This window comes from Cannabis sativa, chromosome 3 (assembly GCF_029168945.1).
Source record: "Cannabis sativa cultivar Pink pepper isolate KNU-18-1 chromosome 3, ASM2916894v1, whole genome shotgun sequence".
Lineage (NCBI taxonomy): Eukaryota > Viridiplantae > Streptophyta > Magnoliopsida > Rosales > Cannabaceae > Cannabis > Cannabis sativa.
In genome coordinates, this window is record NC_083603.1 from 16,126,501 (window position 1) to 16,270,679 (window position 144,179).

A 144,179-nucleotide genomic window follows, 5' to 3' on the forward strand; every position below is an offset into this window, starting at 1 on the left:
TGATTTTTTTGGAGGATCACAGTCCCAACAGCCGATGTTTGGCCAATTTGGGAGTTCATTTCAGCAGCCGATGTTTTTCGGGGGTCCAATGCAGCAAACTTCTCCGGGTCAATTTTTCGGTTCAAAAAATCCATACTTTTTCCCGGGTCAGTTTCAGCAACAATCCCCGAACTTTTCGCCACAACAATCTCCAAATATTTCGCAACAGCAACAATCTCCGAATTTACCACAACAACGACAAACTCGGCCATTTGCGGAGCTTTTATCTTCCCAACAACCATATTACCCATCACCGCCAGTATCGCAAGCTCAGGACAATGCACCAAATCCTGATATTAACTTAAACGCTACTGGCTCAAATTTCGAAGATGATTTGTTTGATCAAGACAATAATAATTAGTTTATCTTAATTTTAATTATGTGTGGATTTATTTAAGTTTTTAATTATGTTTGGATTTCTTTAAGTTTTAAATAATGTATGGATGATAATAATTAATTTTTAAGTTTTAAATAATATATAAATGATAATTATGTGTGGATTTGTTAGTTTTTATTTTAGTATTTATTAATAATATAAATTTAAAAAGAAAATTAATTAATTAAATACAAAAAAAACGTTATTTATTATTAATATTGATTTATTTTTATTTTTTAAAAAAAACATTATTACCGGCGGACCCCCGCCGGTAATAATGAGACAGTAACATGTCAGTGGACGGGTCTACACCGGCGGACCCCGCCGCTAATTGTCCGTCGGTATTAATGATTAATAGCGGCGGACGTGTCAGTCCGCCGCTATTAATCATTAATAGCGACGGGGTATTACCCGAAACAATACCGGCGGACCCCGCCGCTAAAACTTATTACCGGCGGATTTATCAATTATTACCAGCGGACCCCTCCGCCCCTAAAAACGTTAATTCTTGTAGTGTCAAATGACACACAAATGTAGCAATAATTAAAAAAAAAATCTTAAAGATCAAAATCTCAAACTCTATTTCAAAAATTAAAAAAAAATACAATATCTAATTAAAAAAACAAATTAAACATACATGTATTGCACTTAACATCACCTAATTTAACCTAATTAAAAAAAATAAATTATACGTACATTGTACGTAACATCAACCTAATATATATATATATGGGTGACTATTCAATGGTTACATTTTTATTGTAACCATATGGTTACATTTTTTTTTAACCTGTAATAGCAGGTTACTAATAGGTACACTTTTTTTTTTAGATTTAATTAATTATAATTAACTATTTTCTTAAAATAATTAATTAAATAGTAGACATTCTTTTTTTAGAATTATTTAATTATAATTAACTATTTTCTTAAAATAATTAATTAAACATTTAACAAGACCTCTTTTAGCAATTAATATTTACATTTAAATCCTTACTTGAATTATTTTAATAATTAAGCCATTTAATTATAATATTTACAATAAAATTTATTTTTTTTTTACAAAAATTAAACTTCTTTTGACACAAATTAAAATTCTCTTCTTATAATAAATTTTCAAATAATTAATTATTTTTAAATAATATTTAATTATTTTGTTACAATTATATGAACTAAGTATGAGGCCTCAAGCTAATCAATCAAGAACAAGTGCAACCATTTTTTTTCTAAAAAATCTTTCAACTTATTTTATTTTTTACTTTTTAAATATTTAAATAAAAAAAATTAAATAATTAAGTGTAATAATTTAAAATTAAGATTACAAGTATAATAAAATTTAAATTATGTGTATAATTTTAAATTATAAAAAGTTTTGCTATAAAATTTTAAATAATTTAAATATAAAAAAATAAATTGCTAAAAGATCCTTATATAGTAATAAATTGCAAAAAATTGATTAATAATTATAATTAATTTAATTTTAAAATATAATTAATCTTAATTAAAGTTTTATAAGGAAATAAATGATTAGGTTACTTTCAGGTTACAAGTTATTTATTATTTATTTTTATTTAATTTCCAAATTAATCACAACCATTTAATAGTAATCCAATGGCTTAAAAAAATGTAACCATGATGGTTACAATAAAAATGTAACCATTGAAACCTCTTCCATATATATATATATATAATATATATATATATATATATATCTTTATATATTAAAAGTGCCTATCTAACGACATTTCTTGGTTTAACAGAATATACCTTAAAAATAAAAGAATATTGTGTTAAATTTAACAATGTTAATAGGTTTGATCTCCTGTTAACAAATAAACCCAATAATTAAATCCAAAATATTAAACAATCTTTTTTTAAATTAAAAAAAAAAATCATCTTAGCCACATATCTCTCTAACAAACCGTATAAAATAATACATTTTTTTTGTCTAGAAACATAAAGCTACAGATTAATTTCATTAACAATCATCAATATAAAATTTAAACTCTATATTAAAAAATACTTTTTTTTCTAGAAACATAAAGCTACAGACTAATTTCATTAACAATCATCAATATAAATATTCAAATATGAATAAATCTAAACAATTTAAAATTAGAACCAATAAATATTCAAGTATTTCAATAAATTCATAAACAAATAAATCAGAACAATTCAAAATCTCAAATCAAGAAAATTAAAAGTTTAGATTTATTATCTTTACAAATATGAAAAACTTAAATAGATCTATCTACCATTGTTATTGTCGTTGCTTAGTTACTGAATTATTAAACAAAAACCACTAAAACTTATATAAAACTATTATTTACGTGGCTCGCCAAGTAACTCTCATCTAATATATATATATAAGTATAAAAGTGCAATACTTTGACAACATTAGTTATCTTTATCACCAAAAAATATTAAGTATAAAAGTACAACATTTTAAAAAATATTCAATAGTTTAACCACAATTTAACTTTTTTTTTTTTAAAAAAAAAAAAACATTCTTATAAATTCATATTAAAAAGCCACTCTTATGTAATAACAGAAAAACAACCTTAGCCATATATAACAGCACGTTCTTTAGCAAATATATATATAAGGTCCGGATGCAGTTGCGCATCGTGACTGGTCCTGCAATCTTTTTTTTTTATTATTATTTTTAAAGGACTCTTGCATTCATTCAAAGTATTTATTCAAAGCTATTAAATTGATTCAATAATTATTAATTTATTACTATCCTAAGGCTACCAACAAAGATAATTAAATAATACTTATTTTATTTTTAAAAAAAAATTAAATTCTATGGCTATTCAGTCAAATATAACATTTTTTGTGTCTAACTTAATAGTCATTCTTCTTTAATATAAAATAAATTATCTTTTTATAAAAAAAATTAAAAAATAAGAAAGAAAGAGAGGAGTAAGTTGAAAGAGGCATTTTTTTTTTAGTATTTTTAATTAATAGTCTATTCGTACTTAATCTTCCAAGCTTAAATTTTGGTGCTAAAATAAAACCCTCAAAACGACTAAACTATTAGTAAATTTAAGGTGTCATCTATTTTTTAAAGTTATCTGCCAGCATAGACTACATATGTGTACACTCTTGTACACGTAGTACATTTATATTGGTACACCTAATATTATTATTTAAAATTATAAAAAATTATTTGAAAATTTATAATATTTTTTAAATATTTTATTTTTTATTTTATAATTTTATTTAATTTTAAAATAAATTTTGAAATAAAAATATTAGGTGTACCAATAGTTTATATACCGCGTACGTACAAGAGTGTACACATAAACAGTCCATGGTGGTAGTTAACTGCGAATTTTTCTCTGAATTTTATCGTCTCTCTTTTCTCTTAGAATTCTAACTACTTAAACTTCTATTTATAGGGTGATAAAATGACTAATGTGCAAATACGCCTACGACAAATTGCATAAGGGAAATTTGCACCCAGAATATTCTAATTAGATTAACAATTATTACACTAATCAGTAATGCTCTTATTGACTTTCCTAGTCAAAAGACTTATATTGGTATCGATCACTGTTCATATCACCCAAATGTTGTAGTTTATGCTTACATTGACTATTTACAGGGTATTTCAACCCTAATCAACGACCCGATCACAATTCAAAATGTTGAAATTAAAGAAAATATTATAATTAAGTGTAAAATTCAAAATATATAATATTAATTACTTATAATTATTTTAAAATTTTAAATTATTTATAACAAATTCTATAAAAAAAAAATTATTATTAGTTTTATGAACTAAATCTTAAATAAACTCTATCTTATCATGACGTATGTGTTTGTATGTAATAAAAAATTCTATTAATCGTATGCTTGAGACATTTAATTCTTTAGCACAGTCATTAAGTTTTTATACCTCACGACAACGTGACATTTTAAATGGCATAGATTGAACTCACAAAATTGACTATGTCTAAAAAACCTTATGAGCAAAAACAAAGTACTGAAACAGGTATCGAAAGTCGGTGTTGGGTATATATATAATTATTAGCAGTGGGGCTCGCCGCTAATTCTATTAGCGGCGAAGTCTACCGCTAATAGTTTTTGTTAAAAAAAAATAAATAAGTAGAATTAGCGGTGAATTCTAGTTTCGGCCGCTAATGCTACCACACTATTAGGGGCGAATTTTGTCCATTGCTAAAGATATTGCGGCTATTGATAAATTTTACTGTAGTGATAGTATATAATAAGACGATGTCTAACTTAACTATAAAATATTAGCACGTGAGTATATACTATTTACTCTGGATATAAATTATTACTCACTGTGTGAATATATTGCTCCACATACATATAAGTTAGTTTCTGAAAGTCTAAATTTACTAAATAAATGAGTTATATTAAGTGAGTGACTTGTCTTGGAAAAAAAAAAAAAAATGGTGAAGGATTGAATCCATGGCCTATATATATATACACACAATAGCTTGATTTAAATCAATATGACAGTTAAAAAAATTTCAAAAAAAAAATAAATAAGACAGTTTTTTTATTGGAAGAAAAATAAATAAGACAGTTAAAAACAACTTTTCCTAACCAACAATAAAAGTACATATCATTTTAGTTCTTTTCATACTCTTGTAGCTAGTTACTACCTTCTAGTTGTGCAATATCTTCTAAAAACAATGTCAAATTGAGATGTGAAGAGCCACCTTCTTCAACAGCTCCCTTTGCCATCTCCCCAAGCTTTCTAGCTCTTTCCCTTCTCTTCTTGCTTTCTTCCTCTTCATTCAAAACTTCCTCTAAAGCACTCTTAATAGTTTCCCTCTTCACCTTCACCCCATCTTTCTCTTCCTCTCCCCACTTCATTGCCTCTTCCAACCCCAAACTTACAGCTATCTTCAAAACATGCACAACCAGTTTCTCATTAAGAAATTGGTCACTAAATAAGGGCCAGGTGACCAGGGGAACTCCTGCAGATATTCCTTCAAGAGATGAATTCCACCCACAATGAGTTAAGAACACTCCAACAGAAGGGTGTGATAGGATTAGAACTTGTGGAGCCCAACCCCTGATCACCAACCCTCTTTCCTTTGTCCTTTCTTCAAATCCATCTTCTTTTATCCATTTCTCTAGTTCTTGTGTTGTACTAGTTCCACCTCTTATAACCCAAATAAATGGTTTGTTTGAAGCTTCCAATCCTAGTCCAAGTTCTATCAACTGTGGAGTTAATAAATTACATAAGCTTCCTAGGCAAGCATATACTACAGAGGCTAGTTTCCACAAATCAAGCCATTTGAGACACTGATGTTCATCAACAGAAGACTGTTTACCTCTTTGAGCCTTATCCAATTCATCTTTGTTGCATAAGGAAACCGGGCCGATACACCAAACTTTGCCGTTCCTCACCTTCTTGTACTCTTTTATATATGTATGCTCCAACCCTTCAAAACTGTTAATGATTACACCATAAGACTCTATTTCAGCTTTCATCCTTTGCTCATGAAAATCTTTCAGCTCTGAACTAATTAATGAAAGTGGTAGCTGTGCTTTTGTAACCTCAATTCGGTCTGGCAAATCAGGGAGAAGAAAGCGCTCTGTTTCAGAATTTATAGTATTAAGAAGAACCTTCGAACTGTGCACGTTGTAAAGGCATAACATGCAGAAGCAGTTTGTTCCAGGGAAAGATATCCTTGGAATGTTGAACTTTCGAGCTATGTTTATTGTCCAAGGAAAACACATATCAGCTATTATGCAATTTGGCCTAGGCTTAAGCTCTTCAAACCTTTTCTCCACTGGCTGTTGCATCAAAGAGGCTGCGTGGAAGAGTTTTATGGAACAACCGAGAGAAGGCATGGTGTCAAAATTCTCACATTCTTCAGGTAATCCTGCTTCTTTTGAAGGAAACTTCAGTTGTATTAAGTGGATATTTAGCCCGGCTTCAACTGCTCGAGCAAGAACGCTTGTAAAACGAGCTGCGTTGTCTGGTGTGGTGACTATGGTAATCTTGGCACCGCGTTCTGCTAACATTCTGGCTATATCCACCATTGGAATCATATGGCCTTGTGCCATAAGAGGAAACATGAGAAAGTGAAGCTGTTTATCTTGGGAAGCCATTGAAATTTCAATAGGAAAAGAAAAAAAATTAGGTAAAGGAGATCTTAGTACCAGATGTATGTGCTTCTGTTTGTATATAGCTCAAAGATATTTTCAATTGGTCCTTTGTTTGTATATTTATATATATAGCTCCAAGATATTTACTTTGAGACGTAACGCTTCACTCAGAGGCTCACAGCCATAACAGATTTGTGTGGACAGTGCTTACCTCATCTCAACATCAATCCAAAACAAGAAAGAAGTTTATTTTTCTTTTCGTTTTAATTTTTAGGACTAAAAATATTATTTTTTCTTAAAAAAATGAAATAACAAATAGTACCTTAAGTAGCATATTTCAAATATTAATAGGCTTTCCTTGGCAAAGAGATTACTAGGATTATATACATCGACATTCGAGGAATGCAGAAAAACATGAACTAACAAAAATATAGAAACAAATTATAAGGGGTTTGTAGTCTATGTTCCATACATCAACTAGACTTGATGTCATTTTCAAGCGTAAGCAATTGTTGTTTTTTCACATATTGGATTAATATTCCCATGTTAAGGTAAGAAGATCCACCTTCTTCTATTGCTCTTTTGGCCATTTCACCAAGCTCTCTTGCTTTCTTTCTTCTTTCCTCAGCTTCTTTTCCTTTATCCATTAACTTGTCTATAGCATTTTTCACATTCTCTCTTTTCATTACCAAACCGGACTTGTCCTCCAAACCCCATGTAACAGCAGCCTCAACTCCTACACTCACACCACTCCCCAACACCTCCACAACCAATTTTTCATTGAAGAATTGCTCTGCGAACAACGGGCATGTTATCAATGGCACGCCGGCTCCTACACCTTCAAGAGTCGAATTCCAACCACAATGTGTCAAGAATCCTCCAATTGCAGGATGAGACAGTATCATCAACTGTGGTGCCCAACCATGAATTACAAGGCCTCTTCCCTTTGTCCTCTCCTCAAATCCATCCTCCGAAATCCATTTCTCCAAGCCAACTGATTTCTCACCTCCTCTTACCACCCAAATGAATGGGCTCTCTGATGCTTCTAAGCCTAAACCAAGCTCTTTAAGCTGCCTTTCTTTGAGTCCGCAAATGCTACCAAGACAAGCATAAATGACTGAGCCTTGTTCCCATGAGTCCAGCCATTTCAAGAGCTTGTTTACATCAATGGAAGCCATTTCACCTCTCTCAACCTTGTCTAACTCAGACTTGTTATAACCCGAAACAGGTCCAATGCACCATATGTTGCCTCCCTTCACCCTCTTATACTCGTTGACATAATATTCTCCTTCCAACTCTTCAAAAGTATTAACAACAATTCCATCTGAGACAGCTTCAGCTGCTCTCATTTTGTTTCGAGCCTCAGTCAAGTCTGCTGATCCCGGATGAAGATTCTCAGGTAGTTTGGCTTTAGTCAACTCCACACTATGAGGCAATCCAGGAATCAAAAAGGGCTCTGAATTAGAAATATTCTCAAGTACTCCACTAGTCTCTAATCTATTCGTGCATGAGAAAGAAAAACATCCCATTCCATCAAAAAAGATCCTTGGAATCTTAAACATTCGAGATGTTTCAACTGTCCATCCAAGATTCTTACCTGACACTATGCAACTCGCTGGAGGATCCAAGCTTCGAAGCAAGTTCTCAAATGGTTTCTGCAACATGTTAGTGGCTTCATAAAAATTCTTGATCAAGTTACGTGTGGATAGCTGGGACATGTTTTCACACCCTTCTGGTAAGCCAGCTTCCAAAGTTGGGAATGGGAGTGTGAGAATCTGGATTTGAAGATTGGACTTTCTTGCTCTTTCAATCATGGATTTGAATTTGATGGCATTGAGTGGTGTGGTGACAATGGTGACCATCGTTCCATGTTGAGCTAATAGCCTAGCCATGTCCATCATTGGTATGAGGTGGCCTGGAGACATTAAGGGTATCATAACAAAATGAGGCTGATTGAGTCCTGAATCCATGGATGGTAGTACCTTAATCAGAAGTAGTTTTCTGATGAAAGAATTAAAAAAAAGTTAATTAGTAAATGAGAAGGACAAGCAGACCAAAGAGCCAGAAGCTTGGTAATTACAACAGTTTCAGGGGAAAAAAACAGAGTTGCAACCAAAACTAAAATAACAACGCAACTTAGTAGTATAGTGTTAATATTTTTTCATGAAAGCAGGAATGGCAAATTAAAATGAAGAACAAAAAAAAAAAAAAACCTGCCTGTGATGATCAAGATGAGTTGTTGAGCTTCAGAGTTAGAAAAACGTAAACCCAATACAGTGTGGAGTATTAGATAAACAACGAAAAGGGCTAAAACAAAGAATTAGTATAATGGTCAAGACAAGCTTTGAGCTTCAATGGCTTCTTAATATATTAAAAATGGAAAAGACGAATGTGCTGAGGAGTTTTCCAGTTTATTGAGAGTAGAGAAACATGTATAAATATAGGAAAAATGGTATTTCTTTTTTTAATATTGGACTAGGAGTTTTTTATTTATATAATTTTTTTTTCGAATTTGTCTTATTTGTAAGAGGTATGAAATCACTAACTTATTCTATGACCACCTTCTAAATATTATAAATGTTATTCTTATTCACCGCTTTTAGCTAAATATTTGACTTACTTTCTGTTTTCGAAAATTTTAAAATATTATCTTCTATTTTAACTGCTAAAGCTAACTCTCCATTTGATATAATTATTTTTTTTTATTGTAACCTTTATAATTATTGATATAATTAATATAATGTGAGAGATATAAAATCACTAAGTTATTCTATCACCACTTTCTAAATATTATAAATATATAAAAAATATATATATAGGGATATGATTTTGTCTCGTGATGTACTTTCACGGAATGTATTCCGTGATACATTAGATGGGTCTCAGGGTACATTAAATGAGTGTTAGGGTACGTTTCTACTTTTTAACCCTAACTATCCCTAGATCAATTTCAGCCGTCAGATCAAATAACTCTCTCATCTGACGGCTGTCGTACATCACGGATTGTAATCCGTGAAAGTACAATAACGGACAAAATCATATCCCATATATATTATTCTTATTCACTAATATTAGCTAAATATTAACTTACTTTCTGTTTTCGAAAATTTTAAAATAATATCTTCTATTTTACAAAAACTGCTAAAGCTCACTCTCCATCTGATATAAATATTTTTTTTTATTGTAACCTTTTTTTTTTGAATAAATTATTGTAACCTTTTTAATTATTGATATAATTAATGTAACGTGAAATTACTAAATTATTCTACCACCACTTTCTAAATATTATAAATATAAAAAAAAAAATATTATTCTTATTCACTGCTTTTAGCTAAATATTTGACTTATTTTTTGTTTTCGAAAATTTAAAATATTATCTTCTATTTTACAAAACCTGCTAAAGCTAACTCTCCATCTGATATAATTATTTTTTTATTGTAACCTTTACAATAATTGATATTTATTCACTATTGTACATAATATGTATTTTTAATTATATATCTACACATTTTTTGACGGCTGTGATCCAAAATGTACGGCTTCTTTCTTTTTATTATTGAAAAAATGTACGGCATCTTTATTGGGTCTTTTTTTTTTTTAATAACTGCATCTTTATTGCGTTAGTAATTAGTATTGCATGAAAATCATCAATTGTATTACTATGGGCCAAATCACAGCCTTGAAAATCTACCATTAGCTCTCAATTGATGTTTTGACTCCATAGTAGTGGGAATTATTTCTTAAAAGTAAATAACTTTCACTTCTTCAACCACTTGACTAGAACATTAACCATTAAGAAAAAGAAAATTACTACTTCTGGTACTTTGTAAGCAAGTAATCAAATCTTTAATTTTGAAGTTGGATAATGGAAAGATTCAGATTAATCATTGAACTTTGGATCTAATCACAACATAGAGTAGCCAATATATGGTTAAACACAATGAATAAGTAACTAGTGGTGGCACAGAAATATGCATCTCCCCTTTCCTCAACTCCCAAATTAGCTTTTATTTTTTAATGGAAGTTATTTTGTTCTCTCGGTCAATTCAAGAGTCACTTAATTGTTCTCTAATTCTTTAGAGCTAGTAGATGGGGTCTTATTAAAAGTTTTGATATTTATCATCACAATTCACTAGTTTAATTTATGTGGGTGTATAGTCACATGAGGTCATGGTCAAGATTTTTAGTGTATTTTACAAAAGACTTAATCCAACTTGCAATAAATCAATTTCGATCACGTACGGAACCAATGTATTGGCAATGGTTGTAGTCCCCCTCAATTTTTCAGTTATATATATTTTCTAACTAATTTGTGATGCTTTTATTTTTTTTTTTTATAGATGCTTTGATTTTTTTCCATTGCTATTTTTCTTTTGTTATTTTATTATAAGCTTCAGGCATTAATTTTGTCACAGCATCAGCAATTGTATTCAAAGAAAAAGACAAAAAAAAAAATGAATAAAATTAACATTTCTAACTTGTTTTTACTATTTTATTACTAAACATGAGACATCAATTTTGTCACACCCATTGTATTCAAAGAAAAAGACAAATAAATTCATAAATTTAACATTTTAAGTCGATTCCTATTTGGTTTCCTGTGTTGGATTTTCTATGTATTTTCTGTCATATAACATAACACATATATGCTAGGTGTATAATATTATTATTATTATTCATATCCAACCAACAATTTCAGTACTAGGAAACTTAAGCAGTAAGAAAATGTAGGAAGAACAAGACTAGGTTACTTTCACTGTTTGATTTTATTTCTCCTTATTACCAAAAAAAGACAATATATTTATTAGGGCCTCGTCAGATAACCCCTGTTTTTCAGTACAAGAACACAAAAACTGCTCTGCATCCCTGGAATCTAGCAAACCGACAAAGGAGCCATTTGCATACATTTCAATGGTGTCCATATGGGGACCATAAGTACAACAAGAAAATGAAACAAAAAACAAAACAAAACATAAATGGCTTCCCTTCCTCTTCATTGGATTCCTCCATCATTAGAAAAGATACGAATAAATTAGAATTGTTATGAGCAAAGTATTCATAATAAACACGTATTAAGTTTAAGTATATACACTTCTATACAGTGAAGTTGAACTTAACTAGAGTAGCCTGACACTCAGCATGGAATAGTCGCATCAGTATTTAATGAGAACAAAAATGTCTATAAAGTATAGACAACTTGTCCAAGTCCAACTCATCTTTGTTCTATAGTGAAGCTGGTCCTATAAGTATTATTATTATTATTATTATTATACCACTCAATTCTTGTTCCAATTCATTCTTAATCCTACAAAGTTGATAAGCATGCTGCTGCTTCTAAAATTCAACATGATCTTTAAAGAGCAAACAATAGTACAACTTGGTGTTTGGTAGTACAACTTGCTACTTTAAATGGGATTTTTTTTCTGGTAAATTGAGTACTAAAAACTGCTATCTAAGAAAAAATAATATAAAAAATTGCAATTTGCTTTGGGTTGGGCTTAAGTAGGAGGGGCAATTCTTATTCATAACTTGTGTTAGGGTTCATTTGGAATGTTGTATTAAGTCGTATTGTATTGTATTGTATTGTATTATATTGAATAGAATTATATATCATATTTTTATATAGCACTATCTTAAGTTTTATACTAAAATATTATATATTTAGGTGTCCATAAAAATTAATACCACATATAATTTTACATAAAAATATTGCATAAAATACAATTCAATATAATACTATACAATACAATACCGTGTAATACGGCATACCAAACAAACCCTTAAGTTGTTATTCTAAACAGAGTTTAAGCTCTTCCACATACTATAGTAATTAAAGGTTAAGTTGTTAGAGAGTTTCACTAGGGATGTAAACGGGGTGGGACGGGGGCGGAGATCGCTCCCTCACTCCCATACCCACTTCATAACTTCACCCCCATATCCTCTTCAATACCTGTTTAAATTAAAGCGGGGACGAGGCGGGGATTATCCGGCAGAGGAAGAATTCCCATCGGGTACCGATTACATATATATTTTTGAAAAGAAAAATGATGTCTCAAATAGAATTAAAAAAAAAAACATCATAAGAACTCATTAGAAAAAGAAAAATAAGTAGAATGTGTTATAAAATAATATAAAATAATATAAAGTAGATGAGAGGAAAGAAGAAGAAGATGAAGAGAGAAAGAGAAAGTGAATGAGAATTTATGAGTTGTTTATTCCAATGGGGTGAACCCCTATTTATACAAATACAAGAGTGAAATATTAAGAAACTAAGAAAAAATGAAACTAAGAAAAGAGGAATGTTGATTACAATTAATGGTAATAAATAAAAGATTTGGACATCCACATAATTATTAATATTTATAACACTCCCCCTTGGATGTCCATGATAATTGTCTTATTAAAAATCTTGTTGAAAACTTGATCAAAAGAAAAAAAAAATATAGTGTAAACTAACTCTCCCTCATTTAGGCATTTGTGGGGATCTTCTAATCAACGAATTTCGATCTTATCTGTCGTCTTCTCAAATATTGATGTTGGTAATAACTTTGTGAATAAGTTTACAAGATTGACACTTGATTAAATATGTTGAACACCAATATGTATTTTCTTGAAGCGTATAAAGAAGAATTTCGTTAAATGTGTTCTAACTCTATCTCCTTCAATGTACCATCCTTTTAGTTGAGCGATGCAAGCAGTATTATCCATAGAGAATTGCTTGGGTTGATACTTCTTTATTGAGTGCAATCCATATGTTTCCCGAATATGCTATGTCAATGATCTCACTCACACACATTCTCTACTTGCTTCATAAAATACAAGTATGTTAACATGATTTAAAGTTGCCTTAAAAACTTTGTCAGAAAAACCCAGTGGGACAAAATCTGAGCTAAGGAAAGAAAGAGTACAATATATATTTCATATTCATAATTATTTGCAAGTTGCCTCGTTAAAAACCTTGACAGGAAAACCCAGTGGGACAAAACCTGAACTAAGGGAAAAAGAGTGCAACATAAATATGTCTCCCCCTCATGCACATATGATCCATAATTCTTTCGATGATAATAGATCTCATAAGACAATTTTTATCACTTTTAAAATATTACGATATACAATCTTTGATCATATATTTTCTATAACTCTTCCAGAGTATGTATGGACTTCCAAATTATAGATGACGGGTTCGTGGAACATTAATATTTATCCAACTAATTGTATCATTCATGTGTATATACAATCTTGTTCATACTAAAATTTAACATTTCAAGTAGATATGAACATAACACATTAATGATAATATAAATTTCATTTGTGACAATGATGGTACTCCAATACCATATATTTGTTCCATCTTGTTGTATGATCTTAATTTTCATATCAAATGATCATATATCTATAATTCTATACATATGAAGTACTTCAGGACTTCAATACTAATAAACAAACTTTATACATTTAATATTTCTCGATATACAAAAGAAATAAAAGTTTGTTCTTCAATTAATCAAAAACTCTTCAAGAGTCTATCAAAACGTATAATTTACGTATTTATACTGCATAGACAACCATACGTATTTTTCAAACAATAATTTACTTACATGTCTTTATTTCATACAAAGATCTTTGTCATATAGTGCGCGCGACTTAGAATTTATATCACTTAAGACATGTATTAAATTATTCTAGAATTTTTAGATAAGGCTTATTTCAAATTCTCACTATATTAGGAGCTCCAAATAAATAACCTTTTGTTGCAACATTTATGTGACGCTTATAAATACTCATAAAATATATTCCAGGCTATAATCAAATCATGATTATATTTTCTCAATATTTAAGCCTTACTTCAATCAATCTCATGTCTATGCAAACTTTGTACAACAATTCATTATGTACAAATACATATATGCAAATTTTGTTGGGTTTTATGCCCTAAATAAAACTCTTTACAATCTGATTAGTTATCAATATAAGAAATTTGAAGTGATTGATGTTTGCATGAATTCTACATGCTAATGGTTTAATATGTTTAATATGTTTATTACATTCATACACACAAAATCAGTTAAATCCAGATCATATGTTTATTCACAATTACAGTATCGTCAACACAGTGGAATGTGATTGTGATCATATGAATCAAAAGTTTTGGTCCCTGTTTCATCAGTGTTATTGGATTTACACTAATGTGATAATCAGCGATGATGTATACTTACACTTGGAGTAAGTGTTATGTTCTTTCCAGGACATTAGTAAAGTATACTAGTTTCGAATGTATGGAGTATACATTGGATGGGCCAGATATTGCAACTAAGTTAAGATATTACAAACTTACCGTTATACATATCTTTCCAAGTCAATATCAGTAGTTGATCTTAAGATTAAAAGAATCTAAATCCTGATATGCTTAGGCTCAACTCAGGAGTGCTATTCATGTTCTTAGATTTATTAGTTAAGCCTACTTTTGGGTCAGGGTGATACGTATATTTTGAGAACATGATAGTATGATTGAGTGGGAGTGCTGAACATAAATATGGAATCTATAGCTTCTACTGGTGTATAGAAGTCAAGTGATGATTCCCTTCGAGCTTAGCAAATAGAAGTAAATGGATGAGCTCTTGTTTAACTGACTAATTATTAGATCACTAAACACCATTTACAGGTAGCTAAGTGTTTTAAGGGGCAAAATACATTGAGGGGTGAGAACGGTAAAGAAATCCCATCTCGATGTAAATCATCTATATAAAGGATCTTTAAATCGCAATAAGATTATAACAATGGTTAAATGAGATAGTATATTGATATCGTGGAACATACAATATGCTCTATATAAGTCTGAGAGTGCAATTCTAAGTTCTAAGAGTGGATTCAACGAAGAATTAATAAGTAGGAATTTACTTGGTAAATTTGGTTCACTTATTGGAAGCTCAGCATATAGATCCATGGTCCCCATTCTAGTTGAGAATATTCTGCTTGTAAGACTCATTAATTGATTCGTGATTGATCAATTATAATTCTAAAGTTAGACTATGTCTAATTTTATGAATTTTCACTAAGCAGGGGTGAAATTGTAAAGAAAAGAGATTCTAGGTTTATTTATTTATTAATGGACTTTATATGTCTAATTAATAATTAAATTAAATGACAATATTATTTAATAATCTATTTTAGCTATTAAATAATTAGTTTTGGCATTTAAAAGGTTAGAATTGGAAAATTGGCGTTTTTGAGAAAATAGAGATAAAATTTGACAAAACTGCAAAATCAAGTGAGGCCCATTAAACACCATATGGCCGGCCACTTAGATGAGTTTTTCAAATTAATATTTTCATTATTTTAATGCCAAATAAATCCTAACCTAAACCTAGTAGTTGCCTATAAATAGAAAGTGATGGCTCAGTCAAATTACACAAGTTTTCACAAGCCTTTCTGACAGAAATTTCTCTCTTCAGAAAAACTGAGCCTTCCCCACTTTCTATACCTTGGTCGAAACCTCTCTCTCTCTTTTCTCCTTCATCTTTTTCGTGACCCTAGTGAAAGAGTAAGTGCCCACACACAGCAAGCAGTAACTCAATCATAGATTGGAAGACTGTGAAGGATCAAACTTGAAGAAGAAGGACATTCGGGCTCAGATCTTGATTATACTCTGCTACATAAAGGATTCAAGGGTTAGAGATCTGAGTGGAAGGAGACATTAATTCCGCTGCATCAATGTAAGGTTTTCTTAACTTTATATGTGTTTAATTTATCGTTTTAGAAAGTTCATATTTAGGGTGTTTAAACAACATACTTGTGAGTAGATCTAAGATCCTGGTAAAATAATATTCCAACAACTGGTATCAGAGCCATGGTAATTGATTTACTTACATGAAATTTGGACTTTAAAACGATTGTTTGTATGTTCTTTGGATGGTATCATGTTGTATTGAGTGTTATTTGATGATTGATTGATGTTTGTAAATTTTTTGTGAACAATAATTGCGATTTTGTTTCTGGAATTATTTTTATTGGATAGTATGGAAAAAATTAAGCAAGTTAGCCTTTTACAGAACTCAATTTGGATTTTATTTGAATTAGTTATGAATTTTTGAAGATTTGAAAAAATCGGGACTGTGCTGATATTTTCCTGCGATCGCAAATCTGTCCGTACAGTTCACAATTTTTTTCGTTTTTCTTCGATTTTTCATACTTTTTCATGGAATTAACTTCCGATTTTTTGTATAGTTTTGTATATATACTATTACTATTCCTAATTCAATTCTAATTATAATTTTGAATTAATTTAATATTTTTTTAAATTTAATTCAAGATATTAGTATAATTTGAATTTGAATAGAAATAGTATCTATCTTCTTGCTTAAAAATCTATCTTATTTTTAAATTTGATTATATCTTATTTTTTAAAAAAAATTTACGGTCAGATTTTATAAGATATTTATAAAATCTTTTAAGATATTTTTAAGATATCTTATCTTTTAAGATATTTTTAATTATATCTTATCTTTTAAGATATTTTTTTAAAATTAAATCTTTTTAGATATTTTGACCTTATTTAAATTTAAAATAAGATATTTATAATCATGTAATTTTAAATAGATGTAAGATATTTTGCTAACTTTTAAATTTTGTTATTTTATTTATTTAAATTAAATTTAAAATATGAAAAGATATTTCATTTATGTTTTCTAATTTTTATTTAATTTTTATTTTAAAATAACATTTAATTTTTAAAAGTAGTTAGCAAATTTTTTGAAATGATATTTAGGTTGGTTGAAACCTAATTTTTCAAAAAGTAGGTTTAATTTTAAATTTCGAAATTTAAATTATTTTATTTCCGAAATTAAAATATTTTTTAAAAAAATTTTATTTTTTCGAAAATTAAAATATTTTTTATTTAATTATTTATTTTTCGAAATTATTTATTTAAAATTAAATAAATCCTACTTCCAACTATCCAGCTAACCTTGTTGCAGGAGCATGTGGTTTTAGCTTGTATGTAAGTTTTTAAAACCTATTATTACTTGATTGCAAATAGCCATGGTTACTTTTGCCAGATCTAATGATCTGATGGCTCCCTTGGTCAAGTTAATAATTTGTAACAGGTATATTTTACAATCTTCTTTCATCTGTGTATGACCGAGCAACATGATAGGATCCATCCAAAGTGTGCCTGTGTGAGCCTATATGTTTATTTTGTTTTAATATAGATACATATAGGTTGTTGCTAAATAAAATGTCACACCATGATAGATTTTATTTAGGTCCATCTAGTTATTGGACCTATTCAATTAATAACAGTTATTTATTTTAAGGTTAAATTCCTCTCTTTTGGGCCTTGTGTGAGAGTTGGGAGCCATAGAAGTGGGTACGACATGCGAACCCGGCACCCCCTCACATGAACTACCCCAATTGTGAAGGCCCATTTGCACGATTTAAATAAGCATGTACTAGGTTAATTATATTAGTTTGACCTAATAAAATTGAATTAGCAACATAATTAACTTTTAAAATATATGAAATTTATTTTCATTTTAATATTTTAAAGTTAATTTTAAGAAAAACACTTTTAGTTTTAGATATTATTTCTAGACAAACTATTTGTATTTTTCTTGTATTTAATTAAATATAGAATTTTAACTAACTAAGATTCTTTCTGAAACTTATTTAATTAAATATTCATATTTAAGTTATAAATTAGTTGTATCAACTGATTTTTCTTATCTAACTTAAATTTGAATATTTGATTTAAATTTTAAATCAAGTTGAGGAATCCTAGGCATTAGTTATTAAAGATTCTTAAGATATTTTTTAAGTTAATATCTTTTCAAATATTAACTTAAAATGGAATATTTTAGATATTTTTTGGTTAATATCTTTTCAAATATTAACTTTAAAAAGATATCTTCAAATTAAGTGGTTACAACTTAATTTTTGATATTTAATTAAATCTAAATTTGAAATTATTTAAGTTTTAGATTTTTTCTATCTAACTTAAATTAGATATTTTTCAAATTTTTTGAAAAGATACTTAGTCAAATAAGATATTTTCTAGATAGTAATTTCTAGACTACTTATTATTTCTAATATTTAAATAGGAAAATTATACTTTGTGAAATTAATTATTTAAATAATTAATTTTGGTACAATTTTATTAAGTATATTTTTCCTAGTATTAAATATAAATTAATAATTGAGCCTTCTCTACACTTAATTATTTATTTCTTGAATTTAATACATTTAATTAACTTGAAAAATCTAAATATCTAAGTTGATTTTCACCATGATACTTAAATATTTATTGATTTTTCATGACACTTAATTAAATAGAAAATTATTTTTAGGTTGAAATTTAATTTTTCAACTTAAATAATTTTCAATATATATATATTTTTCTTTATTTTCTTAATCAATTTCGAAAATTGCATTTTAATTATGCAATATTTTCAAATTTTTTATTTTGAAAAATAGATTGAGTTGTAAATTAATTATTTATTTTAATTAATTTTTGGACCAACTTCAATAAATGATTTTTTCATTTAATTGATTAATTTAAAATAAATGAATTTAAAATATATATATATATATTATTAGAAATTGAATTAACTAGTCAAAAGAATATCTTGATAGGTGATATTTTTGCTTGAAGTATTTCTTTTCTATTTTTATTATTTTCGAAAATTGTATTTTTATATACTTTAAATTTTCGAACCCAATAAATATATTCTCAAAGGAAATTTTTAAGTTGCTAATTATTTTATTTAATTCAACTTAAATTAATTTCCTTAATATTTATATTTAAGATTATTACTAAGATGGAAATAATTAATTTTATTTCAATCACCATCTAAGTATAATTTTATAAATATTATATTAAATTCTTATTTTTGAATTTTAATTCTTAATTTAGAATTTAATGAGATTTATTTATTAGAATAATAAAGAAAATATATTTTAAATAATGAGCTTTATTATTATTAAGATATTCGATCTCCATTGTGGGTTTTACACCGCGTTTGTTTTAGTGAGTAATCCTCCCTAATGGAGGAACGTTCATTAGCAATTTCGCACCGTTTAATCTCGCATGATAAGTGGTTTGTAAGTGTTTTATATGGTATAGATCACCCTAATGGTGGCGACCATATTTGACTTGCAAATTGCGAAACAATGGTAGAAGCTCATAAGATAAAATAGCCTTGACTCTCGCCTAAACGGGACAACGCTGGATTCCAATCTTGATCGAATAAAAGGTTGCTAGAATGTTAACATTTTAGATGAGCTGACAACTCTATTCAATGGATGGTAGCTTTGACTCTCGCCTAAACGGGACACTGATATCAGTTTGTTGAAAACCTTGGAAATTATTTAGGATTGAATTTTTAAGTATTTTCTCATATCATTCCTACTTGTTATGTGCTTATAATTTCTGAATTGATTTTGTGTGTTAAACCATTATTTAATTTCTCTTTGTTGATTTCTATTATTTTGTAGTATCTTGTTTTGTCAAAATGAATCTCATGTTATCACTGTTGACTGAAAATAAGCTGAATGGATCTAACTTTAATAAATGGAATGAGAACATTAATATTGCTCTCATAGGAGAAAGTGCCTTGTTTGTTTTAACTGAGCCGTCACCTGAAGTGCCTGGGGACAATGCTTCCAAAATTTGTGAAAGAAAAGTATGAGCGTTGGCGAAGGCAAATGACAAAGCTCTATACTTTATGCTTTCTAGCATGGTTGACACCCTCGAAACTCGGTTTTCTAAAGCGAGAAGATTTCTTTGAAGTTATGACGAAGTTAAATGAGCTATTCGGTAAGGCATCACTTCAGTCACGCTTTGACGCGACTAAGAAGTACATTAATGCACGGATGGAACCTCATCAAAATGTGTGTGACCATGTTCTCCTCATGTCCAGTTATTTCCAAGAAGCCCAGGATCATGGTGCTGAAATGGACAGTGCTACTCAAGTTAGTCTTATCTTGAATAGCATGACTCCAGCTTTTCTACCATATACATCAAATTATGTCATGAATAAGAAGGAAATTGACTTTCATGAATTAGTCAATGACCTTCAAACTTATGAAAATTTGATTGGAGGACCCAAGAAGAAAGGGAGTAAACCTCACAATCCTGGGAATGGTAATGAGACGATGAAACCTGAAGCAAATGTTGCCTCTGCTTCAAAACCCAAATCGAAGAAGAAGTGGAAGAACACCAAGAAGCGAACAAAAGCCATGAAAAAGGCTGCTCCTTCTGGTGATGCTACACTTAAAGGAAAGTGTTTCCACTGCAATGAGAAAGGTCATTGGAAACCCCAGTGTCCTAAACTTCTTGCAAAGAAACAAGGTATTTCCATTTATAAACTTTAAGAGTTTTAGTGAATTATTATCCAATTGGATTTATGATTCTGGACTAACTTTGTTTATTTGTTTTCTTCTTCTTATAGGCCAAGCTACTTGAACTCAATTGAGTTGGATCAGAAAGCTGGATCAAGGGTGAAATCGTCCAAATGAAGATGAAGCTCTTCAATTTATTTTTGAATTAATTGTTTTAGTTTAAAGACAATTTGGATTTCAAATTTTAGTTAGGGATATTTATCCCTGTTTTTCTCACATTGTTGCAATACCCTTTTTTTTTAATATTAATAAAGTTTTATTTTCGAAATTCACTATTGCAATTTATGAGATTGAGCTTCATTTAATTTATCTTCATCAATTATTACGACATTATATTTGTATGTTTGTATGTGTAAGTGTTTTTATTATTGATGCAAATTCTATAATATTTACAACTCTTCATTGAGTTATATTAAATAAACACTAGAAATTATTTCTATGTTTATCAATAATTGTTAATTCTAATACAATTATTAAGAATTTGTTTAATAAAAGGATCTTATGATCAGATAGGGGTGGAGAAAAGTTAAGAAAACTATGCAGTTCAACGATCTTTTATATCTAATGAACTCTGGATAGTATTCAACTCCACATAAACTCTATCACACTTAGAGAATTATGATCTTTACAACCTTTAGGGGTGGATCATAATCTCTATATACTTAGGGGTGGAGGTTATCCACAAGTACCCTATATGTATATTCTTAGGGGTGGAGTCCATTCCACAATTCCCTATGAAACACATATCTTATTTAAACATAGAAGTAATATAATGAGTCAGCTATTGTCAATATAAATTCTTGATCTTGATTGTATGTTCCATTTCGATTTTACTGTTGTAAGTAAAAGTTTGATACCTTTGAAAGTTCTTTGTTAAAGTTTCACACTACCTTAATTGAGTGGGAGAATTTTAAAGTTCTATACCCATCTTCATTAGGTTGATAATTGTGATAGGTACTTAAGAACACTACTGAAAAGCAAATCTAACCATTCACATGGATAGGTATAGCTTATCAGAATTATGAGAATAAGATAAAGAACTCTAGTCCAGTCCATTCGAATGACTTGAACTTAGAATTCTTAATCCTCATAAAATTTGATGGTATCTTAATTTTGATTACTTTATCTCTGGCATGTATTTTTCACTTCAAATATTAGTCTGCTATGTTGATGACTTAGTCTTGACTTAAAGTTTCAGACTAATACAAAAGTCACAACTAGGTAACTCTCTAAACAATCAGAGGTTAAAAGTATTATTTAACCAGACATCTGCTATTGAGTGGGAGCTATCTGAGATGTAATCAAATAGGGAACATTAGAAGATATTCAAGAAGGATTTATGAAAGTGATCTATATGTCAGATATTAAGGAACTGTGTATCAGTTGTCTTTGTATCTCACCATCTAATTTCGATTTCTATAAGATGGTGCTTACTTTGGGGGTGGAGGAATTATTGAATAATAATTCAAGCTCTACCAGAGAAGAATTGTAACTTGGTCTATTCGAAAATACCAGAAAGTTATATCACTGAAGAAAAGTCTACACTGTATTATCTCAATTACATATTTTAAAATATGAGAGATATGCCTTCTGTTAATTCAGATGTACTTTTAAAACAGTAAAGATTTCAGTATCCCTTGATAAGTAAAGCATATAGTAAAGGATGTTTCATAAGTGTATTTATGAACTAGTTTCCAGAAGTTTGGGTGGATTCAAATATACTACACTTGATCTGAAGATCAAGACATCAAATTGACCTATTTGCACAGTTTGTTTTATATTAGTGCAAGTGGGAGTTTGTTGGGTTTTATGCCCTAAATAAAACTCTTTACAATCTGATTAGTTATCAATATAAGAAATTTGAAGTGATTGATGTTTGCATGAATTCTACATGCTAATGGTTTAATATGTTTAATATGTTTATTACATTCATACACACAAAATCAGTTAAATCCAGATCATATGTTTATTCACAATTACAGTATCGTCAACACAGCGGAATGTGATTGTGATCATATGAATCAAAAGTTTTGGTCCCTGTTTCATCAGTGTTATTGGATTTATACTAATGTGATAATCACCGATGATGTATACTTACACTTGGAGTAAGTGTTATGTTCTTTCCAGGACATTAGTAAAGTATACTAGTTTCGAATGTATGGAGTATACATTGGACTGGACCAATATTGCAACTAAGTTAAGATATTACAAACTTACCGTTATACATATCTTTCCAAGTCAATATCAGTAGTTGATCTTAAGATTAAAATAATCTAAATCCTGATATGCTTAGGCTCAACTCAGGAGTGCTATTCATGTTCTTAGATTTATTAGTTAAGCCTACTTTTGGGTCAGGGTGATACGTATATTTTGAGAACATGATAGTATGATTGAGTGGGAGTGCTGAACATAAATATGGAATCTATAACTTCTACTGGTGTATAGAAGTCAAGTGATGATTCCCTTCGAGCTTAGCAAATAGAAGTAAATGGATGAGCTCTTGTTTAACTGACTAATTATTAGATCACTAAACACCATTTACAGGTAGCTAAGTGTTTTAAGGGGCAAAATACATTGAGGGGTGAGAACGGTAAAGAAATCCCATCTCGATGTAAATCATCTATATAAAGGATCTTTAAATCGCAATAAGATTATAACAATGGTTAAATGAGATAGTATATTGATATCGTGGAACATACAATATGCTCTATATAAGTCTGAGAGTGCAATTCTAAGTTCTAAGAGTGGATTCAACGAAGAATTAATAAGTAGGAATTTACTTGGTAAATTTGGTTCACTTATTGGAAGCTCAGCATATAGATCCATGGTCCCCATTCTAGTTGAGAATATTCTGCTTGTAAGACTCATTAATTGATTCGTGATTGATCAATTATAATTCTAAAGTTAGACTATGTCTAATTTTATGAATTTTCACTAAGCAGGGGTAAAATTGTAAAGAAAAGAGATTCTAGGTTTATTTATTTATAAATGGACTTTATATGTCTAATTAATAATTAAATTAAATGACAATATTATTTAATAATCTATTTTAGTTATTAAATAATTAGTTTTGGCATTTAAAAGGTTAGAATTGGAAAATTGGCGTTTTTGAGAAAATAGAGATAAAATTTGATAAAACTGCAAAATCAAGTGAGGCCCATTAAACACCATATGGCCGGCCACTTAGATGAGTTTTTCAAATTAATATTTTCATTATTTTAATGCCAAATAAATCCTAACCTAAACCTAGTAGTTGCCTATAAATAGAAAGTGATGGCTCAGTCAAATTACACAAGTTTTCACAAGCCTTTCTGACAGAAATTTCTCTCTTCAGAAGAAAAACTGAGCCTTCCCCACTTTCTATACCTTGGCCGAAACCTCTCTCTCTCTTTTCTCCTTCATCTTTTTCGTGACCCTAGTGAAAGAGTAAGTGCCCACACACAGCAAGCAGTAACTCAATCATAGATTGGAAGACTGTGAAGGATCAAACTTGAAGAAGAAGGACATTCGGGCTCAGATCTTGATTATACTCTGCTACAGAAAGGATTCAAGGGTTAGAGATCTGAGTGGAAGGAGACATTAATTCCGCTGCATCAATGTAAGGTTTTCTTAACTTTATATGTGTTTAATTTATCGTTTTAGAAAGTTCATATTTAGGGTGTTTAAACAACATACTTGTGAGTAGATCTAAGATCCTGGTAAAATAATATTCCAACAAATTTCTCATTAGAAATATTTATTTGCACACCCTACAGGTCTTACTTCACTTTATGCGAGTAAACTTGCCTGGAATGCGTCATAATATTTTGGCCAAAAATCAAAATGTATGTCGATCATTCTCGACAAATCTAATACCATGATCCTTGCTATCTCATGTTAGTTTATTGCATATGCAAACATTCAACATCTATTGTCGACAAAAATTTCATTATATGATAATTTCCTCCCATATTGACATAACTTATAGAGATCTCTTTAAATTACATATTTTTTAAATATGTTTATCATTTATAGGTACCTATAACGAATCACTTCAGTGATTCAATTATGATCAAATGTGTTATGTTTAACTTCTCTTGGGAGTCTCTTCGAGTACCGTTTTCATCACGGTTATCATTATAATCATCAATATTTTATAACATTAAGGTATCTCCATGAGTACCTCTAGATTTAACAACTTCAGGATAATTCAAATGAACATTTATTAATAATTTCTACATTGTTCATTTACGCTTCAGGCGTTTTCAACTCATTCTATCTCAACTTTGAATAATATTGATTTGCAGTTGGTATATATCATTTTAAACTACATTGTTCTTATATACTTTGTGCAAGGATCATTTTTCAAAAATTATCATCGATCCCAACTGCTTCTCTCCCCCTAATCGAGAGAATTTTTAAAAATTGTGATATCTAATAATATTAATATACCTGTAGGGATTTCAGTATATCACAATGAATCAATATTTGTTTAAACTCATATATACTATATGGCATTGAGCTTCAGGTTCAATAAACTTCAGTTTCAAGTTCAATCCTTATGAACTTAATTCATTTCTAAGAATGAGTCATACGTGTATAATTAGAAATACATAAATTTACACATTTTATAAATGCATGATTATATAATCTTATCACATCGATAAGAAACTATGCAATAAAAATCTAATAATGGCTCAAAACTATTAAAGAAATATAATTTAAATATTTTCTATGTGCAAATATATGCACATTCTTCTTTTGAGCCTTATAAATTAACAATGAGAAGAATCTTCTGGTTCTTCAACAAAATTTAGTCAAATCATTTGACAATTTATTGCATATGAATGATCATGTCAAAATAATTCAATTTATGAACTTCAGGTTCACTATAATTTGTATTTCAATGAAACTTTCAAAAGGTAATGTAAATTCATTACAACATAATCATTATAAGTTTCATTTTTATATACACGAATAATATAATTATATTATTCTCCAAAACATATACACTCTTCAGGAGTCACTATTATGTTTATCAAACTTTATATTTCTTCAGGAATCACTATCATCAATTCAATGATGTGTATAATTTAAAAAATACATGACAACTTCATCATGTTATTGTAATTGTCAAATAGATATAACCGTAATATATCATTCATTTTTCCTGGTATCTTTTTAACAAGTCGTCTAATTTATTAATAGACTATTCATTAGTCTAATTATCATGACTTGATATATTATATATTTAAATGTACAATAAGTACATATAATAAGTTATTTCTTATCACTTTCATAACTAGATAAAAGTTATACATCTAGGTACATACAAATATATTTTACTACTCCAAGTAGCAATTGTATGTAAGACTTCTTCAGGAAGCTTTTCAAATAATCATTTTGTGATTCTTTATCACTTTGATTATATTGGATCACTAACAAATATTAGTAAATTATATATCCACTTTTGGGAATATACAAACTGAATTATATAGTAACTATATATATACATATCATGTACTAACAATAGTTTGAAACTATTGATTTCAAGAAATAATAAAATATGCATATATTAATTTTCTTCTGGCATTACCAATATATGTGAAATCTATATTCTTTGAAATAGAATTTCATGTCTATTCATTCTCTTCAGGGAATGATATTTAAATATTCTAAATGTACAATAAGTTTGTACAATTCACATTCTATTAAATAATCAAGTATACTTTTATCTTGATTATAAGTGTGTCCGTACTACAGGTACGCGACCACTATTATTCAATTCCACACATGATATATAGATTTCATGCACTTTGATTATGTGTGGTATCTCATCTTTTGGTTGTTTCCACTTTTTTTGGAAATATTTGAGTAGTAAATAATGTCATTGATTATTTAAAATCATTACATTCACTTCGGGGAATGACGTTGAACAAGTAGAACATTATTATAAATTTCTTAAAAATTTATTACTTGTCCATATATAAAAAGAAATTACTCAGCAATTTCTTTAACAATATTTCAAAGAATATATGAATACAATTTTTGCATAATCTCCGAGATGTATGCAAAATTTGATCTTTAATATATGTCACGTGCAATAATTTCCAACATTGCAAGTAATAACAATGTATAGTAACATGACTAATACAAACAATCTTTAAAAGTAGTTGAATTCAATTCGTATCATTCTCTGCAGGGAATGATGAACAATAAATACATGTCTCGTGTATTTAAATAACATTAGTCATGCTCACTGTTATTCTTATACTTTGATGTTTCAATGCAATTTTCTTAACATTCTTTTTGGGTATTCAAAACCCACTATAAAATTGCATCAATAATAATCATTTTTAATGATTCTTTAGTTGTATTCACATAAATACAATCATTTTTTTTTCTTTGATAAATATAAAACATTTACTTCAGGAAATGTTTGTCAAAATCTATATCGATATTAGATTACTTTTCATTGTCCTCAAAGAATACAAGAACATATATATAAATATGTATTCATCTCTTTCATTATATATCCATCAACTATATAATGAATATTATGTTTGCATAATCTTCAGGATATATGCAAGATTTTATTGAGGACGCATAATCTTTAAGATATATGCAATATTTTATCGATGATACATAATCTTCTGAATATATGTATAATTTATATAGATTTTCTTTATCATATTAGGCACACATATACATATTATGAATAATAAGAATATAATATATATATATGAAATCAATAATAAACATATAAAAACATATACATACATATATAATATATAGATATATAGATAAAAAAAAAACAAATGATTCTTGAAATTGTTTCAGTCAGATTAGTATATATATAAATATATATTTAGTGTATCGTGACCTTGAAACAATTCAAAAACTTTAACAAAATGCTTACATTGGTGTTTGGGCAGAGACTCATGCTTGAAGCTTGGACAGAGACTCATGCTTGAAGTTTGGGCAGAGACTCGTGCTGATAACGTGTTATAAAATAATATAAAATAATATAAAGTAGATGAGAGGAAAGAAGAAGAAGATGAAGAGAGAAAGAGAAAGTGAATGAGAATTTATGAGTTGTTTATTCCAATGGGGTGAACCCCTATTTATACAAATACAAGAGTGAAATATTAAGAAACTAAGAAAAAGGAAAACTAAGAAAAGAGGAATGTTGATTACAATTAATGGTAATAAATAAAAGATTTGGACATCCACATAATTATTAATATTTATAACAGAATGTATAATAAATAGAGTTAGTAGATACATAATTGGCAATCGAAAATAAGTGGTTAAGTGTCATTTTCTTAAAGCAGTTAAGTGTGATTATTAATATGCATCACCGCAAGTATTTTATGAAAACTGAAATGTCTCATTAATGTAATCAATAAAAAACTTAAATATGAAATTATTTTAATTGTAATATTTAAGATTTTAAAATTTAAATATATACATATAATATATCGGGGCGGATATCTACTCTCCCGTCCCCGCCCTGAACCTGACTCGAGTATGAACATTTAAATCCATACCCACCCCCACCCCCGCCCCTGTAGATATAATTGTCATCCCTAAGTCTCACATTGTTAATGTATGGAAATATGACACTATGTATTGTTGGGTTTTATGCCCTAAATAAAACTCTGTTTCAATGTAATCCAGATTATTCAATATCAATAAAGTAACAGAAGTAATTTTTCATTCACTTGTGTATGTTTTGGTTCACTTAATCAATTGCTTGTCTATTTGATTTATAAATTCATCCAAACCCCTTTTCACATACTTGATCATGTTTATTGTGTTGTCAACACAGTGGAAAATAAACATGACTATGTGAATAAAGTATTCCTAGATTTATCGAACACTTTGGGTTTTTGCGATATGATAATCTACAACAGAGTTTACTTACATTTGGAGAAATGTTATGTTCTTTCCAGAACATAGGTTAAAGTAAAGCTCAGGTTGGATGCATGGAGTATGCATTGGAATGGACCGATATTGAACTTTGAATTAGATTTTGAAACTTACCGTAAACATCTATTCAATTCAATATCATAAGTTGATCCTAGATCACATGATCGAAATCCTGATATGGTTAGACTTAATTTCAAGAGTATTATTCGTGTTCTTTGATTTGTTAGTTAAGCCTAATCTTTAGTCTGGGCAATACATATATTTTGGGAACACGGTAGTGCGATTGAGTGGGAGCGCTAACATAAATATGGAATCTATAGCTTCTATCTGGCGAATAGTAAGCAAAGAGTGATTTCCTTCGAGCTTAACCAAACGAGATAAATGATTGAGTACTCATTTCACTTAGTTGAAATATCATTTATACAGGGTTAAGTGTTTTAAGGATAAAATACATTGTAGGGTGTTACGGTAATTTAGTCCCTTTACAGTGTAAATCATCCATATAGAGGATCATTGATCACATTAGGATTATAACAATGGATAACTAATAATGTGTCTATATGGTGGAACATATAGAGCATTCTATATACTGAGAGTGCAATTCTGAGTTCTATGTGTGGATTCAACGAAGAATTAATAAGTCAGTGAATTTAAGTGGTAAATTCTAGATCTGCTTATTGGAAGCTCGGATATATAGACCCATGGTCCCCTCACTAGTTGAGATGATATTACTTGTAAGACTCATTTAATTGATTTTAGTTAATCAATTAAAAATTCTCAAGATAGACTTGTCTTTTTGAGAATTTATCACTTATTAAGGGCAAAACAGTAAATAAAGATTTTGAAGGGCATATTTATTAATTGGGAAACTTTAATTAGTTTCATTATTAATAAAATAAATGACAATATATTATTTGATAATTAATTTTAATAATTATATAATTAGATTTGACATTTATGTGGTTGAACAAAGGAATTAGCAGTTTTTTGACAAAACAGGAAACTATCAGTGTAGGAAAAAGGAAAGTTGGAAAAATGGCAAGCCTTGTTTCCACAATGCCTAGGCCGGCCACTTAGCTTACTTTTTCTCTTTGATTTTTTCAATTCCAAATGTCAATCATAGCCCTGGGTGGTCTTCTATAAATAGAAGGCAAAGGCTTCAGAGTTGAACACAACTGTACAACCTTTTCACAACATTATTCTGAAAGAATTTTCTCTCAGAAAATTCTCTCTGAGCCGCCACCCTCTCTCTCTCTCTTCCTTCACTGTTTCAAAAAGTATAAGTGCTAGAGTAGTGCCCACACACATCAAGTAATACCTCAATCATAGTGAGGAAGGCTGTGTAGAATTCAGAAACAACAAAGAAGGACTATCGGGCTCAGATCTTGATTATACTCTGCTACAGAAAGGAATCAAGGGTTAGAGATCTGAGTGGGAGGAGACATATATTCCGCTGCAATCACTGTAAGATTTCTGATACTCTTATGTGTTTAATTTCCTATCGTTTTAGAAGTTCATATTTAGGTTGTTAAATCAACATACTTGTGAGTAGATCTAAGATCTTGGTAAAATAACTTCCAGCATGTATAAGGTTTATGAGTTACTTCTCTCATTGTCAGTTAGTTTTGAGATAGAACCTTATGCATCTTACAATTCTAACATGGTATCAAAACCAAGTAAAACTCTAACGAGTATCTGATCAAAATCTAACAGCTGGTCCAAAAAGACAGTCAAAAGAGGCGCTTTTAATTCGGGAATAGTGAGCCAAAAAAAATTAATGTGAATCAAAAAGTATCGCTTATGAACAAATCGTTCAAGATTGGTTAGCAAAATATAATCACTATCTTGAAAGAATCTTAGAAAATTTGACATTGCTAATGTATGAAAATATAACATCATATATAAAATTCATGGATTACTCCTTTTATTGTCAATTTATTTTGAAATGTACATGCATCTTACAATTCTAACATAAGCCATGTCAAAATTATCACACCCTTTTGGTAACACTACTTGAAGTTGCGCACTCAAATGAATCTATTTCAATACCAAAACCTTGAGGTTGTTTTCAAAAAAAAAAAAAAAAAAAAAAAAAACCTTGAGGATAGTATTGAAACGGTGTAATGTCATGAAAACGGTAATAGTCACATTCCATTTTCCAAAATAGTAGCAAAATGCTTAAAAAATGCTTCTTGTGGCCTTTGGATCAAATATATATCCCTTAACCACTTATTATTACTTTTGAATTTGGAAAGAGATCAACGAGGAAAAACCAGCTTTTTAAAGCCATCTCCAATGAGATTTTAAAAATCTAAATATGATGTAATTTTTTTACTAGAAGCTTCCAACCTAACACTAAAAGTAAACCTATTTTGGTGGGAGTCTACGGTGTCCTACAAATAATAGTGGGCACTGTAGACAAATAATTAAATAATAATTTAATTTATTAATTAAATAATATAATAATAAAAAATATACTTTTTAGTGTAATTTTTAGTGTTGTGGTTAGAATTGAAAAAAAAAATAGTATTAACATAGTATTCTTTTAGTGTTGATTTAACACTAAATTTAAGTTTCTCTATTACACTTGCCCTAACACCTTTTGAATATTGTGTTCTAGTGATAATATAAAGTAATAAACGAATATAAACCTATCAACGTAAAGGAAAAGCCACAACCTCACAAGACTGGATTATTTATATTCTACTTTAATGTACAACATCGCTATTACATCTCTATGCTAGACCAAAAAATAAAAAAATAAAAAAAAATGGATCAAACAAAGTCGTGCTCACATAATTTACAATAACTGGCATTAATAATAGAAAGCTTTACAAATTACTCGCCAGCAACTAAATAATAAATTAATGGACATGTGTATCAAAGTGATGTTTTCTTTTTTATATAATAAATTAAAAAAACTGAATAATAAACTTTTCCTATCAATATTTTTCAAAACAGAGGCGGTCAGGAGCTATATAAAAGTGTTGTATTATTTGTATCATACACATAAAATGCCTTCTTCAAATGCATTATCTGCTATGTATCAGCAGCTGAAAAATAATACTAACACTGCAACTAACGGTTCATCTAGTGATAGCAATGACTCATCTAACAACTCTGAAAACCAATCTCATGCATCTCGAGTTCGAAGTCGAAGTCCTGAAGTTCATAATCTTCGAAATGGACAAAGAAGACGTTTCGAAGTACCTCTAACTTCCCCACTGCCTAAAGACATGATTACCATTACCCGGTCAAGTGTAAATGGTTGGAGATTTAGTATTCGGGCTCCGTTAACACCTCAATAAGAAGTTTACCTCCAACGCGTGCACAATGGTATTTCAGCAATAGAGAGTGCAATAAATACATCCAGCTAAATGAAATTACTGCAGAATCCATGACTCGGCTGTTGATTGTAGTAGACACGATGCCTGAACAGTTGCGAGATGCGGTCAACATATTCCGCCGTCCACCCTAGTCTTCTTTATCTGTTGAAAAACTATTTTGGTATAATAGAGTATGATTTTGGATAGTGGTATTTTATTATTTTTTGCTACCACTGTAGTCTTATAATCAGCTTATGCCAACAGTTAGGTTTGATGTCCTTTTGATATATATGTATGTAACTATATATATAGTTTGTAATTTTATTTTGTGTTCTATCTTTTTTATTAATGAAATTTAAATTTATTTTATTAATTGAAATCTAATACAGGAAATCATATACTACAACAAAAAACTCTTTCCATGACATAAGATTATAACTTTTTCAAAAAAGTATTATAATAATGTAGTGAAATAGGCGATATTATGAGAGATGCACCACAAAAAAGAGACGGGTTTTTTTTCAAATAAAAAAAAAATACCGCCAAGTCAAAAAGAATACTATTAATGTATATTTTCCCTCACTCTCTTGAATTTTAATAAAAAATAAAAAATAAATTTCATAAAATTATATGCCCTCCTTGAACACAGATTTTTTTCCATTACTTGTAAGAAGAAATTAGTATAAACCCCAAATAAGTAAAGGCCAAAAAAAATAAAGCCAAACGAAATTTAACCACTTACTAGATTATTACTTTTGAATTTGTAAAGACATCAACGAGGAAAAACCAGCTTTCTAACACCTTTTAAATATTGTGTTCTAGTGATAATATAAAGTAATAAACGAATATAAACCGTTTTTTTTTTTTAAGTCTAATTTTTTCAAACTAGGTAGGCATACAACTATGCTAGACCAAAAAAAAAAAATGGATCAAACAAAGTCGTGCTCACATAATTTACAATAACTGGCATTAATAATAGAAAGCTTTACAAATTACTCGCCAGCAACTATACAAATTTTAACAATAAAAGCTTTAACATTCAACATAAATTAACAAACATACCATACAGGTCCATCACTCCTTCCTGCTTTTTCGAGAGGCAGAACAAGACTTAACAGCATAACTCATTAATCATTCCCCCTCCGATTTGAATTCGAATCCACTCGATCAGCTCTCCACGAGATTGAATTAGTGGATTTCGACAGCAAACCAATTGCAGAAGAGCATGTTGCTCTAACAACTGTATCCGATGAGCGGCTCATTTTACCCACCAACACTCCAAACATCTGAAACAAGAGAGAACTTTTGAAACTGCTATCTAGGTTTATCTACAAAATAATCAATGAAACAACACGAATCTGAAAAATACCTGCATAAAATGAGGAGCCAAAATGTGTTCATCATCTGAAAAAGACAGCATACTGCTAAAAAAGTATATAGCATTTGCTTGGATCACTGGCCAAGGGGCATCGAAAACCTGCCACATCGACATCAAACCGGTGCACCTTGCAGTGGCAGAAGAGAGCACAATGCTGTTTGATCTGAGATTCTCAAGGAACAATGTCCCCAAGGGCCTTCACTCCAGATGATAAAAGCAATATATTAACAGTAATTGTTAAGAACCTTTACTATTGATGCCATGCAAGTATCAACTCTAGAAGGAAGATGTTGAACGAATTGCTTTGAGAATTCTCTAACATACTCTTCATAATTGCTTCGCGAAAAATATAAGGTAGAGTTGGTTACTTCCATCACTGTGAAAATGTCATTACTTTAGATATCGTTCTGTAATGTAACTAGGCATTATATAATGTCAAGGACTACCTATGAATGATCAGAATTGAAACAATGTAAGCTCAACAGCACACTTAAATCCCTTCATTCCAACAAGGGGGCAATTCCTTTTAGTGTGTACTCTATTCACAAAAGAATGGCAAACAAGTGTAATTAACACTTCCAATAACAAACAAAATAAAAGAAGTTGTAAGTAAATACCCAACAAGCCTGTTGAGCACCAACATCATCATCATGCAGGTGCAAAACCAATCGAGGAAGAGCAATATGTATCTGGTTATCAAAAAAAGGAAGCAGCATGCATCACATCAAATATCAAGTTGCAAGTATAGAGTATATGAATTTGAGAAGCAAACATGTTCAGTGAAAAAATTAGAGCAACTACCCTTTATTGGGAACCTAGAATTCCAACAAGAAATTTTGCAACACATTATCTGAAAACGTGAGCACCAAATACACAAGAGAATGGGCCTTTAAGATAATAAAAACCAATAAAGTAATAACAGAAAATGGTTAGAGGTGACAAATTGTGACTACCTGTAACAAATAAACAAATGACCAAACTAACATATTCACCTATATTCGAATAAACTCTCATTTCTAAATTTACCAAAAACCTCTGCAAGAGCAACACCCATTTTCAAAACGGTGAAAACGATTAGAATCTCTCAAGATTATTGCTCTCCCAGATGTTTTGGAAATGAACTTAGCCATCTCATGACAGTCCACACAAACTCTAAGATTTTTGGTGACTCTTATGGTTTTTCCGGGTGGCAAGCTCAGTATTCCGAAAGCCATAGCTAATTTCTCACTGTGCCCACAGAGTGCAATCTCTTTCTCCATGTCATCTGCATTAATCAAGGCATACTTCAGTTTGGGAAAGTAATTTTCTTCCTTCATTCTCGCTCTTAGCATCTTCAGTAGTGACTCAATCTGTTTTGCCAGCGGTTGTGAATCACCAGAGGAGAAGAATATATTAACTTTGCCTCTGATCTCTATCCAACTACAGCCTGGATTCTTCTTTAGCCTTTTCCTACCAATTTTCATTCTTAGCTTCCTCACTTCCTCCCACTTTTCTGCCTCAGCATATATATTGGCAAGAAGAACATAATAACCTGTATTCTCAGGCTCTAGTTCAAAAACCCGTTCTGCAACTTTCTCTGCTAGTTTAACATCATGGTAGGTCCTACACCCACAAAGCAAAGCACCCCAGATTGTGGCATCTGGTTTAATTGGCATAGTTTTAATAAACTTATAAGCCATTGATAAATTCCCAGTTCGGGAATAAAGATCTACAATACATGCATAATGTTCCAACATTGGCTCAATGTTGCATTCATTTCTCATAATATTGAAAAACTTCCGCCCCTCATCAAGTAATCCTGAATGACTGCAAGCATAAAGTATAGATATGAAGGAAACCGCATCAGGTTCAATTCCTGAATTTCTCATTTCAGCAAAGGCAGCAATAGCTTCCTTGCCAAATCCATGCATCCCGTATCCAGAGATCATCACAGTCCATGAGAACAGGTCCTTTTGAGGAATCATATCAAAAAGTAATTGTCCAAGTACTAACAGCCCAGACTTTACATACATGTCAACAAGTGCATTAGCAACAATTCGATCTTGGAAATAGCCATTTCTTATTATGTGACTATGGATCTCGCGGCCCTTGTCTAGAGCTGCTAAGCTAGCACAAGCAGGAAGGATACATGCTACTGTTCTACTGTCAGGCTTTAAATGATGTTGCATCTCAGAAAATAATTCGAGAGCTTCATTTGGAAGACAGTTTTTGGAGTAACCTCCGATCATGGTATTCCATGAGACAATGTCCTTTGTAGGCATATGAGAGAAAACCATGTGAGCATCTTCCATGCTTCCACATTTGGCATACATATCCATTAGCGCATTACAGACAAACAAATCTGAATCCATATCATTCTCTCTAATGTAATTGTGAATAACTTTTCCATCATCCAGTGATCCGCTACAAGCACAAGCATGAAGTATGCTCGTAACAGTAAAGATATCTGGGCTAATTCCATTTGTTTGCATTTCATAGAATATTTCGATAGCATCATCTGAAAGACCTTCTCGGACGTAACCTGCCATCATTGAAGTCCATGACACCACACTTTTTTTGCCAATCTTCTTAAAAACTTGAACTGCAGCACTCATGTCCCCACATTTTGAATACATGTCAAGTAAAGTATTGCAAAACATGATTTCCCTATGAAAACAAGCTTTTATCGCATAGCCATGGATGGCTCTTCCCAGCCAACTAGTTCCAATATCTGCACAAGCCACTAGAACGTTCACTAATGTGGCCAAATCCACATCAATACCCAAACAAATCATCTGTGTGAAAATTTCAACTCCCTTCTCCCCCATATCATTAGCCGCATACCCACTAATCATAGAATTCCAGGATATAACATCTCTATCAAGCAATTCATCAAACACCTTCTGTGCACTTTCAACGTTCCCATTTTTAAAGTAAAAAGCAATCAAAGAATTCATAACCGTGTTGTGAGAAACAAAACCCATTTTACAAATATATGCATGAACCCTTTTGCCTTCTTTTACGTTTCTTAAGGCTGCAAAGCACTTCAAAATACAAGACAATGTATGGGAATTTGCTTGAACACCCAACTGTTGCATCATCATAAACAAATTTACACTCTCCTTATGATTACGAATCTTTGCATACTCATTTATCATAAGATTCCAAAGGAAAACCCTGTCACTGCAAATAATATCGAAAACCCGTCTTGCTTCTCGTAAATCTCTACAAGTTACGTACATAAAGACAAGTTTTGCACCCAAATGCCCATCAACAGGTACCCCACTCTCACAAATAAAAGAGTGGACCTTTCTTCCATCTTGTAATGATTTTTTCTCTGCACAGAGCTCTAAAACATCGCAGTAAGTCTTTAACTCGAGCTCTGATTTTTGGGACCCGCAAAGCAACTCCATGGCCTTTTTCAGGTTACCCACTTTACATAAATAGCTCATCTTAATTTCATGGCTGACGACTTTAGCAGCCGAAGCAGATGATCGGATTACGGGAAAAGAAGAGGCTGAATTGAGAGATGGCAAGTAGCTTCTTGGGGACAATTGGAATGGAAGAGAAGCAGTTGAGGATCTTAGCAAGTCTGTCTTACAGTCATGGTCTTGAGTCGGTGAGACTGAGAATAAGTTTGGTGAGGATTTAGCCACCATGAACATGGCTGCCAAAATTGCTGCTACAATATGAGAGTGCGGGACAGAACTCTGAGTGTAAGTTGGAAGAACCAAATGTTACTAAAAGACCATATCTATATTTGCGTGAACACGACTAGACATTTCTTAATTTTTAGACTGAAATCAACTTTTGTATTTTGTTTCTAAAAATCACATTATATATTTTTTACAAAAATATCTTTTCATTCCTTTAAAACAAATGCATAACTTTTATAGGAAAATGATTAGGAGAAACTCCAATTATGCATATTTTTCTATGAGTAATTAATGGTGTCATCTAAAAATATAAATGACTAATATTTACTAATTGTAGAATTTAAATAGTATCTCATATTACTCATTTTTATATAAAGTAACGATATGTATTGTGTTGACCAAAACGCATGGGTACTTTTTGTCAAGAAATTCACTTAGAGATTTTTATTTTTGGTGGGGTTTTTCTTTTTTTTTTTTTTCAGTTCTTAATGCATCTCTTTTCTACATAAATTTTTTCTATTTATGCATTAATTTCTTATGCATGCATGAATGATCTATTTATATTGTAGTGATTAGCTGAGGCATGTCTTTTATTGATTTTTAATTTTAGTCTCCACGTGCCTTATCCAGTTGTGCTAGATTGTTGAGACTTTTATTTATTCCCTTCTTATGCTTGTTCTTATTTTATGTGCCTTATCCACATTCACTTTTCGTCGAAATATTTTATCTCTCAATCTCTTTACGTCGGGATATTTTATCTTGGTTAGGGGTTTGAAGTGACCTAAGCTTTGGTCGGAGACTGCCTTTAGTATTTTTCAACGTGAATTCGAGCTTATCCTATCTCAATTTTGTGTGATTCTATTTTTCGCTCAGAAGAGTAGTCCTCTTGATTCTTTTTGGTCCGAGTTATATTTTGTCTATATATTCCTAGTTATCTCGACTAGCTTATGGCTTTAATCTATCTAGGACTTGGGCTCCTTAGCCTGGCTTGTCTCAGTAAGTTTAAATTTGAGTTGCTCTTCCTCTGGGCGGTGGGTTCTTGTTTTGATTATTTCTCAATTTTGCTATTGTTTTGTCGTCATAAAAAATAAAAATATGAACTATGTCAAGCTTTTATTATAAAAAAAAAAAAAAAAAAAAAAAAAAAATATTTGCAAATACAACAAGTTTGATCGACTCGTTCATACACCTAACATATCATATTATTAGGTATAAAATGTTAGTAATGTTAACTAATTATAATAAGAACAATTTTTATAATTATAAAAGATTGTTATAAGAACTATATCAAACGTCCAATTTTGTAAATACATATCAAGTCGGGTAGTTTGTACACTTAATTTTTCATATTATTTAAAAAAAATTATATGAAAAATTAATAAAATTAAATTTTTTAAACATCCCCAGTTATTTACATACTATTATAAAAACAACACTTTAGTATTATTTCCAAATAAAATTCTACATTATTATTAAAAAGTAAAAATAAATTTACTTCGTTCTGAATTTTTACTTACTAATTATTTTATTTTTTAAAAATTAAAAATCATAATTTATAATCATACACTCTCTCCTTCATTTAGAAGTTTATTCGTAATTAAGAAAAAGCAAAATTATTATAGATATTTCATTACTTGAATTTGAATCAAATAGATTAGAGACTAAAAAAACCATATCCACGTCAAGAAAAAAGCCACAACCTCACAAGCCTGGATTATTTATATTCTACTTTAATGTACAACATGGCAATTATTACATCTGTAGACAAACTAGGTAGGTATACAACTATGCTAGACCAAAAAACAAATGGATCTAACTCGTGCTCACATAATTTACAAATAATTGACATTAATAATAGAAAGCTTTACAAACTACTCGCCAGGAACTATACAAATTTTAAAAATAGGAAGCTTTAACATTCAACTTAAATTAACAAACACACCGTACAGGGTCCATCACTCCTTCCTGCCTTTTCGAAAACTCTTGAATAGCAGTGCGAAAAATCGAGGGGTCTGATTTTTGTATCCAGAGGCAGAACAAGACTCAACAGTTGAACTCATTAATCATTCCCCCTCCGATTTGAATCCACTCGATCAAGTCGATCAGCTCTCCACGAGATTGAATTAGTGGATTTCAACAGCAAACCAATTGCAGAAGAGCATGTTGCTCTAACAACGGCATCAGATGAGCGGCTCATTTTACCCACCAACACTCCAAACACCTAAAACAAGAGAGACCATTTGAAACTGCTATTTCGGATTATCTACACAATAATCAATGAGACAACATGAATCTGAAAAATACCTGCGTAAAATGACGAGCCAAAATGTGTTGATCATCTGAAAAAGACAGCATACTGCTAGAAAAGTATATAGCATTTGCCTGGATCACTGGCCAAGGGGCATCGAAAACCTGTAACATTAACATCAAACCAGTCAAGTTGGTGCACCTTGCAGTGGCAGAAGAGAACACAATGGTGTTTGATCTGAGATTCTCAAGGAACAATGTCCCCAAGGGCCTTCATTCCAGATGATACAAAAGCAATATATTAACAGCAATTGTTAAGAACCTTTATTATTGATGCCATGCAAGTATCAACTCTAGAAGGAAGATGCTGAACGAATTGCTTTGAGAATTCTCTAACAAAGTCTTCATAATCGCTTCTGGAAAAATATAAGATAGAGTTAGTATTCTTCCATCACTGTAAAAATATCATTACTTTAGATATCGTACTGTAATGTAAATAGGCATTATATAATGTCAGGGACTACCTATGATCAGAATTGAAACAATGTAAGCTCAGCAGCACACTTAATCCCTCCATTTCCAACAAAAGGGAAATTTGTTTTACTGTATTCTATTCACAAGAGAATAGAAAACAAGTGTAATTAATACTTTCAATAGTCTCCAATTACAAAACAAAAAAAAAATAGGTTGTAAGTAAATACCCGACAAGCCTGTCGCACACCAACATCATCATCATGCAGGTGCAAAATTAAGCGAGGAAGAGCAATATGTATCTGGTTATCAAAAAAAGGGAGCAGCATGCATATCATATCATATATCAAGTTGCAAGTATTATATAAGTTTGAAAAGCAAGCAGGTTGTCAGTGAAAAAATTAGAGCAACTACCTTTGTAAGGAACTAAGAATTCTAACAAGACTGAAATATGAAACATTTTAAAAAATTCCAAGGTAAGATAAGCTTCAAAAAGATACCTGCTCAAGAAATGGGTCCCGTTGTACACCAACTCCAAAGTTGCTAAGTACTCCAAAGGCTGCAAAAGCATTAGCTCGCATCTTTGAGTTCATACACACCTATTCGAAAAGCAAGTCAGCACAAAAGCTCTGATTACAAATAATACAAAATTTGGTGCGTATCATTAGTCCTTGTTTCAACAACCAAACTTCTCGCACCTGAAGATTACGAAGTCTCACAGAAAGATTGATTAGAACAGGTTCGACGGCATCACTTGGTGCTGATTCAAGTATCTATGCAAGTTAAATAAATAAAAGAGCAAGAATGAGCAGTCAAGTCAATAATCTGTAATCCATTGACGAGAGAAAAGAAATCACATTTTTTCAACATAATATTTAACATGAACTGCAAAGGAGGCTCACTGTGAGTAAACAAGAAACTGCAGTCAACTGCACAGATTCATCTGAGTCATCAAGTAATGCTAATATTACTCCCAGAACTTGAGCTGTATACCGCAGAATATGAATAGATGGTATCTGCATTTCAGATATTTGAACATATAATTTATTTGAAAATGAAAAACTTCAGAAAATAAACATTGAGATACTTGATTCATCTTCAAGCACTCATTCCTACATCTCCTAAAAGGGAGTGAAATGCTTGCAGATATTGAGTGTGACTGGGAAAACATGTCTGGGTCATGTATGTAGAAGAAATTGAAGTTCACACTTTCAAAGAACTGAAAATAAAAACAATAACTACAAAATAAAAGTTCAGCTGTAAAAATTCAATGCAAGCATCTGAAGACCTGTACTAGCCCTCTCAAGCACAAACGTCTAACAGTTGAAGACTCGTCTGATACATGCTGACACAGCACCTCCACCATTTGCTCCAACAGGGAACCAAATCCACCGCTGCAGTATTCAGAAAAGGCAATAAAGAATTTACTCAAAACTAACTAATATCGGGAGCGGGAAAAAGAGCTCAATATTGCTAGTTAACACATAAATAATAGAAGCCATGAAGAAGCTCGCACATTAATGATGGTCTTAATATGTGACTGAAGTCTTAGACATGCAAGGAATAAGGCATACCATGTCAAAAGCACATTCAAATATAATATTGTAGTAAGCATTCAAAAAAAATATTTTTATTGTAGTAAGCATGGAGCCTCGGGACTCTCAATTTTTTATTGTAGTAAAAAAAAACATAATATTTTTATTGTGGCACAAAAAAACAAAGATACCCCTAAATTTGACAATAATAGCATTCAAAAAAAAAAAATAAATAAATAAACCCTAAAGCATTAAACCCCCTCAACCATTTTTCTCCCTATGTCTCTGCTACAGGTACCTGTACCGGACAAACTCAGACGATGCAGCAGCTGCAGCTTCTCTTTGATATTTTTGTTGTCGATCCAAGGATTTACTCAAAAGTAAACATATAGTTTGAACCTGTAAAAGACAAACAAGAACGAAAAAAGCAGAGAGACTTAAGCAATACACATGCATATTTTTAAAATATTTATTCATTATCATATGGATCTATTGGCATCTTATCCACCACTCAAAGACTTGCTATCATTCAAGAAGGGAAAGAGATTTTAAAACCTAGAAAAGAACTGGCCAAACCCAAGGCATGATGTGAACTTGAGTTCACAAAAAATAAATTAAAAAATTAAAAAAAATCATTAATGTGAATTGTGTTCGGCTTGCTGTACCATCTTTCAGTTACCAACCATAAATTATCTAATATATAATCTAGAGCAAGTATCCTTTGTAGCAAATACTGCACACAAACAATACAGCATCTTTCTTGTCACTTTCCCGTTGTATGGACTGATTCAATATTTTTATTGAACATCCGTGGGCACGCTTATGAAAAACATTCAGAAGTATATACCTGAACATACTCCTCTCTACTATATGAATTTTAATTTCCCAAAGAGCAAACACAGATTGAAAAACATAATGAGCAAAAGAGGGTAACACATGCACCAGAATACCTCTTTTGGTCTCTTTATAGAGATGCAGCCTGCTATTTCTCCAAGAAGATTGATCCACTTCTCATTTTCATTTTGCTCCCCTTCTCTAGCCAAAATCTACAAACAACATAAGATAAATAAATAGAAAGCCACATTTCCTTCAAGCTACAAAACTTGATGAAAACTCCACTACACTAGTAATTCTGCTCTGTGCGTTTCTCTACCTTTCCCATTTCAAGGTCTCCAACACATTCACAGAATGCCTGAAATGCAGTCAAAAGAGCCCTGCAAAATGAGAAGTGGTACAAATACGCTTAACTTATTGATAAATTCATTATATGTGGATGTGCTTTTCAAGATATATGAAGACTCTTTTTTGGCTTAAACTTTTCGTCGAGTTTTTTTCAAGTTTTATTGTCTAGTTTTCCGAAGACTTTTTTAATGCTTACTTTAAAGGTTCTAGCTGGCCAGAACTTGCTAGGACATGACAACTTCCCAGTTGTAAAGTAAGCTCAGCAAGAACAGAAGCATAGTTTTGTTCAACAGCTTTCTTTCCTACTTTACCACCACCTCTGCAAATAAATCGAAACGAATTAACCCATGGAGCTGAACAATATACCTTAAGCATATAATATTAGTTGACTATAGTTACCTGAAAAAGGCAGTAAGAGCAATGATAGCAGCCTGCAGGATGTTACCATCTATTTGACCGTCCACAAGTTGGCTGGAGTTTTCTGCTTTCTCTGAATCACCTCTAAGGACTGGAATCTGTTTAAGGACGCCGATGACGTGCTCGAGAAACAGAAAAGAAAGTGTTGTATGCTGGGAAAATGCCTAAGGGACACAACGAAAGAAAACAAAATGATGCTTCGATTTTCATTTCTATAATCCACCAGGAAAATAAGTGTGTCAACCCTTTTGATGCAATTATGAATAATGCAATGTTTTCCTCCAACACAGTACTTTGCAGAGTTCAGTGATGGATTTTTTTTTTTAATTTTAAATAGACAAATATATAAATAAAGATTTATCTTCCAAACTGGTCCAACCAAAAGGAGCTTCAACAGAATTAGTAAAATTATGATTCACTTAAGGAATTGAGAATTAATGACATATTGTAGTCCACAAAATGTACTAAAAAACTCACATGAAACGCATCCTGCATTGGCCACCCACCCCGCAGTCGGGATATGTCCTTTGTCACTATATCCCTTCCAGCCATAGCCAATACATCATTAAAAACAACTTTAGTGCTGGTGTTTTCAGCCAGAGAAGATATCTTCAGGGAGTTAAGGAGCTAAGGTAAGAAATATAAGCGATCCAATACCCTCTCTAATACAAAAATAAAAAAAATAGAAAGAGGGGGAGAAAAAAGGATACAGCACCAAGTGTCTCCAAACGTAAATGCTTATCAGTTACATGATTTGTAGCAGCGAGCAAAGATTGGGTGGTCCTGTAGGCATATTTACATCAACAGACCTACTTTAGAGAGATTATATCCTTCTTTTTATTAGAAGTGTTATGTTTGGTGAAAAATCAATTGTAATTTTCATTGAAAAGTAATACACGTATACATACACAGCTAAGAATCTATTATAGGAAACTATACAATTGGGAAACTAGAATTAAGCTAATTAAACAACTAATACACAGCCAACACTCCCCCGGAACATAGATATTGATCGTGCCCAACTTGCTACATAGATAATCAACACATTTTCCAAACCAGGCTTGGGGACTCTGTTTCAAACCATATAAAGATTTTTAAAGACACTAAATGCTACTTGTCTCCCCCTAAGTAACAAACCCAAGAGTTTGCTCCTTATACACTTCCTCCTGAAGATCACCACGAAGAAAAACATTCTTAATATCTAGTTGATGCAAAAGCTAGTCATGAGTAGCTGCCATCAAAATAAATAAGTGAACAGAGGTCAATTTTGCAACAAGAAAAAAGGTATTAGAACAAACTCCATAGGTTTGAGCTCTCCCTTTAGTAACAAGATAGGTTTTCAAACAAGCAACAGACTCATCCCGATTGATTGACCTTAAATGAAAACACCCACTTGTGTCCTATAACTTATTTCCCTGAAGGCAAATCCACCAAGTCCCAAATACCACTATCATCTAAAAGATCCATCTCCTCTATCATTGCACTATGCCAACCAGAATGAGAGATGGTTTCATGAACAGTTTTAAGAATAGATGGTTTCATGAACAGTTTTAAAAATAGAGATGGAATCAAGGTAAGCAATAAAAGAACAAGAAGACGACAGGTTGTTATGTGAAACAAAAGAAAAAATAGGATAAGTATATTGGCACTTACCTTTGCGCAATGCATTAGGAAGATCATCTCTCGGGTCTAGATCTCATGATGAAGAAGCTGGTGCAAGACATGAAACAGGAGGTGGACACCTGGAGTACACTTTAATAGGAAACATGTCGGGAGTTATGGATGAGACGGGCTGAATAATGGGAGACTCTTAGGGAAGTGTGTCTGAGACCAGTTATGCAACAACAGACTTGTCTGGAAGTGTGTCTAGATCAGAAGACGAGACAGAATATACCAACAAATCATCATCCTCCCCTAACAAGTAGGAATTGATGGAGACGAGAAAAAAAGCATGTGTTCCATGAAAGTAACATCAATGGAGACAAGATATTTGTTAAGAGTGAACAATAACATCTCGTCTGGAAGTGTGTCAAGGTCAAAAGATGTGACAAAATATACCAACAAATCATCATCATCCCCCTGACGAGTAGGAATTGATAGAGACGAGAAATAAGGTTTGTGTTCCATGAAAGTAACATAAATAAAGACAAGATGTTTGTTAAGACTGGGACAATAACACCCACACACTTTGTGAAGACGAGAATACCCAAGGGATACAGTCATACACACTTCAATAACTTGGGCTCTAATTTGGTTACCGTGGACAAACACTGTAACGCCCCCTGCTTCACGCCTCCTTTGGACATCCACCTACAAACTTATCGCTCTTCTACACGGGTATGTCACTATATTGCTTCCTGGAATGACGATTGGCCCTGCAAACAACACAAGTCTTTCCAACGTGTTTTGTCCTCACTCGTACGCTTACTAGGAAAACTTCACAGGAAGTCACCCATCATGAGACTACTCCAAGTCAAGTACGCTTAACTTTGGAGTTCTTAAGTGACGGACTACCCAAAAAAAATGCATCTTGTTAGCATAGGTAGTACTCATGAATTCATCTAAGTCATCTTCAACTATGTAGTCCCATACCTACAATGTTATAATCATCACACTTGACCTTCCCCACGTGATGTAGGATTGCACAGCTAACCCAATCTTTCCCTTGCAGATCACGAGATTTTGACTATCACAATCACCCACTTTTGGGATCCAACGTCCTCGTCGGCAACATTTCTAGTTGGGTGAAGGCTCTGATACCAAATTGTAACGCCCCTGTTTCAAGCCTCCATTGGGCATCCACTCACAAACTTATGGCTCTTATACACAGGTACGTCACATTTGGCTACTTCCTAGAATTGACCCTGAAAACCAACACGAGTCTTTCCACCATGTTTTGTCTGCACTCACACGCTTCCTGGAAAAAATTTCCATGAGGTCACCCTTCATGAGATTGCTTCAGGTCAAGCACACTTGACTTTGGAGTTCTCAAGTGATGGGCTACCAAAAAGAAACACGAGATGGTGACCCATCGACTAATGGAACAGTAGAAGTGAAAGCATGAGACTAAAGAGTAGAAAAGAGGATAGAATTACCAGTACTAGTCTGTGGCACCGAAGTCAATGACCCATTTGGAGCATGAAGAAAAAAGACATGCATTTGTTTTACTGACTCGGCAATAGAAGTGATTGGAGATGAAGACTGTAAAGATTCTTGATACTGTAAGAATTTGACATATTCGTCTATAGAAATAAGAACAAATTTTCCAGAATAAATTGCAAATACTATGCCCAATGTTTAAAATTGTGAATTTAAGCCTAAAGGCATTTTTTTGTGAGGCAAGGTGTAAGCCTTAAAGCGCACTGGGCATAAATTGAGGCGTAAGCCACAAATATTTAATTAAAATAATTAAAGGAAAGAGGAGGAAGGAGGAAGCAGTAAGGAGCAATAATTTTCTTTCTTTTTTTATTCTCTAGTTTGTGCGACTAGGGGGGAGGGGGCCACAGCTGTTCTAAGTTCAAACTCCAGAAAATATTGTTTTCTTCTTTTAAATTGTGTTCTTTTTTTAAAAAAGCCTTTTGTTTGAGTTTTATTGGGATTTTGTTGTTTGTTATTGGGCCTTTTTTAAAAGTTAAATGTTATTGGACTTTTCTTTAATTGCTGAATTAAAATGGGCTAAAAAAAGCCCCAAATTCTGGTTTTTCAATCACAACATTTCAGACCGCCTCACATGGCTAAGGCGTCCGCCTCTCTCCACCATTCTGAGGCACACGCAATAGAGTGTTTTTTTCCACCTCAATCTATTGCGCATAAACATTGTTATGTCCTTGCCAACAAGACAACTAAGTATGGAAACAACAATCCCAACAAGCCAACAAACAAATTGTGACAACCAAAATCCAACTAGGTATACCGATGAAGAGGGAAAGGCAAAATTAGTCGAAAGCCCAAACCTTGGCAAATACAAGCAGTCGCAAGTACAAAAACTAAGTGGTCAAATCGAAGCACTAATCAACCAGAATCACGATGGAGAAGAAACAAAACAAAAACTATCGTCGGTGGGCTAGGCAATGTGTATCGATACGTGCAGTGTTGTAGCTAACACATTAAGTATCCCGCCTGGGGAGTACGTTTGTAAGAATGAAACTCAAAGGAAATGACGGGGGCCTGCACAAGTGGCAGAGCATGTGGTGGGGCCTACGCCTAAGGAGTTAGACCACTGGACTTTGCCAGCACGTGGATAGGCAGCTGGGATTCTCTTGGTGTGGGTGGTGAGAATGGAAAACCAACACAAATAGGGTTTTCAAAATAAACCCTAAAATTTGTTTATGTAAGACCCCAAAAGAACAAACCTAATTTTGTAGCAAAATTCAAATTTTATAAGCTAAATGCTCTAATACCATATTATGTTTGGTGAAAAATCAATTGCAATTTTCATTGAAAAGTTTTACAAATAAATATACACAACAAGGAATCTATTATAGGAAACTATACAATTGGGAAACTAGAATTAAGCTAATTAGACAAGTAACAGACTGCTAACAAAAAGAAAAACAATTCATCTTCCATTTTTCAAAATACTTTTAGTTATTCACAATTCCATTGAAAGGCAAACCTTGAGACATCAATTTCAGTTAGCTCATTCCCTCTCTTAGTAACAAACTCAACAACTGCCTGAATGGTCCCTTCGGCAGATTGCTTACTTTTATCACAGATAGCTGCAGTACAACCATTCAGGGTAGCTACAAGCTGCAAGCCATTAACAAATATAAAATATTGATCTGTTTTAATTATTTTTCTGATTTGTTTAACAAGATACCTACCTCATCTTTGGTCAATAAAATACAAACAGATGAGACAATTCTGTTGAAAACCTCAGATGGATCAATAGAAGCATCCTGAAAAAATGGGAAACCAGAAATTATGGCAGATTCATAATTGTCCTTTCAGGTCTTCATAAAAGCAGCAACAGGATGGGTTAAGGAAATCATTATTTAAATACATATAATATTTATATATATGTATAAAAAGGAGAAGGAGGAGGTTCATAATATATATGTATACTAGTTGTAGAGATGTGCCTATGTCTCACCCGTTGTTTTTTCTTCTTTTTTTTCGTTGTACAAATTTAGTTGATAAAAGATTAAGAAAAACAAAGTCAATTCCATATTCACTTGATAGCAAAAAGGGCATATCTTGCACACATATACAATATCTTTATATATATTCTTTGTTCAGTATAATTATCCGCTATAATACTTCAATTATTTCAATAATATTAAATTATTCAATTTGTTTTGCCAAAACAATATACTCCCTTTGGTCTGCTTTTGTAATAATTAATTTTAATAAAATAGTAAACATGTTTTTTCTCTTTTTAATAAACTCGAGGGGGGATTGGTCTAACGACTAGTGGCCCCTTTCTCTTTTCAAAAAAAAATCTACGAATATGAATATTTATATTCATAATTTTTCTTGTTACATATTAACTTAAAATAATTTTATTTAATAAGTGTCATATTAAAATATTAACAACTTATCCTACTTTAGAAAATTTAATAATAAAGAAGGCTGAGAAAGCTTACACAATACTTAAAAAAAATATAAAAAAGAAACTATAGAAAAGTAGCTCCATATTAATAAGGGATAATTGTGGCATAAATACTCAAAGCTTTGTGTTTGTAACCAGCATAAACTCCATAATATTTTTTTTGCAGCATAAGTACCCAATGTTAGTAAAACTGTAATTTTTGTTCAATTTCGTTAATATAGACTCCGTTTTGAATTTATTAAAAGAAAATTTGGAAGTTTCTCATACTACATGTTTCTGTCTAGACTCAATGATTTAGAATTTGGATCTAACATGTGTCATGCTTAAGATAGTAACGTTAGAATTTAGGAACTTATGCCACTAAAAAAATTATTTAGATTTATGCCGCTTAAAAACTCAAAATTTTGGGCACTTAATGCCACTATTTACCCGATTAATAATAATACAAATAAACAGCACAATAAAAATAAAGGAAAATTGTGAAAAAAAAAAAGAAAAGATAACTACTAAAAGGCGTAGCACATTTGTAATAACAATAAAACACATAGAACGAAAATGTCAAATAAAACAAAATAAAGAAGAAAAAAAAGGAAAACTACTATAATAACCCTATTCAATTTTTAAAAATATAATATTATATTAAATTATAGAAAAGAGAAACATAAAAGGGAAAGGGCAAAATAGGCATATTCAAAAATGTGATCTGTCAATTATTCATCTTTCTATAATAATAATAATAATAATCTGTAATAGTAGATAAGTAAGTAGAAGGATGCTTACACTCCTCAAAATAGCTATTACATCCTCCAAAGAGGACAAAGCACTGTAGGACAATTCTATATCTGGACTAAATTTAGAAGCTGCCGGTCTTGGAAGTGAAAGGGAGATGCTAAAGAGTTGATCGAGAATCTATCCAAATAAAAAGTACACCATGTTATGTGTTAGTGAAAAAAGAAACAATACAAAAACTAACAAGAGAAAACAAAACGACGTAATCTTATTCGAGGGACTAGAGTCCACATAGGAGAATTATGTACGAGAAAATCTGTTACATGGCAAAGCATACCTGAGCCGAAACTTTTCTAACTTCAGAATTAGTGTCTGCACAGCGTGGTAAATATGCAATGACCCTATCCCCTAAGCACAAAGCCGCACGACTTGGCAGTACAAATGCAGCTGGAATTTTGAATTTTTTAAAAACAAAATAAACAAGGAAGCTATACAGAGACATAAAAATATGGATATTTTAAAAAGTTATGATCGGGAAGAATTACATGGTAAATTGGAAAAGTTTCCATGCAAAGTGCGATCAATTTGCTTGCTATGTGTACAACTTCCTTGGCAGCCCAAAGCACAATATCCACTGATACACATCATGCGAAACTTGAGAAGCATCTCATGCACTGCAATGCAACCTCTTCTTCTTTGATAATCCACAGATGAAGATACGTACAAATCAATTTGTCTCAAAATATGCAGTAACTGCTCTGCTCGACTCCTCCCATCTTCTCCACTAAATTGTATTGACATTGATTAGACCAGGAAACCACAATGTTAAAAATGAGACACAGCAGCATGGTAATTAAACATATAAAAGAACAATGTCCATTAAGAAAAACAAAAATGCATATATGTACATATAATGAGAACATCTCCAGAAAATGTGCAAAGCTAGCATAATATCAACTTTGAGACCAACAATTTTCTTGCATATCCAAGAAAATACTTAATATTCATTTCCTCCTTTTTTATTTTAAATGTTTCTATCATTCCCTGCAACCTTCAGATTTCTACAGGATTGAACAAGGAAACAAGTCCTCTGTCTAGAGAATTTCTTATAGTATAACAAACTATCTTTTTTTATAGAGTAAATAGAGTAAATAGCATGCTCTTGAAATCCTCAATCTTCCTTGAATATTTTGTAAGTCCTAAACTATTTCTATAATATCTAATCTCTAAACTTGTGATTTCATATCAAGTTAGTCCCTGAAGCATTTCTCTCATCTAATGATCCTGAGAAGAATAGTACATAAAAGAGTAATAAGAGAACAGGCACTTGATTTCACACCACAGGTTAGTCCTCAGACAATGCTATAGGCATGCTTAAGACAAAGTTATATTTGTCATACCTTGTAAGAAGAATTGCACATAAAAGAGTAATAAGGTTGTCGATGAGAGGATTCACAACATCCATTGGATCATTTGGTAAAGCAAAGAACCCTAGGGTGGCCTGTCATTAGAAAGAAAATTCAGGTGGCAAAGTTACAAAGTATGTTAAGAATAAATTCCAATACATATGGGAAAGGAAAAGCAGAATAATATGAGATAATACCTTCAATACATGATTTCTGGTTTCAATAGTTAGTTTTGGCTCCACAGAAACCAATGTTGTACAAGCACTTAAAGCAAGGGCCTTCAAATATACAAGTAAAGGAAAAAGAGTGAAAAATAGCTCCATAGTTCCACTAAAAGCTAATGAGATTAAGCTGAGGAACAGCTCTAAAATTTCCAAACTGAGATTTAATGGAAATCTTTATTGATACTCCAACAACTCAAGTGTAATCTGGTTTTATTGTTGTGTAACTTGTGTTGCAACAAAAACATTTTGCAATACCTACTGTTTTGTGCACCACAAGTTAGATTAGATATTTAAGGGAATTATTTTCATTATTGGTGAATATTCTCCTAATTAAGATTGAACACAATATGAACGTGATTTTTATATATTATAGATGTATATGAGAAATGATACAACACCGTGCAACTATGTTAAAGATGAAGTATTACATAGTTTAAGCCTATTGGTGCTTGAAATGGTTTACATAACCATTAATTAAGTCAAATCTACGGGCATGCCCCATAGACAGAGAGAAACTGAACCACATTAAAAAATTAACAATCTTTTACTTTACTGCTCCTATTTCTGCATTTCATGTTAGAACCAATAACCCTTCTTATGCAACTCACTATCCCAATTGCAACAACCAGGGCAGCTTTATTCAGCAACTTGATTAATTAATAAATCAATTTAATAAAATATTTAATAATACTATAAAATTGGATCTCTCAAACTCAAAAGCAATTAATAAACCTGAGTTCGCAGAAGTTCAAGAGTAGAATCAGCAAAGTCTTCATTGTTGTCATCACGTCCCATCAAAGTTAATATGTAGTCAAGCATTTGATCTCTTCTTTTCAGTGGAAATGAAGCACCATTATCAGCAGCATTTATGACAGCACGCCCTACATGGTTAACATTGTAGTTCTATATTACAATAAATATAATACAATTATACATATACAGATTAAGTAGAATTCAAGTCAGGGCATTGGTCCAATACAAAAAGCAGACTACCAATATATATCTCGGTACAAAGGACAAGTAGCTGGTGAAACACCACATATTCTTATTTGCATGATGTCAAAGGTGACCATTAACCAATTCTCTAAGTATACTAGTGAAAACTGATTGTCTACAATTGAACTATACATCCATAGTACATATCACTTTCTTTGGAAAATACATACTTTAAAGGCAATGTATTGTTTGGGTGAGCACATAGTAAGTAGTAAAAGGCACATAAAACTTTTTTTTGAGTTTACTCTTTGAGATTTCACTCGGGCTTACTCTAATTTCTCAAGACAGAGAAAGAAGCATCCAATATTTCTTATCACTTTGCACAGAAGTACGACACAAATCCTGGTTGTTTGAAGGATTATAACTCATATTTATTCACTACTGACACTGTTGCTCTTGGTAAAACTTTGCTTTATGTATGTAAGTCTCTTGGTGAATAGTAAAGAGGTTATTCTTAAGAACCCACGGATGTCAGGAGTTGTGTCTCCCATCTTCATTTCACATACAAGTAGAAAGCATAATAAATTACAAAACATAGGAGCAAAGGAAACTATTTCAAATATATTCTTTCAAGAAACTATAACAACTTCTATGTAGGTACCCAAGAGTTACTCAGACCTCAAACTTTATTAGAACAAACCGCATACCTTACTATTTGAGCTACCCCTCTCGGGTATTTCAAATTATTGGCTGTGATTAAAATAGTACACACCTACAGTTTTTTTTTTTTTTACAGTTTAAAGTAAACAAAACCGTAATAATTTGAACAGACCTAACAAATCAATAGCTGTGATAACTGCCTGCTTCGCGGTAGGGTGACGCACATGAAGAAGCCGTGAAAGCATATTAGTCCCCTACAAGATAAATACATATTAATGTAAAAGTAGAGAAGTATTGATAATGATATCATACTTTACTTTCTATTTCAAATTCCAATAATAAGCCTTTGTTCCACAAAACCTATTAAAATTTACTCTCACCTAATTTTGAACAAACTTATCTGAGTGGTATCCTTGTACAGTTAATACATCTTTAACTAAATTATTATTTTTATTTATTTATTTATTTGAAACTAATACTAAAATGTGACATGAGATTTCAAAAAAAGTAATTTAGATTTAGTTTCAATAAATAAATAACATAACAAACCAATTAACACTATATTATTTATGACAAAAATATAAGGTGGTGTTTATTCAAAAGGAAAAAATAAGGCCATGTGGATAATTTAATCTTGGTAGGTTTTATAAAATAATAATTATCATTAAAATTTTCTAAAGTGGAGAATCAAGTTTGATATTTGCTAATAGCTAAGCTTAAATGTCATATGAACAAATTGTATTTTTCCTACATTTTTAATATTGATACCAAAGTTTACTACACCAGCAAAATGTATCAATTTTGTCAGCATGAGAACTCAAACCAACAATGTATGTATTTCCTCTCATGTAAATATAAAATGAAACTATAAAACATATCTTTTAGGGAAATTTTGGCTCTCAGATGAATCTATCAATTGTTGAAAACAAAGAGAGAGGATAAGATGTCATACAACAAGTGCATCTATTCTGGCCTCTATAACTGTTGATGGAGCATATTTAGCAGCATACCCATACATTAAAGCCAAACCAGCATGTATATCATCAGACTCTTCTGGTTTAAAACTATCAGAGAAGAAAGACAAGAATCTGCAACAAATTTCAAATGAAGAAGATGATTGTTACAATTTAATAAAATACAGATATAAGCTTTCTTAAAAAGCATATAAAAATAAAAACCACATCATCCATAATAGCAACAATAATCATAATAATAAAAAAAATAAAGAGCTTGAAAGTCAAATCTGGAAATATTTTACCGCAGTTAACCAGGAAAGGCCAAAGTATCTTATGAAATGAATTCTTAAAGTTAGATATTGACATTTTCTTCTAAAAGTTAATTTTATAAATTTCTTCCGGAGTTATAAGTATATGTTGCACTGCAACTGAAAAACTTCCAAAAAGCTATAAAATAAATAAATTAAAAAAAAACTCCTATTCTGGGTGTATACCTCTGAAAGATACTTTGGCCGACATTATCTAGAATATCTTTCAACTTATCCAAGACAGTGTCCAAGTGAGATGCAGCTACCTGTAGGCAATAAGAAGTAATGTCATATATAGAGCATGAAATGGAGAAAATGGTCAATATACTCAAACCATACTTATTTGTGGAAAGATTCTCTACTGTTCACATTCAAAAAATAAATAAATAAATAACTCACGTACAGACAGTGTGTATATAAGTTAACCCTAGCAACTAAAATAGAAACTATGTTAAGATAATATATTCCATAACTAATGGGATATTCTAACTGAATAAGAAACTAACCAAACTGGCCCAGATTTTTTAATACTGTTGATATCTCAAAAAAACTGATTGTAAATCAATCTTATTTTCCCACACTTACCAATCCAAAAGCTTTTGCCAAACCAAGCCTGTTTGTTGGAATGGTGATGTTAGCTTGCCTGTACATCCAGTCAATCTTATTGCGGACATAACCCCTGTCACTAACTTTTTGGAGCAGTATGCCAAAGCACCTGCAAGAAAGATTGTATTATTGGCCCAGACTATGAAGTTTAAAACCATCTTCAACCTATATACATTCACAACGAGGGAAAAGAAAGTCCCTATAAAGGAACATAATAAAGTATAATAATAGCACATAACATTACTACTTGAATCTAATATAGCTACATCGATGGCAAAACATAAATGCTGGTGAAGAATGCAGAGTGCTCACTTTCAGACATGATTACATGTTTACACAAACATATCAACATTGAAGCATTAATACCTATGGAGAACTGCAGAATGTTCATCATCAGTAGTATAAAGCTCATATTGCCTGGTAAAAGCATTCCCAAGGGATATCACCCACTCAGCATCTTGAATGACATCTAAAGATTCTGCAAGAAACTGTAATCAAAATCAAAGAAACATATTAATAATCTGTCCCTGTGAAGGGCTTAGTTTTACACAATATTTTTTCTTAAGAGAAAGCATTTTCGTAAATCAACTTAATTTAAGCTGGAAATCTTCAATATTAGTCGTCTAACAATTTGCCTGATTTACTAACAAAGAGGAAAGCTTAAAAAAGTTGGATAAGAAATGAAAGTTATCTTATTAATAATAAATATTGTTGTCAATGGGAAACAACTACAAAAATATTCCTGTCGTCTAACAATTTGCCTGGTTTACTAACAGATGGAAGCTTCAAAAAATTGGATAGGAAATGAAAGCTATCTTTTTAATAATAAATATTGTTATCAATGAGAAACAGCTAAAAAAAATACGCCTGTCGTCTAACAATTTGCCTGGTTACTGGTTTACTAATAAAGGGGAAAGCTTAGAAAAAATTGGATAAGAAATGAAAGCTATCTTATTAATAATAAGTATTGTTATCAAGGGAAACAACTAAAAAAATATGCCTAAAGGCAGACGCACGCAGCCACAGCTTACAAACTGACTCTTGATCAGAAAGTGAAACAAAAACAAACTTTAATACAACATAAACATTCCTAATCCCTACATTTTAAATGTCATAATCAAGCAAACAATAAACTTTTGCCACAATTGAAAATAGTGAAGAGAAAAATATATCAAAGCTGAACATCAATATCACTCACATTGATTATCATGTCATCCCAAGTCTCTTGATACATGGGATCCTGCTTTAGATCTTCAGTGTCACTGACATAAGCCTTCATCTTTGGAATCTAGAGCTTACCAAAGAAAAAAATGAATAAGCTACAATCTTATGTTACTTGTAACCAATAAACAAAGGATCAAACTGAAAATACAATATTTGCTGAAGCATGATGAGAGTTGTATTATAGATGATAAATTGCATCAGACCTAATGTACCCTTTCTCACTAAATGTATCTTTAATTTTTGTAAGCTATTCATGAATTGATAGAGAAATGAAAAGCTTAAGTATCGAATTACTTCCGAAATGACCAATAAAAAAAAACCCTAAAATTGTTAGCATTGACATCCATATATCCACCCAATGCCTACACAAGACAAATTATGAAGAGGAAAAAAAGAAAAAAGACTCGATATGAATACACCAATACCTCACTGAGCCCACTCATCCAAAAAACCTAAAGAAAACTCTTACAAAACTATTTGGGACTGAACATATCTCTATAACGTATTTGTTGCATTTGATTTGTTTACATCTAAAACTGAGTCCTCTCACAGAATCTAACTCAACCACCTTCAGAGGTTGATATGCGTAAGAAAATGAACTCAAACATGAACCTTCCAAGTTTAAATCAATATTTGCTACACTGTACCTCATCTTGCCAAAACAAGTTAATATTTTTTGGAAAGAGTGGTGCTAGGTAGCAAATGACCTGCGAAATACCAGCAAGAGAAATATTAACATAGAGAAATGCAATACATCTACCCACAACACAAAGAATACCTATGAATTAGTATAATGTAAGAGAAGGTACACACTGAATTCAGATCATTTTTACTAGCACTCAGGTCTTGTAGAAGAAACTTCCAGCTCATTTTAAAAAACATTTAGTGCGTAAATAATAAACAAAAAGTGAAGCAGGGTAAATCATTCTTACTGTCAGAATCTGAGTAGCCAGCTGATCCCGTGCCAAAGGATCATGCAAGAGTACCAACAAACGAGCAAAGAGCTCCTAATCACAATCATACCAATTATAAAGATGAGATATTAGGTGATTTTGAACAAGGACTACAAAGTGATAGATTTCTACATATTTAAGTTTTACCTCAGGATTTGGTAAATCAGCACGAGCCTTACACTCATTAAGCATGGCATTACCATTCAAAGATTGATGCCTGAACAGCTCTGAAATGCATCTGCAAACCTGTAAAAGAAGTACAAAATTTGCAAGACAAATTTATAACAATGATAAAACAGAGTACATATATCTATATACTCTTAAACAAGCCAAATGCAGAACCAAGGAGTAAGATTGTTTCCTTTTTATAAAGCTTCAAATGTATGAATTCATACCAAGGAAAAGAAAAGAAGAAGGGAAAAAAAATTGGTTTAGCTCCACACAAACACACAAAAAAAGAACTCTTGTTGACAATGCAGCAGTATAAAGATGAGTCAAAATAGTTTCCACATAGAAAGCAATAGGAAATGAAGTTGTAGACTAAAACTTACTGTAGCAACTGCTCCAGTATAAACTCGTGGAATAATCATCTTTAACAGAAAGGGCCAAAGAATATGCTGCAGAAAAGTTTAGCATTAGCCTTTTATTTAAATTTAATTTTCTCACATGTACCTTCAATTAATGATTATGAAATCAAAATTTATATTTAAATTTAGCATTGAACTTCAATTTACCTCCATTTCAGGAATAGTTATAGTGAGCAATAGAAGACCTTTCTCACAGATTGCTCTTAACTCTATTAGACAAACAGACCCAATTTTCACCTAACAAAAACAATATTGTGTCAGAAATTGCTACAAATGTAAAAAAAAAACATTAATTAAGCAGCATGGATCTCATTTGTAAATCTGATGGAATAGTGAAAAGTTTTACTTATCAGTAGTCTAAAACCTAGCTTGAACATATTTTCAAGACAAAAACTATTACCAAGAATCACTCACTTTGTTGCTGATCACCAAAAAATTTGGACCTCTTAAACAAAAATTTATAATCCCAATTATACAAGGTCAACAACCTAGTTTTATAACTCCTCGTATAAATAACTCACTATCCCTGAATTATTTCCTCATTTAATACAAGTTTCCGTTTCTTTTACAAAAAAAAAATATATGTACATATATAGCTCAGATGAAAACCTCCAATCTCTTGCGCTGTGAAGGAACATAGGCTTTGCCTGATACTGAGACTTCCTTAGATCTCTGATGATCATTGTCATCTTGATCTGTTAGAGCACAATGCCGCACAAGGTATTCTACAAACAACTCACCAGATACACCAACTAAGTAGCAATGTGAAGCCATAACCACAATCAACTACACCAGAGCAACACAAGTCAGAGTTCCCTTACTGATATTGCTAGAAAACTCTATCACTATCAGCTGATAAAGAAAAATACCTCTGAAAGTGCTTTTCGGACCCCTAGGTTTTGCTCATCCAACAAGAACTTTACAGTTTCAACAAGTAAAGGTCTCTTATTGTGCCAAGCTTCAGACAACCTCCAAATAAAAACACGATAAAGTCAGACCCTGTACAAGAATCATAAAAATAATTCAAAAATAAGAGAAGCAGAAGGAACCTGGGCAAGAGATGCTTTAAAACGCATAGTGCACCAAAAGTCAAAGGTTCTTCTTTTAACCTGCACTTCTGGTTGCAGAAATACAAAAAGAAAATACCATGATAAAATCAGAATTAGGTTAATAAAAACCACATCAATAATAAGATTACAGCCATTATAATAGATAGGTAATGTTTGCTCTAGAAATAAACATAAATTATTATAAAGTACTCACATTCAGAAGAAACATAAACAAATCCTCCGAGTATACCAAGCCAACCGTCAGAAAACAATGTTGAACTTCATTATATGTCTGCACAATAACAAAAACTAATAACGACCAATATTCACCAAGGGTTTTAAGCATCAAAGATGATTGTGTATGAGATAATAATAGACACTAGTAATTTGTTAAAACAAAAACTAGATAAGTGCAATAGTTCAAGGAGAAAAAATTTCATTTGTCCAGATATAAAATAATGTAGGAAATTAACAAGAACCGGGTAATGCATAAGACAACATAAATTCCAAACTATATTTAAAAAATAATACAAAAGTCTTCCATTCTAAGAGAGTTAAACACTCAAATAATTAAAGAATAGATAAGAAACCAAACTATCAACCAAAACGTATTAAAAAAATGCATTTACATAAGGTAATCACACCTTCAGTCCAACTGAATAATCTGAATTCTCTTTGCTGTCATTGTTGATGCAAACCACGGGAAGAAGAGATGACAAAACAACTGTAAGTTCCTGTACAGCGTACGCCCACAAAAATAAGTAGCTATAACAGAGCTCCATTCTTGCAACTTATTAAAGAAAATGGAGCTTCATACTCGTAACTCATGCCCCAAAAAAAATAAACAATAATAATTAAATTAAATTAAAAAACTTGGAGCTGCTTGCTTCCACTTTCCTTAATGCATCCAACTTTCTCATTGTTAGATATTAGATGTATATTAGCTGTAAGAAAGTTAGATATTTAGTAGATATTTAGTCTCCTAACTCTGTATATAAATATGTATTATTCTATGAAATCTACACACAATTCGAATCACTATTTTCTACATGGTATCAGAGCCATTGTGATTCAAAATTCGAAATTCGAAATTAGGGTTCTGAAAAAAAAAAAAAAAAAAAAATAAAAAAAATTAGGGTTTGAGTTTAGGGTTGTTTTTCGAAAATCCTATTTGGAGTGAAGATTTTTTCTCACCGCCCACATAAGAGGACTGCCCAGCCTCCGATCTACGAACCACCGAAGTCCGGTCGCCGGATTCCTCGCGCGTGGGGCTCACGCGCCGCCTGAAGCTTCTGCGCGTGGGGCTCACGCGCCGGCGCGTGGAGGCGCGTGTGACGGCGCCTTCGACGGCGTTCTGTTGCCGATTCTTCACTGGGTTCTTCTAAGCCCACTCGCATCTGTTCTAGGTTGTAATTCGGTATTTGTTTGTCTTCTTCGTGTTTGGGTGTTCATTCTTTGGTGTTCTTTTGTTCTTTTTCTCTGTCCTTTGTGTTTGCTTTTGAGATTATGGCAGAGATGAGATCAGATTCAAAATCAGTTGTTGTTTCTGATGTTGTTCCCGTGATGTCTAAAATCACGGATCATAAGTTGATTGGTTCGAATTATTTGGAATGGAGTAAGACGATTCGACTGTATTTGAGGAGTATTGACAAAGATGATCACTTGACTGACGATCCTCCTGAAGAAACAAACGATTCAAGGAAAATATGGCTCCGTGAGGATGCTCGCTTGTTCCTTCAAATTCGAAATTCTATCGATAATGAGGTAATTAGTTTGATTAATCATTGTGAATTGGTTAAAGAACTAATGGGTTATTTGGAGTTTTTGTATTCTGGCAAAGACAACATATCTCGCATATATGATGTTTGCAAAGCTTTTTATCGCGCGGAGAAACAAGATAAGTCTCTTATGAATTATTTTATGGCTTTCAAGAAAACATATGAAGAACTTAATGTGCTATTACCGTTTAGTCCTGATGTAAAAGTTCAACAGCGCCAACGAGAACAGATGGCTATTATGAGTTTTCTTGCAGGACTCTCATCTGAATTTGACTCTGCAAAGTCACAATTTCTCTCTGGTTCTGATGTCTCCTCTTTACAAGATGTGTTTACTCGTGTTCTTCGCACAGAGACTACCTCTTCAACTCCTCTGAATAGCGCCTTGGTGAGTCGTAATAATTCTGCACCGGAAAGAAACTCTACTCCAAGTGGATTTAAAGGAGGTAATTCACAAGGACCACGATAACCGCACACCAAATTCCGGGAGCATCATGTGCAATTATTGTAAGAAACCGTGCCACACCAAGTTCGAGTGTAGGAAGTTACAATTTAAGAATCGACAACAACACTCGCCAATATTGCAAGCAGTGATGCATCCGACAAATCGGTCCTTATTTCGCCGATGAATTTGCCAAGTTCTCAAGGTATCGGGAAACAACTTAAGTCTTCATCTTCTTCTCACATCGCGATTGCCGATTCAGTAACTCTAATGCATGCCTTCTTTCCAAATCCTCAAAATGGGTCATTGATTCGGTGCCACAGATCATATGACCTAGAATTCCCGTCTCTTTTCCACTTTTCGGTCTCACGGTCCCACTTCGTTGTCACCTTAGCTGATGGGTCAACATCTTCTGTTCTTGGATCTGGCACTATTGTTCCTACACCTATGCTATCTTTGTCATCAGTCTTACATTTACCTGATTTGTCCTTTAATTTGCTTTCTGTTAGTCAACTCACTCGTAATCTAAATTGTTGCATCTCATTCTTTCCTGATCATTGTTTGTTTCAGGATCTTGTGACGAAGAAGATTATTGGTAAAGGACATGAGTCTGGTGGCTTGTATGTTCTTGACCCACTTCCGCCAACCTCTATTGCTTGTTCGAGTGTTGCTTCCGCTTTTGAGGCTCATTGTCGTTTAGGTCATCCATCCCTTCCTTTGCTCAAGAAACTGTGTCCCCAATATAGTAGTTTATCTTCGTTAGATTGTGAGTCATGTCAGTTTGCCAAACATCATCGTGTTAGTTTGAGTCCACGTGTCAATAAACGTGCTAGTGTTCCTTTTGAGTTAGTTCATTCTGATGTTTGGGGTCCTTCTCCTATTTTGTCTCAACCTGGATTCAGGTATTTTGTTACTTTTGTGGATGATTATTCTCGTGTAACTTGGTTATATTTAATGAAAAATCGTTACGAGTTGTTTTCTATATTCGTGCTTTTTGGCCGAGATTCAAACTCAATTTAATGTATCTATTCGTACTTTGAGAAGTGATAATGCCAAAGAGTACATGTCTGCTCAATTTCAATCTTATATGACATCTAATGGCATGCTTCATGAAACTTCTTGTGTTGATACGGCACCTCGTAATGGTGTTGCGTAACGTAAAAACGTACATCTTCTTGAAACCGCACGTGCTCTCTTGTTTCAAATGAAAGTCCCTAAACCTTTTTGGGCCGATGCGAGCTTCCACGGCATGCTTTCTTATTAATCGCATGCCCTCCTCTGTTCTTAATGGTGAAATTCCATTTAAAATTCTTTTTCCTAATAAGTCATTATTCCCAGTTGCTCCGCGAGTGTTTGGTAGTGTTTGTTTTGCTCGCGATGTCCGTCCATCTGTCACCAAATTAGACCCTAAGGCACTAAAGTGTGTCTTTCTTGGTTATTCTCGTCTTCAGAAAGGGTATGGGTGTTATTGTCCTGATCTCAACAAATATCTTGTTTCTATTGATGTTACTTTTGTAGAAAATACTCCTTATTTTTCATCTTCCACTACTTCTACTAGTCAGGGGGAGGATGATGATTTGTTGGTTTATTCTGTCACATCCTATGCGCCTCGCTACATGTTCGGGCGGTCTCTTGTTCCTTCACCGCCTCGGTCGTCACCCCCACAATGTCTACACCTCCACCACCTCCACCACCTCTACCACCTCCACCACTCCCTCGGCCTCCTATAGTGTACACCAGGCGCCCCCCTCCTCCACCTCCTGTTTCATGTCCTGCACCTACATCTTCGTCATCGCATCCGAAATCTCGCATGATCTTCCCATTGCACTACGTAAAGGTAAACGCCAATGTACTTTTCCCATTACTTCTTTTGTGTCTTATAATCATCTCTCCTCTTCTTCTTGTTCTTTTATTGCTTCTCGATTCTATCACTATTCCTAAAACTCGTTCGAGAAGCGATGTCTCATCCCGGTTGGCTTGCCGCAATGATAGAAGAGATGAATGCTTTGGTTGCGAATGGTACTTGGGTCTTGGTTGATTTACCTTCCGGAAAAAAGCATCGGGTGTAAATGGGTGTTCACGGTTAAATTCAATCCGGACGGCACGCTTGCTCGCTTAAAGGCCCGTCTTGTTGCCAAGGGTTATGCTCAAACCTATGGAGTGGACTATTGTGATACTTTTTCTCCTCGTTGCTAAACTCACATCCGTTCGACCGTTCATTTCCATGGCGCCTACTCATCATTGGCCTTTGCATCACTTGATATTAAAAATGCTTTTCTTCATGGAGATCTTGAGGAAGAAGTATATATGGAGCAACCTCCCGGGTTTGTTGCTCGTGGGAGTTAGGGCGAGTTTGTCATCTTCGCAAATCTTTATATGGATTGAAACAAAGCCCTCGTGCTTGGTTTGGTAAATTTAGTCGTCGTCGAGAAGTTTGGTTTGTTGAAAAGTAAGTCGATCATTCGTGTTTTATAAAAGATCAACTCGTTGGTATCATTTTGTTAGTGGTGTATGTTGATGACATCGTTATTACCGGAAGTGATATCGAAGGCATCTCATCCCTTAAGTCTTTCATTCACACCCAGTTTAACACGAAAGATTTAGGGAGCTCAAGTATTTCTTGGGGATTGAAGTTACTCGGAGTAAACGGGGTATTTTTCTCGTCCCAAAGAAAGTATGTACTTGATTTGCTAACCGAGACAGGAAATTGGGATCAAAACCCCGCAATGCTCCAATGAATCCAAAGTGCATCTTACACGTGATGGGAAACCATTTGAAGATCCCGAGAAATATCGCAAGTTAGTTGGAAAGTTGAATTATTTAACCGTGACTCGTCCGTATATTGCATTCCGGTTAGTGTTATCGCCGTTCATGTCTTCTCCAACAATTCATCATTGGGCGCATTAGAACAAATTTTATGTTATTTAAAAGGAGCACCCAGACGAGGTATAGTTTACAAGGATCATGGACATACCCGTATCGAGTGTTTTTCTCGATGCGTTGGGCGGTGCCGCAAGGTAGATAGACGATCCACTTCAGGATATTGTGTATTTGTTGGGGGCAATTTGGTCTCTTGGAAGAGTAAGAAACAAAATGTTGTATCTAGATCCAGTGCTGAATCAGAATATAGAGCTATGGCCCAGTCTGTGTGTGAGGTAATATGGATTTATCAGCTTTTGACTGAATTCGGGTTTAAGACTTCTATTCCAGCAAAATTATGGTGTGATAATCAAGCTGCTCTTCATATTGCCTCGAATCCCGTATTCCACGAGCGAACTAAGCACATTGAGATTGATTGTCATTTTGTTCGTGAGAAAATTCAACAAGGTCTGATCTCCACAGGATATGTGAAGACCGGAGAACAACTAGGAGATATTTTTACAAAGGCTTTGAATGGGGTGCGGGTTGATTATCTTTGTAACAAGCTGGGCATGATTAACATCTATGCTCCAGCTTGAGGGGGAGTGTTAGATATTAGATGTATATTAGCTGTAAGAAAGTTAGATATTTAGTAGATATTTAGTAGATATTTAGTCTCCTAACTCTGTATATAAATATGTATTATTCTATGAAATCTACACACAATTCGAATCACTATTTTCTACACTCATAAATGAATAACATGTGTTGGCCCCAACAAAAAACACATTCAATTTCATAAGAAGTTATTGTTTGCATGTAAATAGTGGTTAAAATACCCAATATTTTCAAAATGTTTACTTTTATACCCAATCTATTTTCTTTTTTTTTTTGGAAGCTAAAATACTCAATGTTTCCAAAATGTACTACTTTTATACAGAAAAACAGTGGACCTTGGTGAAGAAAACAAGCAAAAAAACAAAATGCAATCACCTCAAAATCAAGCAAAGGAGGACCACTTTCGGACAACAAAGTGGCACTTAAGAGACTGTGAAGACTAGATGTGGCAAGTAGAGCAATATCTTGGTCTTTTTTGTACCTGAGAACACAGAAAACTGCACCGTAAATATTAATTCTCCATGCATGTAGAGCATGACATCAATGACGTATCAACGTTAGTTAAAGGGTAAGACCACCTACATAAGCTCCAATTCAAACAATTATATAAAATTTAACAGAAAGACACACGAATAGTACAGCATGACAATTGCATACAGTTTTTGAGGCATTGTAATAAAAATCACTAACAATTCCAATATTGTAGGCACAAGTCTGGGTAAAGCTGCCTTCAATTGCGTTCTGGTGATCAAACCTACCATCTGGCCCAGAGCATCAACTGATGATAGTCGAATCTGAAATAAATACAAATTTAATCACTACATACCACAAAAATAGGGCATACTGAAAATTAGTTAACAGTTTGAAACATGAAACTATGATTGAACAGGGCATTATGCTAAAACATAAAATAAGTCTGTACATAGTTATCACTTTTCAAACATTATTTGTAGATTGTAAACTCACAATCACAAAATTTTAAGCCATTCACCATAATAAAATAAATCATGTTGTTTCCATCTTAAACTTCACATGAATTTCATAGAAAACATGATCATCACATAACATAATCAGGAAAATAAAAACTCATATGCACTTTTGACACATTTAAAACATGGCAGAATTCTAGTTTTCGAAAGGGAATGGAAAGGGCAGCAAATGAGTTTCCTGAGGGTTATAATATGAGAGTATGAAGGGTTAAGAATGAAAGAAAACAAAAAAACAAAAAAGTGGGGGAGGAAGAAACAAATTTAAAACCTTCAGATCTCGTGAAGATGCCCAAACTTTCAGTAAAAGCTCAAAAGCAGAATTCAAAAATGACCTGCAGTAAAAAATAGATAGCATATTAAACATAATTTGATCTAAAATTATATATCCAAAGAGCATCAAAAAAATACCTACGACTATCAATATAAAATAATAACTATGATAGTGCCATCAACAAATGATTGATCTCACATGACATCACCATCAAGAGGTGAGTGTGAAGGGAAGTCCGTGCTATATTGCCAAACAGCTTGACACCAACATTTAAACGCTGAGAAAGAAAAGAAAAGTTACTAAAACCATTTAACCGACTAGATGATAAGGGAGAAATACAAACTGACATGCATTATGCATAACATGTTATTCCAACTTTTATCAAACACAGGTGAAATAAAAACAGAATTAAACAGCTGTTCATTTCCCCCCTCCCCCCAAACATGTTTCCCCGTAACACAGGTTTAAATTTTAAACAGAAACACAGAAATTCATAAAAATTACAATATCTCAGTTCCGTTTGTTTGAGAATTTTACCGCACCATTAGCAAATATTGGCCTATGGATGTCTCGAACATTTCCTAGAATTGGCAAAACTCGTGATAGTACACCCTTCAATCGTGGTGTGAACTGCAATGCTTCAACACAGTTTGAAAAGCACAGTAGACATTTCAGTCTAAGCAGACAAAAAGCTTTACCAAACCATCATCACAATCACAAAGCTCTAATAAGGAAAAATGAATATTAACCATCAGCAGAAGCAAAGTCTGCAAGGGTCTGAACCATAGCAGGTGATGCTGGACTTGGCCCTGACAAATGAAGGAATATTTCTTCCATCATCTGAAAATTCAGAAGAAAACAGAAGGTTATTGAAACAAGACTTGTGCGCACCACTCAAAAACTACCCCATTATGAAAGTAGACAGGACAAGAGCCCACTTACTAGGTCAGGAAAATGTGAGCCTATTGAAACAAGCAACCAAGCTGCAGCTCTTTGCCAGTCAGTATTCAGTTCCTGCAAGAGCATTTCAATGAAGCATAAGCAGAGTTTCACGAATTCACCAACAGGCGTGAAATTTACAATGAAGCATATACCTTGCATGAATTTATTTGCAGCTAATAAAACAATTTACACAAATGGTTACTTCATGAGGTCAGCCTACCAAGTGCAACTAGTAACTAATGAATTATCCACCAACCAACCACTACTTTAACCCTATAATAAACATGTTACTGATTCAAAAGAACCAAATTCTAATGATAAACTCACCACTATTTAACTTTACAGCCAAAAGTTACAAATTAAAAAGAAACAAACTTCTTATCATAGCATCAGAGAATATATATCTATGAAGAATAATAACAGAATTGCCAAAGCACTAAAAATCTAACAGAGCTACCCAAAGTAATAGTGTATTATCTATTTGTAACTTCAAAACTACCAGTTGATATATAGCTCAGAGCTCAGTACTATATACTACTAACCAATAATCAATCCTAATTTAATTTGAACAAAAATGCTGCAAATCCGAGCAAGCATTGTTCACGTACTACACATGTTGCTTCAATCTTTGTATAATAAAAAATGTTGTTCAGCCTAAGACCTAAGTGAGAAACATGCGCATAATTTATTGATACTAGGACCCACAGAAGTACTTGGCAACTACACAAGTCTCATTTCTTTAATGAGAAAAAAAAAACAAAAATAACAGATTTTCCATTTCATTTATTTTGTCTAACACATTAAGATCTGAATTGAGCAAACCAGCAAATCGATCATTGGTAGGAAAAAATATATATTCATATATATAGTGGATGTGGGTATAAACACATTGTTGGACATGTAGTAGAACACCTTTGAGGAAATCATCTCTGCTGTGGCAATCTTAGCGAGCTTAGTCATGAAAGAAGGATCAGCATCTTTTTTGTCCAAAGCTCGTACTCCAAATGCCATAACTTGAAAAACCCCAGCCATGTTCCCAAACCTCTGAAACATTCATAACACCAAATACACGCTCAAGAATTTTAAGAGATGAAGCCAATTTCCATTCTAATTCCAAGGAAAACAAAAAAAAAAAAGGAAAATACCCGACGTCCTCCTCGAGAAACTGAACAGCAACAGTCAAGAACTAAAAGCGGGTTCCTATGATCGCACAATGATTAGCTCAAATGTTCAAACTACAACTTCCTATATATGCTTGACTACAAAAAGAGAGAAAGGAAAGTACAGCGAAGCAATTTCATTGAGAGACGCCATGGATGCGTCTCTGACCATAGGAGATTCATCTGCGAGAGAGGACACTAGAACTTGAACGGCCTCTGTTAAAAATTAAAAAAGAAAAATCACCGAAACACACAGTTATGAAATCAGATGGCGTCACAAAATAAACCAGAAAAGATTTGATGAGTCACATTACGGAAGGGCAACCTGGTGCAGGAATTGAACTTCCCGAGCTTGAGGACGCCATTGATGGAAAATTCAAACAGCGAAAAAGCAATGAAAAAAGCGAAACTTCATAAAGAAAGGAAAAGAGAGAGGGGACGAACAGAAGAAGACGACTCTTACTGTAGGAGACACTTGGACGGGACACGCCATCCCTGCTGTCATTTCCAGCAAGGATCAATTAACATTGGGCTGGACTCTTGCTGGGATAATTAGAGAATTTTGAGACTTTTAACTCATTTATTCAAAAATAGCACAATAAATAAACAACTTAAATTAGTTGTTGAAAATTACTATTAATATTTAAAATATAAATATATATATATTCACATTATCTTTTTTTAATTTTTTTTTTTTTTTAGAAAAAGCGTTTATATCATAGATTCAAAGCAAGTTAGACCTCTCAGTCATTACAAAATAGAGTTTCCGGTTGAGAAGAGACCGGGAGAGACCCAAATACCTGATGAGTAAAAGCCTATCTAGCCACATTATGAGCGGAAAAATTACAAGTTCTACTAACATAAGAAAAACAACAACTACTAAAGGAGGGAGATGACTTAGTACAAAATGAGATATAGTTCTCTATTGCCCAACGAGACCCCTTCCCATTGATAGCGTCGATAACCACTGAGATGGGCGAGACACGTGTACTTCCCAATGTCCAAGAACAACTGAGATGGGCCCATTCACAGGCCCAATGGGTCAGTCAACAACAAATTCGGACCGCAACCTCGAGTCCAATTACAATCTAATAGGAATCATGGTAAGGTCGGACCTTTTGGTCTCGGAAGGGCGACTAGTCCAGAGAAAGACATGTTCAGCCGAGTATATCCAAATACCCTCGTGGGGTGATTTGGGAAGTGTAGCTGGAGAGTTAATCGGGAGCAATCCTACGTGGTGCTTTACTGATACTAGAGCCTAGCGGTGTGCATGGGTTGGGTTGGCCGAGTTGAGGCTATTTTAGTGGGCCAACCCAATGAGATCGGCCTATTAAATTCTAACACATTCATATCAAGTTTTGATTTTAATCCAACCCATTATTGATCGGGTTGGGTTATAACCCTTAATTTTTTGCAATTAAAATTTCCCAATTAAAAAAAAAAAATGAGTTGAATGATTAAATAAATATAAAGTTCAGGCAAAGTCATAAAAAATTCAAACATCAAAAATAAATTATTACAGTCATCCAAATTCAAAATAAGTATTAAAATTAGTTAAGTTGTCTAAAATAATTACCAACTTAAAATAAAATCGATGTTCTTCTACGTAGACATCAATTAACAGTGTCAATAGTCTTCACTTTGTTGATGCTTTGACCTTTACTTTATTGCCTACAATTCAAAAACTAAGTTACTCAAATTATTTAAATTAAATTAGCATAATAAAATAAAATTATTAATTTATAAAACAATCATTATAAAAAAAATTATACCTTCTTCAACATGCGTCTCCATTACATCTATAAATATACCAAAACCAACAACAAAGCAACCACATAGATTAAAGAGACACCAAGTAACTAGCATTATTACATAATGTATCCATAAACAAACTTATGTATCACAACATATGATACAATTTTATTTTTTACTCAAATCAAAGAAGCATTATTACGTAGTGTTAGTAACTAAATAAAATTATAATATGGAGAGTAAAACATATGCTATATATATATATATGCATTATTATAGTAGCAAATTACATTAGTCAAAATTTATATTCAAAACAACAGTAGTTAAGAATCAGTTTATATTCAAATTAATTTTTATTTAAATTATAATCAGCATATTATTCAAAGATCATAGCAAAAACTTACAGTAAAAAAAAATAACCAAATAATACATAAAAAAAAATAAAAAAAATATGTAGTCTAAAGAAATATTATATTTATCAGAAAAAATAAGGATGAGATATGAAGAAAATGGCAAAGTCCAAAGAAATGAAGATCTCACTTTGGGGATTTCTCGATGAAATCCATAAGAACCGGAGACACTCAATATTAAAATATAAATACATACATTTATAAACTTATGCAGTTGGGCCTACGAAGGTTGGCCTGAGTAGAAAAGAGACACCACAATAAAGATGGAGCCCATAGGAGAACATACATACATACATGAACTAGAACACATTCAGAGAAAAAAAAAAAACAAAATTGATTTCATGTTCTTCAAAATCACACTCATCCCCATTCTTCATTGTATTAAAAATCAAACTAACCTCTAATTCAAATCCAGATAAAGCTCATGGCATTCATCAATTTAAATCTAAATAAATCCATACCTGGACGGTGGAGTGTGGTGGTGGCTGATGCGGCACGGTGGGAGAACATGGCTGGTGCATGGTGGCCTGGGTGCACGACTGATGGCCTGGGCGCACGGCTGGTGGTGGCTTGAGCGCACGGCTGCTAAGGCGAGGTTGACTGAGACGGTTTTCTTTTTTTTTTTTTTGGAGAAATTTTTGTGGCTGCTGCTTTGTGTGTTAGGGTTGAATAGAGAGAAAAGAAAATGAAATAATTAATTAGGGTTAGGGTTTTTTTATTTGGGCTGGGCTGGTGTATATATATATATGTAATTTTTTTTTTTTTTTTTTTGCTTGGGCTGGGCTGAACGGTTCGGTTTGGGTTCATTGGGTTAGAAAAACCCCAGGCCGAAATCAACCCTATAGCAGCAGGTTAGAGTTTTATCAACCCATATGTATTTTAGCCCATAAAAAATGACCATGTTTCGGCCCATTTCGGGTTGGGTTGGCCGGGTCGGTCGACTCATTTTCAACCCATGCTCAGCCCTACTAGAGCCCACAAAATCAAGGGTTCATTTCCTGTGTTAGACCTGGGAAAATGCACACAGCACTAAAAGGGACATGTTGGTTTTATGATACATCGTATTGTTAATTATCATTGTACCATATTTTAATGGATCTCTAAATGTGTGTACATTAAATCAAAACATAAAATACTAGTTTAGAATATATACTTCTTGAAGGCTATTAGGGTATCCTCGAAACTTCTCGTATTTTGTATCCCTTAATCCAAATAATAGAATTTGAACTCACACAAGTGTCTTCCAAATCGATCATCACACACAAGGAATAATGTTGGCTATAGGATAAAGTGTATAGATTTGTTCTTGTTGAGTTCTCAACACATGAGCAAGAGCCATTGAGAGAAAAAATGTTAACTTTCTTTACTCTTTATACTTTGAAAATATATATGTCAAAGTAAGTGTTGTGATTTCTCAAATCAGACTTCTATTTATAGTAGTTAATAACCCTTTAATTAAATCATATTTGGTTATTTAAATAAATAAATATCTTATAACTGAATTCGGTTAGTGATATTTATGAGAGAATCTCTCAACTATTTGAGAGAATATCTCAACAATTTTGAAATATCTATAACCACTTTTCAAATTCGAATATTTATCTAATTTAATTAATTAATCTAAAAATATGCTATATGTTAGGCACCTACCCTTGTCTATTTAGGACAATGTTGGTGTCTTTTGTCCTAACAACTTTTGTCTCAATAAATCTTGTCCTGACAAATTTTGTCTTAACAATTTTTATCTTTTCCCTAATTAATTAATTTAAAAAATTACTTATTTATTACAAAAATAAACAATTACTATTTTGCCCATTCAAAATAGATTTTTTCGAACGATGTTGTATAATTTTTTATCCCTACCCTTGACAGTATTTCAAGGTGGCGATTTGAGATCCTTGGACCTATAATTCTAAGCTCCAATAAATTAGATTATTTATCGAGTCTCATCAACTAAATAATTTTGTTTATTAATTCCATGATTACTCTACAAAATAGAAAGTACTTTCACTTAAAATACAATAACTCTCTCAATTCTCATCCATTTTTAATGATCTATATATGGTTTTAAAGGTTATTCGATTTTCCATAAGTTTTATGAAGAAACTTTTTGTTATTTCGAAGTCATACTATGTCAAAAAGTTAGTTTTTTTAAATATCATGTGATTCGTTTCTAGAATCTTGTTCTTACAAAACGGTATTGGTAAAATTGTAATATCTCTTTGAATATAATTCCAATTTCAAAGATTTTAGTATCATTGGAAAGGTAATTTAATTTCCTAAAACTTTGATGAAGATGTTATCTTCTAGTTCTGAACCATTCAATGTCAAAAGTTTGTATTTTTGCTAAGTCGTGTAATTTGTTACTCCATATTCCTTCTCAGAAATAGTTTCAGTAAAACAATCATAACGCCCTCAGTTTTAATCTATTTTTAATGATCTTTATATCATTGGAAAGATAATGAAATTTCCTATAATTTTTATGCAGGCAACTTTCACTGAATTAGTATAGTTCTTGGTCAAAAATAGTGATCTTTCTACAGTACTGTAAGAGTACGAATTTTAATGTTAGGGCCTTAAACCATGTGTTGTTATAGGTAGTAGTGACGAGATAACAAGTCTTAAGCAGCGGGATTTGAGGATCTTGTCCTCAATAAGAAAATTCATTGAGGTGCTTGGAGTAGCAAGAAGGTGTTCTTAACAACTGAGGTAAGAAGAGTGGACATCTGTGCACAGGGTGTATGTTGAAACATACAACTGTATTATGGGTTTGTATTTACATGTTTTATTCTATGGTAGATTGTTGTTTTATGCTAATGTTATTAATGTGTGATAGTGAAAAGGCTTTTGACTGTTTGTGTGAGAATAATACTTATAAGATAGGTTTTCTGCTGCTGGTGTGAGCATAGCACTGCAGGATATATTTTTGGCTGCTTATATGGGTTTACTTGCAGGTTATCCTATCATGGGTGAGTACAACTTGTGATAAGGGATTGCTCAATTGGATGCCGAGTGTGAGAACAGCACAAGGCAGGACAAGTAACACTTCATATCTGATCAACATGAGTGGGAGTAGATTATCGTATGTGAGGACAATGTGCGATAGGATACTATGTGTTTTGTGTGTGAGTATAGCATGCATTAAGATTATACTGTGATATGATGTTGTATTATATGTGAGAATAATATGTGATATGACATGTTGTTATATGTATGCAAGTATGGTATGAATTGATTTGATGTTGTGATATTGTTATACTTATGACTATGTTATCTAGTTGGGGGGTTATGTCCTACATAGCTCTTCTTACTGGGCGTGAGCTCACGGGTACTCTGTGTGCAGGTAAAGACAAAACTAAACAGTGAGGATGGCGAGCTCGAGGCATGGATTACATGTTAGGGGATTGTCACGATGTTTTGGTTTAAAAATATTTCATTAAAGATTATGATTCAAATAGTTTTTGTAAAGCTTTATATTTTAAGGTTATGAATAAATAAATGTTTTGTTTTAAAAATAATGAGATCTCATGCTTAGTTATTTTTCATTAAATAAGTCTTTTATTGTCTTTATCTTAAATGGTTTTAAACGGACTAGCTAGTGTGACGTGCAAAGCTTGACCGGGAAGGTAGTTATCCTGAGTCGCTTCATCTCTCGCTCCACCGATAAGTGCATCCCATTCTTCAACATCTTGAAAAAATGCTAAAAGTTTGAGTGGACGAAAGACTGTGAGGAAGCGTTTAAGAAGTTAAAAGAGCACATGGCCAAGCCACCGGTATTGTCCAACCCGTTCACGGGGAAGACCTGTACCTATACCTATACCTATACCTAGTCATCTCCGATAATACAGTCAGTGCAACATTGGTTAGGAAAGAGGAAAAGGTTCAACATTCAGTATATTACGTCAGCAAACGTATGATAGGGGCAGAAGTCCGATATCCTATGATTGAAAAGTTAGCCTTCTGTCTCCTTGATAACTCTAGGAATTAGAGTTATTTTCACATTTTTTTAAACTAAAATTGGTTTAGTTCTTAAGTTTTTTTTATTAATTTAGTAAGCTTTTAATTATTTTTGAATTTATTAGCTTTATTGTAATTTTATATGTTTTTGTGTGTTTTTATAATTATTTTATTATAATATGTTATGTAGTATTTATTTTAATTTTATTTTAGTTTTCTAATTAATTTTATGAATCTTTAGGTGTATTTGGTGGATAAAGTATGGATTAATTTGAAGAAGATGTGAAGAAATTGGGGTCAAAATGCAATTTTAAAAGCAAAATCAAATCAGCCCAAGAAGAAGTCCCACTCTCGGTCAACTCCTTGACCAATCTGAGTCGTCTGTGAATCGATCTAAGGGCTCCCATCCACGCGTGAGATCCACCCGACCAAGGAGCAAGTGAAGCTCCAGCCAGCTGCCGCGTGGGACCCGCACGCAGCATCTTGTCCCCCACTCTTCCTTCCGCCAGCTGGCCTGCGTGGTCCCCAGCCCGTCAGTTTTCCCAGCCAACTAGAAGGCGCCACGCGAGCCCAGTCAGCCTCCTCCTCCAATCCTAGCTCGCCAGCTGCCACCTGCAGAAGAAAAAATTGGCTGTTAATTGTATTGCACACATCCAAAAATCACACCAACAAAAGGCCAAAATCCTTATTTTTCTCAAATACTTTACACCTAAATATCCATTTTATCTTTCCAATTTATTTCACCTAAATAAACATTCCCATTTTATTTTTACCCATCTTTTCACTATTTTTCCATCCAAACAAATATTTATTTTTTCCAATACTCTTACACATACTCTATTTATCCATTCTCTTCCCAACACTAATTAAATTAATCATTTTATTTATTTTATTTTGATTAATTTAATTCTCTAATTTTGCCTATAAATATGGTGTTGGAAGACCATTTCAAAACACATCTCTTCACCCTCCTAAACACCTCTTCAACCCAAAACACTTCTCCATTCCACACTCTTCATTTTTACCATTTTCTTTCTACCATTTTTACACTTTGAAGAGCATGTCAAGTATGTTTATCTTTTGTAATTTTTATCTAGTTATGAGCTTCTAATCTTTTTTCAAGATTATTAAGATGATGATGAAGCAAAATGTAACTAGATAGTGTTTATGTTTGTATGTTGATTTCCCATTTGTGCTATAAAGTTCATGGATTTTTTTATCAAAAATATGTCTTTTTGATCTTCAATATCATGTATTTTTGATTGTTAAAGCATATTTCTACTTAGTTCTTCATTATGCAAAAATATAATACTCTTTGATTAAATGTCTTTCATTAAATTGTTTACATCTAATTCTTAGAATATAAGTGTTATATTTTGCCTAAACATAGTTTCTTTGATTTTGTGTAGTTTCATTAAATTGTAACACATTTAATGCTTAGAAATTATACATTTTATAAGTGAAGAAAAATCTTACCTTTTTGAAAATAACTTGTACTTAAATGAAAAATATATTTTAGAAAATATGGTAAGATTTATTTCAACTATATCTAAAACTTGGGAATCAATATACTTATAAATATTATTGAACTTGCATTTTGTGGATTCTAATATCTTAATAATCTTATTTTACACATCTTATTTGAAAATCATTTTCATACTCACTCATCTTTAATCTTAAGTAATTTAGTTACTTGTCTTTTATTTTATTTTGCAAAACTAAAATCCCATCAAATATTTGGAGCTAGGTTAGAATATTCTTACTTTGTTTGAAATAATTTCTTTTGATGTTAGTCAACTCCCATGGGTTCGACCTTGCACTTACATGAACACTATATTCCGAAACGATTCGTGCACTTGCGAGTATAAATATTAAAACACTCACTTTTGAGGACAACAAGTTTTTTGCGCCGTTGCCGGGGAGTTGCTAGAAAGAAACGATCTTTCTACAAGGTAAGTAATACTCTTCTACTAGTTATTTTTTTATTTTCTCATTTTCGTCAAAAAAAAAAAGTTAAAAAAAAATATATCGAAAAAAAAAAGTTGAAAAAAAAGGGAAGTTATACATATATATTGTTATATATTATATATTATATATTATACTATATATACATATTTATTGGTAGTTGATGGCATCTTGTGCCTCCTAAAATCTTATTATTGCTACTAATATTACTACTACTACTACTATTATTATTATAGTTAGTTGATGGCATTTTGTGCCTCCTAACTTTAATATAACTATCTATCATTATTATTGTCATTTTTTTTTATTTATATTTATTTAGTTGTAATTTTATTTACTTTGCTTAAGAAAGTACTTGAAAAAAAATTAAAAACAAAGCTTGTTCTTTCAACATAAGCAATTTTTGCTTAAAGGAAATTTGGCAAAGTTCCCATCCACACTTCATAATTAACCCCGGGGAGTTGTTATTAAGTTGTGAGTAAGTGGAATCAAATAGGCCTAGGAACAAGTCAAACCAAAAAAATTGAAAATTAAAATTTACAAAAAAAAAAATCATAATCTCTTTGTGTTATAAGTATGCTCTGTGGTTGCGGTTTATAACTGATCTTCCACATCAGAAATTTGTCTTCTTGAGATTATTTTGTGTTACTTGGTGTTTCTTTGCGAAATTTGTGACATTGCATGCATCATTGGCAACGTGATTCTAAAAATCGTTTGGTAAAAAGAGTAGTAACTTTAGGTGAAATTGAAAGTGTTTTTGAAAAATTAAGCATAATGGAACAAGAACCTAATATTGCGCAAGAAAAAACGCTACTTGAATATTTTTCACCTATTTCATCTAATGCTCCATCATGCATTGTTTTGCCTACTACTAATGCCACTCATTTTGAACTTAAACCATCCATCATTCAATTGTTGCCTTCTTTTTATGGTTTAGAAAGAGAAGATCCTTATATGCATGTAAAAGATTTCTTAGAAATTTGCTCAACTTTTCATTTTCAAAATTTTTCGGATGAATCGGTTAAGCTTAGGTTGTTTCCTTTTTCTTTAAAAGATAAAGCCAAAGCTTGGTTAAACTCACTTCCAACCGGAACCATAACAACTTGGGATCAACTTTTTAATAAATTTCTTGCCAAATTTTTCCCCATGTCCAAAACTGATAATTTAAGAAGAGAAATCTCCGAATTTTATCAAAAAGATAATGAAGAATTTTATGAATGTTGGGAAAGATTTAAAGATTTATTATTAAAATGTCCCCACCATGGTTTTGAAAAATGGAGACTTGTAAAATATTTTTATGATGGTTTAACCCCTTCAAACCGACAAATGATTCAATCTATGCATACCGGAAAATTTTTGAAACTACAAGGGCAAGAGGCTTGGGAAGCTCTTGAAGAATTATCTGTTAATTCACAACAATGGAATTATTCTGAGCCTAGGTCTAGAGCAAATAATTCACCCAAAAGAGGAGGAAAATATGAAATTAAAGAAGAAACTGATTTGAGAACATCTTTTGAAAAATTAGCAAGAAAAGTAGAAGCCTTAGTCATAAGTCAAAATATGAATTCTCATGTTCAAATTTCTAAAAAAAGATGTTTTTGCTAGTACTTGTCATAATGATCAATCATGTCCTTCTTTTCTTGAAACATTTTCCGAAGAGGCTAATGCATTACATTCATATGGTAAACCAAATGATAGCCCATTTTCTAACACATACAATCCTAATTGGAGAAACCATCCCAATTTTTCATAGAGACAAAACCAACCACAAATGACCCAAGGAAACCAATTCAACATGCCAAATCCGAATCATGCCCAACCAAGTCAACCTTACCCTCCACAAAGAAAGCCTTCCTTAGAAGACACTCTACAACAATTCATGCAATCCACCCAACAAATCATGCAAAATCAATCTCAATCCATTGCCAAACTTGAGACACAATTGGGTCAACTTGCCAATGCCGTAACTGAGAGAGAAAAAGGGAGATTTCCTAGCCAACCCATCCCAAATCCTAAAAGCCAATATGAAGTAGGAGTCCCAAGTCATAAAGAAGAAGCCAAGTCTATTTCAACACTTAGGTCCGGAAAACAAATTGCCAAACCCGATTACACACCTCAAGTTGAAAAAGACCAAAGCCAACCTCAAAGTTCCAACACAAATGACTTGTCAAAAGATAATGATCAAATTCTTCCTTCCATTCCAAAAGCTCCTTTTCCACAAAGATTACTTCCACTCAAAAAATGCAATCAATATAGTGACATCTTAGAAGTGTTCAAACAAGTAAGTATCAACATCCCATTCTTAGATGCCATTAAACAAATTCCTGCCTACTCCAAATTCTTGAAAGACCTTTGCACTGTTAAAAGAAACACTAATGTTCCAAAAAAGGCATTTTTAACTGAACAAGTTAGCTCCATAATTCAATATAAAAGCCTTGTGAAATATAAAGATCCTGGTTGTCCAACAATTTCATGCATCATTGGTGATCATTTTATTAACAAAGCTTTACTTGATTTAGGAGCTAGTGTGAATTTATTGCCTTATTCTGTTTATAAGCAACTTGGTCTAGGAGAATTAAAACCAACTTCTATAACACTTCAATTAGCTGATCGTTCTGTGAAAATTCCTAGAGGTATTATAGAAGATGTTTTAATTAAAGTGGATAAGTTCTATTTTCCTGTTGATTTCATTGTTCTTGACACTCAACCTGTTGAAAATGCTCATGCTCAAATACCCATCATTTTAGGTAGACCATTTTTAGCTACATCTAATGCAATTATCAACTGTCGTAATGGTGTATTGAAATTATCTTTTGGAAACATGACTGTTGAATTGAATGTTTTTAATGTTGCTAAATCTGTTGAGTGTGAGGAAATACATGAAGTAAACATGATTAACACGGAAAATATGTTTGAAATGGACATGAATGAATCTTTTGAAACTTATGCAAAAATGTTTGGAATGTGTTTAAATGTTGATGATTTTATTCATGATGTCAATTCTTTGCTTGAATCTACCCCACTAATGGATACTGAAAAATGGAAAGCCAAAATTGAACCATGTATTCCATTAGAGCATGTTGAGTCAACTCCCCGAACCACCGCAGTTAGATCTCAAACCTTTGCCCGACACTTTGAAATATGCATTTCTAGGAGAGTCTAACACTTATCCCGTTATCATTGCATCAGATTTAGATGAAAAACAAGAAACAAAGTTGTTAGATATCCTTAGAAAACATAAAAAGGCCATAGGTTGGACCATGGGAGACATTAAGGGAATTAGCCCAGCTGTGTGCATGCATAGAATTCATTTAGAAGAAAATGCTAAGCCTTCCCGAGAAAGTCAAAGAAGATTAAATCCAAACATGAAAGAGGTAGTAAGAGATGATGTAATTAAGATGTTAGATGTAGGGATCATTTACCCTATTTCGATACCCATGGGTTAGTCCTGTTCAAGTTGTTCCAAAAAAGTCTGGGATCACTGTTGTTAGAAATGAACAAAATGAGTTAATCCCTACTAGAGTCCAAACTGGGTGGAGAGTGTGTATAGACTATAGAAAGTTGAATAGTGTCACTAGGAAAGACCACTTCCCATTACCCTTCATTGACCAAATGCTTGAACGATTAGCTGGCCATGCTTATTATTGCTTTCTTGATGGGTACTCGGGATATAACCAAATCCCCATTGCCCCCGAAGATCAAGAAAAGACTACCTTTACTTGCCCTTTTGGAACCTTTGCATATCGTCGCATGCCTTTTGGTCTTTGTAATGCTCCTGCAACATTTCAAAGATGTATGATTGTAATATTTTCTGATATGGTTGAAAGAAATCTTGAAGTGTTTATGGATGATTTTTCTGTGTTTGGAAATTCTTTTGATGATTGTTTGCACCATCTTTCTCTTGTTTTAATTCGTTGCAAAGAAATGAATTTAGTTCTTAATTGGGAAAAATGTCATTTTATGGTTAAAAAGGGAATTGTCTTAGGTCATGTGATTTCATCTCAAGGAATAGAAGTTGATAAAGCAAAAGTAGATCTTATTTCAAAACTTCCTCCACCTAAGACAGTAAAAGAAATTAGATCATTCTTAGGCCATGCCGGTTTTTATAGAAGATTCATAAAAGACTTTAGCAAAATTTCACGCCCTTTATGTCATTTACTTGGAAAAGAAAATGCTTTTGTCTTTGATAAAGATTGCCATGTTGCCTTTGAAAAATTGAAATCCCTTTTAACTAGTGCACCTATTATTCGCCCTCCCGATTGGAATGTTCCTTTTGAAATCATGTGTGATGCTTCTGATTATGCAATTGGTGCTGTTTTAGGACAAAGAATTAACAAGTTACCTCATGTAATATACTATGCTAGCAAAACTTTAAATGAAACTCAATTGAATTACACTACAACTGAAAAAGAATTGCTTGTTGTTGTGTTTGCATTAGAGAAGTTTAGGTCTTATTTGTTAGGATCTAAAATAATTGTCTATTCTGATCATGCTGCATTGAAATATCTCTTGTCGGAAAAAGATGCTAAATTTCGTTTAATTCGTTGGATCTTGCTTTTACAAGAATTCAATTTAGAGATACGTGATAAAAAAGGTTCTGAAAATGTTGTAGCTGATCATTTGTCTAGAATTGTTGTTGAAACTAATCATGATTCCACCACTATCATTGAAACTTTTCCTGATGAACAACTCATGCATGTATCTTCTTTTCCTTGGTATGCTGATATTGTCAATTATTTGGTCACTGGTGAAATTCCTTCTCATTGGTCTAAACAAGATAAATCTAAATTTTATGCTGAAGTGAAAAATTTCATGTGGGATGATCCTTATTTGTTTAAATATTGCCCCGATCAAATAATAAGAAGATGCATTCCAAACTGTGACCAATCTAAAATCATATCTTTTTGTCATGATCATGCATGTGGTGGACATTTTAGTGGTAAGAAAACTGCTTTGAAAATTTTACAATGTGGATTTTATTGGCCTACTATTTTCCATGACACTTATATGCATTGTAAATCTTGTGAGCGTTGCCAAAAATTAGGAAGTGTAACTAGGAGAAACATGATGCCTTTGAATCCTATTCTTATTGTTGAAATATTTGATGTTTGGGGCATTGATTTTATGGGTCCATTTCCTAATTCTTTTGGTAATTTATACATTCTTGTTGGTGTTGATTATGTGTCTAAATGGGTAGAAGCTATTGCATGTCACACTAATGACCACAAAGTTGTGCTTAAGTTTTTGAAAGAAAATATTTTCTCACGATTTGGTTCACCACGTGTTATCATTAGTGATAATGGTACACACTTTTGTAATAAGCCTTTTGAACAATTAATGAAACAATATGGCATTACACATAAAGTCACTACACCTTATCACCCACAAACTAGTGGTCAAGTTGAAATATCAAATAGGGAGATTAAGCACATCTTAGAGAAAACGGTCAACCCCACTAGGAAAGATTGGTCCCTAAGACTCATTGATGCATTATGGGCATATCGTACTGCTTACAAAACGCCCATTGGAATGTCTCCCTATAGACTTGTTTATGGGAAGGCATGCCACTTACCCGTTGAGTTAGAACATAGAGCCTATTGGGCTATTAAGCAACTAAACTTTTCCTTAGACAAAGCGGGTGAGAAAAGAAAGCTTCAATTGAATGAGTTAGAAGAGCTTAGGCATGATGCTTATGACTATTCGAAAAAGTATAAGGACCGAATGAAATTTTACCATGACAAAAACATCTTGAGAAAAGATTTTTCTCCCGGTCAAAAAGTCCTTTTATACAATTCTCGTTTGCATCTTTTCCCGGGAAAGTTACGCTCTAGGTGGGTAGGTCCATACATTATTCACACTGTTTTTTCACATGGAACCATTGAAGTTGAAAATCCTAATAATGGTAATGTATTCAAAGTTAATGGACAAAAATTGAAACCATTTTTAGAATTGAAAAATGTGGAAGTGGATGAAATCCTCCTTGAGGATCCAATTTACCATGATCCTTAATTGCTCTCATCAATTCTTGGTAATATGTATTTTTCTTTATGTTTTAGATTAACTTTTTGTTTTGATTTTTGTTATCTTTTTGTTGCTCTTGACATGCTCCAAGATGAGGTATGACCATTCTAAACTCTCAACTCTTTCACTTTCAATTTATATTTGTATTTTGATACATTGAGGACAATGCATAAATTAAGTTTGGGGTGGTGAGTTCCTATGGTTATTTCTTTCATGTACTTAGAAATGGTAGAGTATTTTTCACTAAAAAAAAAAAAATTATTGTTTGGATGCTAAAGTAGTAATATTATATATTTTTATAAAAAAAAAACAAAGAAAAATGTTTATTATTATTTTTCTAGTAAAAAAAAAACAAAAAAAATATATTAATTTTCTATATATATATATTTATGCCTCAAAAAAAAAAAAAAAACCCTTTGGTGATATCCTTTTTTTTTTTCCTATGATAATACTTTGATTGAGTTTAATTTTAGTTTATAAAATTATGAATCTTTATTAAGCTTTGTGTTTAATTCTTGGGTCAATTTTGCTTAAAGATTAAATTTTGAAAATTATTCATCTTGTTATGTGAAATAAATATTTTGTTACAATAATTTTTCCAAAATTCACATAATAATTTGATGAATAGATTTTACATTTAGAATTTAAAATATATTTTCAAAGCAAGATTGACTATTGAATTAATTAGCTAAGCTTAATTTTTATTCATATTTTATATAAGCTATTTTCAATGTGCAATTTTTGAGGACATTTTTGATATCACCAAAATAAAAAAATGTGTGTTTTAATTTTTCTTTTGCTTGAGGACTAGCAAAATTTTAAGTTTGGGGTTGTGATAACTCTAGGAATTAGAGTTATTTTCACATTTTTTTAAACTAAAATTGGTTTAGTTCTTAAGTTTTTTTTATTAATTTAGTAAGCTTTTAATTATTTTTGAATTTATTAGCTTTATTGTAATTTTATATGTTTTTGTGTGTTTTTATAATTATTTTATTATAATATGTTATGTAGTATTTATTTTAATTTTATTTTAGTTTTCTAATTAATTTTATGAATCTTTAGGTGTATTTGGTGGATAAAGTATGGATTAATTTGAAGAAGATGTGAAGAAATTGGGGTCAAAATGCAATTTTAAAAGCAAAATCAAATCAGCCCAAGAAGAAGTCCCACTCTCGGTCAGCTCCTTGACCAATCTGAGCCGTCTGTGAATCGATCTAAGGGCTCCCATCCATGCGTGAGATCCACCCGACCAAGGAGCAAGTGAAGCTCCAGCCAGCTGCCGCGTGGGACCCGCACGCAGCATCTTGTCCCCCACTCTTCCTTCCGCCAGCTGGCCTGCGTGGTCCCCAGCCCGTCAGTTTTCCCAGCCAACCAGAAGGCGCCACGCGAGCCCAGTCAGCCTCCTCCTCCAATCCCAGCTCGCCAGCTGCCACCTGCAGAAGAAAAAAGAAGAAAAAATTGGCTGTTAATTGTATTGCACACATCCAAAAATCACACCAACAAAAGGCCAAAATCCTTATTTTTCTCAAATACTTTACACCTAAATATCCATTTTATCTTTCCAATTTATTTCACCTAAATAAACATTCCCATTTTATTTTTACCCATCTTTTCACTATTTTTCCATCCAAACAAATATTTATTTTTTCCAATACTCTTACACATACTCTATTTATCCATTCTCTTCCCAACACTAATTAAATTAATCATTTTATTTATTTTATTTTGATTAATTTAATTCTCTAATTTTGCCTATAAATATGGTATTGGAAGACCATTTCAAAACACATCTCTTCACCCTCCTAAACACCTCTTCAACCCAAAACACTTCTCCATTCCACACTCTTCATTTTTACCATTTTCTTTCTACCATTTTTACACTTTGAAGAGCATGTCAAGTATGTTTATCTTTTGTAATTTTTATCTAGTTATGAGCTTCTAATCTTTTTTCAAGATTATTAAGATGATGATGAAGCAAAATGTAACTAGATAGTGTTTATGTTTGTATGTTGATTTCCCATTTGTGCTATAAAGTTCATGGATTTTTCTATCAAAAATATGTCTTTTTTATCTTCAATATCATGTATTTTTGATTGTTAAAGCATATTTCTACTTAGTTCTTCATTATGCAAAAATATAATACTCTTTGATTAAATGTCTTTCATTAAATTGTTTACATCTAATTCTTAGAATATAAGTGTTATATTTTGCCTAAACATAGTTTCTTTGATTTTGTGTAGTTTCATTAAATTGTAACACATTTAATGCTTAGAAATTATACATTTTATAAGTGAAGAAAAATCCTACCTTTTTGAAAATAACTTGTACTTAAATGAAAAATATATTTTAGAAAATATGGTAAGATTTATTTCAACTATATCTAAAACTTGGGAATCAATATACTTATAAATATTATTGAACTTGCATTTTGTGGATTCTAATATCTTAATAATCTTATTTTACACATCTTATTTGAAAATCATTTTCATACTCACTCATCTTTAATCTTAAGTATTTTAGTTACTTGTCTTTTATTTTATTTTGCAAAACTAAAATCCCATCAAATATTTGGAGCTAGGTTAGAATATTCTTACTTTGTTTGAAATAATTTCTTTTGATGTTAGTCAACTCCCATGGGTTCGACCTTGCACTTACATGAACACTATATTCCGAAACAATTCGTGCACTTGCGAGTATAAATATTAAAACACTCACTTTCGAGGACAACACTCCTTATTGCATCGAGAAAACTAAGGCCATATTTTTAGGCGCAGTCCATCAAAGTATTCACGAACCATCCGCTCCGGCAGATCTTACAAAAACCTGAAGCTTCTGGGAGACTCCTCAAGTGGGCAATGGAACTAAGCCAATTTGACATACAGTACATACTCCGCATCTCAATCAAAGGCTAGGCACTCAGAGATTTTATTGTTGACTGCAATGAAACTGAGGCTAACGCCAATATGCCAGATCTAGATATGCCTACATGGAAAGTGTATGTCGATGGGGCATCGAACGAGAATGGATTGGGGGTCAGGGTAGCAATGATATCTCCTGATGGACTGAATATGAAGCCCTGCTAGTGGCACTAAGGCTGGCAAAGGCAGTAGGAGCCAACATGGTGGAGGTGTACAACGACTCTCAACTAGTTGTTAACTAGGTGTTGGAAGAATACCAAACACATGGAGAAAAGATGGCCGCTTACGTCTTAACTGTCAGAGAATTGCTGCAAGAATTTAAGAATTACAAGATCGAATGGATTCCCCAAGAAAGGAACGTTCATGCAGATTGCCAAGCTAAGTTAGCATCAGTTTATGAGGTAGAAAAGCTGGGGTTAGTGCTAGTTGAGTATCTCACGGAACCCAACATTAGGCCAAAAGTGGAAGTAGCGACAAATGAACAAATGCAAAGCTGGATGGACCCAATTGTCAAGTACATAACAAAGGGAGAATTACCTCAATAGAGGACTATGTCTAGAAGGGTACAATATCAAGCTCACCGTTACTTGATAATTGATGGTATTCTCTATCGAAGGGGGCTCAATATGCCATATCTAAGTGTGTAAGATCCTGAAGTTAGATAGATTATACAAGAGGTCCATTCTTCGAAGATCACACTGGGGGCCCAAGCCTCTCCAAGAAAATCCTAAGGTAAGGATACTTCTGGCCTACCATGACGAAAGATTGCATAGACTACGTCCTTAGTGTGATCCATGTCAAAGATTTGCAAATATCTCGAGAGCCCCGCCAAATGAAATCACGTTAATGATAAGCCCGCGACCCTTTGCAGTACGGGGAATAGACCTTATAAGATCTCTCTCCATAGGAAAGGGTGGGGTAAAATATGCAAATAGTGGTTGTGGATTATTTCACGAAATGGACAAAGGCAGGACCTATGAAGTCTATAAAAGCTAAGTAAGCTTTAGACTTTGTCATCAAAAACATTGTGTGTTGAAATGGGTTGCCTCATAAGATAGTCTCAGACAATGGTAAGCAATTCGATTGTGATGAGTTCACGGATTTGTGCAACAAACACGGAGTTTCTCAACTGTGGCACAACCACAGCCAAATAGACAAGTGGAAGTCGTCAACAAAATACTAAAGGTCACCCTTAAGGAAAAACTCATGGCCTGCAAAAACGATTGGCCTGAAGAGTTGCCACACGTATTATGGGCATACAGGACCACTACAAGGACTACCACTAGACATTCCCCATTCTCAATGGTGTATGGGTGTGAGGCCATGGTCCTAGTAGAAGTTGTAATCCCCTCCCATAGAAGAACTACTTATGATCCAGCAACAAACTAAGCCTTGTTACAAGAAGCACTGGATTTAGTATATGAACTCTGGGAAGAATCACAAATACGCATGGCACCATACCAGAAGAAAGTGGCAAAATATTTCAACTCCAAAGTCAAGAACAAAAAATTTGCCATTGGTGATCTGGTCCTAAGAAGGGTCTTCCCAGCCTCCTAAGAATCAGGAGTGGGGGTACTCAGACCAGATTGGGAAGGCCCGTACGAAGTTGAAGATGAAATAAGCTTTGGGACTTATAAATTGAAGCGAATGGACGAATCGATAGTACCCAGAGCCTGGAATGCTGTTCATCTCCAAAAATACTATCAGTAATCAGGAATTCAGTATTTAATTTCATCTTTGTACTTTGTAAGTTAACCTGTAGCGAACAAAGATATATGCATTATCCTGGGTAAATCTAACCTAAGTGACCTAAAAATTCCTTTTTAAGTCACTTAACGGGGTACTAAGGCATAAACATACACAAAGATAGGCAAAAATCAAAAATAAAAAGGGACGATAAATAGATAAATACAAGTACTTTCTTAAAATATAAGTTGTCCAAAAAAGATAGGCTTGGGGAAAGGCTATAAAAATGTCTCCCCTAACGAAATGTAAAGATAATATAAACTAAAAATTAAAAGTATTGTCTTAAGGGGGAGAGTAGTAAAAGGGAGTAAGAGAGAAGGGCTTAATTAATCTGCCCTTGAAGGAAGTCGAGGACCCATCCACTCAGCCAAGACTTGCTCCAACTTCTTGTTCTTTTCCCAAAAGCAAACCATGGTAGCCTCAGGATCGAGCATGAAGTGGAGGTGAGGTTCAAACTTGTTCGATTTCCAACACATAAAAACTCCATCCTCGAAGATCTTCGCACAATGCTTACATGTCTTTGGAGTTAATAAAGCTTCCCTCGTAGCCTTTGGAGCCTCCTTCTGGGTTCGTTCCCAGAACTCACGTAACTCATAGAGCTCAACTGACATACTCGCTGTAGTCTCCAAGTTAGTCTTATGTAGCTCTTTAAGAGTCTTGAGTTTTTCTGTGAGTCCCTGAATCTCCTTTCAACCATTTAGAAGGTCGTTTTGGTTTGAGGCAATGGTGTCATCTTTGGCCTTGAGAGCCTCCTGATCTCGCTCCCTGAGAGCTCTCTCTGCCAGAGCGTCATTACAAAGAGTCTCCATCTAGTTCTCAAACTCCCTAAGCTTCCTCAGAATGCCATCCATGCCACCCAGCTCCGAAATGACAAACCCTTAGTCAATTAACGCTTAGAGATAAAACCGGACTTTGCAGCAATCTGACAGCAATCAAATAAAATTGGGTCAGGTCTTTAAAAAATAATAATGAAAAAGGAAAACAAAACTTGAAAGTATATACTAGGGGTGTTCAAAAAAATTTACAAACCGCCCAACCTGAATAAACCGCCCAAACCAAACCGAATAAACCGACAAAAAATACAACCCGAAATAATACAATGAAAATCCAAACCGCCCAATGAATATATTGGGTGGTTTATAAATTATTCTAAACTGCCTAATTAACCCGAATAAATCGAATTAAATCAATTTATATATTTTTATAGAAGTGTATATATTATATCACATAAATAACATTTATTAGTTAAACTATTTTGTATTTAAAGTTTAGACATTTTAGTGTTTAACTTAAAACTTAGACTTTATAGTTAATAATTTTTATTGTATTTGGATATTGAAGTTAAAGTTTAAATCTCTACCATATTTTATTACTTTTTTTAATTATTTTATTCAATTATTTTATGTTTACTCAATTATATTTATCTTATATTAAGGTTCTTAAAATTAATTTAAACTATAGTATGTTTTAACTTGAAATAGAAATAATATATTTTTATTTTTTAAAAAATCTAATTATTTGAATAGTAGAAACTAACAATAATAATTATAAAAAAAAAAGTGAAGAACGGTTTGGACGGATTAACCCGACCAAACCGACGAAATCATTGGGCGGGTTGAACTTTCTCTAATTTTTGATTGGGCGGGTTACGATTAAATATTTGCAACCAGATATTTATATTGGGTTGATAAAAATATGCTATAACCCGACTTAACCGACCGACGTACACCCCTAGTATATACTCATGGAAGTAAGAACCACGCTCATGTCCTGAATTTAGTAGACGGGGTTAGTGGAGGCGCAGGCTGCATACCTTTTTGTTGGAAGTTAGGTTAGGTCAGCAACAAAATGACTTACCATCTCAGAGGTAAAAGGTGCCAGGGTTGGGCCCAGGTAGTGCTTGGACCAATCGGTCATGGGATCAAGATTTAGGTCCCAGACCTCCCCAGTATACTCACCTTGAAAAGGCCCATCATGGACCTCCCTTAGCCTTTTTATTAAAGCATCGACCTCTACATTGCCTTTGGATAGCTCATCCACTGCATAATTGTGTTTGGCAATGTGGAGTTGGACCCGCTCTTCATCAGGATAGGCCGGGGTTAGGAGAATGGCTAAGGGGGCGGGGAAGTCTTCAGCTTCAGTCCGGATCCTAGAGTCAGAGCTAGGACTGGGGGTGGCTTACCCTGTAGGCTTTCTTGAAGGCTCCGAAAGGGAAACCACACCTTTCCATTCCCAGTCAAGTGGGGGTACCTCTTCCTCCTCTTCCTTAATCAGTACCACCTCCTGGTTCCCAGGTACCTCTTCAGTCGGGCCCCCAGGAGTCACCATCACCTGGGGAGGATTAGGCACCTTCAACTTAGGGCTATGAGTGGTGGCTAACATGGCCAGCAAGTTGTCCATGGGTTTTGCTGTTCAAAGCAAACAAAAAGAGTTAAAAAAAAAAGCACTAAGGAATCACAAATGCAAGTATAACACAACAAGGCTAATCCTACCCTGACGCTCTAATTTTTCCCTAGAAAATTCATAAATTAAAAAGTTAGTGTCGTCATCCCCTAGAAAGCTATCTCAAGGAAGGAACTAACTCAAGGTCATGTAGGAGGAATGATCCAAAAGAATGGGAACAAGAGGACCGAAGCCCATTTGAGACTGACCCAAGAAACAACTCAAGTTAGAAAAATAAAAACCTTTGCATTATCTCCCCACTGAGTATGGGGCATCCGAAACTTATACAGCCTCATGTAAAAACCCAATGGCCTTAAGTAAGAATAATCTTGGATGGATGGAACAAAATGAATGTTCAAAGGGGACTTACGGGCTTTAGAGGTACTAGCACCAGGGGTCCCAAAGTTCAGAACAGGAAAGGGGAATTTAGGCCTAGCTGGGGTCTTTTCTTTTCCTACCTTCTCTTGGATGAGCCTCCCGGAAGCCTCTTAGAGGGGAGCGTAATGGAGATCCTGCTCTTTCTTGTATCCATACTTGTTGTATTTATCCTCGACAATTGAAATAATGTCGGCCCTGAGCGCCTTCTTGCTCCCATGATTATGGGTGTTAGGGCAAATTACTTTGGAAAGGTTAAAATTCTCAACTGATTGACCCTCCGACAATTGGCGGTCATCACCAAATCTCCTACATTCAAGTCTTCTTTCTTATAGCCAGCAAGCACCTGGACATGGTTCAAGAAAAGTTGAGTGGGAGCAGTGCGGTGCATTGGGGGGATCCTGACCCAGTCCGTCAATAGGTCCAGGCGCTCAAAGGCTTTAAACCCAAAAGAAAAGAAAAACATATATGACAGTATTCCTTAACGTTCTTTCGAAAATTGAAGGGTACCGGGGTTTCAATGGCCAGATGAGCTTGCAACTTGTAAAAACCATCTTTAAATTTGTCACCCTTCTTGGGCACAGAAAGAAGTTTGTAAAAATATAAAATTTCAGCGGGGCGGGGAGCAGCCCAACCCCTAGCAGCATAAAAATTAAAAAGGCTTGATAGCAGGTGGTAGGCTTGAGGAATCAGTTGGCATGGCGTAAGTCCAACAAATACGAAGAAATCAATGAAATAGTCCTACAGAGGTAACATGGCTTCGGACATAAGATGGGTCTGGCTCCAGGCTCCAAAATTGTTGTAATTGTGGTTCGGTGTCTCTTCATCTCTGGGAAGACGATGATAAACTCCAGAGCCAGACAATTTGGTCCCATTTACAGCCACTATCTTCTCCAGTTGATGGGCACAGGTCAAAGTAGAATGGATTTCATTGGCCTCCCAATCGTTGGAACAACAAGAATATTTCTTGTAGGCAAATGGGCCTTGCATAACCTCTTCCAAGGTGGCAAGCTTCTTTGGCCCCTTCTTGGAGGATTTGGCACTAGACACGTTGGGATTTGACATGGAGTTGGTGTGATGGAGCTCAAGAATTTCTTTGTCGAACCCAAAGAAACCGTGTTTGTGAAGGTCTTGAAGAACTTCACTCATTTGAAAGATAAGAAACCCAGCAGTTAGCCCCCACATTAAACCCAAGGTCAAAAAGGGGAATGGGGGTCCCCTAACCGCTGGGAAGATGCCCCCTCCGAATGAATGTCAAAACGAATCTAACTATTCACAGTGGCGAACATCGAGTGCAAAGCATCCAAGCAATACAGAGAAATCAAGAGAAAAGTTACTGTCGCCGAAAAAATTACCAGAAATAGATGTCTCAGATATAAATAAAAATAGAACTAGTTCTATAACATAATGAATAAAAACTAATAACACAAAATAGCTCAAAGCGAACATAATTGAAATATAACCGGTTCTGTAACATAATAAATAAAAACAAATAACACAAAATAACTCAAATCAAGTATAATTAAAATAGAACTGGTTCTATAACAGTGTTATAATGAATAAAAACAAATAACATGAAATAACTCAAACCAATTATAACTAAAATAGATCCGGTTATATAACATAATGAATACAAACAAGTAAGACACAATAACTGAAACCGATTACAATTAAAAAAATAAAGAGGAAATCAGTTCCTAAAATACTGAAACATAAATTAATAACAAAACTAGTTCCACAACAAAATATCTCAAAATTTTTGTAATTTTTAATGTTGTTTTTGGGAGAATTGGTTATGGGTTGACTCGGTACTGAGTTTGATGATGAGTTTGGCAATTGGGTATTTTTGGAGTAGATATGGTACGAGTGTAATTTTTTTTGTGGGTTGGAGCATGTTGAATGAATATTTTTGTTTGAGTTATTTTATTAAACTGGTTTTTATGTGTGAGTTTTTATCTTAGTTCCTTTACGGAACCATTTTTTTGTCTCAAAATTTTAACTAGTTGAGAAATATATCTGATTTCTTTATATTATATTTGAGTTATTGTGTGTTATTATTTGTGTTTATGGAACCGATTCTTTTCATATTTATGCCTCAATATTTTTCGGAATTGATCCCCACTTTTTTTTTTTTTTAAAAAAAAATTATAACTGGTTTTATGAGGTATTATGTGTAATGAGGTATTTTGTTGTGGAGCTAGTTTTGTTTTTAATTTATGTTTCAATGTTTCATGAACTGATTTTCTATTTGTGTTTTTAATTGTAATCGATTTGAGTTATTTCGTATTACTTGTTTGTATTCATTATGTTATATAACCGATTCTATTTTAGTTATAACCAGTTTGAGTTATTTCGTGTTATTTGTTTCTATTCATTATAACATTGTTATAGAATCGATTCTATTTTAATTATAACTGGTTTGGGTTATTTTATTTTATTTGCTTTTATTCATTGTGTTATAGAACCAGTTATATGTCAATTATAATCAGTTTGAGTTATTTTGTGTTATTTGTTTTTATTGATTGTTATAGAGCCAGTTCTATTTTTATTTATATCTAAGACATCTACTTCTGGTGACTTTTCCAGTGACTTTTCCAACGACTGTAATTTTTCGGCGACGATAATTTTTCCACCATCGACGACTTTTTCAGCACTAGTGACTTTTCTGGCAAACTTATTATTACAAATTTTACCAAATTTATTTATTGTTTTTTTTCTCATATTTTAAACTTTAATTATTTTTTAATCACATATATTTTTTTTGCATTATTTATGCCATATAAAAGTAAATTCCATTACATTTTTCCATATTTATGAAAAAAAACCCTTGAAATTTAAATTCAACTTTTTCACCCGCCTTGATTTTCTAATTATAAAGAGATTTTTACACCACATATTGAAATTTTCAACTTTTTTTTTTCTTTTTTACTGTGAAACGATTTTTTTTTTTTTCAAAAAACTATATATTTTTTATACAGTGTACTATATTAAATTTTATCTATTATTCCACTGTTGTTTTTAATTATTCTGTTTAGTGTTTTATAGTTATTTTATAAAAAAAAGTGTTTTTGTAAAAATTTCTATGTGGCAGTAAAATTATAAATTTTTGCCAAAAATTCATTATTTTTATAAAAACTTCAATTATCTTATAAATAGAAACAGTTGAGGCCTTAGGGTAAATATTGCCATTTCTAAATCTTTCTATGTCAGATGAAATTTATGCATATTCAGAAAGATAAGGAAGGGTCAAGGCGACAGTTTACAAAACTCTGAACAAAAAATACCTATATGCTTAAACTAAGTGGCAATTAATTCTTTACAGAGGCAAACTAATTAATTAGATAACCAAGTGATCCTCACAAGCATAAACAATAAATATTATACACCTTGAAAACCAGAAAAAGAATATAAATATTCAAATCTGCACAGATCAACTCTAGAAGCAATTCTTGAAGCAAGTAGCTTTAGAAGGGAGAGCCAACAGGTGGTGTTAGACCAAGATAACGCATTATCCTAAGTCGGCGAACTCTCCGTTCGGGGTTCAGTGGACATGTAATGTCCTGCAAAAGAATGCAGTCATATTTATGAATAAAAGAAGCATCAAAAAGGTGATTCCCTTGCAATGAGAATGAAGTTAGAGGGAAACTTACATCGAAGTGAAGTTTAGGTTTTCGTTCCCTCTTGCCCCTGCCTCTTGCAATGATATCGTCCTCTCCTCTGCTTGATGATAAGGTAGATTTATCTGTGATGATGAAATCGAAAGATCAAGAGAAAACTTTGTTCTGTATCTTAAATAGTAGTAAGTCCTAATTCATATAAGAAGATGTTTTTATAAACAAAACAAGGGTTCATGCCATCGATACATCGGTAAACAAGAAATGAGTAAAGAAGCAAGCGATAAGCTGCTCTACTACAGCCTCCGAAAATTGCGTACTACAGAACAAAATGCATGGGGCCAGAGTTATGATATCATTTCAAGAACTAGCCGGAATAAATGAGGCTGCTTAATATTATAAAAAAATTTCATACAGAACTTGAACTTTCTTTGTGGAAAATTGAGGGCTGTCTAATCTTGCCTAATATGGTATTGTTTCATGTTTGAGACTTAGTGCTAATTCTGTAGACCTTCTTAAGACATGATTAAGAATATATAGTTTCAAGCAAACGAAACAAAAGCATACCAGAGGAAAGATCTTGGTCGTCTGAATGATTAGAAGCAGCAGGTCCCTTAATCAACTCACTGCTCAATATATGGCGTTCCTTTTGTTGTATGTCCTGCAATAAAGTGTTGGTGCAAAGCTAATCAACACTCCAAAATTGTGTTTAAAAGAATAACACATTCAACACCCAAATTGTAAACTGAGGTCTCATCAAGAAATCCAATCTCTAATTAAGATTCTACAGCTAAAATCAAGGAACTTTTCAAACTTCAGGTAAAACTGACAAAAAAAGTTGTTCAGTACAACATCCAAAAGGTAAAAATTATTATTGTTTGAGCAGTGATATTTTGCACTACTGTAAGAATGTAACGTGTACCTCAGCAGACCACCACATTTTGTGTGTTTTCACCAATGCAACACTTCCGTCCTTACCATCTTCCCTAAATAAAGTAGGAACAACATTCATTAAAATGTACAGGATTCTTACTGATGATATCATGCCACATCATTGCACTAATATGATCCCATTCTATTTCTCACAGAAATAAAATTTAAGGAAAGACCAGAACCTGTTATCAGAAGACTCCAATAGAGCATCTTGGCCTACTAATTCAACTTCTACTAAGGAAGCTTCTGTAGAATTAGAGGATAATCCAGATCCTTCCTCCTGGGACTTGCTGCATCGAATTATAGAATTCGGAAACAACTCTTTTCCCTCTGCATTCTTTTCATGCAACAGAGAGCCTAAACATAAATGGTCCAACATAAGGAGTTAGTTGCTTAAACATATTCAATATCCTGACAAAAGAACAGTTGTACTATGCACCTACATGAGCTAAACACACATAATTGAATTCAATTAGATCTCTGTCACACGGTCATCCCTCCCTCCATCTACCTAGTACACACATTGAATTTTAATCCATAGCAATTTTGTAAAAATTATCAAACTACACAAGATATTTCTCTGATGAATTGCATCCCCATGTAAAAACTTCTCGGTAACACAATTAGAACTCAGTACACAAATATTACAGGGCTCCAAAACCTTGCACGTTCGACAGAAATTATTTAAGGATACCATCTTAATAAGTGAACAAAAATGTAAAGCTTTCACCAAGACAACAATTAGGGATAAAAACAACATCGATTCCAGCACTTAACGATAATGTTCAACAAAATTCAAACATACTCATTTAGAAAGAATCAAATTCGAACAACTCAACACACTTCCAAGATCAAAACCCATAATGTAAACAATAATCAAAACAAATTCTTGATAATCAACCAATGAAAAGAAAAAAAGAAGGATAAGAAGAAAATAAAAAACCTGAATCGAATAGAGTAGATGATTTGCAGAAAAAGGAAGAGAAATCAGTGCGGCGTTTGGGCGGAGAGCTCCTTGGCTGTTGAGAACACTTGGGTATATTATCAATCTTCTTCCTCTCCGCTGCCACCCGCTTCTTCGCCATTAAAGCTCTCAAAATTGAAGCAGTGAAACTCAATTGAATTGGGATTTAGATGTATAGATTGGGGGGCAAGTAAGCCCTAAGTATAGAATCCCAGAAGAGAAGGTGAGATTGGGATTGAGATTGAGAGTGAAAGGTCGAATAAGAATAGGCGTTGAGAGAGTGAAAGTTTGGGTTTGGGTTAGCATTGGGTGTAATCTGTCTTTCAATTGCATACACTAACACAACAAATCTAACCGTCTTTTCCTTCATGTTATAATAAAATAATATTATAGCCGCTTTGATGATCTAATTCTACTATGAGAATAGGAGTAGATTATATTATATGTATGCAGAATTTTTTTTTTCTTTGATAAGAAAGATTTTTAAACTTTATTAATAAAGACAATCAATTGGAGGGACAATTATCCTCTCTAGTAACATGATCATGATCAGGGAGATAATAAAACGATCTAGCAAGCTAATGACAGACCGTTTAACATAACAAATAGAAGCATTCTTAAAAGAATTAAGTAATTCTCCGCAATCATGAATAACAACACCAAAAGTAGAAACATTTCAATAAAACTATAAATAGCATTGACAACGTTGATGCAATTAGTTTCTACTTTAGCATGAATATCGAGGTTGTATTTTAACTAGCTAAGAGCTTCCTTTTACCCCAAAGCCTCAACCAATTTCGCACGCATAACACTCTCCAAATAGTGCACACGGGCCTCCACAAAAGAACCAACTGAGCCACGAATTACCATGAAAAATCCAAAATTCCCTTTATTGTTGACCATTGTTGCGTCTATGTTAATTTTGATCATATTAGACAAAGGTTTCATCCGATGCTCAATCTCCTTATTAGGACCAAAAGATACTTGAGGAACACACAAATTATCTTCCTGGGCAATATTCCTAAGATCAAAAAGAATAACAACAGACATAACAATATTAAAAGTTATAAGAGTAGTATTGTTATATGAGAATCTGACAAGGGACACGTGGAAACTAAATAATAAATGTAGCTCAAATACTTCAGGCTCAATAACTGGCCCAACTGACATCACTAGGCCGAATCTATAAACCATTAATCCTTCCGGATAAATAACACACAACTTGTCCAAGCGAGATTTCATCTAGCATGGTCACCACCCATTAGACATACAACCACATAGCCGAAAGAAGATTTGGAAGCCCAATGTAGTTTCCCATTTTCTGTCAAATCGCACAAGATTAGGAATTACCTTCCTATAATCTTGGATAAAAGATTATATCTTACTAAATAAGGAAACAAGATAATTGGGAATTAAGTAATTATAATGTGTCATTAATTTCCATGAAGATAGGACACGAGTTTGACAACTAGTATCGTGATATGGTCACCATGTTAGCGCCCCATGGGCCGGGCTTCACCAAATAAGCCCAAAGTTATATTTGTAAACTCTCCATTAGAGGGAAAATGGTAACTAGTATGACCTCTATGCTCTATAAATACTACATAAACCCTACATGCAAAGGGTTAGAAATTCTTGGCTCACTTGCTCAGGAAAAATAGAGTGTTCATACCTTCTGTAATCCCTAAGGCATTTCTAGTCTTTCTTAATAATATCGACTCATGGACTAAGGCTAGTTAACGCTCCAACCACGTAAGAAACTTGAGTGTTCTTATCTCATTTATCTTTGAATTATTATCTTTGGCTCTTACATTTAAATTATTAGTTTCTAAAAATCTCAGTAAATATTTTGGTACTTTCATTGAGAGCTGAAGAAAGCAGTAATACCATTGACGATTATATACTGTAATCATGGTACTCACCCGGACCAAATTTGGCCTTCACTACCAGGACATGCTGATGGATGAAGTTGATCCCAACACTGAAATAGGAACATGACTCAATGGAGATCCTACTAAAGCAACTAGTCGTCGTGTGAATAAAGTTCAACACGATGAGTGACATGTCTATGATGATCTTATCAATGAAGGAGAGGAAACTGAAGATGGTGATCCTATTGACCTAGAGGATGAAGAAATTGGTAAAGAAGGTGAACATGATGAACAAAATTCTACGGTCATTAAAATGGCCAAAAAATTGGCAGCAACTAAATTGAAATTGGTGGCCCAAGAAGATTTCTCTCGTAGAATGTTGGTATAACGCCCTAATGATTAGGCACGCTACAGTGCCTTTATAATTACAGTACACACCTTTGATAGTCAAAGGGTTTTATCAAAAATCGTGATTAATTTAAACTTTGATTAACATTAAACTTTAATAACTATAATCATATAGTTATACAAAAAGGGTGGGATCCCGCTTTTAAACTTGTTTACATGTTCAAAATAAACTTTACAACTATGTCCCACATCGACTACAAAATAAGCCTAAGTTTTCCTGAGACCAAACTCTCCAGGTCGCACCATCTTGACATGTACAATCATCCTTGAGCTCCAGGCTCATTGCTGCTCAGCCTTAGCTTTTCCTTTACCTACACATGCAAGCAATAACTGTGAGTCAATAAGCTCAGTAAGAAAAGTATATAACATACAATATATTACTTACTTGTATTTAGGCGCCCATACACCTATCCACAAGGCTTAATAGATGATTAAGAACGTTCTTAACGAATGTACGACCTCTGTACCACATGCACTACATACCGTTATTTTACTAGTATTTGTAGGATTTGAATTGTACTTCGAGTGTAACGCCTTGATGCATATGCTCTACAGTGATTTTTCAAATGACATACTACCTTGTTAATCAAGGGTTTTCTTCAAAAATTGTGTCAAATCAAAACTTTGAATAAAATTAATAAACTATGCTCATTATATGGCATTAAAATAATAAAAAAATCAACTTAAAATAGCTACAAAGGTGGCCGGCCAAGCATTAGTGGATTGGGCCTTGGGTTTTGCAATTTTGCAATTTTAACACCTTTTGTATCTGATTTTCTCAAAAATGCCAATTTCCTAATTCAATCATTTAAATGCCAATTCTAACTATTTAATAACTATAAATAATTATTAAATAATATTGTCATTTATCATATTTATTAATTGAACCATACAAAGTATCATAATTAACAAATATGCCCCTATAAACTCTTTCTTTACAATTTCGCCCTTACTTAGTGAAAATTTCACAAATAGACATAGTCTAATTCGTGAATTATAATTGATTAATCAAAACCAATTACATGAGTCTTACAAGCAATATTATCTCAAATAGTGGGGGGACCATGGGTCTATATAACCGAGCTTCCAATAAGTAGATCAAGAATTTAGCACTAAAATTCACTAACTTATTAATTCTTCGTTGAATCCACGCATAGAACTTAGAATTGCACTCTCAGTATATAGAATGCTCTATATGTTCCACCATATAGACACATCATTAGTTATCCATTGTTATAATCCTAATGTGATCAATGATCCTCTATATGAATGATCTACACTGTAAAGGGATTAAATTACCGTTACACCCTACAATGTATTTATTCCTTAAAACACTTGACCCCGTATAAATGATATTTCAGCTAATGTGAAATGAGTACTCCACCATTTATGTTCGTTTGGTCAAGCTCGAAGGAGATCATCCTTTGCTTACTATTCGCCAGATAGAAGCTATAGATTCCATGTTTATGCTAGCGCTCCCACTCAATTGCACTACCGTGTTCCCAAAATGTACGTATCACCCTGACCTAAAAGTAGGCTTAACTAACAAATCAAAGAACACGAATAGCCTCTCGAGATTGAGCCTAATCATATCAGGATTAAGATCATTTGATCTAGGATCAACTAGGCGATATTGACTTGAATAGATATTACGGTAAGTTTAATAAATCTAAGTCAAAGTTCAATATCGGTCCCTTCCGATGCATACTCCATGCATCCAACCTGAGCTTTACTTTAACCAATGTTCTGGAAAGAACATAGTATTTCTCCAAATACAAGTAAACTCTTGTTGTAGATTATCATATCAGTAAAACCCTGTGTCTGATAAATCTAGGAAACTTTATTCACATAGTCATGTTTACTTTCCAATGTGCTGACGGCACAATAAACAGGATCAAGTATGTGAAAAGGGTTTCAGATGAATTTATACATGTTGTACATATAATCATGAAATAAATCATGTGAACCATGCAACATTAAATGTTATTTCTGATCTATATTAATAAGCAAATCTGATTATATTGAAATGAGTTTTATTTAGGGCATAAAACCCAACAAACTCCCACTTGCACTAATATAAAACAAAAAGTGCGTTTCAAATAATCTGAACACCTTGATATACAAATCAAGTGTAGTAGTAGTAAACTCCTCGTAATAGGATCTGAAAGGTTGAATTAACCACAACCTTTTCTCCACCATTACTCTTCCTTAATCACAAAATCATTGATAATGTGAAATTCCTCTCTATATGTCTACTCTCTTGGGATACTGGATTCTATATCTTTGGCAACTACTTTTGGTTAATCAGGAAATTAACACTAGTAGTTTAAGGCAATTTGGAATGATGCCAAAGATGTATAGAACTTTCCTTAGACTGAATAAGTACCTTTCCTGCAACCTTAACATTCAGTCCATCTCTGGTAGACCTAGAGACTTCAGATAGGTTTTTACACTTCTCCAAAATCACTATTCCACCCCCAGAGTAACCACCATCTTATCAGAAATATTTACTAGCACATAGGCAAATATCGAAATCTGATATGGTGTAGTCTAAGAGTTTTAAACACACCCTTATAGACTAACATATAGTTCCTCTTCTTTATCTTAGGATTTACTTGATTGTCTTCCAATGTTCTTCTCCTGGATTAATCTGATACCTACTCATTACTCCCACTCAACAGCAGGTGTCTGGTCTAAGGCATACAAAAGCATATCCAAGACCTCTCACTGTTGATATAAGAAATTCTTTCATGGCTTTATCTTTTCTGGAATAGTTGAGACTTTTCCTTAGATAAATAAAATCTATGTCTAAGAAGTTGTGAAGCTTCTATAGATTGCCATTAGAAAGAAAATGCTTCAGCATCTTACTAAAGTAAGTTGCTTGCATTAGAGTAAGTAATTACCAGGTATACCACAAGCCATAGGTTTAGATAAACTCAAACCTATAATACTAGGAACAGGAAGTTTGTTAAGTCCATAGAATAGACTTATTAACTAAAATTTCCTTTTATGTCCTTGTAATAGAAAACTTTAGGTTATTCCATGTGACTGGATTAAACCATAGTTCTATTGGCTTTCTTCTTAGTTTCTTATCTTGACAATCCATTACTTGTTTAAACTCACAATGGATTTTAATCACTAGTGTCTCCCAAGTCATAAGAAGGTGAGTTCCTAGAAACTCTCCCACTACGACAAGGCACCGTGAATTATGTCTAAGAAAACTAAATGGTATTGATCTCTTCGGTTGTGACAAGACAACAGAAGCAGTGGGATCATCATATGTTATATAAGATGATAGAACACTTTTGGAATCAAGAATTAAATATCTCCTTTATTTGCTACTTGTTTTTCAGACTTAGTCATTTTCTTAGAAAAGTAGTATTTGTTTGAACAAACACTTTCTTATCTATTGACAATGGGATGGTCCACCCCTAATCACTTAGAATAGCTAAGAAACCATGGTTAACAGTTCTAGCTTTTCTTAAGATTTTGATTAGGTCATCCATGAATCTAGTAATGATTTACATTAAGTATACAACCATTACATCATTCTAAAATTGTATTACCATAGAAGGAATTAGGCAACGACTAGTAACTAATCATCAACATGCAACTCGAAATTTCTGGGGAGGTAAGTTTGGATATAATTCAAAAATCAATTTAATGATCTTTGAACTGTATATCTACTAACTATTTCTCCACCCCTATCAGTTCGCAAGATCTTTAACCACTTACCTTAATGGTTTTAACCATTGCTAGAAATTAATGAAATTTTTCAAACATTTCAAATTTCTTTGCTAAAAGGTATAATCTAGAGTTATCGTTTTAAGAATACAACGAAAAACTCATATCCACCCCTGAATGTATATCCATCTTCGAATGAGATGAACTACTTTCAGTGGATATAGGCATATTAACTCTTTGCAGAGATTGATCATGTCAAATTCACTATGAACAAGATACAAATGCCATAGATTAAAAAAAAATGTGGTAGTGTCTTTTGATGACATAGGTTTAGTTACATCAAAGAGTTCTTAGAATAGTGCAAGTGGATCCTGGTCACAGAATACCTAACTCATATTCCATACAGTTTGAATCCATTAATAAAAGATGGATATTAAACACTTGAGAAAGTGTAACTGTATTGTATCTGGAATTAGAAATATAAGAAAATTTCTGTTTGGATTTTAAAATTAAAGTCAAAGACTTAAATTCAACCAAATATAATGAGTAATTCTTTCTTGGACCACCACTACTATTACAAACTCTAAGTCAGATTTGCCCATACAAGTAGGAGATTTCTAAGATTGAGGATTTATATCAATTGGGAATAGAATTTCGGGATTATAATCATATGCATCATTTAATTTCTTAAGAGAAAATATAATGACATGAAATGATTTATAGACCATTCATCCAATGATATGTTTTGAAGCTAATTCGAAATGAATAAGCTAAGAGGAATTAGGATAATTTCGTTTATAAATAAGAATCCAACGATGCTTCGATTAGCGAAAGACAAAGTAATCTTATTTATGTAATCTTCTTGTTTCATATTGTAAAGATACTAGTCTAAGGTGTCATCAATTGATGAACAGTTAGATGTCGCATATTCAATACTTATCTTTCGAGATCTTACACTATTATGTATGTCTAATGGTGAAAATCCATTAGGGATTTATCTCATTAGAAAAACAAACATGTTAGACCAACAATGAAGATTCGAAATTAAACTACAACTTAATAACAGAAAATAACATGGTTCAATATAAATTCATACACAATTCAGAAATTATAAACATATAGCAAGTAGGAATGACTAGTGAAAATACTAAAACATACAATCCTAAATAATTTCCAAGGTTTTCAACAAACTGATACAAAGGTCCCGTAGGCGAGAGTCAAAGCATCATTTATTGAATAGAGTTGTCAGCTCATCTAAAATAGAAACCATTCTAGCAACCTTTTATTCGATCAAAATAAGAATCCAACGTTGTCCCGGTAGGCGAGAGTCAAGGTTATTCTCATTTTATGAGCTTCTACCATTGTTTCATGTTTCATAAGTTTATCTCTATGTAGTCACCGTAGGGGAGAGTCTAATAGAGACGAAAACTTACAAAACACTTATCAAATGAAATCTTACGGTGTTAAATGCGTTCAACGAATAACCATCCATAGGGGGACGAAGTCTAGCGTCTCGAGGTTATATTGAAAACATTTAACTTTTGTAAGACCAACATTGGAGATCGAATATCTTAATAATAATCAAGCTCATTATTTAAAAAAAAAGAGTTGTATTTTCTTTGATTCTCTTTATTTATTCTATTTATTTTAAATATATATTTATTTAATTAAAATTTCCAATTTAGAATGAAAAATTCTAAATATAAATTTTAATTTAATATTTATAAATTTTACTTAGATGGATATGAAAATTGTTAGGTTTTATGCCCTAAATAAAACTCTTTACAATCTGATTAGTTATCAATATAAGAAATTTGAAGTGATTGATGTTTGCATGAATTTTACATGCTAATGGTTTAATATGTTTAATATGTTTATTACATTCATACACACAAAATCAGTTAAATCCAGATTATATGTTTATTCACAATTACAGTATCGTCAACACAGTGGAATGTGATTGTGATCATATGAATCAAAAGTTTTGGTCCCTGTTTCATCAGTGTTATTGGATTTACACTAATGTGATAATCAGCGATGATGTGTACTTACACTTGGAGTAAGTGTTATGTTCTTTCCAGGACATTAGTAAAGTATACTAGTTTCGAATGTATGGAGTATACATTGGACTGGACCGATATTGCAACTAAGTTAAGATATTACAAACTTACCGTTATACATATCTTTCCAAGTCAATATCAGTAGTTGATCTTAAGATTGAAAAGAATCTAAATCCTGATATGCTTGGGCTCAACTCAGGAGTGCTATTCATGTTCTTTGATTTATTAGTTAAGCCTACTTTTGGGTCAGGGTGATACGTATATTTTGGGAACATGATAGTATGATTGAGTGGGAGTGCTGAACATAAATATGGAATCTATAGCTTCTACTGGTGTATAGAAGTTAAGTGATGATTCCCTTCGAGCTTAGCAAATAGAAGTAAATGGATGAGCTCTTGTTTAACTGACTAATTATTAGATCATTAAACACCATTTACAGGTAGCTAAGTGTTTTAAGGGGCAAAATACATTGAGGGGTGAGAACGGTAAAGAAATCCCATCTCGATGTAAATCATCTATATAGAGGATCTTTAAATCACAATAAGATTATAACAATGGTTAAATGAGATAGTATATTGGTATCATGAAACATACAATATGCTCTATATAAGTCTGAGAGTGCAATTCTAAGTTCTAAGAGTGGATTCAACGAAGAATTAATAAGTAGGAATTTACTTGGTAAATTTGGTTCACTTATTGGAAGCTCAGCATATAGATCCATGGTCCCCATTCTAGTTGAGAACATTCTGCTTATAAGACTCATTAATTGATTCGTGATTGATCAATTATAATTCTAAAGTTAGACTATGTCTGATTTTATGAATTTTCACTATTCAGGGGTGAAATTGTAAGGAAAAGAGTTTTCTAGGTTTATTTATTTATTAATAGACTTTATATGTCTAATTAATAATTAAATTAAATGACAATATTATTTAATAATGTATTTTAATTATTAAATAATTAGTTTTGGCATTTAAAAGGTTAGAATTGGAAAATTGGCATTTTTGAGAAAATAGAGATAAAATTTGATAAAATTGCAAAATTAAGTGGGGCCCATTACAACACCTATGGCCGGCCACTTAATATGATTTTTCAAATTAATATTTTATTATTTTAATGCCAAATAAATCCTAACCTAAACCTAGTAAGTTGCCTATAAATAGAAAGTGATGGCTCATTCACAAAACATGCTTTCATTAGCTTTCTGACAGAAATTTCTCTCTTCAGAAAAACTGAGCCTTCCCTCACTCTCTACCTTGGCCGAAACCTCTCTCCCTCTTTTCCTTCATCTTTTTCGTGACCCTAGTGAAAGAGTAAGTGCCCACACACAAGAAGCGCAACTCAATCATAGATTGGAAGACCGTGAAGGATCAAAGCTTGAAGAAGAAGGAGATTCGGGCTCGAATCTTGATTATACTCGCTACGTAAAGGAATCAAGGGTTAGAGATCTGAGTGGAAGGAGACATTTATTCCGCTGCATCAATGTAAGGTTTTCTTAACTTTATATGTGTTTATTTTATCGTTTTAGAAAGTTCATATTTAGGATGTTAATAAACATACTTGTGAGTAGATCTAAGATCCTGGTAAAATAATTCCCAACAACTGGCCTCAGAGCCATGGTAATTGATTTACTTACATGTAATTTGGACTTTAAAACGATTGTTTGTATGTACTTTGGATGGTATTATGTTGTATTGAGTGTTATTTGATGATTGATTGATGATTATGAAATTTTCGTGAAAAATAATTGTTATTTCGGTTCTGGAATTATTTTTATTGGATAGTATGGAAAAAATTAAGCAAGTTAGCCTTTTACAGAACTCAATTTGGATTTTATTTGAATTAGTTATGATTTTTTGAAGATTTGACAAAATCGGTACATCTTGATAGTTTCATGATCGCGAGCTGTCCGTACAGTTTCGATTTTTTTCAATTTTCTTCAATTTTTCATACCTTTTCATGGAATTAACTTCCAATTTTTTGTATGGTTTTATATATATACTATTTCTATTCCTAATTCAATTCTAATTATCATTTTGAATTAATTTAATTTTTTTTTATTTAATTCAAGATATTAGTGTAATTTGAATTTGAATAGAACTAGTATTTATCTTTTTGCTTAAAAATCTATCTTATTTTTAAATTTGATTATATTTTTTTTAAATTTAAGGTCAGATATTTTTTTTGATATTTAAAATATCTTTTAAGATATTTATAATATCTTTTAAGATATTTAAAAATATCTTATCTTTTAAGATATTTATAATATCTTTTAAAGATATTTATAATATCTTTTAAGATATTTAAAAATATCCTATCTTTTAAGATATTTTAAAAATATCTTATCTATTAAGATTTTTTAAATCTTTTTAGATATTTTGACCTTATTTAAAATTTAAAATAAGATATTTATAATCATGTAATTTTAAATAGATATAAGATATTTTGCTAACTTTTAAATTTTGTTATTTTATTTATTTAAATTAAATTTAAAAATCTGAAAAGATATTTTATTTATCTTTTCTAATTTTTATTTAATTTTTTATTTTTAAAATAACATTTAATTTTAAAAAGTAGTTAGCAAATTTTGAAATGATATTTAGGTTGGTTGAAACCTAATTTTTCAAATAGTAGGTTTAATTTTAAATTTTTTTTTAAAATAATTTCGAAATTTTAAATTTTTTTTCGAAATTAATTAATTTATTTTTATTTTTTTTTGAAATTAATTAAAATATTTTATTTAATTATTTATTTTTCGAAATTATTTATTTAAAATTAAATAAATCCTACTTCCAACTATCCAGCTAACCTTGTTGCAGGAGTATGTGTTTTTAGCTTGTATGTAAGTTTTAAAAACCTATTATTACTTGATTGCAAATAGCCATGGTTACTTTTTGCCAGATCTAATGATCTGATGGCTCCCTTGGTCAAGTAAATAATTTGTAACAGGTAAATTTTACAATCTTCTTTCATCTGTGTATGACCTAGCAACATGATAGGATCCATCCAAAGTGTGCCTGTGTGAGCCTATATGTTTATTTTATTATATAGATGCATATAGGTTGTTGCTAAATAAAATGTCACACCATGATAGATTTTATTTAGGTCCATTTAGTTATTGGACCTATTCAATTAATAACAGTTATTCATTTTAAGGTTAAATTCCTCTCTTTTGGGCCTTGTGTGAGAGTTGGGTGCCATAGAAGTGGGTACGACATACTGAACCCAAAGACCCCCTCACATGAACTACCCCAATTGTGAAGGCCCATTTGCTCGATTTGAATAATCGTACTAGGTTAATTATAATAGTTTGACCTAATAAAATTGAATTAGCAACATAATTAACTTTTAAAATATATGAAAATTTATTTTCATTTTAATATTTTAAAGTTAATTTTAAGAAAAACACTTTTAGTTTAGATATTATTTCTAGATAAACTATTTGTATTTTTCTTGTATTTAATTAAATATAGAATTTTAACTAACTAAGATTCTTTACGGAGCTTATTTAATTAAATATTCCTATTTAAGTTATAAATTAGTTGTATCAACTGATTTTTCTTAACTAACTTAAATTTGAATATTTGATTTAAATTTTAAATCAAGTTGAGGAATCTTAGGCATTAGTTATTAAAGATTCTTAAGATATTTTTTAAGTTAATATCTTTTCAAATATTAACTTGAAATGGAATATCTTAGATATTTTTTTGTTAATATCTTTTCAAATATTAACTTTAAAAGATATCTTCAAATTAAGTGGTTACAACTTAATTTGTGATATTTAATTAAATCAAGATTTGAAATTATTTAAGTTTTAGATTTTTTCTATATAACTTAAATTAGATATTTTTCAAATTTTGAAAAGATACTTAGTCAAATAAGATATTTTCTAGATAGTAATTTCTAGACTACTTATTATTTCTAATACTTATATAGGAAAATATTATACTTTTGTGAAATTAATTATTTAAATAATTAATTTTGGTACAATTTTATTAAGTATATTTTTCCTAGTATTAAATAGAAATTAATAATTAAGGCTTCTCTACACTTAATTATTTATTTCTTGAATTTAATACAATTAATTAAGTTGAAAAATCTAAATATCTAAGTTGATTTTCATCATGATACTTAAATAATTATTGATTTTTCATGACACTTAATTAAATCGAAAATTATTTTTAGGTTGAAATTTAATTTTTCAACTTAAATTTAAATAATTTTCAAAATATATATTTTTCTTTATTTTATTAATCAATTTCGAAAATTGCATTATGCAATATTTTCGATTTTTTTTTGAAAAATAGATTGAGTTGTAAATTAATTATTTTTTTTAATTAATTCTTGGACCAACTCAAGTCAATGATTTTTTCATTTAATTGATTAATTTAAAAATAAATGAATTTAAAATATATATATATATATTATTAGAAATTGAATTAACTAGTCAAAAGAAAATCTAGATAGGTGATATTTTTGCTTGAAGTATTTCTTTTCTATTTTTATTATTTTCGAAAATTGTATTTTTATATACTTTAATTTTTCGAAACCCAATAAATATATTCTCAAAGGAAATTTTTAAGTTGCTAATTATTTATTTAATTCAACTTAAATTAATTTCCTTAATATTTATATTTAAGATTATTACTTAGATGGAAATAATTAATTTTATTTCAATCACCATCTAGTATAATTTTATAAATATTATATTAAATTCTTAATTTTGAATTTTAATTCTTAAATTTTGAATTTAATGAGATTTATTTATTAGAATAATAAAGAAAATACATTTTAAATAATGAGCTTTATTATTATTAAGATATTCGATCTCCATTGTGGGTTTTACACCGCGTTTGTTTTAGTGAGTAATCCTCCCTAATGGAGGAACGTTCATTAGCAATTTCGCACCGTTTAATCTCGCATGATAAGTGGTTTGCAAGTGTTTTATATGGTATAGATCACCCTAATGGTGGCGACCATATTTGACTTGCTAATTGCGAAACAATGGTAGAAGCTCATGAGATAGAATAGCCTTGACTCTCGCCTAAACGGGACAACGCTGGATTCTGATCTTGATCGAATAAAAGGTTGCTAGAATGTTTAACATTTTAGATGAGCTGACAACTCTATTCAATGGATGGTAGCTTTGACTCTCGCCTAAACGGGACAACGATATCGCCTTGTTGAAAACCTTGGAAATTATTTAGGATTGAATTTTTAAGTATTTTCTCATATCATTCCTACTTGCTATGTGCTTATAATTTCTGAATTGATTTTGTGTGTTAAACCATTATTAATTTCTATTTGTTGATTTCTATTATTTTGTAGTATCCTGTTTGTCAAAATGAATCCCATGTTATCACTGTTGACTGAAAATAAGCTGAATGGATCTAACTTTAATAAATGGAATGAGAACATTAATATTGCTCTCATAGGAGAAAGTGCCTTGTTTGTTTTAACTGAGCCGTCACCTGAAGTGCACAGGGATAATGCATCCAAAGCCGTGAAAGAAAAGTATGAGCGTTGGCGAAGGCAAATGACAAAGCTCTATACTTTATGCTTTCTAGCATGGTTGACACCCTCAAAACTCGGTTTTCTAAAACTGAGAAGGCTGCTGAAGTTATGACGAAGTTAAATGAGCTATTCGGTAAGGCATCACTTCAGTCACGCTTTGACGCGACTAAGAAGTACATTAACGCACGGATGGAACCTCATCAAAACGTGCGTGATCATGTTCTCCTCATGTCCAGTTATTTCCAAGAAGCCCAGGATCATGGTGCTGAAATGGACAAGGCTACTCAAGTAAGTCTTATCTTGAACGGCTGACTCAAAGCATTTCTACCATACACATCAAATTATGTCATGAATAAGAAGGAAATTGACTTTCATGAATTAGTCAATGACCTTCAAACTTATGAAAATTTGATTGGAGGACCCAAGAAGAAAGGGAGTAAACCTCATCCTGGTAATGGTAATGGGACGATGAAACCTGAAGCAAATGTCGCCTCTGCTTCAAAGCCCAAATCGAAGAAGAAGTGGAAGAACACCAAGAAGCGAACAAAAGTCATGAAAAAGATCGCTCCTTCGGTGATGCTACACTTAAAGGAAAGTGTTTCCACTGCAATGAAAAAGGCCATTGGAAACCCCAATGTCCTAAACTTCTTGCAAAGAAACAAGGTATTTCCTTTCATAAACTTTAAGAGTTTTAGTGAATTATTATCCAATTGGATTTATAATTCTGGACTAACTTTGTTTATTTGTTTTCTTCTTCTTATAGGCCAAGCTACTTGAACTCAATTGAGTTGGATCGCAATTTGGACCAAGGGTGAAATCGTCCAGATGAAGATGAAGCTCTTCAATTTATTTTTTGAATTAATTGTTTTAGTTTAAAGACAATTTGGATTTCAAATTTTAGTTAGGGATATTTATCCCTGTTTCTCTCATATTGTTGCAATATTTTTTTTATTATTAATAAAGTTTATTTTTTTTCGAAATTCCCTATTGCAATTTATGAGATTGAGCTTCATTTAATTTATCTTCATCAATTATTACCACATTATATTTGTATGTTTGTATGTGTAAGTGTTTTTATTATTGATGCAAATTCTATAATATTTACAACTCTTCATAGAGTTATATTATATAAACACTAGAAATTATTTCTATGTTTATCAATAATTGTTCATTCTCATACAATTATTAAGAATTTGTTTAATAAAAGGATCTTATGATCTGATAGGGGTGGAGAAAAGTTAAGAAAACTATGCAGTTCAACGATCTTTTATATCTAATGAACTCTGGATAGTATTCAACTCCACATAAACTCTATCACACTTAGAGAATCATGATCTTTACAACCTTTAGGGGTGGATCATAATCTCTATATACTTAGGGGTGGAGGTTATCCATAGTACCCTATATGTATATTCTTAGGGGTGGAGTCTATTCCAAAATTCCCTATGAAACACATATCTTGTTTAAACATAGAAGTAATATAATGAGTCAGCTATTGTCAATATAAATTCTTGATCTTGATTGTATGTTCCATTTCAATTTTACTGTTGTAAGTAAGAGTTTGATACCTTTGAAAGTTCTTTGTTAAAGTTTCACACTACCTTAATTGAGTGGGAGAATTTTAAAGTTCTATACCCATCTTCATTAGGTTGATAATTGTGATAGGTACTTAAGAACACTACTGAAAAGCAAATCTAACCATTCACATGGATAGGTATAGCTTATCAGAATTATGAGAATAAGATAAAGAACTCTAGTTCAGTCCATTCAAATGACTTGAACATAGAATTCTTAATCCTCATAAAATTTGATGGTATCTTAATTTTGATTACTTTATCTCTGGCATGTATTTTTCACTTCAAATACTAGTCTGCTATGTTGATGACTTAGTCCTCTCTAAACAATCAGAGGTTAAAAGTATTATTTAACCAGACATCTGCTATTGAGTGGGAGCTATCTGAGATGTAATCAAATAGGGAACATTAGAAGATATTCAAGAAAGATTTATGAAAGTGATCTATATGTCAGATATTAAGGAACTGTGTATCAGTTGTCTTTGTATCACACCATCTAATTTCGAAATTCTTAAGATGGTGCTTACTTTGGGGGTGGAGGAATTATTGTATAATAATTCAAGCTCTACCAGAGAAGAACTATAACTTGGTCTATTCCAAAATACCAGAAAGTTATATCACTGAAGAAAAGTCTACACTGTATTATCTCAATTACATATTTTAAAATATGAGAGATATGTCCTCTGTTAATTCAGATGTACTTTTAAAACAGTAAAGATTTCAGTATCCCTAGATGAGTAAAGCATATAGTTAAGGATGTTTCATAAGAGTATTTATGAACTTGTTTCCAGAAGTTTGGGTGGATTCAAATATACTACACTTGATCTAAAGATCAAGACATCATATTGACCTATTTGCACAGTTTGTTTTATATTAGTGCAAGTGGGAGTTTGTTAGGTTTTATGCCCTAAATAAAACTCTTTACAATCTGATTAGTTATCAATATAAGAAATTTGAAGTGATTGATGTTTGCATGAATTTTACATGCTAATGGTTTAATATGTTTAATATGTTTATTACATTCATACACACAAAATCAGTTAAATCCAGATTATATGTTTATTCACAATTACGGATATCGTCAACACGGTGGAATGTGATTGTGATCATATGAATCAAAAGTTTTGGTCCCCGTTTCATCGGTGTTATTGGATTTACACTAATGTGATAATCGGCGATGATGTGTACTTACACTTGGAGTAAGTGTTATGTTCTTTCCAGACATTAGTAAAGTATACTAGTTTCGAATGTATGGAGTATACATTGGACTGGACCGATATTGCAACTAAGTTAAGATATTACAAACTTACCGTTATACATATCTTTCCAAGTCAATATCAGTAGTTGATCTTAAGATTGAAAAGAATCTAAATCCTGATATGCTTGGGCTCAACTCAGGAGTGCTATTCATGTTCTTTGATTTATTAGTTAAGCCTACTTTTGGGTCAGGGTGATACGTATATTTTGGGAACATGATAGTATGATTGAGTGGGAGTGCTGAACATAAATATGGAATCTATAGCTTCTACTGGTGTATAGAAGTTAAGTGATGATTCCCTTCGAGCTTAGCAAATAGAAGTAAATGGATGAGCTCTTGTTTAACTGACTAATTATTAGATCATTAAACACCATTTACAGGTAGCTAAGTGTTTTAAGGGGCAAAATACATTGAGGGGTGAGAACGGTAAAGAAATCCCATCTCGATGTAAATCATCTATATAGAGGATCTTTAAATCACAATAAGATTATAACAATGGTTAAATGAGATAGTATATTGGTATCGTGAAACATACAATATGCTCTATATAAGTCTGAGAGTGCAATTCTAAGTTCTAAGAGTGGATTCAACGAAGAATTAATAAGTAGGAATTTACTTGGTAAATTTGGTTCACTTATTGGAAGCTCAGCATATAGATCCATGGTCCCCATTCTAGTTGAGAACATTCTGCTTATAAGACTCATTAATTGATTCGTGATTGATCAATTATAATTCTAAAGTTAGACTATGTCTGATTTTATGAATTTTCACTATTCAGGGGTGAAATTGTAAGGAAAAGAGTTTTCTAGGTTTATTTATTTATTAATAGACTTTATATGTCTAATTAATAATTAAATTAAATGACAATATTATTTAATAATGTATTTTAATTATTAAATAATTAGTTTTGGCATTTAAAAGGTTAGAATTGGAAAATTGGCATTTTTGAGAAAATAGAGATAAAATTTGATAAAATTGCAAAATTAAGTGGGGCCCATTACAACACCTATGGCCGGCCACTTAATATGATTTTTCAAATTAATATTTTATTATTTTAATGCCAAATAAATCCTAACCTAAACCTAGTAAGTTGCCTATAAATAGAAAGTGATGGCTCATTCACAAAACATGCTTTCATTAGCTTTCTGACAGAAATTTCTCTCTTCAGAAAAACTGAGCCTTCCCTCACTCTCTACCTTGGCCGAAACCTCTCTCCCTCTTTTCCTTCATCTTTTTCGTGACCCTAGTGAAAGAGTAAGTGCCCACACACAGTAAGCAGTAACTCAATCATAGATTGGAAGACTGTGAAGGATCAAAGCTTGAAGAAGAAGGAGATTCGGGCTCAGATCTTGATTATACTCTGCTACAGAAAGGAATCAAGGGTTAGAGATCTGAGTGGAAGGAGACATTTATTCCGCTGCATCAATGTAAGGTTTTCTTAACTTTATATGTGTTTATTTTATCGTTTTAGAAAGTTCATATTTAGGATGTTAATAAACATACTTGTGAGTAGATCTAAGATCCTGGTAAAATAATTCCCAACAAAAATAACATGAATTATTTCCATCTTAGTAATAATTTCCAATAATTATTTAGAAAAATATTCAATTTAAGTTGTTACAAAATTAATTTAAATTAATTTACAACTCAAATTTTATTTTCTATAAATATATATTACATTTCGAAAAATTAAAGTATTTAAGAATACAATTTTCGAAAAATGCATGTTAAAATAAAAAATAAATCCTGGAAAAATTATTCTAATTTAATGTTGGCCCAAAATTAATTAATAAAATTAATTTACAACAAAAAATATAATTTTCCTATTTAATTAAATATATAAGAAAAATTTCAAATATTTAAGTATGATGATGAAAGTCAACTTAAATATTAATTTTCTATTTAATTAAATACACTAGAAAAATATATCAAGCAAAAATATCATCTATCTAGATTTTCCTTTGACTAATTAATTCAATTTCTAATAATATACTTTAACTTAATTTATTTTAAATTAATCAATAAATGAAAAAATCATTGATTTAAGTTGATCCAAGAATTAATTAAAATAAATAATTAATTTACAACTTAATCTATTTTTCAAGATAAAATTCGAAATTCTAGCATTTAAGAAATGCAATTTCGAAAATTGATTAATAAAATAAAAAAAATATATTTTTGAAAATTATTTAAATTTAGTTGAAAAAATAAATTTCAACTAAAAATAATTTTCTATTTAATTAAATGCCATGAAAAAGAAATATTTAAGTATGATGATAAAAATCAACTTAGATATTTAATTTTCAAATTAATTAAATGTATTAAATTCAAGAAATAAATAATTAAGTGTAGAGAAGGCTTAATTATTAATTTCTAGTTTAATACTAGGAAAAATATACTTAAAATAAATTGTACCAAAATTAATTAAATAATTAATTTCACAATTTATAATATTTTCCTATTTAATATTAGAAATAATAAGTATTCTAGAAATAACTATCTAGAAAATATCTTATTTGACTAAGTATCTTTTCCACAAAATTTGAAAAAATATCTAATTTAAGTTGTATTAGAAAAAAAAATCTAGAACTTAAATATTTTTCAAATTTAAATTTAATTAAATATCAAAAATTAAGTTGTAACCACTTAATTTGAAAATATTCCATTTTAAGTTAATATTCGAAAAGATATTAATTTAAAAAATATCTAAAGAATCTTAATAACCAATGCCTAAAATTCCTCAACTTAATTTTGAAATTTTGAATTCAAAAGATATTCAGATTTAAGTTGGTTAGTTGAAGATAACTAAATATCAACTTAAATAGGAATATTTAATGAAAAATTTAAATTAAGTTCCAGAAAGAATCTAGATGGTTATAATTCTATATTTAATTAAATACAAGAAAATACATATAGTTTAGCTTAGAATATAAAATTCTTTAAACTATGATTTTCTAAATTAATTTCAAAATAAATGAAATTAATTATGTTGCTAATCAATTTTAATTAGGTTAAACTAGTGTAATTAACCTAGTACAGTCATTCAAATCAGGCAAATGGGCCTTCACAATTGGGGTGGTTTGTGTGAGGGGGTGCTGGGTTCAGTATGTCGTACCCACTTCTATGGCTCCCAACTCTCACACAAGGCCCAAAAGAGAGGAATTTAACCTTAATAAGAACAACTGTTATTAATTGAATAGGCCCAAAATTAAATGGGCCTAAATAAATTCTATCAAAAACTATGATAATTTATTTTAGCAACATTAACCTATATGCATCTATAATAAAATTAAACACATAGGCTCACACAGGCACACTTTGGATGGGTCCTATCATGTTGCTAGGTCATACACAGATGAAAGAAGATTGTAAATATACCTGTTACAAATTATTATCTTGACCAAGGGAGCCATCAGATCATTAGATCTGGCAAAAGGTAATCATGGCTATTTGCAATCAAGTAATAATAGGTTTTAAAAACTTACAAACAAGCTAAAACCACATACTCCTGCAACAAGGTTAGTTGGATAGTTGGATGTAGGATTTATTTAATTTTAAATTAAATATTTAATTTCGAAAATAATTAATTAAATAAATAAAAATAAAAATATTTATTTTTCGAAAAAATAAAAAAATTCGAAAATTTAAAAAATTTAAATTTAAAATTAAACCTACAATTTTTGAAAAATTAGGTTTCAACCAACCTAAATTTCATTTCAAAAAAAAATTGCTAACTACTTTTAAATTTTAAATGTTATTTTATAAATAAAAATTAAATAAAAAATTAGAAAAGATAAATAAATATCTTTTTCAAATTTTAAATGTAATTTAAATAAATAAAATAACAAAATTTAAAAAATTAGCAAAATATCTTATATCTATTTAAAATTACATGATTATAAATATCTTATTTTAAATTTAAATAAGGTCAAAATATATAAAAAGATTTAATTTTTTTAAAAAAAATCTTAAAAGATAAGATATAATTAAAAATATCTTAAAAGATAAGATATCTTAAAAATATCTTAAAAGATTTTATAAATATCTTATAAAATCTGACCTTAAATTTTTAAAAAAATAAGATATAATCAAATTTAAAAATAAGATAGATTTTTAAGCAAGAAGATAGATACTAATTCTATTCAAATTCAAATTACACTAATATCTTGAATTAAATTTAAAAAAAATTAAATTAATTCAAAATGATAATTAGAATTGAATTAGGAATAGTAATAGTATAAATACAAAACTATACAAAAAATTGGAAGTTAATTCCATGAAAAAGCATAAGAAAAACAAAAAATTTTCGAAACTGTACGGACAGATTTGCGATCGCAGGAAAAAAAAATCAGCAGAGCCCCGATTTTTTCAAATCTTCAAAAAATCATAACTAATTCAAATAAAATCCAAATTAAGTTCTGTAAAAGGCCAACTTGCTTAATTTTTTCCATACTATCCAATAAAAATAATTCTAGAGATAAAATCGCAATTATTTTTCACGAAAATTTCACAAACATCAATCAATCATCAAATAACACTCAATACAACATGATACCATCCAAAGAACATACAAACAATCGTTTTAAAGTCCAAATTTCTTGCAAGTAAATCAATTACCATGGCTCTGAGGCCAGTTCTTGGAAATTATTTTACCAGGATCTTAGATCTACTCACAAGTATGTTTATTAACACCCTAAATATGAACTTTCTAAAACGATGAAATAAACACATATAAAGTTTAGGAAACCTTACATTGGGTGCAGCGGAATATAATGACTCCTTCCGTTCAGATATCTAGCCCTCGATTCCTTTCTGTAGCAGAGCATTATCGATATCTGAACCTGGATCTCTTTCTCTGAATCTTTGATGCTGAAACTCCTTTGCTGATGATCTTTCTTCACGATCTTCCTCACTATGATTGAGGTATCACTTGATGTGTGTGGGCATTACTCATACACTAAGGATTTCGAAATTCTAAGGAAGAAGAGAGAGAGTGGTCAGCTAAAGATAGGGAGAGAGAAGGCTCAGTTTTTTCTAATTCAGAAAGTCTGAAGAAAAGTGTAATTTTCCTGAAGCCTTCACTATCTATTTATAGCATTCCACTAGGGTTAGATTTGAATTATATGGCATTAAAATAATGAAAAAATCAACTTAAAATAGCTACAAAGGTGGCCGGCCAAGCATTAGTGGATTGGGCCTTAGGTTTTGCAATTTTGCAATTTTAACACCTTTTGTATCTGATTTTCTCAAAAATGCCAATTTCCTAATTCAATCATTTAAATGCCAATTCTAACTATTTAATAACTATAAATAATTATTAAATAATATTGTCATTTATCATATTTATTAATTGAACCGTACAAAGTATCATAATTAACAAATATGCCCCTATAAACTCTTTCTTTACAATTTCGCCCTTACTTAGTGAAAATTTCACAAATAGACATAGTCTAATTCGTGAATTATAATTGATTAATCAAAACCAATTACATGAGTCTTACAAGCAATATTATCTCAACTAGTGGGGGGACCATGGGTCTATATAACCGAGCTTCCAATAAGTAGATCAAGAATTTAGCACTAAAATTCACTAACTTATTAATTCTTCGTTGAATCCACGCATAGAACTTAGAATTGCACTCTCAATTTATAGAATGCTCTATATGTTCCACCATATAGACACATCATTAGTTATCCATTGTTATAATCCTAATGTGATCAATGATCCTCTATATGAATGATCTACACTGTAAAGGGATTAAATTACCGTTACACCCTACAATGTATTTATTCCTTAAAACACTTGACCCCGTATAAATGATATTTCAGCTAATGTGAAATGAGTACTCCACCATTTATGTTCGTTTGGTCAAGCTCGAAGGAGATCATCCTTTGCTTACTATTCGCCAGATAGAAGCTATAGATTCCATGTTTATGCTAGCGCTCCCACTCAATTGCACTACCGTGTTCCCAAAATGTACGTATCACCCTGACCTAAGAGTAGGCTTAACTAACAAATCAAAGAACACGAATAGCCTCTCGAGATTGAGCCTAATCATATCAGGATTAAGATCATTTGATCTAGGATCAACTAGGCGATATTGACTTGAATAGATATTACGGTAAGTTTAATAAATCTAAGTCAAAGTTCAATATCGGTCCCTTCCGATGCATACTCCGTTCAGGGGTTTCTGGAGGTTATTTTTCGATTTTCTTTCAGTTCTTGACTTGTGCTAGGTGTTCTTAGGCCTACTATGAAGTTTGATAATTTTCTTGCAATTATTTGATTTATTATGAATTATTAGGTTTGTTTATTAAATTAAATATGAAAAATACTTAGATTACTCAGAAAAATCTAAATATATTTAATATGATTAGTTATGAGATATAAACTATTGAAAAATTGGTAGATTCGAATTTCGGTTAATTTTGTATTTTTCATGAATTATTTGTGTTATTTATTAAATTAATTATGAAAAATACTTAGGGTGCTCAAAAAAATCTAGATTTATTTTATATGATGGACTATGATATATAAACGGTTATAAAATTGGTAGATTGAATTTTCAGGCGATTATGTATTTTTCATGAATTATTGATGTTATTTCTTATTTTAATTATGAAAAATACCTAGGTTCCTTAGAAAATTCAAAGAAAATTATTTATGACCTATTACAGATTATAAAGTGTATTAGAAGAGTTAGATTCGGTTTTTAATCAATTTTGGTATTTTTCATGAATTTACTTAATTAATGCTTAAGTTAATTATGAAAAATAGATAAGTGTTGTTAAAATAGTAAAATGTATTTTTGTAATACCATTTACTGCCTATGATATCAAATGGAATAGGTTTTATTATTTATTGGTTGCTGTAGGTATTTATTATAATTATTGGTGATTAATTAACTATTTATTTGGACTTTAATAAGAATAAATAGTATTTTAGTAAATTTTACGTAAAAATGTGTTGTATGAATTCATGTTTTACGTTAAGAATGTTTGTTTGAGTCCATGCAATATGTTTGGGTGAATCAAAATAATAAATGCTTATGTATGGTGTGTCATGCAAGTGAAATGGACCTATGTGTTACGTATTTTTACGTAAGTTTCTGTAGGAGTTTAGAGATTCATACTTGAATGTATTTTGAGAGTATTGTTGTGTTAATGAATGTCTAGGATCTTGTTCTCAACAAGGAAATTCGTTGAGGTGCTCGAGGTAGCAAGTGTGGTCTTAGCAACTGAGGTAAGAAGAGTGGACATCTGTGCACAGGGTGTATGTTATGCATACAACTTGGGTTGGTTTGCTATTTAATTTGATTGTGTTATGATTTCCTTATATTTTGTGAGCATCGTTAGCATGAGAATAATATTAGGGTCTTGCTGCTTGTGTGAGCATAACACTTGCAGGTTATAACATTATCATGGGTGAGTACAACTTATGGTAATTAATTGCCCTGTTGGATGCCAAGTGTGAGAATAACACAAGGCAGGGTAGGTTACCTCATGTCTGATCAACATGAGAGAATAGTTGATTATCGTATGTGAGTATAATGTGCGGTATGAGACTTGATGTGTGCATGTGAGAACAACATGCGTTGTGGATATATTTATGGAATGTGAATTACTGTTGATTAATATAAAAGAGCAAATTATGTCAAGTAACTAGTTAGGAGGGTTATGTCCTACATAGCTCTTCTTACTGGGCGTTAGCTCACGGGTACTCTGTGTGCAGGTAAGGGTAAGGCTAAGCAGTGAGAATGAAGAGCTCGAGGCGTGGACCGCATGTTAGGGGGCTGGCACAGTATTTTGCTTTTAATGTTTTTAACTGCTAAACATTTTGGAACTATTATTTTGACTTAACTAGTTCTTATTTAAGTTTACAGTACTAAAAATATTTTGTTTTAAACAATGAGATCTCATGCTTGGATATTTATCATTAAAGCAGTATTTGATTGTCTTTATCTTATTAAATTGTTTTATATGGACTATCCTATGTGACATCTCGGGAAATCGGGGTGTTACAGTTCACATGATTTATTTCATGATTATATGTACATAATGTATGAATTCATCTGAAACCCATTTCACATACTTGATCCTGTTTATTGTGCTGTCAACACTTTGGAAAGTAAACATGACTATGTGAATAAAGTTTCCTAGATTTATCAGACACAGGGTTTTACTGATATGATAATCTAAAATAGAGTTTACTTGCATTTGGAGAAATGCTATGTTCTTTCCAGAGCATTGGTTAAAGTAAAGCTCAGGTTTGATGCATGGAGTATGCATTGGAAGGGACCGATATTGAACTTTGACTTAGATTTATTAAACTTACCGTAATATCTATTCAAGTCAATATCGCCTAGTTGATCCTAGATCAAATGATCTTAATCTTGTTATGATTAGGCTCAATCTCAAGAGGTTATTCGTGTTCTTTGATTTGTTAGTTAAGCCTACTTTTGGGTCAGGGTGATACGTACATTTTGGGAACACGGTAATGCAATTGAGTGGGAGGGCTAACATAAACATGGAATCTATAACTTCTATCTGGCGAATAGTAAGTAAAGGATGATCTCCTTCGAGCTTGACCAAACGAAAATAAATGGTGGATTACTCGTTTCACATAAGCTGAAATATCATTTATATGGGGTTAAGTGTTTTAAGGATAAAATACATTGTAGGCTGTAACGGTAATCTAATCTCGTTACAATGTAGATCATTCATATAGAGTATCATTGATCAAATTAGGATTATAACAATGGATAACTAATGATGTGTCTATATGGTGGAACATATAGAGCATTCTATATACTGAGAGTGCAATTTTAAGTTCTATGCGTGGATTCAACGAAGAATTAATAAGTCAGTGAATTTAGGTTATAAATTCTTGATCTGCTTATTGGAAGCTCGGTTATATAGACTCATGGTCCCCCCACTAGTTGAGATAATATTGCTTGTAAGACTCATATAATTGGTTTTGATTAATCAATTATAATTCTCAATTTAGACTATGTCTATTTGTGAATTTTTCACTAAGTAAGGGCGAAATTGTAAAGAAAGAGTTTTTAGGGCATATTTGTTAATTATGATACTTTGTATGGTTCAATTAATAAATATGATAAATGACAATATTATTTAATAATTATTTATAGTTATTATATAGTTAGAATTGGCATTTAAATGGTTGAATTTGAAAATTGGCGTTTTTGAGAAAATGAGATGCAGAAATGATAAAACTGCAAAATTGCAAAAAGTGAGGCCCAAATCCACATGGTATAGGGCCGGCCACTTTTATAGGATTTATCTTCTGATATTTCATTATTTTAATGCCAAATAATTCAAACGTAACCCTAGTGGAATGCTATATATAGATAGTGAAGGCTTCAGGAAATTTACACTTAACTTTCTGATTTCCTTCAGAGAAAAACCTGAGCATTCTCTCTCTATACCTAGCCGCCACCTTCTTCTCTTTCTTCTTCCTTGAAATTTCGAAATCTCTTAGTGATTAGAGTAGTGCTCACACACAGCAAGTGATACCTCAATCATAGTGAGGAAGATCGTGAAGAAAGACATTCAACAAGAAGGAGTTTCAGCACTAAAGAAGGAGAGAAAGAGATCCCGGTTCAGATATTGATAATGCTCTGCTACAGAAAGGAATCAAGGGCTAGATATCTGAACGGAAGGAGTCATTATATTTCGCTATACCCAATGTAAGGTTTCTCATACTTTATATGTGTTTATTTCATAATCGTTTTAGAAGTTCATATTTAGGGTGTTAATCAACATACTTGTGAGTAGATCTAAGATCCTCGTAAAATAATTTCCAACAATCTATAGTTTCTATAAGTGTTTAGAAGTGAAACGATGATTTCTTTTGAGCTTGGCTTAATAGAGATAAATGATTAAGGCCTCATTTCAGTAATTATATTAGTTTACGGAAACATCATTTATAAGTAGCTAAGTGTTTTAAGGATAAAATACATTGAAGGGTAAAACGGTAAATTTGTCCCTATTCGATGTAGATCATCTATAGATGATCTTAGACTATTTGGATTGTAACAATGGATAATTCATAACTTATCTATATCTTGGTACATGTAGAGTGTTTTATATAATTAAGAGTGCAATTTCGAATCTATAGTGGCACAAGGAGGAATTAATAAGTTAGAGAATTTACTTTGTAAATTCTAGATCTACTTATTGGAAGCTTGGTTATATAGGCCCATGGTCCCCACACTAGTTGAGATAATACTACTTGCAGACTCAATTAATTGGTTTTAATGAATCAATTATAATTCTAAAATTAGACTATGTCTTATTTATGAAATTTCACTAAGCAAGGGCTTAATTGTGAAGAAAAGAGGTTTTGAGATTTATTTGTTAATTAAGAGATTTTGTATGGTCTAATTAATAAACAATATAAATGACAATTTTATTTGATAATTAATTATAATTATTAAATAAATAAATTTGACATTTATAGGATTGAAATTGGAAAATATGACATTATTGAAAGAAGAATAAGTGGTTGAAATAAAGTGGCAAAACTGTAATTAGTAAAGCCCATTAGTGGCGGCCACTTAGTGTGAATTTTTCCCATTATTTTATTCTTTTTTAATCCATATAATTAAATCCTAAACCCTAGTTGCAATACTATAAAAAAAACATGATGCTCTCATCTCATCCAACCCTTCAACCTACCAAATCTAGTTTTCTAACTCTATTAGACAACTAGTAGATGAGAGACTCCTTCTATAGTGATTTTGCACCTTATTCATTGTTCTTCATCAATTCGAGCCCTAGTGATAGAGTACAATGCCCACACATAGCAAGTCAAGTACTCAATTATAGTGCGGAAGACGGTGGTTAACCAACCCGAAGGAGAGAAAGAGATCCAGGCGCAGATCTTGTTATTACTCTGCAACAGAAAGGAATAAGGGTTAGAGATCTGAGCGAAATGAGTCATTATTATTCCACTGCATCAATGTAAGGTTTTCTAAACTCTTATGTGTTTAATTTCATCGTATTAGAGAATTCATATGTAGGGTGTTAATGAAACATACATGTTAGTAAATCTAGATCCTGGTAAAATAAATCCCAACACATAGGCCGGCCAACCTACACCTGGTAAGTGCATGGCCAGCCAACCTACAACTGGCAGGCCTTTGATGTGTAACCTTCATTCGTGGATAGCAGGTTAAGTTGCGATTTGGGCTTCAACAACGCCTAAAAATAGGGGAAATATTTGTTATTTCACCTATTCTTGGGGGATTTTTAACCCATTTAATGTTTATTATTTAATTTTTTCAATAAGGCTTTTTATCCTATTATTTTGAAGGGATATTAGTGGTTAATCTTCATGTAAGCTCTACTCTTAAAGAGCATTAGTCTAACCCTAATTCTCTAAGTCTTAAGTCTCTAAGCTCACTTAAAGCTCTCAAGCTCTAAGTCTGAAACCCTAACTCTTCTCTCTCTCTCTCTCCCCCAAGGCTTCATTCTTACTTAAGATTTCCCAACTTGATTCTCACATTGTAATCTTAAGAGAGCCACTTCAAATTCTACAACCCTTGTGATTTGAGTGGTATTATCTTTGGTATTAATACAACCAAAAGGGAACTAGGTCATTACCCGCTAACTCAGGGAGCCGAACCTCTATAAAATCTTCTGTATCTTTTACTTTACTATTCTTATTATGTAACACGTGGCAAGCATCAGTAATAAATATGACTCCGCTATCGATTGTCAAATCTCAGGTCAATAGTTTGGTGCTTTCATTGAGAGCGAGTTGCTAATTTATCTGATCAAACGCGATGGTTAACACAAGGAGAACACCTGGCCACCACAACTAGTCAAGGTGACATTGTTAACCAAGCTGGTCTCAATGATTAACCTCTACCGCCCAAGGAGGATCTGTTGGATTTATTTTACCAGGATGTTAGATCTACTCACAAGTATGTTTATTAACATCCTAAATAAGAACTTTCTAAAACGATAAATTAAACACATATAAAGTTTAAGAAACCTTACATTGGGTGCAGCGGAATTAAATGACTCTTTCCGTTCAGATCTCTAACCCTTGAATCCTTTCTGTAGCAGAGTATTATCAAGATCTGAACCTGGATCTCTTTCTCTGAATCCTTGATGCTGTATCTCCTTTGCTGATGATCTTTCTTCATGATCTTCCTCACTATGATTGAGGTATTGCTTGATGTGTGTGGGCACTACTCTAATCACTAAGGTGGGTCGAAATATGAAGGAAGAATAGAGAGAGAGAGTGGCGGCTAGAGAAGAGAGAGAAGGCTCAGGTTTTTCTAATTCAGAAAGTGTAATTTTCCTGAAGCCTTCACTATCTATTTATAGCATTCCACTAGGGTTAGATTTGAATTATTTGGCATTAAAATAATGAAAATATCAACTTAAAAATCCTACAAAGGTGGCCGGCCATGGCTTAGTGGATTGGGCCTTGCTTTTTGCAATTTTGCAATTTTAACACCTTTTGTATCTGATTTTCTCAAAAATGCCAATTTCCTAATTCAATCATTTAAATGCCAATTCTAACTATTTAATAATTATAAATAATTATTAAATAATATTGTCATTTATCATATTTATTAATTGAACCATACAAAGTATCATAATTAACAAATATGCCCCTATTAACTCTTTCTTTACAATTTCGCCCTTACTTAGTGAAAATTTCACAAATAGACATTGTCTAATTTGTGAATTATAATTGATTAATCAAAACCAATTACATGAGTCTTACAAACAATATTATCTCAACTAGTGGGGGGACCATGGGTCTATATAACCGAGCTTCCAATAAGTAGATCAAGAATTTAGCACTAAAATTCACTAACTTATTAATTCTTCGTTGAATCCACGCATAGAACTTAGAATTGCACTGTCAGTATATAGAATGCTCTATATGTTCCACCATATAGACACATCATTAGTTATCCATTGTTATAATCCTAATTTGATCAATGATCCTCTATATGAATGATCTACACAGTAAAGGGATTAGATTACCGTAACACCCTACTATGTATTTTATCCTTAAAACACTTGACCCCGTATAAATGATATTTCAGCTTATGTGAAATGAGATCTCCACCATTTATTTTCGTTTGGTCAAGCTCGAAGGAGATCATCCTTTGCTTACTATTCGCCAGATAGAAGCTATAGATTCCATGTTTATGCTAGCGCTCCCACTCAATTGCACTACCGTGTTCCCAAAAAGTACGTATCACCCTGACCTAAAAGTAGGCTTAACTAACAATTCAAGGAACACGAATAGCCTTTCAAGATTGAGCCTAATCATAACAGGATTAAGATCATTTGATCTAGGATCAACTTGGCGATATTGACTTGAATAGATTTTACGGCAAGTTTAATTAAATCTAAGTCAAAGTTCAATATCGGTCCCTTCCGATGCATACTCCATGCATCGACACCTGAGCTTTACTTTAACCAATGTTCTGGAAAGAACATAGTATTTCTCCAAATACAAGTAAACTCTTGTTGTAGATTATCATATCAGTAAAACCCTGTGTCTGATAAATCTAGGAAACTTTATTCACATAGTCATGTTTACTTTCCAATGTGATGACAGCACAATAAACATGATCAAGTATGTGAAAAGGGTTTAAGATGAATTTATAAATCAAATAGATAAGCAATTGATAAAGTGAACCAAAACATACACAAATGAATGAAAAATACTTCTGTTTCTTTATTGATGTTGAATAAAATAGATTACATTGAAATGGAGTTTTATTTAGGGCATAAAACCTAACAGGATCCTCCACTGGCACCTCGTACTAAAGGTTTAACCAACGTGGAGCAACCCTCAGATGCCTCAACTGGATATGGTCCTTAGTATTATGCTTTAGAGACAGGGCCAGGAGTTGGCAATCTAGCCATTAGCGAGCCCCAAGTAGACTTGGGAGAAGATGTCGAGTTAGCCATATTGGAAATTATTTTACCAGGATCTTAGATATACTCACAAGTATGTTGATTAACACCCTAAATATGAACTTTCTAAAACGATGAAATAAACACATATAAAGTATGAGAAACCTTACATTGGGTGCAGCGGAATTAAATGACTCCTTCCGTTCAGATATCTAGCCCTTGATTCCTTTCTGTAGCAGAGCATTATCAATATCTGAACCTGGATCTCTTTCTCTGATTCTTTAGTGCTGAAACTCCTTCTTGAGGAAAGTCTTTCTTCACAATCTTCCTGACTATGATTGAGGTATCACTTGCTGTGTGTGGGCACTACTCTAACACTAAGAATTTCAAAATCTCAAGGTGGAAGAGAGAGAGGGAGTGGTCGGCCAAAGATAGGGAGAGAGAGAGGCTCAGTTTTCTGAATGAAAAGTCAGAAGAAAAGTGTGTGTTTCCTGAAGCCTTCACTATCTATTTATTGTTGGGTTTTATGCCCTAAATAAAACTCATTTCAATATAATCAGATTTGTTTATTAATATAGATCAGAAATAACATTTAATGGTGCATGGTTCACATGATTTATTTCATGATTATATGTACATAATGTATAAATTCATCTGAAACCCTTTTCACATACTTGATCCTGTTTATTGTGTCGTCAACACATTGGAAAGTAAACATGACTATGTGAATAAAGTTTCCTAGATTTATCAGACATAGGGTTTTACTGATATGATAATCTACAACAAGAGTTTACTTGTATTTGGAGAAATACTATGTTCTTTCCAGAACATTGGTTAAAGTAAAGCTCAGGTTGGATGCATGGAGTATGCATCGGAAGGGACCGATATTGAACTTTGACTTAGATTTAATTAAACTTACCGTAAAATCTATTCAAGTCAATATCGCCTAGTTGATCCTAGATCAAATGATCTTAATCCAGATATGATTAGGCTCAATCTTGAAAGGCTATTCGTGTTCTTTGATTTGTTAGTTAAGCCTACTTTTAGGTCAGGGTGATACGTACATTTTGGGAACACGGTAGTGCAATTGAGTGGGAGCGCTATCATAAACATGGAATCTATAGCTTCTATCTGGCGAATAGTAAGCAAAGGATGATCTCCTTCGAGCTTGACCAAACGAACATAAATGGTGGAGTACTCATTTCACATAAGCTGAAATATCATTTATACGGGGTCAAGTGTTTTAAGGAATAAATACATTGTAGGGTGTAACGGTAATTTAATCCCTTTACAGTGTAGATCATTCATATAGAGGATCATTGATCAAATTAGGATTATAACAATGGATAACTAATGATGTGTCTATATGGTGGAACATATAGAGCATTCTATATACTGAGAGTGCAATTCTAAGTTCTATGCGTGGATTCAACGAAGAATTAATAAGTTAGTGAATTTTAGTGTTAAATTCTTGATCTACTTATTGGAAGCTCGGTTATATAGACCCATGGTCCCCCCACTAGTTGAGATAATATTGCTTGTAAGACTCATGTAATTGGTTTTGATTAATCAATTATAATTCTCAAATTAGACTATGTCTATTTGTGAATTTTTCACTAAGTAAGGGCGAAATTGTAAAGAAAGAGTTTATAGGGGCATATTTGTTAATTATGATACTTTGTATGGTTCAATTAATAAATATGATAAATGACAATATTATTTAATAATTATTTATAGTTATTAAATAGTTAGAATTGGCATTTAAATGGTTGAATTAGGAAATTGGCATTTTTGAGAAAATCAAATACAAAAGGTGTTAAAATTGCAAAATTGCAAAAAGCAAGGCCCAATCCACTAAGTTTAGGGCCAGCCACTTTTGTAGGAAATTTAAACTGATTTTTTCATTATTTTAATGCCATATAATTCAAATCTAACCCTAGTAGGAATGCTATAAATAGATAGTGAAGGCTTCAGGAAAATTACACTTTTCTTCTGACTTTTTCTATTCAGAAAAACTGAGCCTTCTCTCTCCCTATCTTTAGCTGACCACTCACTCTCTTCTTCCTTAGAATTTCGAAATCCTTAGTGATTTGAGTAGTGCCCACACACATCAAGTGATACCTCAATCATAGTGAGGAAGATCGTGAAGAAAGATCATCGCAAGAAAGGAGCTTCGGCATCAAAGATTCAGAGAAAGAGATCCAGGTTCAAATATTGATAATGCTCTGCTACAAAAAGGAATCAAGGGCTAGATATCTGAACGGAAGGAGTCATTATATTCCGCTGCACCCAATGTAAGGTTTCTTAAACTTTATATGTGTTTATTTCATCGTTTTAGAAAGTTCATATTTAGGATGTTAATAAACATACTTGTGAGTAGATCTAAGATCCTGGTAAAATAATAACCAACAACTGGCCTCAGAGCCATGGTAATTGATTTACTTACATGTAATTTGGACTTTAAAACGATTGTTTGTATGTTCTTTGGATGGTATCATGTTGTATTGAGTGTTATTTGATGATTGATTGATGATTGTGAAATTTTCGTGAAAAATAATTGTTATTTCGGTTCTGGCATTATTTTTATTGGATAGTATGGAAAAAATTAAGCAAGTTAGCCTTTTACAAAACTCAATTTGGATTTTATTTGAATTAGTTATGATTTTTTGAAGATTTGACAAAATCGGAAATGTCTTTGATAGTTTCGCGATCATGAGAACTGTCCGTACAGTTTCGAATTTTTTCAATTTTCTTCAATTTTTCATACTTTTTCATGGAATTAACTTCCAATTTTTTGTATGGTTTTGTATATATACTATTACTATTCCTAATTCAATTCTAATTATCATTTTGAATTAATTTAAATTTTTTAATTTAATTCAAGATATTAGTGTAATTTGAATTTGAATAGAATTAGTATTTATCTTTTTGCTTAAAAATCTATCTTATTTTTAAATTTGATTATATTTTTTTAAATTTAAGGTCAGATATTTTAAGATATTTATAATATCTTTTAAAGATATTTATAATATCTTTAAAGATATTTTAAAAATATCTTATCTTTTAAGATTTTTTAATTAAATTTTTTTTAGATATTTTGACCATATTTAAATTTAAAATAAGATATTTATAATCATGTAATTTTAAATAGATATAAGATATTTTGCTAATTTTTTAAATTTTGTTATTTTATTTATTTAAATTACATTTAAAAAATTTGAAAAAGATATTTATTTATCTTTTCTAATTTTTTATTTAATTTTTATTTATAAAATAACATTTAAAATTTAAAAGTAGTTAGCAAATTTTTGAAATGATATTTAGGTTGGTTGAAACCTAATTTTTCAAAAATTGTAGGTTTAATTTTAAATTTTTTTTTTTAAATTTCGAATTTTTTTAAATTTTTTAAAAATTTTCGAAATTTTTTATTTTTTTTTATTTAATTAATTATTTTCGAAATTAAATATTTATTTAAAATTAAATAAATCCTACATCCAACTATCCAGCTAACCTTGTTGCAGGAGTATGTGTTTTAGCTTCTGTGTAAGTTTTTAAAACCTATTATTACTTGATTGCAAATAGCCATGGTTACTTTTTGCCAGATCTAATGATCTGATGGCTCCCTTGGTCAAGATAATAATTTGTAACAGGTATATTTACAATCTTCTTTCATCTGTGTATGACCTAGCAACATGATAGGACCCATCCAAAGTGTGCCTGTGTGAGCCTATGTGTTTAATTTTATTATAGATGCATATAGGTTAATGTTGCTAAATAAAATGTCATAGTCATTGATAGATTTTATTTAGGCCCATTAAGTTTTGGGCTTATTCAATTAATAACAGTTGTTCTTATTAAGGTTAAATTCCTCTCTTTTGGGCCTTGTGTGAGAGTTGGGAGCCATAGAAGTGGGTACGACATACTGAACCCAAGACTCCCTCACACAAACCACCCCAATTGTGAAGGCCCATTTGCACGATTTGAATGACTGTACTAGGTTAATTAAACTAGTTTAACCTAATAAAATTGATTAGCAACATAATTAATTTCATTTATTTTGAAATTAATTTAAGAAAAATATAGTTTAAGGAATTTTATATTCTAAGCTAAACTATATGTATTTTCTTGTATTTAATTAAATATAGAATTATAACCATCTAGATTCTTTCTGGAACTTAATTTAAATTTTTCATTAAATATTCCTATTTAAGTTGATATTTAGTTATCTTCAACTAACCAACTTAAATCTGAATATCTTTTGAATTTCAAATTTCAAAATTAAGTTGAGGAATTTTAGGCATTGGTTATTAAGATTCTTTAGATATTTTTTAAGTTAATATCTTTTCGAATATTAACTTAAAATGGAATATTTTCAAATTAAGTGGTTACAACTTAATTTTTGATATTTAATTAAATTTAAATTTGAAAAATATTTAGGTTCTAGATTTTTTCTAATACGACTTAAATTAGATATTTTTTCAAATTTTGTGGAAAAGATACTTAGTCAAATAAGATATTTTCTAGATAGTTATTTCTAGACTACTTATTATTTCTAATATTAAATAGGAAAATATTATAAATTGTGAAATTAATTATTTATATAATTAATTTTGGTACAATTTATTTTAAGTATATTTTTCCTAGTATTAAACTAGAGATTAATAATTAAGCCTTCTCTACACTTAATTATTTATTTCTTGAATTTAATACATTTAATTAATTTGAAAATAAAATATCTAAGTTGATTTAATCATCATACTTAAATATTTCTTTTTCATGACATTTAATTAAAAAGAAAATTATTTTTAGTTGAAATTTAATTTTTCAACTAAATTTAAATAATTTTCAAAATATATTTATTTTTTATTTTATTAATCAATTTTCGAAATTGCATTTCTTAAATGCTAGAATTTCGAATTTTATCTTGAAAAATAGATTAAGTTGTAAATTAATTATTTATTTTAATTAATTCTTGGATCAACTTAAATCAATGATTTTTTCATTTATTGATTAATTTAAAATAAATTAAATTAAAGTATATTATTAGAAATTGAATTAATTAGTCAAAGAAAAATCTAGATAGATTATATTTTTGCTTGAAGTATTTTTCTAGTGTATTTAATTAAATAGAAAATTAATATTTAAGTTGATTTTCATCATCATACTTAAATATTTGAAATTTTTCTTATATATTTAATTAAATAGGAAAATTATATTTTTTGTTGTAAATTAATTTTATTAATTAATTTTGGGCCAACATTAAATTAGAATAATTTTTCCAGAGTTTATTTTTTATTTTAATATGCATTTTTCGAAAATTGTATTCTTATATACTTTAATTTTTCGAAATGCAATATATATTTATAGAAAATTAAATTTGAGTTGTAAATTAATTTAAATTAATTTTGTAACAACTTAAATTGAATATTTTTCTAAATATTTATTGGAAATTATTACTAAGATGGAAATAATTCATATTATTTCATATCCATCTAAGTAAAATTTATAAATATTAAATTAAAATTTATATTTAGAATTTTTCATTCTAAATTGGAAATTTTAATTAAATAAATATATATTTAAAATAAATAGAATAAATAAAGAGAATCAAAGAAAATACAACTCACTTTAAATAATGAGCTTGATTATTATTAAGATATTCGATCTCCATTGTTGGTCTTACAAAAGTTAAATGTTTTCAATATAACCTCGAGACGCTAGACTTCGTCCCCCTATGGATGGTTATTCGTTGAACGCATTTAACACCGTAAGATTTCATTTGATAAGTGTTTTGTAAGTTTTCGTCTCTATTAGACTCTCCCCTACGGTGACTACTTAGAGATAAACTTATGAAACATGAAACAATGGTAGAAGCTCATAAAATGAGAATAACCTTGACTCTCGCCTACCGGGACAACGTTGGATTCTTATTTTGATCGAATAAAAGGTTGCTAGAATGGTTTCTATTTTAGATGAGCTGACAACTCTATTCAATAAATGATGCTTTGACTCTCGCCTACCGGACAACGTATCGGTTGTTGAAAACCTTAGAAATTATTTAGGATTGTAAGTTTTAGTATTTTCACTTGTCATTCCTACTTGCTATATGCTTATAATTTCTGAATTGTGTATGAATTTATATTGAACCATGTTATTTTCTGTTATTAAGTTGTAGTTTAATTTCGAATCTTCATTGTTGGTCTAACTTGGCTTGTTTATCTAATGAGATAAATCCCTAGTGGATTTTCACCATTAGACATACATAATAGTGTTAGATTTCGAAAGATAAATATTGTACATGCGACATCTAGCTGTTCATCAATTGATGACACCTTAGACTAGTATTTTTACGATATGAAACAAGAAGATTATATAAATAAGATTACTTTGACTTTCGCTAATCGAAGCATCGTTGGATTCTTATTTTAAACGAAATTATCCTAATTCCTCTTAGCTTATTCATTTCGAATTAGCTTTCAAAACATATCATTGGATGAATGGTCTATAAATCATTTCATGTCATTTTATATGACGCATATGATTATAATCCCGAAATTCTATTCCCAATTGATATAAATCCTCAATCTTAGAAATCTCCTACTTGTATGGGCAAATCTGACTTAGAGTTTGTATTAGTAGTCGGTCCAAGATAGAATTACTCATTATATTTGGTATAAATTTAAGTCTTTGACTTTAATTTTAGATTCCAAATAGAAATTTTCTTAAATTTCTAATTCCAGAATACAATACAGTTACACTTTCTCAAGTGTTTAATATCCATCTTTTATTAATGGATTAAAACCGTATGGAATGTGAGTTAGGTATTCTGTGACCCGGATCCACTTGAAGTATTCTAAGAACTCTTTGATGTAACTAAACCTATATCATCCAAAGACACTACCACATTTTTTTTAATCTATGGCATTTGTATCTTGTTCATAGTGGTTTTGACAAGATCAATCTCTGCAAAGAGTTAATATGCCTATATCCACTGAAAGTAGTTCATCTCATTCGCAGATGGATGTACATTCAGGGGTGGATATGAGTTTTTCGTTGTATTCTTAAAACGATAACTCTAGATTATACCTTATGCAAAGAAATTTGAAATGTTTGAAAAATTTCATCAATTTCTAGCAATGGTTAAACACCATTAAGGTATGTGGTTAAAGATCTTGCGAATCGATAGGGGTGGAGAAATAGTTAGTAGATATGCGGTTCAAAGATCATTACATTGATTTTTGAATTATATCCAAACTTACCTCCCCAGAAATTTCGAGTTGCATGTTGATGATTAGTTACTAGTCGTTGCCTAATTCCTTCTATGGTAATACAATTTCAGAATGATGTAATGGTTGTATACTTAATGTAAATCATTACTAGATTCATGGATGACCTAATCAAAATCTTAAGAAAAGCTAGAACCATTAACCATGGTTTGTTAGCTATTCTAAGTGATTAGGGGTGGACCATCCCATTGTCAATAGATAAGAAAGTTTTTGTTCAAACAAATACTACTTTTCTAAGATAATGACTAAGTCTGAAAACAAGTAGCAAATAAAGGAGATATTTAATTCTTGATTCCAAAAGTGTTCTATCATCTTATATAACATATGATGATCCCACTGCCTCTGTTGTCTTGTCACAACCGAAGAGATCAATACCATTTAGTTTTCTTAGACATAATTCACGGTGCCTTGTCGTAGTGGGAGAGTTTCTAGGAACTCACCTTCTTATGACTTGGGAGACACTAGTGATTAAAATCCATTGTGAGTTTAAACAAGTAATGGATTGTCAAGATAAGAAACTAAGAAGAAAGCCAATAGAACTATGGTTTAATCCATTCACATGGAGTAACCTAAAGTTTTCTATTACAAGGACATAAAAGGAAATTTTAGTTAATAAGTCTATTCTATGGACTTAACAAACTTCCTGTTCCTAGCATTATAGGTTTGAGTTTATCTAAACCTATGGCTTATGGTATACCTAGTAATTACTTACTCTAATGCAAGCAACTTACTTTAGTAAAATGCTGAAGCATTTTCTTTCTAATGGCAATCTATAGAAGCTTCACAACTTCTTAGGTATAGATTTTATTTATCTAAGGAAAAGTCTTAACTATTCCAGAAAAGATAAAGCCATGAAAGAATTTCTTATATCAACAGTGAGAGGTCTTAGATATGCTTTTGTATGCCTTAGACCAGACATCTGCTGTTGAGTGGGAGTAATGAGTAGGTATCAGATTAATCCAGAGAAGAACATTGGAAGACAATCAAGTAAATTTTAAGATTAAGAAGAGGAACTATATGTTAGTCTATAAGGGTGTGTTTAAAACTCTTAGACTACACCATATCAGATTTCGAAATTTGCCTATGTGCTAGTAAATCTTTCTGATAAGATGGTGGTTACTACGGGGGTGGAATAGTGATTTTGGAGAAGTGTAAAAACCTATCCGAATTCTCTAAGTCTACAGAGAGATCGAATGTTAAAGTCTGCAGGAAAGTTACTTATTCAGTCTAAGGAAAGTTCTATACATCTTTGGCACCATTCCAAATTGCCTTAAACTACTAGTGTTAATTTCCTGATTAACCAAAAGTAGTTGCCAAAGGTATAGAATCCAGTATCCCAAGAGAGTAGACATATAGAGAGGAATTTCACATTATCAATGATTTTGTGATTAAAGGAAGAGTAATGGTGGAGAAAAGGTTGTGGTTAATTCAACCTTTCAGATCCTATTACGAGGAGTTTACTACTACTACACTTGATTTGCATATCAAGGTGTTGAGATTATTTGAAACGCACTTTTTGTTTTATATTAGTGCAAGTGGGAGTTTGTTGGGTTTTATGCCCTAAATAAAACTCATTTCAATATAATCAGATTTGTTTATTAATATAGATCAGAAATAACATTTAATGGTGCATGGTTCACATGATTTATTTCATGATTATATGTACATAATGTATAAATTCATACGAAACCCTTTTCACATACTTGATCTTGTTTATTGTGTCGTCAACACATTGGAAAGTAAACATGACTATGTGAATAAAGTTTCCTAGATTTATCAGACATAGGGTTTTGCGATATGATAATCTACAACAAGAGTTTACTTGTATTTGGAGAAATACTATGTTCTTTCCGAACATTGGTTAAAGTAAAGCTCGGAGTTGGATGCATGGAGTATGCATCGGAAGGGACCGATATTGAACTTTGACTTAGATTTAATTAAACTTACCGTAAAATCTATTCAAGTCAATATCGCCTAGTTGATCCTAGATCAAATGATCTTAATCCAGATATGATTAGGCTCAATCTTGAAAGGCTATTCGTGTTCTTTGATTTGTTAGTTAAGCCTACTTTTAGGTCAGGGTGATACGTACATTTTGGGAACACGGTAGTGCAATTGAGTGGGAGCGCTATCATAAACATGGAATCTATAGCTTCTATCTGGCGAATAGTAAGCAAAGGATGATCTCCTTCGAGCTTGACCAAACGAACATAAATGGTGGAGTACTCATTTCACATAAGCTGAAATATCATTTATACGGGGTCAAGTGTTTTAAGGAATAAATACATTGTAGGGTGTAACGGTAATTTAATCCCTTTACAGTGTAGATCATTCATATAGAGGATCATTGATCAAATTAGGATTATAACAATGGATAACTAATGATGTGTCTATATGGTGGAACATATAGAGCATTCTATATACTGAGAGTGCAATTCTAAGTTCTATGCGTGGATTCAACGAAGAATTAATAAGTTAGTGAATTTTAGTGTTAAATTCTTGATCTACTTATTGGAAGCTCGGTTATATAGACCCATGGTCCCCCCACTAGTTGAGATAATATTGCTTGTAAGACTCATGTAATTGGTTTTGATTAATCAATTATAATTCTCAAATTAGACTATGTCTATTTGTGAATTTTTCACTAAGTAAGGGCGAAATTGTAAAGAAAGAGTTTATAGGGGCATATTTGTTAATTATGATACTTTGTATGGTTCAATTAATAAATATGATAAATGACAATATTATTTAATAATTATTTATAGTTATTAAATAGTTAGAATTGGCATTTAAATGGTTGAATTAGGAAATTGGCATTTTTGAGAAAATCAGATACAAAAGGTGTTAAAATTGCAAAATTGCAAAAAGCAAGGCCCAATCCACTAAGTTTAGGGCCAGCCACTTTTGTAGGAAATTTAAACTGATTTTTTCATTATTTTAATGCCATATAATTCAAATCTAACCCTAGTAGGAATGCTATAAATAGATAGTGAAGGCTTCAGGAAAATTACACTTTTCTTCTGACTTTTTCTATTCAGAAAAACTGAGCCTTCTCTCTCCCTATCTTTAGCTGACCACTCACTCTCTTCTTCCTTAGAATTTCGAAATCCTTAGTGATTTGAGTAGTGCCCACACACATCAAGTGATACCTCAATCATAGTGAGGAAGATCGTGAAGAAAGATCATCAGCAAAGGAGCTTCAGCATCAAAGATTCAGAGAAAGAGATCCAGGTTCAGATATTGATAATGCTCTGCTACAGAAAGGAATCAAGGGCTAGATATCTGAACGGAAGGAGTCATTATATTCCGCTGCACCCAATGTAAGGTTTCTTAAACTTTATATGTGTTTATTTCATCGTTTTAGAAAGTTCATATTTAGGATGTTAATAAACATACTTGTGAGTAGATCTAAGATCCTGGTAAAATAATAACCAACATTTATAGCATTCCACTAGGGTTAGGTTTGAATTATTTGGCATTAAAATAATGAAAATATCAGAGGGAAAACCCTACAAAAGTGGCCGGCCATACAATGTGGATTTGAGCCTCACTTTTTGCAATTTTGCAGTTTTATCTTTTCTGCATCTGATTTTCTCAAAAACGCCAATTTTCTAATTCAACCATTTAAATGCCAATTCTAACTATTTAATAACTATAAATAATTATTAAATAATATTGTTATTTATCATATTTATTAATTGAACCATACAAAGTATCATAATTAAAAAATATGCCCTTAAAACTCTTTCTTTACAATTTCGTCCTTACTTAGTGAAAAATTCACAAATAGACATAGTCTAATTTGAGAATTATAATTGATTAATCAAAACCAATTACATGAGTCTTACAAGAAATATTATCTCAACTAGTGCGGGGACCATGGGTCTATATAACCGAGCTTCCAATAAGTAGATCAAGAATTAATTATTAAAATTCACTAACTTATTAATTCTTCGTTGAATCCACGCATAGAACTTAGAATTGCACTCTCAGTATATAGAATGCTCTATATGTTCCACCATATAGACACATCATTAGTTATCCATTTTTATAATCCTAATTTGATCAATGATCCTCTATATGAATGATCTACACTGTAAAGGGATTAGATTACCGGTACACCCTACAATGTATTTAATCCTTAAAACACTTAACCCCGTATAAATGATATTTCAGCTTATGTGAAATGAGATCTCCACCATTTATTTTCATTTGGTCAAGCTCGAAGGAGATCATCCTTTACTTACTATTCGCCAGATAGAAGCTATAGATTCCATGTTTATGTTAGCGCTCCCACTCAATTGCACTACCGTGTTCCCAAAATGTACGTATCACCCTGACCCAAAAGTAGGCTTAACTAACAAATCAAAGACCACGAATAGCCTCCAGAGATTGATCCTAATCATCACATGATTAAGATCATTTGATCTAGGATCAACTAGGCGATATTGACTTGAATAGATATTACGGTAAGTTTAATAAATCTAAGTCAAAGTTCAATATCGGTCCCTTCCGATGCATACTCCATGCATCCAACCTGAGCTTTACTTTAACCAATGCTCTGGAAAGAACATAGCATTTCTCCAAATGCAAGTAAACTCTGTTGTAGATTATCATATCAGTAAAACCCTATGTCTGATAAATCTAGGAAACTTAATTCACATAGTCATGTTTACTTTGCAATGTGTTGACAGCACAATAAACATGATCAAGTATGTGAAAAGGGTTTCAGATGAATTTATACATTATGTACATATAATCATGAAATAAATCATGTGAACCATGCAACATTAAATGTTATTTCTGATCTATATTAATAAGTAAATCTGATTATATTGAAATGAGTTTTATTTAGGGCATAAAACCCAACAAACTCCCACTTGCACTAATATAAAACAAAAAGTGCGTTTCAAATAATCTCAACACCTTGATGTACAAATCAAGTGTAGTAGTAGTAAACTCCTCGTAATAGGATCTGAAAGGTTGAATTAAACACAACCTTTTCTCCACCATTACTCTTCCTTTAATCACAAAATCATTGATAATGTGAAATTTCTCTCTATATGTCTACTCTCTGGGGATACTGGATTCTATACCTTTGGCAACTACTTTTGGTTAATCAGGAAATTAACACTAGTAATTTAGGCAATTTGGAATGGTGCCAAAAATGTATAGAACTTTCCTTATATTGAATAAGTACCTTTCCTGCAACTTTAACATTCAGTCCCTTCCTGGTAGACCTAGAGACTTCAGATAGGTTTTTACACTTCTCCAAAATCACTATTCCACCCCCAGAGTAATCACCAACTTATCAGAAAGATTTTCTAGCACAAAGGCAAATCTCGAAATCTGATGTGGTGTAGTCTAAGAGTTTTAAATACACCCTTATTCACTAACATATAGTTCCTCTTCTTAATCTTAAGATTTACTTGATTGTCTTCCAATGTTCCTCTCCTGGATTAATCTGATACCTACTCATTACTCCCACTCAACAGCAGGTGTCTGGTCTAAGGCATACTAAAGCATATATGAGACCTCTCACTGTTGATATAAGATATTCTTTCATGGCTTTATCTTTTCTGGAATAGTTGAGACTTTTCCTTAGATAAATAAAATCTATGCCTAGAAGTCGAGAAGCTTCTATAGATTGCCATTAGAAAGAAAATGCTTCAGCATCTTACTAAAGTAAGTTGCTTGCATTAGAGTAAGTAATTACCAGGTATACCAGAAGCCATAGGTTTAGATAAACTCAAACCTATAATACTAGGAACAGGAAGTCTTGTTAAGTCCATTGAATAGACTTATACACGAAATTTCCTTTAATGTCCTTGTAATAGAAAGTTTAGGTTACTCCATGTAAATGGATTAAACCAGAGTTATATTGGCTTTTCTTCTTAGTTTCTTATCTTGACAATCCATTACTTGTTTAAACTCACAATGGATTTTAAATCACTAGTGTCTCCCAAGTCATAAGAAGGTGAGTTCCTAGAAACTCTCCCACTACGACAAGGTACCGTGAATTATGTCTAAGAAAACTAAATGGTATTGATCTCTTTGGTTGTGACAAGACAACAGAGGCAGTGGGATCATCATATGTCAAATAAGATGATAGAACACTTTTGGAATCAAGAATTAAATATCTCATTTATTTTTAGACTTAGTCATTATCTTAGAAAAGTAGTATTTGTTTAAACAAACACTTTCTTATCTATTGACTATGGGATGGTCCACCCCTAATCACTTACAATAGCTAACAAACCATGGTTAACAGTTCTAACTTTTCTTAAGATTTTGATTAGGTCATCCATGAATCTAGTAATGATTTACTTTAAGTATACAACCATTGCATCATTCTGAAATTGTATTACAATAGAAGGACTTAGGCAACGACTAGTAACTAATCATCAACATGCAACTCGAAATTTCTGGGGAGGTAAGTTTGGATATAATTCAAAAATCAATTTAATGATCTTTGAACTGCATATCTACTAACTATTTCTCCACCCCTATCAATTCGCAAGATCTTTAACCACTTACCTTAATAGATTTAACCATTGCTAGAAATTTAAGAAATTTTCAAACATTTCAAATTTCTTTGCATAAGGTATAATCTAGAGTGATCGTTTTAAGAATACAACGAAAAACTCATATCCACCACTGAATGTACATCCATCTGCGAATGAGATGAACTACTTTTAGTGAATATAGGCCTATTAACTCTTTGCAGAGATTGATCTTGTCAAAACCACTAAGAACAAGATACAAATGCCATAGATTAAAAAAAATGTGGTAGTGTCTTTTGATGACTTAGGTTTAGTTACATCAAAGAGTTCTTAGAATACTGCAAGTGGATCCTGGTCACAGAATACTAAACTCATATTCCATACTGTAATGACCGCTTTAGTAATGTGAATTAGAAAAGGCAATTAGCACTAATTTTTATTATTTTATTATTATATGTGAATTAATTTAATTGTGGACCCCAATATTTAGAAATAAATATTAGAGTTATAATTTCTCAATTCCGGAGATTTTATTAAACTCTAGGGGTATTATTTAGCTTATATGTGTAATATGTTATTTTTGTAATTTTTGCTCGACGACAACGGAAAATGCGATGGATGGCTAGATTGATCACATGGGTAAGTTTAGAACCTTATTTCATAGTGGGAAATATTTTAGAGGAAATAAATTATCGGGGTTGAGCGGGGTTATGGAATTTGACCATTTTACCCCTAGCTTTAGAAATACCTAAGTTATACCTTAAAGGGCATTTTTGTCATTTGGACAAATGGGGGAAATAGGTGGCTGCCTAGGTGTTTGACACCTAACCTAGGTTTATTTTCAGCAAAGAGTTATTGGAAAAACTCTTTTCATTTGTGGAAAATTAAGAAAAGAAGAAAAATTGGAAAATTGTATTATTCTTGAACTCTCTCTCTTTTTACTTCGGCTGAAGCAAACCAGGGCAAGGATCAACTTGTTCATCTTGTTTTTCTGGGATTTAGCTAGAATTCAAGGGGATTTCATCTAAGGTAAAGCCCTAAAACTTTTGAAGATGTGATTTTAAGCTTTTTCTTTGGTTTAATTATGTGAAATTGTAAATTAGGGGCTGTTAAGGTTTGAATTGCCTAGGGTTCGAATTTTAGGGTCTTGTTAAGTTGATTCTAAGTCCTAGCTGCTAGTTTTAATTGGTGTTGATGGTTTTATGCAATTTTAAGTTTAGAGTTCAAAGCTTTGAGCTTTAATGGCAAGTTGAGATTTGTTGTTTTGTTCTGTGAAATACTGCCTGGATTTTATTGTTTATGCTTTGAATAGGTGCTCTGGAAGGTTTCATGGCATTTGGTGGAAGATTGAGCAACAAATGAAATGTTTTGGGGAAACTGGTGCAAACCGGCTAGGCGGTTTGCAGTGCCACAAAAACCGGCTAGCCGGTTTTGGCAGGGTTCCCCGGGCCTTTCATTTTCTCAATTTTTGCCATTTCGATGCCTCAGTTGGGTATTTCCCCATTTCCAGAGTTAGAATAACCCTTTAAGAGCATAGCAGAACCTAGGGTTTTTGTTTTGGATTTCCCGGGATTAGGGTTTTAATCGTGTGACTTACCCGGTTTCAATATGTGATTAGGGCATCCATCTAGCACGAGAATTCCGTTCAGGTCGGCTAGCACACTTGAATTCGAAAAACAGGTAAGAACTGTGTATAATGTATGATGTGATTATCTGAATGTGTGTATATGTGTTTGTATATGCATGCTTAAATTATGTTAGGCACTACCAACACTTGTATGAATAAGTTACAGAGTGCATTGGTATAGTGATTATTGTCATTGTGAGTACGATAGAGTGATACCAACACGGGCACGGGAAAATGCTAAGGTGTGTGGTACATCACTTAGTATTACTACCAACACTCGTATAGTGAGGTACGATGTGTATGTGGTATAGTGGTTGTACCCTAGTGTTGAACGTTCATACTCATCTGTTAAGCTCTGTAAATAGGTGTATGGGCGCCTATTTACAGGTTGGAAATTATATAATATGTTATATGCATTTCTTACTGAGTCTGTTGACTCACAGTTTCTGCTTCCATGTGTAGGTAAAGGAAAGGCAAAGGCTGAACAGGAGTGAACCTGAGCTCGGGGGAGATTGTACATGTCAAGCGGCGCGACCTGGAGTGTTCGGTCTCGGGCCATCTGGGAGTTGTATTTTGAAAGTCGCTGTGCGACCTGTAAATTTGTGTATTTTAGAATGTACAGCTTGAAAAGTAAATTTTACAAAGTTTAAAACGGGATCCCGGCACTTGTAAATATTTTATTATATTAAGTTTAGTATTTAATGCAAAAGTTTTAATTTGACACGTTTTTTCGAGAAATTTCTTTGATTAGCAAAGATTGCACAATAATTGAAAAAGCACTGTAGCGTGCCTTAGCATTAGAGCGTTACAATTTTGGTATCAGAGCCCCCAGGTTTGTCTACCGAAGCTTGCTATGACATGTACAATCTTCATCAGAGAAAGCTCGGTTCACGGTTCAGTAAGCCCGTACTTGTTTAGTACTTTATATAAATGTAAATGTGAAAGTATGTTAGGAAGCATATTAGATTTCAATTAAATATATTTTTTTAAAAAGAAAAGAAAGTGTGATGCCTTTTAAGTTATTAAGAGCGGTGTTAAGTTTTGATCGCTGTCTAACCTGCCTGGCTTATGGATTCACAGGCTAAGTCCTATTAAATGGACGCCCCGCGAAATACAAGAAGTCAGGGTGATATGGTTGAGACCGGAGGCGGTCAGAGGAATCCCCAAAATCCTCGTGGTCACGACCGTGGCCGTGTTAGAGCTCAGGGTGGTCGCCCTGTAAATCCACCTCAAGCTCCTTCTGATTGGGAGCAAAGATTTGCGGAGATGCAAGATAGAATCCGCCAACAAGATGAAGAGATCCAAAGATTGAGGCAGCAGGGTCCTCCTGCCGTGCCTCCTCAAGTGGTCCAGGCCGTTGCAGTTCCTGCGGTGCCAGCAGAACAACCGGTTGTTGGCAACCGTATGGAGCCGTTGTATGAAAGATTTCGGAAACAGGCACCTCCAGTGTTTCTGGGAGGTCCTGATGTGATGAAGGCCAAGCAATGGCTTTCAGTGATTGAACACATCCTCAATTTTATGGGAGTGGTTGGAAATGACCGGGTAACCTGCGCCACTTTTCAGTTTCAGGAAGACGCTCTCGTGTTGTGGGAGTTGATAACCCTCACTCGAGACGTCACGCTGATGACCTAGGAAGAATTCAAGGAGTTGTTTAACTCCAAGTATTATAACGAAGCAGTCCGCAGTGCAAAGCTGAAAGAGTTCACCGAATTGGTTCAAACTGAGGGAATGTCGGCTACTGAATATACGACAAAGTTTGACCGGTTGGCCAAGTTGGCAGCGGGAATTGTGCCAACTGATTTTAGCAAGAAAGAAAAATATTTGGCGGGTTTGAGTGCAAAGATTCGGCATGATCTAGTGATTACTACCACTGAAGCAACCACATATGCAGAGATGGTTGAAAAGGCTTTGAGAGCCGAGGGTGTAGTGAAATTCCTTCAGGAGCCCCGGGTGACTCCGAGTGTTGGTGGAACCCCCACTGTTCCTACCGCTGTTTATGGTAGGGATGGTGGTGACTCCACCACCGAGCAGAAAAGAAAAATTGTTCCAGCTTCTGGTGGCTCGGGGCAAAGTAAGCGGTTCCGTGGGAACCAAGGCAGAGGAGGACGCCAGGGTTACTCTTACCCTGAGTGTCCACGGTGCAAGAAACATCATCCGGGAGAGTGTAACCGGAAGACATGCTTCCTGTGTGGCATGGTGGGGCATTTCAAGAAAGATTGCCCCCAGGCAAAGAAAGAGGAGCCGAAAGCAGAAGTGAAACCGGTTCCTGCTCGAGTGTTTGCCATCACCCAAGCTGATGCTGCAGCCAGTCCTTCTGTTGTGACAGGTCAGCTTCCCGTCAACAACTTATTGTTTACAGTATTATTTGACTCAGGAGCTACACGCTCATATGTGGCTACAAGAGTAATTGATCTTTTGGGTAGGCCTTGTGATATTTTAGAAAGAGGGTTTGGAACCCTAATGCCTAGCGGGGAATTGGTTATCTCTAATAGGCGTATTAGGTCTATGCCAATTAGGATCGAAGATAGAGAATTGAGTACTGACCTCATAGAATTGAAATTAACTGAGTTTGACATTATACTGGGAATGGATTTTCTATCCAAGTATTCGGCCAGTATAGATTGTAAGCGGAAAATGGCGATTTTTCAGCCAGAAGGTGAAGATCCATTTGTTTATGTTGGATCAGTTCATGGGTCTCGAATCCCGGTTATTTCGGTATCAAGGGCTAGGGATTTACTATGCAATGGTTGTGTAGGATTTCTAGCGGTGGTATTTGACTCCAGTAAACCTGAAACATTTGGGCCTGAGGTAGTCAGGGTGGTAAAAGATTTTCTTGATGTGTTTCCCGAGGAGTTGCCGGGATTGCCGCCACAGCGAGAGATTGACTTTGTAATTGATCTGGCACCTGGAGTCGAACCTGTTTCTAAAGCTCCATATAGGATGGCTCCAGCAGAACTCAAGGAGCTTAAGTTGCAGCTTCAGGGGATGCTTGATATTGGGTTTATTCGACACAGTGTATCGCCCTGGGGAGCTCCGGTTCTCTTTGTGAAAAAGAAGGATGGTTCCCTCAGAATGTGTATCGATTATCGGGAACTTAATAAGTTGACGATTAAGAACAAGTACCCGTTGCCCAGAATCGATGATTTTTTCGATCAGCTTCAGGGAAAGACAGTGTTTTCGAAGATTGATTTACGGTCTGGTTATCATCAACTCAGAATTCGGGAGGAGGACATACCAAAGACTGCTTTTAGAACCAGATATGGGCACTATGAGTTTCTGGTAATGGCATTCGGATTGACTAAGGCTCCTGCGGACTTTATGGATCTTATGAATAGGGTATTCAAGGATTTCCTCGATAACTGCGTTATAGTGTTTATCGATGACATCCTTGTATACTCTCAGTCAGAAGAGGAGCACGAGCATCATCTTTGAATGGTATTACAGCGACTTAGGGATCACAAGTTGTATGCCAAGTTCAAAAAGTGCGAATTCTGGTTGTCCGAGGTGTCCTTTTTGGGTCATATTGTTGGGAAGAATGGAATTATGGTTGATCCAAATAAGATAGAATCAGTGAAGAACTGGCCGAGGCCCAAGTCTGTGACGGAAGTTCAAAGTTTTCTCGAGTTAGCAGGGTATTATCGACGTTTCGTCGAAGGATTTTCTAAACTTTCTATGCCCCTAACCGAATTGACCAAGAAAAATCAGAGATTTGTGTGGTCAGAGAAGTGTGAAACAAGTTTTCAGGAGTTGAAGCAACGTTTGATAACAGCTCCGGTGTTAGCTTTGCCATCAGATCAAGAAAAATTTGTGGTTTATTGTGATGCCTCCAGACAGGGTTTGGGATGTGTTCTGATGCAAGCTGACAGAGTCATAGCCTATGCCTCTCGTCAATTGAAAGATTATGAGCAGCGTTATCCAACTCATGATTTAGAGCTCGCTGCTGTGGTTTTTGCTTTAAAGATATGGCGACATTATCTTTACGGTGAAAAGTGTGAAATTTATACAGATCATAAGAGTCTCAAATACTTTTTCACCCAGAAAGATCTGAATATGAGGCAGAGAAGGTGGTTGAAGTTGGTTAAAGATTATGATTGTGAAATACTGTACCACCCCGGGAAAGCCAATGTT

At 32.2% G+C, this 144,179-nt stretch overlaps 6 protein-coding genes and 1 non-coding gene across 14 annotated transcripts; all 7 read right to left on the minus strand.

Annotated features, from left to right (window-relative positions):
* Positions 1-4,926: 4,926 nt before the first annotated feature.
* LOC115711657 (UDP-glycosyltransferase 73C1-like) lies at positions 4,927-6,770 on the minus strand. Its single transcript, XM_030640029.2, has one exon. The coding sequence runs from the start codon at positions 6,512-6,514 to the stop codon at positions 5,042-5,044; it is 1,473 nt and encodes a 490-aa protein (XP_030495889.2). The 5' UTR covers positions 6,515-6,770; the 3' UTR covers positions 4,927-5,041.
* A 76-nt stretch (positions 6,771-6,846) lies between these two features.
* Positions 6,847-9,048, minus strand: LOC115711658 (UDP-glycosyltransferase 73C3). Of its 2 annotated transcripts, none has more exons than XM_030640031.2 (2): positions 8,725-9,048; positions 6,847-8,512 (listed from the first exon to the last, which is right to left on the minus strand). In XM_030640031.2, exon 2 carries the CDS (start codon positions 8,479-8,481, stop codon positions 6,985-6,987), a length of 1,497 nt encoding a protein of 498 aa, XP_030495891.2. In that variant the 5' UTR covers positions 8,482-8,512; positions 8,725-9,048; the 3' UTR covers positions 6,847-6,984. The 2 variants fall into 2 exon arrangements, with proteins under 2 accessions (XP_030495891.2, XP_030495890.2); XM_030640030.2 differs by having other exon boundaries at positions 8,729-9,046.
* A 24,020-nt stretch (positions 9,049-33,068) lies between these two features.
* Positions 33,069-34,381, minus strand: LOC115711431 (protein SHOOT GRAVITROPISM 6). 4 transcript variants are annotated; one of them, XM_061111705.1, is made up of 5 exons: positions 34,322-34,381; positions 34,138-34,209; positions 33,766-33,896; positions 33,512-33,619; positions 33,069-33,428 (listed from the first exon to the last, which is right to left on the minus strand). In XM_061111705.1, exons 3-5 carry the CDS (start codon positions 33,892-33,894, stop codon positions 33,270-33,272), a joined length of 396 nt encoding a protein of 131 aa, XP_060967688.1. In that variant the 5' UTR covers positions 33,895-33,896; positions 34,138-34,209; positions 34,322-34,381; the 3' UTR covers positions 33,069-33,269. The 4 variants fall into 4 exon arrangements, with proteins under 4 accessions (XP_060967688.1, XP_060967686.1, XP_060967687.1 ...); XM_061111703.1 differs by lacking the exon at positions 34,322-34,381 and adding an exon at positions 33,967-34,058 and having other exon boundaries at positions 34,138-34,269; XM_061111704.1 differs by lacking the exon at positions 34,322-34,381 and having other exon boundaries at positions 34,138-34,268.
* A 9-nt stretch (positions 34,382-34,390) lies between these two features.
* LOC133028925 (pentatricopeptide repeat-containing protein DOT4, chloroplastic) lies at positions 34,391-37,414 on the minus strand. Its single transcript, XM_061111701.1, has one exon. It carries the CDS (start codon positions 37,162-37,164, stop codon positions 34,543-34,545), a length of 2,622 nt encoding a protein of 873 aa, XP_060967684.1. The 5' UTR covers positions 37,165-37,414; the 3' UTR covers positions 34,391-34,542.
* Positions 37,415-38,836: 1,422 nt separating this feature from the next.
* Positions 38,837-67,780, minus strand: LOC115709154 (protein SHOOT GRAVITROPISM 6). Of its 4 annotated transcripts, none has more exons than XM_030637190.2 (51): positions 67,578-67,780; positions 67,378-67,468; positions 67,238-67,292; positions 67,005-67,136; positions 66,093-66,164; positions 65,900-65,990; positions 65,693-65,788; positions 65,349-65,427; positions 65,148-65,211; positions 64,581-64,684; positions 64,266-64,371; positions 58,841-58,930; positions 58,411-58,488; positions 58,197-58,261; positions 58,017-58,116; positions 57,757-57,933; positions 57,295-57,384; positions 57,112-57,177; positions 56,708-56,806; positions 56,540-56,614; positions 56,255-56,314; positions 55,582-55,671; positions 54,750-54,871; positions 54,363-54,492; positions 53,964-54,043; positions 53,466-53,601; positions 52,686-52,767; positions 51,650-51,798; positions 50,891-50,971; positions 50,688-50,788; positions 49,833-50,071; positions 49,625-49,734; positions 49,339-49,467; positions 47,831-47,905; positions 47,623-47,756; positions 43,718-43,790; positions 43,485-43,616; positions 42,990-43,171; positions 42,787-42,909; positions 42,562-42,622; positions 42,359-42,454; positions 41,707-41,807; positions 41,162-41,267; positions 40,776-40,889; positions 40,572-40,646; positions 40,374-40,472; positions 40,104-40,175; positions 39,927-40,012; positions 39,725-39,818; positions 39,460-39,567; positions 38,837-39,376 (listed from the first exon to the last, which is right to left on the minus strand). In XM_030637190.2, the coding sequence occupies exons 1-51, from the start codon at positions 67,615-67,617 to the stop codon at positions 39,215-39,217; spliced, it is 5,172 nt and encodes a 1,723-aa protein (XP_030493050.1). In that variant the 5' UTR covers positions 67,618-67,780; the 3' UTR covers positions 38,837-39,214. The 4 variants fall into 4 exon arrangements, with proteins under 4 accessions (XP_030493050.1, XP_030493049.1, XP_030493051.1 ...); XM_030637189.2 differs by having other exon boundaries at positions 58,197-58,264; XM_030637191.2 differs by lacking the exons at positions 66,093-66,164; positions 67,005-67,136; positions 67,238-67,292; positions 67,378-67,468; positions 67,578-67,780 and having other exon boundaries at positions 58,197-58,264; positions 65,693-65,780.
* An 8,717-nt stretch (positions 67,781-76,497) lies between these two features.
* LOC133036383 (small nucleolar RNA R71) lies at positions 76,498-76,604 on the minus strand. Its single transcript, XR_009687042.1, has one exon. It is a non-coding gene; the product is annotated as a small nucleolar RNA R71 (small nucleolar RNA).
* Positions 76,605-92,044: 15,440 nt separating this feature from the next.
* On the minus strand, positions 92,045-94,758 carry LOC115711596 (uncharacterized). The gene is made up of 6 exons (XM_030639963.2): positions 94,329-94,758; positions 93,568-93,742; positions 93,375-93,438; positions 93,020-93,113; positions 92,489-92,580; positions 92,045-92,398 (listed from the first exon to the last, which is right to left on the minus strand). The coding sequence occupies exons 1-6, from the start codon at positions 94,468-94,470 to the stop codon at positions 92,303-92,305; spliced, it is 663 nt and encodes a 220-aa protein (XP_030495823.1). The 5' UTR covers positions 94,471-94,758; the 3' UTR covers positions 92,045-92,302.
* Positions 94,759-144,179: the final 49,421 nt, after the last annotated feature.

Excerpts from the sequence above, each read along its gene's own strand:
- LOC115711657 (XM_030640029.2), bottom strand. The coding sequence starts at position 6,514 with ATGGCTTCCCAAGATAAACAGCTTCACTTTCTCATGTTTCCTCTTATG.
- LOC115711658 (XM_030640031.2), bottom strand. The coding sequence starts at position 8,481 with ATGGATTCAGGACTCAATCAGCCTCATTTTGTTATGATACCCTTAATG.
- LOC115711431 (XM_061111705.1), bottom strand. The coding sequence starts at position 33,894 with ATGGAAGTAACCAACTCTACCTTATATTTTTCGCGAAGCAATTATGAA. Across the intron at positions 33,620-33,765 it reads GCATGGCATCAATAGTAAAG|GTTTTCGATGCCCCTTGGCC; the intron begins GTTCTTAACAAT and ends TCGATGTGGCAG. Across the intron at positions 33,429-33,511 it reads TGGCTCCTCATTTTATGCAG|ATGTTTGGAGTGTTGGTGGG; the intron begins GTATTTTTCAGA and ends CTCTTGTTTCAG.
- LOC133028925 (XM_061111701.1), bottom strand. The coding sequence starts at position 37,164 with ATGTTCATGGTGGCTAAATCCTCACCAAACTTATTCTCAGTCTCACCG.
- LOC115709154 (XM_030637189.2), bottom strand. The coding sequence starts at position 67,617 with ATGGCGTCCTCAAGCTCGGGAAGTTCAATTCCTGCACCAG. Across the intron at positions 57,934-58,016 it reads TCCGAAAAGCACTTTCAGAG|TTGATTGTGGTTATGGCTTC; the intron begins GTATTTTTCTTT and ends GCTCTGGTGTAG. Across the intron at positions 40,176-40,373 it reads GGGACCCATTTCTTGAGCAG|ATACATATTGCTCTTCCTCG; the intron begins GTATCTTTTTGA and ends TTTGATAACCAG.
- LOC115711596 (XM_030639963.2), bottom strand. The coding sequence starts at position 94,470 with ATGGCGAAGAAGCGGGTGGCAGCGGAGAGGAAGAAGATTGATAATATA. Across the intron at positions 93,743-94,328 it reads ATCTACTCTATTCGATTCAG|GCTCTCTGTTGCATGAAAAG; the intron begins GTTTTTTATTTT and ends ATTTATGTTTAG. Across the intron at positions 92,399-92,488 it reads AACCTAAACTTCACTTCGAT|GACATTACATGTCCACTGAA; the intron begins GTAAGTTTCCCT and ends ATTCTTTTGCAG.